This window comes from Nyctibius grandis, chromosome 3, assembly GCF_013368605.1.
Source record: "Nyctibius grandis isolate bNycGra1 chromosome 3, bNycGra1.pri, whole genome shotgun sequence".
NCBI classification, from domain to species: Eukaryota; Metazoa; Chordata; class Aves; order Nyctibiiformes; family Nyctibiidae; genus Nyctibius; species Nyctibius grandis.
The window spans coordinates 32,978,886-33,103,653 of NC_090660.1; the positions used below are offsets into that span (position 1 = coordinate 32,978,886).

The 124,768-nt window shown below is 42.5% G+C and overlaps 1 protein-coding gene across 2 annotated transcripts; it reads left to right on the forward strand.

Annotated features, from left to right (window-relative positions):
• The first annotated feature begins 41,819 nt into the window (after window positions 1-41,819).
• Window positions 41,820-115,326, forward strand: VWC2 (von Willebrand factor C domain containing 2). Of its 2 annotated transcripts, none has more exons than XM_068396938.1 (4): window positions 41,820-41,889; window positions 43,012-43,793; window positions 52,430-52,559; window positions 114,993-115,326. In XM_068396938.1, the coding sequence occupies exons 2-4, from the start codon at window positions 43,080-43,082 to the stop codon at window positions 115,142-115,144; spliced, it is 996 nt and encodes a 331-aa protein (XP_068253039.1). In that variant the 5' UTR covers window positions 41,820-41,889; window positions 43,012-43,079; the 3' UTR covers window positions 115,145-115,326. The 2 variants fall into 2 exon arrangements, with proteins under 2 accessions (XP_068253039.1, XP_068253040.1); XM_068396939.1 differs by lacking the exon at window positions 41,820-41,889 and adding an exon at window positions 42,183-42,252.
• Window positions 115,327-124,768: the final 9,442 nt, after the last annotated feature.

Consider the following 124,768-nt stretch of genomic DNA (forward strand, 5'->3'; position numbering starts at 1 on the left):
CATTAGTGCAGCACTGAAAAATTTGCTCAGCTGAATGTCTGGGGCAAATATTATTTGGGGTCTTTTATAACTGCCTTTCTCACTGTTTTGGGTTTTTCTTTGCAGTGTCATAATGACAAAAATATAACTTGGTTTATTTTGTTCTTGTGCTGATTGCATTTTCTGTTTTGCTAGGATAGTTTTCAGGGTATGGGATGGTATGGCATCCTTAGGGACCAGCAACTTACCTTCTTTCACTGGTGGAACATTGGTGCTATCAATGCTGCTTGGTAGAAAGGAGACAGTTAAATATGACAGAACAGAAGAGAAGCAATATATAAGCAAGTCTGTGCTAGCTGCAGCAAAAGTTCCTTATAGCAAACTTTGAACAAAACTCTGCTTAGTGTGCAGTCAAAGTCCTGGACTGCACCCATGCATTTCAATAGAGTTTCATTCCTTTAATGAAGCTGCACTTCACTTATTTACCTTAAAATACTTCTGTGGCTGTCACCCAAGTGTTTGAAATAGAGACAACAACTACTCCCCTTTCTTCTTCCTTGAAGACAGGAGAAATGGCTTGATTAATTTATTACAGGTTTTTGTTTGCTTTATGTTTGTATGGATGACTGGGCACAATGTGCTGGAGACCAGGTGGGAATAAATTATCAAAGGAGAGCTGTAGCAGAGCTGAAAAAAGGGAGATCTGTGAATGTTCATTTCACCTGAGGGTGCTTTCCATAACCTGAAGTCCTTCTCCTAGTGAGTTCTGTTACTAATAGGATGTATTGCTGCATTTGCTAAAAATTTTGAATTTTCAGGCTGTCTGGCTTCATGTCTATATTTTGTTTGCCACCATCAGTTCTGGCATTTGTCACACATTTTATTAGTTTATACTCTTCTTTATAGCTATCATCACAATTTTTTGTCACCTGAATTCTTTGAGCAACCAATCATGTACATACTCTTAGACTTTGCATGAAAAAAGACTTATAATTAAATTCTTATTTTCTATGATGTAAATATGGTCACCTTAGAATAGAGGATGAAAAGGTATTCTTTCTTGTAACTCCTTAGCTGTGACAACTGGAAGAGGAAATTTATTTCTTACTTCCCTCTGTGGGAAAGGAAGAGGAGGCTTCTATTAGAGAAAGAAAAGATGCTCATGTCCTAAGGCAGCTTTTAGCTGGAAAAGGAAGGTTTGAAACTGGTCTTTAAGTGATGCTTCACAATTATTTGCCCCCAAAGTGGTGGAATTTTGTCAATAAACTCAGGGAAAACTTCAGCCTTGTCTTTGAAGAAAGTCTCTTCATCCAAAGCTAATATATCCCTTTCCAGTGGTGAACAGACTGTAACGATGCCTCTAGTGTGAAGAGAAGTAAGAGCAAACCATCCAGAGAGGCCTTTCCTTATCACATTGGAATGCAGTGATGGGGGGAGCATCACGTCAAGCCACACTGCTGCAAGGGGGCCGTAACTACACACAGAAAATGACATGAATGATTGTTCTTGGCATCCCTGATGCCTCTTTGGAGTATCATATGCACATACAGTTATCAGCCAACTGCGCACAAGCGGCATGACAGACAAAAAGCCTAATCTGGCATCAGGTAGAGCCTGGAAGCAACTCTGTTAAAAGCACTGTTGAAATTTAATGCCTTTGTCTCTTGGGGCTTTATGACACTTTAATGTCCCAAACTGCATTCACCTACGTGTCTGCACACACATTTCACTGGTGCAAGATTTTAATTGTTTCAATATTCTCCTAAAAGCTGAGGCAGAGAGAGGAATTGGTAACTGCTCAGTGAACTCTCTTGCCTGTTTTCTAAGATAGCAAAGATGACCGATTAGTATGAAATGAAATTGTGCAACCATATTAAAACCTAGAGATTTTGTAGACTGGCTTATCTTTGTATTACCCTTCCAATTAGCTTGTGATTCCTTTAGTTCTTTCCTGCACCGCCAATGGGTTTGTGTTCACCCTTCCTCATTATTTTTTCAACTATTCTTGCCACAGCTCCAATAGAATACACAGTATAAACAAACACTGTAAAATTTAAAAATTTACAAGACTAAGAAAAGAGGCAACAAAGAGTTAATTTCGAAGGAGGAGGCAGAAAACAGCAAGAATTTAAAACAGGAAGGAAACATAAATTAAAACCAGACTTTATTGATAAATTTATATAAGATTATAAGAAATGGATTTTTATTTTGAGGCAAACAAACCCTGTGACTATGGCCAAAAAAAAAAAAAAAAGGCTAGTAATTTTATATGAACAGCTGGAGATACCAGATAAGGACAGAAGTTTTCAGGGACAAGTGGCTAGGACCTTCTGAAAGGTTAAATTTTGATATCTAGATATTTAAACACTAAATAGTTCTGAAAAATTCAGGCCGTATTTGTATGATAGGGTATTATTGTTATTTTTGTCTATGGCCTATAAGTGGATTGGGGAAAATTATTCTGGGACACATAAGATTCTCTGTTTTCCACAGTCAGCCTTTCGGAGCTGAGAGACATACCCCAAATTCAGGATGGTTGTTCAAACGGCCATGTAAATTTTCAGTTAATCTATCTCAAAGGACTGGAGATCTGCATTAACCATGCATTTGAACCCCTTTGTGGAGAATCTAGGCACTTCATTTCTGATATGTTTATTCTTCCCCTTGAGGAGTCAAAAGCAATCTATAGATCTTTTGGGGAAATGGCTGGCGTTATAAATTATTGAGGCATAACTGCAATAATTAGCTGGCTTTTGTCAGCATCATACTCCACATATAGCAGAGCTGCTAATCTCGTACTTTTTTTCAGGGCTCTTGTCTCCTTAGTAGATTATATCTGTATGATTGGTTTTGGTCACTTTGTAATGAATATTGTATCACAATGTGCTAAGTAGACTAGTATCAATGTGTTACTAAATTCTTTAGGATTAAAATGTGTGGGGGTAGTTTTAAAAGGTATTTGCACTGACTGGAAAAATCCAGTGTTTTCCAAACAATTAGATTCCACAGATTAGGACAGTCTTTGATTGTATGCGATATACTGTCTCAGTTCTAAATTGGCTCACAAAGATAATTCATCATTGTCTCCATCCTGAGATGTATACATCCATCGTGTGCTTCAGGGGATGGTAGCAAGTATTTTAATCCTGCTTTACAGATAAAAAACTCAACAATGAGAGCTGAACAAGTTTATCAGATGTCACAGCACAGGCCAAGTGAAGCAAGAAATGTAGCTATAGGATACTCTGATGTCCTAACCATCAGAAGTATGTGGCCTTCCTAGAAAAGTTGGATAAAGATGGATCCGCATTTTATTTAATTATCTAGACTCAGCTTTTGAGAACTTCTGGCTGAGAAATTAATCCGATTTATTTCAGCATTCTAACAGCTGCAAGTGCCTCAGATGTAACTCACTACATCCACCCTCCTGGGTTTTCTCCATTGCTCTTCATGCTTATACAGTGTTAGTTTGGGTCGGCTTATAAAAACTCCTAGGGCACATACAATTTCTTTTCTGTGGCAGATTGTGCTAGGTTTGCATGTTGCAGGGCCAGTGCTGCAAAGTGATGATCTTGCTGAGCGTGGCCTTGTAATGTTCCAGAGGTTTGCTTCTCCAGTCACCATGCTTCAATGGGCCATAGAAAATAGGGCAACCTGTTGGCCAGCCGACACTCTGGAATATGGTTTAGGGTAGAGATTCAAATACCAGATATGATGCCTGTAGTCCCCTGATGCTTCTGACAAATAAAGATGAGGCCCTTGAAACATTGGTCAACATGTGCTGAACTGACCCTACAACTTCTGTATCTGGTTTGGATGCTCTTCTAGACTTGAGCAGACACTGAATCCCAAATGACAGAGCCATTTGTCCAAAGCATTCTTTCAATGCAGAAGGCCTGTGAAATGAATCAAAATGCTGCACTCAAACTCTTGAAAGCATTTCATGCACAGAGCATTGCTCTGCTTAACACATTTCAAACTACAGTAACTGCTAATAAGATAAAAAGCAGTGACAAATCAGAGAATATCGCCTCCAACAATCATGCATGACTTACCATGGCAAACACATCCTCGCTGAGTAAGGAGAGTGCTCAGCGTCTGTTTCAGGCCTCCTGCTGAAGCCTTTTATGCTTTTTATTTTTATCCCATTCGTCAAAATAACAGCCCTTTATCAGTGCTGATTGCAGAGATTTTGACTCCTTGCCTGCTGGGTTCCCCCTCTGCTCCATAGGGGTTTCCTAATTGAATATTTCCCCTGTGAATAGAAAAACTTTGAATAAGAATAGTAAAAAATTAACAATCTTGAAACCTCCCCCAAATCTTCCACCCCAGTCCTGTGCACAAGCTCTTTTTCTCTCCCCAAAGTGCAGAGTAGTCTTCTTTCAGTGAGCAGCCTCAGCTCTTTTTCTGAAGCTGATCACATTTATTATATGCTGAACATTGTAAATGAACTGCAGCCAGAGCCTTACATGAGGAGGAGGGGAAGGAAAGCGAGGTACTCATTCAAAATAAGTTATAAAAGTTGTCTGATTTGGTTAGAGTCACCAATGCTTCATTTTTCACATTTGTGAGTCAAAAGCAAGGAATCACTTACTGCCTGCCTTGAGACCTTGCGTTAACAATTTCTGCCTGTGTCTTGGTGAATGGCATAAGACTTTGAATTCATTGAAGGATGAATTGTTAACTCTCTTTTCTGGCGCTGTTATTCCTACTAAAGCACCAGCAGGCTGCATGCTGTCGTTCACTTGAGGAAGGACCAAAAACTTATGTTTCAGCTCTCGATGTGTGTGGGAGATGGTGCTTTGGATTGAGACAGAAGGAGGACTTTATCTGCCAGGTTCTTACCCTGACCGTAATGGCTACTGCTAATGCCCACTTTTCCTCCTTTCTCATCAGAAGCTGCTGCTCAGGTGCTCTCACTGCATCCCTCAGCAAAGGAGGCATGAAAAGACACAACTTCAAAGCCAGCTATGAAGAGTGGAACCTGACTGGCTTCTCTGTGAAAAAGCCCAAATAAATGAAGTCAGTGAGACTGTTGTGCAAAACTGGCTTCTTCAAAGCAAGGCAGACTTTTCTAGACAGGTCTAGAAAAAAGTCTGCTGTATTGTTCCCTGGGATTTCTCAACTAAGTGTCTCCTGAATTTCTGAAAGCTTCTCTGTAAAATGGATGAGGAGGATGTATGAAAAAGGAGGGAATTGGAGAGGATAGGTAAGCATGGGAAGGACTTAAAAGGGCTTGAGAGGAATGCCTGCTAGGGATTGTTAACTGGACTCTGGTACTCCCCATAGATCTTTAACAAGAGGTTAATTACATTCTAATTCCTTGAACAAGCCAGCTGAAAAACGTGGATTTCAGCAAGTTTCCCTATATGTGTACATCGGTCTGCAAAGCCAGCACTGGTGCAACAGAAAGGGAAGACCCAGGGAGACCTGAGTCTGCTGCAGATCAGGCTCAGGTGTTTTCAGGTGGGTAGGCAGCACAGGATTCTGGTTTCAGGACAGATTCAGACATCACCTGAGGAGGAAGGGCTGGGCAGGATGGCCAAGGTGGGGGGGTCCTATGGCAGCAGTCTGAAACTGCTCTGGACAGTCAGGTTTGGGGGAACTCCAAAGAAGTCTGCTACTTCTCCTGTCAACGGGCGGGTAGGAGACAGGTTGTGATTGCTGCTGGGAAGCACTGGAAGGAGGCTGTCATCTTATTCCCCAGCTCTGCTTCTGAGCAAAGCAGCAGTGGCCCTGGCTTTGTAGGGTGCATAAGCAACCGGGAAAACAAGATCTTGGACATTTAGCTGCTCCTGAGAGCTTGCTACCAGTTCTGATTGTGCCTGCAAACATCCCTCGTTTCAGGCAAGAAAAATTAAATAATTCTTTTGTAAATGCAGCAGTTTGATACAGGTATGTACAGAGACTAAAGGTGGGATCAGAGCTTTGAATTGCCACAGGTGCTATTGAGAGCATTGTGCCTCTTCTTATGAGGCCCCACCAGGTATATGGAAGAGCACAGCAAATGTTCTTTGCACTGTGTAATCAAGTAAGTTGAGTAGCAGACAAATGGTTAAAGGCCTTAGCAGAAGGATGCGTAGTGCTATGTTGTGGTTCTTTGGGCTGTTCACAGGTCGCCCAGTCAGTGTAGCACGAGGGAGCAAGATATTAACAGTTCTGCTCATCGCAGAAACAGCATAATCCTAGCACGAGGGAATATGTGAGCCGTGAACTGTAAAGCAAAAACTTCAGGCACAGAAGACTGCCTCGAAACTGTGTAATAATTAACAAAAGAAGGAAATAATATGTATAATAAAGGTTATTCATGAAGCTACAGAAGAACGCCTCTGCATTAAATAAAATTTAAATGAAACCTTGCACCTGAGCCAGAGAGCAGAGTGTCCCAGCTCACTCTCACAAACTCTATAAATGTTTTGTGAACAGATCAATTAAAGTGTTTGGCATACAGGTGCCTAATAAATACTATATGTGCTGGAACATGTTCGTCTCATTTTGATACACATCCATGTCTTCATTAGGGTTCATGCGTGCTTCTAGAACTATGAACTATTTCTACAAGTCATATGCGTTCAGAAATTGTTGGCAGAAGAGTACGGGCCTGAATTTCTATCAAAAGCATTGATAGAAAATGCATATACGTTCAGTTTGACAGTGTCCTCATACAGTTAGCAATTTCCAGTGAAGTCTGTGATAAAATAATATGTTTTGGTTATTTGTACATGCCAAACACTTATATAAACACACACCTAATTTTAATGCACAAAGTGTGTTCACTGTTTCCTGAAATTACCAATGCTATGATCATGACTCTCAGGCAAGAAGAAGAAAATCCTATTAGCACATTCCCAGAGAGAAAAACAGTATGTTTAGGACTAACAGTAGCTATGGAAGGCCTTGAAGATAATATATGTACGACATAATATTTGAGTAAATATCACAATATTTGTATGTGAGTATTATGCAGTATATTTATGAGAAACCTTCTCTGTTAAATGCTTATACCTTGATTAAATCCTGTAAAAATGCTAAGTGTATTTCCAAGCATATTTCTATTACCACTTCATAACATTTGGATCACTTGTATTCAGAAGGTATGCAAATGGCTTTAGCTGGGTCATTCTTTAGCTGGTATTTCTAACAAATATAATGCCATGGGGCATTCCTCTTGCCAGGACACATTTATTTTATTATCTAGATGATTATGGCTCTGTTTTTTCCTCAGATATTCTACCTTGATGATATGCTGAAATCGCAGATTTTCAACAAACGCTTACGATGCAATTACTTTAAATGTAATATAGTGTCTTTTATCCCCAGTTTTCACAGACCTTTAAAATTATTAATTTTCTGTCAATCAAAACTACCAAAGAGAACAAACTGGTTATGGCCCTTCTACACAGGTAGAACTATCATTGATATTTGGCCAAAATATTGCTGTAAATGTTAAAAACATGTTTAATAAAGTATGCAAATGCTCACACACAGAGTTTAGAAAGACAGAGCTGTAGGCTACTTATTTCAATATTTCCATTGAATTAAGAATAGCAATTCCAATTTATAGGAAATGTTATTGTTAAGGAATTTGTTTTAATTCAAGGTGTGGAACAAAAAACCCCGCAATATATACTTTAAAAACAGGGAGTTGAATGTGAGCTCTTGCCCTCTCAAATGTCTTATTAATCAAGCCTAGTGCCATTTCTATGAGTGCTTTAACATGAACAGTCACTGGGAAAACGAAATAAGGAGGTATTTGAAATCATGTTCCACACATCCTAGTTGACTGGCTTTTCAGCTGCTAGACTAATAACTCATTTCTAATGGCTCTCATTTGTTTCGCATTCTCTCAGCTTTCTATTAAGGCTTTATCAAAATTGTTCTTTTTATTTTTATTTTTTATTTTAATTCACTGTCTCTCCAAATGCATAAACATAGCCTGGCTAGGAAGGAAATATATCTGTAGCACAGAGTGCAAACTGTCTTGAGTAAGGTTTATCAGAGGAGAAAGCACAGGATTATGAAAGAATAAAAATTAAGATATACCAGAAGCGGGGTCTTTGTAAGTCACCATGCCTCTCTAGAAATAGCTTATTTGCAATGAACAGGAAAAGAGATGTAACGTAAGTAATAAATACCAAATTCACCTAAATCTTGTGTCAATTACATCATTAATAATGTGATTAATATACTGTTAACTTTTGTCCTGGTTGTAAAAATGACCATCAAATAACAAATTAATCCTTCTGTGATGAATAAGAGGCAGGATTAGCCAAAACTGCCTGGACAAAAATCTAGGCAGCCTAACTCCAGGTGAGGTTCTGTCAGTAGACCTGTTGTAGATGCCTCTATGGGAGATGCCCTACTTGGGCACCATACAACCTCTACTCTAATAGAGCCCTTGACCTTAAAACCAGATTAGAATGGTTTTGGTCCCCTACCTGGCAAACAGAGTATAGGCATATACTTAAATGTTGTCATTTTATGGCTATTATTTTATCAGTTTGCTACAGGCAGTATGAAAATATTGGAAAAAGCAAAGTCTGCAATGATATTAGAGCCAAATAGAAGTTTCAGAAATGGATCCTGAGTGTTTGGATCTCTATTTCCATCTATTCATGATTGCAAAGCCTAAAGGCTATGCCAGTGGTACTGCAAGAAGGCTACTTTTCTAGGGAATCCAGTCTCTGGTCTCTGCTAGCCATAAAACATTCCCATAGGCAAGAAGAATTCTGGGGGTTTTCCAGATTAATAATACTGCAGGCCTTTAATTTCTTAAACACCTAGTTCTGTTTGATTGAGAAGGAGCTCAGTGAAGGACAGTTGAGGATAAGACTGTATAGGGCAGCACCTCTGTGGGTGAGGGATGATGCTCGTGTCTGCCGGCACCTGGCTTTGTGCGGCTGCCACCCTCCCTAAGTGCCATGGCGGTGCCTCGTGGGCTTGGCCCCCTGGGACCGACAGCAAGAGAGGGGCTGGCACAATTTGGAGAGGAGCAGGGCACCTGGCAAATCCCTTCCATTTTCTTTCAATGGCATAGCATGTTTTCCAGAATAAAGCATTCTCCAGAGGAGCACACAAACACCAAATATTCACCTCTTAGCAAAAAAAAAAAAAAAAAGTTTTCATGAATTGTTTCAGTAGTGTAGATGTATTAATCCCTGTAGCTTAGACTGATATCAGTCCTTCCCACATTTCATATACTATCTTTGCTTATTAAAAAAACAAAACAAAACAACAAAAAAGAAGCCATAAAATAAAACATGCTATTGAGCTTGAGCCAATCCCTCTGAGCAGGGCTTGTTGCTATGTGATGTTAGTCAACAAGGGAAGAACAACCACAGAGCTGCTTTAATTACCTGAACTATTCACCTAAAACTCCAGATAAACTGACTCTCCAAATAGAAGGAAATCACTGTTTTCTCTGCTACTGGAAAGGGAAATGCTGAGCTTAAATAAATAATAATAAACTTAATTCGCCTGAGGTTTCTACCCAGAATTCCTCCCATGACAGTTGGATAGAGGAAGTAAATACACACGATGCACAAAAAAGGGATCCCATTTTTGGCAGGAAAGGTATTGCCTGCAGCACCTCCTGCACTCCAGCCTCAGTTTTCTATCACTAAGGGAAAAAGGACATGAAGCTAGAGCCTCTGTGTGATAACATGCTATACCACTGTCTTTTTGTCCCAACATTCAGGGACTGTCTTCCCTACTCAGCTGCTGAAGAAAGTTGAAATCATGAGAGCTGATCTATCTTTTTCCCAAGGGGCTGGAGACAGTTTTGCCTGAAGGCACCTGAGATTTGGAGAACAGACTACTGTGGTCCTGGAGAACTGATGGATGCCAGTGGGATGCCACTTCTTAGTTGCTTAGAGGTAAGAAATCAGTCCAAAGGTCTCTGCTCTGCCTTTTGTCAGTAACTCCCCATGGACCTCTCTTTCTGCACTTGAGTTCATACCTTTCCTACCCAGAGGCAGGTCATACTATAGTTCTGAGTAGCTGTGCAGCAATTACCTGTTGATGGAGACATGTAAGCAGATATCAACAGACAAGACAAGAGAGAAATGGTATGGCAAGGACACATTTACTTACTGAAAGCCAAACTGCTAAGGGGGAAGAAGGAGTTGAGTTAATTGCTGCTCACGTGGCTTCTGCTAAGTGGTGTGTTTTAGTTTTCATGTAACTAGTTATTGTGTTTCTGCAAGTTGAGGCTGCACCTTCCATAATAGATTATTCCTGGATACTCTAGAAACTAATCAGGAACTAATTTCAAAGAAATAACAAGATGAGGAGAGCTAATGTCTGTTGTCATTGTGAAATGCTGGTTTTCTGCAATATTTATCAACATGGCTAAGCCTTTAAGCATAAATTTTTCAATTTACTTTTTCCATCAGAAGTTGCTAGAAAACGCACATCCCATTTTGGCAATATTTAAAGTACAACACACAAGAAAGACAAAGTCAAAATCAAATCGCAATGAATTCTGAAACTGGAGCTGAGGGGTTATGCAAGACAAACTCCTGAAGCCTACGCAAGCCCCTTTGGCCCAAAGAGGCTGCCAGATAGTCTTCTCGGCTGTCAAAGTAAGTTGTGTTATTGACTTTTCAAGTTGATTGCTGTGGGAATGGAGGTAATTTTCTTGCTCTTGACAAAACAGATGCAAAAGAGAAAGAGGCAGTGTAGCAAAAAGTAGGGAAGCATGTTTTTGTGTTCACGTTCTCAGGGTACGTGGCAGCTGGTCAGTCACAGATGGATGCTCTGGGCTGGCAGGTCAGCCATGACAGCTGTTGCTTTAAACGTTGGCTTGCTTCCCTGGTCCGCCACATCATCAGGATGGGTTGAATAAATGTCTTTCCTTCCCTCATTCCTTGCAGGCTAGGCCCAAGTGAAGGGGTTGCTCTGTGCCATGGCATTGGTGCAGCACAATAAGCCTTCAGCCCCATGGTACACACCTTTGCAGTGAGGCATGTTACAGTGTGGGATATCTGATGTGAAGCCATTGCTAAAAATATCAGTTAGCTGTGCTTCCTGGGTAGGAAGTGCCATGAGGAGAAACTTCCTCCCTTGGATGCAGAACTGTAACTTCTTTATTGCTTGGGGACAGCAAAAGCAGCTGTGAGAATCTGTGGCAGGGAAGGGGAGATGTAAGGCAGGGACAGCTAAATGAATCCTGTGCTTGAGGTATAAGACGTCATGTCTCATGTGTAAAACGCTGCTGGACAGAGTGAGGAAACCTCCGTGTATTCTGAGCTCGCAGCTGCCAAGACAGAAATGTTTTACTCATCATTTCTGGCAAGGTCTGAGAGCACATGTTGAAGAACCAGAGCAGCTCCATTGCCTCCAGAAAACTCTGAAAAACTTTTAGATTTTGGTGAAATCATGACAGGGAATTCCTGAAAGAGATTTGCTTCAGTACACTGTGCCAGGCGACAAATGTAACTGTAGTGTGCTTACTTTCACCACCTAAAATGTCATCTGTCTCACTGTTCTGGTAGTAATTGTTAGGGTATAGGTATGATCACAGTCAATGTTTTCTAAAATAGATTACATAGATGCCAATCTATATATATAAATAGTGCTACAGCATAGCTAGTATTGAATAAATTAATGTTCACAGTCTAGTATTGGTTTGGAATTGGAACATATGTATTAATTTGTATTATTTAAAACTTTTTTTTCACAGAAATGCACTCATTAGAGAAAGAACATTCTGTATGGCTGAAGAAATAAAAGGATCTTTAACAATCTTTAAAATGGGATATATATATATCTAATGCATGTATGTGTAGTATTTATATAAGTATGTGTATATAACTCTATTATATGTGCAGATTTTTAATATGGAAACTCAGAAATGACACAGTGTTTTCCATTCAAAGAGCATGAGCCTATTAAATCTGAAAGCACAAACGAGAGCAAAATATAGCATTTGGTCTTCCAAACCTAAGAGAATATTCCAGTTAAGAGGAAATAGGGGCCAAAGCATTTCAGCACTTGGAGAATGCAAATTATCATGTAGCTAATTTACCCTGGGCAAATGAGGGGCATTTCCTAGAGGGAAGAACTTCTCTCTAGACTAAAAAGCACACAGATTACATCACGTTTACATTTATGAGAGAGAAAAGGTAAATTTGTTTACAAAAACTTCTCTTTCCTTGTGTAAAAAAGGAAAAAAAGTGCTTCTGATGGTGCTTTTTGTTTACTGAATACAGAGATCTTCTCATGTGCAGAAAGGGATGCCTTCTGATTTCACTATGCATGCTCTTCGCTGTGCTGGGAGTCAGAGGCTAAGCAGTGCTTTTCTCTACTCCTCTAGGCCCGGTCCCCAAGACACATGAGGAAATTCTGGGCACACTTCAGCTCCTCGGGAGCTGCTGCAGAGACACTGGCCAGCCTGCTTGGTTTTGTAGTCTACCACAGGTAGAATAAAAATACAATGACAAACTGGTGTTCCTGGAAGAGGAAATCTGATAACCTGGCTGTGATGGTAGCAGAGGAGAGACTTGTGCTTCTGCCACACGTTGCAGCCAGGCTGCCCTGCAAGCGCAGGAAGAGGGAGATGCTGTCTGTAGCAAAACCGGTGTGAAGTACACCGCGGAGCAGTCCCAGTGAGGGCGTACAGCTTCCTCTCTCCCCTCTGCCCAGCAGAGCAAAAGGAGGGAAAAACAACTTCTCATTCTGTGACTTCAGAGCCCTGCTGACAAGTTAGCAGTGCTTCAGTTTAACAAACCTTTGCCGAGATACTAGGAGAACGATGTTTCCCACAAAGCGAGGCCTCCTTTGCCCTCTTTCTGCAGGTTTTCTGTGGCAAATTTTGGGTTTTTTTTGATGTAAATATAGATTAACTTTTCTGTAGAGAACTAGATTACACGGGGTTAATTTCTATTTCAGAGAGGAAGATGAACTGAAAAATGCTGAAAGTGAATACATGTATAAGAATTTCTTCAGGGTATATATTCCTCTACGGCAGATTGTGCAGCCAGACTGTGTGTAAGACTTTGCCTGCTGAGGGTGTGCTTTTTTTGTTTTTCAGTTTTATTTTAAGTAGCATCCATGGAAATCTTCCCAAGCAAGTCACTGTTGCCAACTCATATGCTGCATATGGCCTGAAGGGCTGGGCTGTTTGGGTTTTTGTTTGGGCATGGGGAGGAGAACAACATTGTTTTGGTTCATGCATACGATCCCTGAGTCCTCCCATTTCACTGAGTATTCAGGAAATGAACATATGGCTTCAGAAAATCCAGCTCTTCACCTTGGGCTGTGTCAGCTGTAATGAGGAGAGGAGCAGCACAAAACACAGGCACGTCACTCACACATAAGTGTCTAGCACAGGAAGAATACCTTCAAAGAAAGCTGAAGGAGTCGGTATTTCCTTTGGGAAGACAGCACTTGGATTTGGATGCTAAACACCGTCATCATCTTTTTGGAAGTCATGACTGTATGCTTTCAAAACGTGCTGCCCCAGGGGCTGTATTGATCTGCTGTGCATTGTTAGCGAGCAATTCTCACAATCTCTTAATTCTCAAGTCAAAAAAATGGTCTTCAGCAGGAAAACAAATGTTCACCTTCATGAGGGTTGGGCTTCAAGTCACAATTTGTCTGTGATGCTGCTCAAAAAAAGGCCACAATTTATTTTTTTAACATAAGGGAATACTTTCTCTTCCACTTCTCACCCACCAGTGGCTGAAACTGTGATGTTTTCAGACTTGAGAATGCAACAAATATAGGTAAACAATTGAAACTCTAGGGATTTTCAACTTCATAGCTGGAAATTTTAGCAAGTTAAGTAAAGAAAAGAGTATTATTTCGTGTCTCTGTACACTGCAAAAGTGAAGGGGAGCTCTGCTGTTTGCTGCAATAGGTACAGATCAGGCCATCCACTAAATATCAGTAGCCTTGCTGTTGCACACTGTATTAAGAAAGAGAAAGTTGGAAAAATAGCAAGAGAGAATAAAATTCTTGTCTACTTAGGTTAACTTCAGTAATTATTTCATTTCCGCTTTTCTTCTGAACTCCCTGATTGAGGATTTGTATCACAAATGTCAAGAAAATAAGCGTTTTCCCAGGAATTTCTAAGGCTATCAGAAATGGGAAGCGCTGTATTGTAAAATCCATTGTTATTAAACTAAAGCTCAATAACTGATGAATCCCACTATTAGGCAAATTTGTGGTCCCAGTATCGGAGGAAAACAGTAATTTGTTAGTCTGCTTCGAGCCTTGCTGGTTAAATGAACGGCTATAACTTGTTCCATGCATGGTATCTTCACAGTTTCTACCCAGGGGACTTAAAGGGTGCACACTTGAATCGAAAATGTGAATGAATTAAGTCAAGTTCCCAGCACCAGCTAGGCAGGAAAAGACAGCTGTAGTTCTGAGGACTACAAACCAAGATCAATGACATATCAAAAGTACCCTGAAATTGTTTACTGCCATTAAAGTACAAATGCCTTTGACTGGATGTGAAACTAGAGTATTAGATGTTTGCTCTTGTTCTAATGTCTCTTAAAGGAACAAGCTTTAAGTACATTGCTTTTTGTATGCTGCACTTTTGTTTCCTTTATGTAATGGATTATTCAGAGCACTTTCTTTGGGATAGAGTTTGTCAGTCAGATGGAAGTTATTTGATTTCACAAACACATTCAGATAGCAAGATGTATGCCTTTCTTACTGAACATTAATGCAAATACATGCACTCTTATCTAATTCAAGGACATGCCATTCTATTAGAGCTCCCAAGCTAACCTGCAGCTTTGCTCTGGTCCCTTTGCGGAAAATCAAAGTGAAGAAAACGTATGAGGATGTTCAAAAGTCTCTGGCAAGAGCGACAGGGAAACTCCTCTGACCACACAGCAGAAAGCAGCCATGAAATTGCCCTTTGAGTACTTCATGTAAGTTTAAACATGGAAATGATAAGTGTAGGACCTGACAGGCAGGTATCAAAGATTATACGGAGTTTTAGGGTGAGTCCACATTACATGGGACAACCCCAGGGAGATGACTGGAGTTCAAACATTCCCAGAGCTAAGTTACATGGCCTCCAGGGCACACTGAAACACACAAGTATTTATGCCCTATTTTAATGACCTGATCTCAGTTGCAGAGCCCTGTTGTTCTCCCTACCTGTGGACAGCAGCATGAAGCTCACTATGGGGTATTTTTCCCCCCATAGGGATTTTCTGGCCAGGAAGAGGAAAAAATCAAACCTGCTGCAGTGTGTTATGTAACAACTTCTTTTTTTTTCTTCAGATGAAAAAGTGTTGATCCTTTCCTTTTTTCACAGGCTGGCTCCCCAGCTGCTGGCTTCCTCACTTTTATTGCAAAGCTCTACCACTTTAATCTGATTCTTTCTCTGTGCTACATCATTCTCTCACTTTAGCTTGTAAAGTTTGTTCCAAGTGGACTTCATTCCTTTTAAATTAATTGACTGCTTTCAACTTTAACCAGACTGAAGCTGTGATTGTGTTGTTTACCCATAGTATGAAGCAGGAAAACTCTTTTTGCTTGGGAGATCAGAGGAGATCATTTAGCCTGAACTGTCTCCACTCCCAGGACAGAGACTTCCTTAGGTAAGCTTGCTGACATGTGGAACATCACTTTCTTTACTCATTTGCATTTTTTCCTCTGTCATTTTAATATCACACCTCCCAACTATCTATGAAGGTTATACACTACTATCCTGAGATGTGGTTTATTTGCTGCTGCAAATAGTTAAAGATCTGTAGCATCCTATATTATTTCTTCATTCATTGCAGGCACAAGGTAATATATTTTCCAACAGTTTTACTGGTTTTTAGCTGAGAGATTTCCATCAACACAGCTGCTTTCTATGCAGCTACAAACATTTGAAAACCTAAGGCTTATGCATAGCAGCCAGAGCCACTTGCAAGAGGTGCTTCATGGCCCATTAACAAAGCTGTCATATACGGCTTGCCTTTAATTAAATATTGATAGGGATTTAGTAGTGGTGCAACATTGCAGGCTAATATGGAAAAAATCCTTTTAATCTGCATAACAGATTAACATGCCACTACACTGCTCATCCCTGTACTTCTGGCTGGCTGAAGCTGAGGCACACAAAATGAGAAGGTTGTTCAGCTTTTGGTGCCAGTTGAATCCCTACTGTCTTTACTAGCACTATAACTAAGGATGCCAGTTAATGACAATGATGGTTTATGTGAATGGTGGTTTATAAACTATGAGATTTTAATTCCCATGAGGGGAATCACCAACCTGTTTCACAACAGTTTATCAATAGGGTTTTTTCCTGGGTTTGAATCTACTCTTGAAAAATTAAGAGGTCTGTAAAAGTTTCCCAGTTCAGTATCAGCCTTACACAATTCAATAAATAAATAGTTTTGAATAGTTTTTGAATGGTTCTCATCCTGAGAAGAATTCCATTACATGCTGCCTACTCGCTTGCGCATGGCAGGTACTCCTGAAGATCGCACGTCTCTCTGGAACACTTGCCTGTAAGATAATTGTCTTTGTGTGCAATTGCCACAGCTGCTAAAAGGTCTCATGTGACTTAGATGGTCAATGCTGTAGTGCACAAGAAAGGAAGGCAACTCCTTTTTTTTTAAGCTGTAGCCTGTCTATTTGGAGAGCCTTTCACTTTTAGACCTGCCTTTTTTCATTAGTCATTTAATAAATACATGTAACTAGTGAGCTCTAAACTTTTTCTTTTATTGCCCAGAAAAAAAAAAAAAAAAGATAATGTGCTTACTGTCAATTTGAGTGTAGCATTGAAGAGTTCTTATCAGTTTTTTAAGAACACATTTCAGGTTCAGGAGACATTCCACAGAATCAGCAAATTCTGACAAGTATGAATGATCTACTTACACTGTATTTTTCTGTTGTGTGGTGCTCATTTCTTCTGATGCTCAATTTTACTGGCAAAATTGTCTTTGAAGAGTACAAATGAGGTACTACCTGGATGTACAACATGCTTTGTATTGCAACTTTGCATGAATGGATCAGCCTACTTCTAACATGGATATCTTCTAAATTTGGTTTTCTTCACTATGTTCAATCTCACTTAAATATTTTTCTTTCTGAAGTCATACAGAATTTAATGAAAGAAAAACATTAACAAGATTTCTTCTATGACTTAGAGCATTTTATTCTCTTCATATCTTGCCCATAGGAAAGGCATTCTTTTCTCACCTCTAAGGTTACAAACATCAGCCATAGCAGTATTGCACTACATAAGCATAAGGAAAACGCAGCTGTAGAAACATTTAACTTTAAGAGCAAACAATTTCAAGTAAATTACTTATTGGAGTCTGGTCTGTAAAATCTGGTCCTGGTATTTTGCTCAGGAACCGTTTCAGGCCAGTGGTGCTTGATAGAGGTCCTCTGTTTGCTGATGTATTTCCAAGTGCTGTTATTACTAGACCGTGTAGTTCTACACCTGTCTTCCTCCAGAAAGGAAACTAGTCTTTTTAAAGCAGCGATCTCTGATGCCATGGTCAATGGATTCAATTTCTTTGTGCACTTAACACATGGTTCTGAGTTGTACTGAATGAGACTGAGGGGTGTCCTCATTAATGTTTATAAATATGTAAAGGGCAAGTGTCATGAGGATAGAGCCAGGCTCTTCTCAGTGACATCCATTGACAGGACAAGGGGCAATGGGTGCAAGCTGGAACACAGGAGGTTCCACATAAATATGAGGAAAAACTTCTTTACGGTGAGGGTAACCGAACACTGGAACAGGCTGCCCAGAGAGGTTGTGGAGTCTCCTTCTCTGGAGACATTCAAAACCCACCTGGACGCGTTCCTGTGTGATATGATCTAGGTAATCCTGCTCCAGCAGGGGGATTGGACTAGATGATCTTTCGGGGTCCCTTCCAATCCCTAACATTCTGTGATTCTGTGATTCTGTGAATGAACAAATCCTATAGCACTAGGTCTTTCAGGATCTAAGCACTGACTGGAGGCAAATCCAGCTCTGCAGATGTTTTCTTTTGGCAGGACTCTTACAGACAGAAACAGCACTTTGATTATCAGGAACTCTTCTTCCAGCACTCAGTTCTGAGTTGTTACTTTGTGGATCCCTGTCCTGAGATATAAAAGGTCCTTACTTTATTGCCAAATCCCTGAGCAATGGGTAGTCTTTATAACTGTTTCAAAACCCCTTCACATTTGTGTTTTTTTGGCCTGCTCTGAATCTAGATGCATCTGCATCACCTTACATTAAGAAAGAAAAAAAAATACAAGCCAAAACTGAAATTAAACTAAAAAAAAACCCCAAAACAGCAAAACAAACAAAAAACTTCAAAAACCCCCAAGCTCCAAGAGGTAAAGAAAATGGAGCGAATGAATAAAGGCTAGTTAAGCACTACTTTGTATTGAGGAGTCACAGAAATGTTAGGCAAACAGGCACACATGAGTATATCTAATATTTCTTCAAGGCATAATGGTAATGTTGGTCTATTTAGCAGCTTTTACAGAGCAAGGAAGCTAAAAGAAACTCATAGGAAGCAAAATAAGTGCTAGCAAATTATTTTCAAGAGAGTTTAAGAATCTTGCCTAATCTGTAAAAAAAAAATTTTATTCAGTGATGCTGAATAGCACCTGTAAAGTAGAAGACTTTTCAGCAAAAGAAGATGAGTATTACAGCTGCAAGAATGTATTGATTACTGCTGTGATGAGGGAGGTTGTGCCAGTGAAACTGTGATAAGTTCATTTTTCTGAACCCAAATAATATGATCGTGTGTTGTGCCTCTGCAAGAGGTATTTGAGCACACGTAACATTCACTAATGGGTCTTTATCATCCTCAAATATGTATGGGATAGATAAACAGTTTCCCTATTCTGTACACGGAGAAATGAAGGGTAGGCTAGATGAAGACACTTGCCCAAGGGCATAGAGGAAGACTGAATCCAACCATTGCTCTTGTCAACTTTCACACCATTTATCAGGTTGATGATTAAGTGGAGGGTCCTACATTCTATTATTGGTGATGTTGGTCTGACAAGAAGGATGCATTAGTCCTGGTAAGGTGGCATACAAATGAACCATGTTAATTTAAGTACCATTAGAAACACAAGACAGAAGGAAGAAAATCAATGCTTTGTTTTATAGTAAAGAAAAAATCAATAAGGAAAGAAATGGTATTTTCTAGGATCTCAGAAAATGTGTTGGACAATGGGGAATAGTTAGAGGGAATTCAAACTATTTAATATAAGTTGCTGGTGTCCTTTTAGAGAACAATGGTCTAGAGATGTCATTCTATAATAAAAACCTGAGTAAAATCCAAAAGTACAAAGCTGTGTGAAGGAAATAATATCAAGTAGAGGCTGGTTGTTGTTGGTTTGTTTTTTTTTAAATTAAACTGGCAGCCAGTTGCAGTGAATCTGTGAAAACTGCAGAAAAGATGTTAACAAATAACATTTAAAAATAAACATGTACAGCAAATGAGAGGCTACATGTAATCCCCCAAAAAACACAAGGCAGGTTTACATAAGAAAAATGCCAGAGGACTATTTCTAGTCTTGTTTTTCTGTCTCTTACAGTAGCCCATAGCAGATGGCTAGGGAAAAAAATGTAAAAACAGGCCAAAAATGGAATAAAGTTTTCATGGTGTTGACTCTTGCTCTTGGCAGTCTGCAGTTTAGAGACATCCTGAACCAGAGGTTGCATCTGGACCATCCTATTTAATAGTCTTGGACATTACTTTCATAATTTTTAACTGCTCTTTAAAGACCATATTTTGCCAAAACAAATTCCACCATTTAAGTATGTCTGATATTAAAAATCACTTGTTTTGGTTTGCTTTAAACTTGTTTACTTATCATTGGGTACCCCTATTTCCTATAGCATGACAAAAGCTGAAAAATCGTTCCCTTAACACTCTCCTCATATAGTTTCATAGTTACCCAACAGATTTCTGTTTCCCCTTGCTCCTGGTGCTCAAAAGTCATTTCTTTGTTAAACCATTGTGGTCTTTGATATTTATTTTCTCTGAAACATAAATCATTTGATACTTCTAAATATAATTTTGCTCTTCTGTTTATCTTTATAGGTACCTTTGGTACCATACATAACATTTGGGATATGAATTTACACAGTGTCATAATGATGGTCTCCTTTTTGTTTTCTGTTTCTTCCTACTAGTTCCTAATATTTCTTCCTTCCTTTTTCACTGCCAGTGAGTTTTGTACAGTCGATTTTGAATACCTACCAACAGTGCCTCAGGAGTCTTTTCTAAATGATAATATACCTGATGTTGAGTCCATCAACTGTTTGCCCTTTGTTTTAATGTTGATTGTCACATTATATGAAACTTTGTCACTCGTTTTTTCATCTGTTCTCCAGATCTCTCTTATTATGGTGAAAAAAAAAAAAAAAAGAGCTGGCTCCAGGGAATGCTGCCACTCCTGTCTGTCTCTGTTGTTTCCTGACTTTTAGGTAGTTTTCTGTATGTGAGCAGATCTTTCTCCTGTACCACACTAGTTTAATTTTTTAGCACTTTTGATGAAGGACTTTTTGTCTAAAGTTTTACAGAAAACTGCAATTTAGTCCGCTTCACCAGTTGGATCATTCTTTGCCATATTTCCATGGACTTGTTTTTGGAGAATTTTAAGAAATTTGTAAGGCACGATTTATTTCTCATTATAACACATTTGCCTTCAGTTTATACATTCATGTATGTATTATGGCCTCACACAATTTGCATGTCAGATGAATCAAAATTGCTGATCCATAAGTACTTTGGGATGCCTTTTAAAAAATATGTAACTGGCATTATAAAAACATCTTCTGTTTCTCTGGCAACAAGGCCAGTGGTATACTGCATGCAGTACTTAACTGTTACCAGTTTCATATTTAAATTCCTTTAGAAATCCTGGAATTTCATTAGACATCTTAGAACTCTGTTCTGATGGTTTATTAAGAATTTGTTGTAAAGGCTGTTTTGCTGATACTTCAGTTTTGGCCATAGTTTCATAAACTAGCATCCTGTAAAGAAAGACTCTGGCACAGAAACCTACCTAAGGTTGTCTGTTTCATGGCAATAAAATAAGATTACTCTGATTTATTTTCCCTGCAGTCTTATGCCCCCTGACTACTCCTGTTGTATCTCATTTTCTATTTGGCATTTTACTGTTTTTCTCGTTTCTAATGTTTTGGGAAAAGTTCTTAACAGATTAGAATTGTTTTACCAAGTGTTACTCAAAAATCCTTTTTTTGGTTTGTCACATTCTGTGTTTACATTTAACTTGCTGGCTTTGTATTTTTATATTTTATAACATCTCTGTGTATGTATATAATATAAATATATTGTGTTAATGTAGTTATAAATATATTGTGTTAATATATCCCTATAATACATTCTGTATTGCATACAATATATTTTATATTTTATTGAACTTCTTCATTTATACCACCAGTTTCATATTTCTTTCATTTGAACACAATTTCAAACTTTGAGGTAGTCTACTAATTCTGTTAACCTCCTCTACTTTTTGTTACTAAAATTACACCATCTTTTTCTTGTTCTAGAAATTTCTTCTTGATAGGCAATCCTGGTTTAGTCGGGGCCACCAACATGGTCTCTCTAAACAGTCTTCCTGATATCTGAAAGCATTTTACCCTTTCCAATGCTTCTTTCAGTCATTTTTCAGAGCTTTTTACGTAATTCCCTTTTTTGAACCTAAATGTTACGTAGTGGATGTTTTGTCTTTTTAACTACTGTGAGAGTGGATCATTCTCAGATACACATTTACCAGGTTCTGTGTTGCTTGGGGTTACATTTTCCTTTTGTAAATTCTTATTGTTCCAAGAAATAGTCTAACATAACATACAAATCCATTATAATATCTAAAAATTTAGTCTCTGCCTCACTTCTTCTTGTGAAGTGTATCCAAATGCTTGCCACTGTGAATAACTAAGTTCTTCTGTTATCGAATTTTCTGTACTTACAGGATATGTAATAATTTTCAGCATTATGCAGTCTTTACCACCATCCTCGTTGGGTGGTCAATTATACATTATGTAACACATCTAACATATACTGATTTAATTTAGGTATGGAATTTTAATACGTAATGATTCTGCATGGTCAAAGCCTCACGATTCTTTCACGTTTTATCTATCTGTATCCTTTTGTTCCATTTCACCTTGCTCATTTTTTCTTTCCTACATTTAGGAAGAACAGTCCTAAAAGGCATATCATTCTTCTTCTTGGCAATCTATCAAAATCTGTCTCCAAATTTACATAGGCCAAAGTTTGTCATAAGCACTAAACTAATTTTCAAAAATTATTAGAAAAATTGCAATAATAACATTATTATGCGGCGCAACACTGCAAGCATTTCTGAGACAATCCTAAAATCATAAAACATGACAAATATGACAACACACTATCTTGTAGAAAATTGGAGGTGAAGTACTGCACTGTGCCAGAAGTTGCACTGAAACTGGAAGCCTCCCACTGCTCTGAACATAAGATTAACTTCAGAGCAACTAGGCACTCTTGGGAAAGAAGTTCAGAACACACAGAATAATTCCTGAAATAGCACTTCACTGGCCTTCTTGCAGAGATGGGGTATACACAGCTCCTTGCTAGTGCAGTAAAGGACACAAAAACAGCTGTTGCATGCTAGATTAAAACTCCGAAGCTGGGTATCTTCTCCCTGAAAGGGGACAGTAGTAAATGACAAAGGGAGAGTAGAGCTAGCACACTGTATAGTTGTATATCTGTACCTAAGTGAGTTTGTTTCCTGAACCCATTTCCATCCACACAATATTTTGGCAATCAATTTCACAGTTGAATATGGAAGGTATGGTCAAAATACGTCTTCATTTCCTTTCTTCTAATTCTAGTATTATGAAATAGGGTGAATCATCATTCTCTGTTCACCACCTTCATGTCACTCCTGACTATAATATTTTCATAGAGTCATCTCTTCTATAGGTTGAGGAGTCTCAGTATATGAAGTCTTTCCTTGTTGGTGGAGTTCTTTGTTCATGCTTGTCACATTTTTCTGTTCCTTTCCTCAGCCAACTGTATTCATTAGGAGATGATGGGAATCAAAACTGCATGTATGGCAGTTCTCCATACTTTTCAAAATAATGCCTAACATCCTAGTCCCTTTTTGACTAGCATCAAGCTGATATGTTCTTAGACCTATCTATTACAACTCTAAAATATCTCTCCTGAGCGGTAGTAGCTACTTTACAGTTCATCATTATGAACTAGCGGGTATTCTTTTTTTTTTTATCATGCTTTACTTTACTTTGCTTTACTGATGCAGAATTTCATCTGCCATTTTGTTGATGATTTTTTTTCAGTATAAGACATCATCTGCAATGGCTCTCAGTCAGTTTCTTTTTCTACGCCTCAGACTACTTTCTTCCTATCCAAGACCTTTTCTAGATCATTTACGAATACAGGAGATTGAATAGGCCCCAGCACAAGTGCCTGTTTCCTTCCATTATGAAAACTGATGCTTTATTCCTGCCCTTTTTTCCTATGTTTTAGTCCCTTATTAGTTCATGAGAATGCCTTCCCTTTTACCCATCTTAGTTAAAGTCTTTTGGGAAAGACTTTTAAAAGCTTTCTCCCCTCCAGATGAACGTTATCAGCTGGATCACATTCATCTACACACTTCTTGGTTTCCTCAAAGAATGCCAACAGATTTGTGAGGCATAAATGTCCTGCTTGACTCTCCCATAGTATATTATTTTGCTTATACGCCTACTATTTTTATTCTTCACTCTTGTTTTAGCCAGTACATAAATGAGATTTTCTTCTACAGATTTTCACATTATGTCAGGCTTTTCTGGTAAGTGCTATCTGTGGAACCCCATGAAACCCTTAAAGAAGTTCACATTACGTTCTTCTGATACCAAGGCTGATGTGAGAAATTGCATGTTGCTGTTATAGTTCAGCATTAGGCTAGAATTCTTGGCTGAATCCTGAGAAATGGTGGCTGTTCTTTATATCAAATTTGTTCTGAAACCTTCAGTTTGAGATATAACCTTTGATGCACCCCTGTAAAGAAAGATTCTCCCACAGTGAACAGATACAAAAAATTCATTTAGCCTCTCTGTTATGGCCTTGTTTCCTCCAAGAGCTCCTCATGTAGTTTGTTTCAGAGATGTCTAGATTTCTACTTCCTTTGCAAAACTAAAATGTTTTATTCTCCAGTGAGAGGAATCAAGGAATAGAATATGCTGGGTCATCCTGTTATGGTCAGTACCAAGAACATATATGCACTGACACAAACATGCACTCTTGGGTTGTACCTACATTTTGGATACTCTGGAGGAGAAGAGTGTATGGCATAAAAGGGGGAAGATGGGAAGATTTATTCTATCCTTGCCTTACTTTACATGCACACAGGACTAAATCAGTTGAAGCAGCTGAATAAAACCAATATTGTAACTAAGCCTAGACACTCAAAGAATAATGGTGGACGAGAAAAGCTCTAGCAGGTCTACCTTGAGCTAGAAGTGAAAGCAAGAAACAGAAGTTATTCTTTTCTCCTGCAAATGAAAGCTTTACAATAGAGTTCCGCACTCTGCTGGAAGAAGACTTTTTAATGAGAAGTTTCTGTCAAACAGTCCTGATGATTGACTGAGTCAGACTGACTGCAGCCATGGAAGTGTAGCTGCTTCACTGGGATTTTCATCAGGAGGTATTTGGGTGGCAGTAGAATAACTGTTACTTGGGCATAGGGGCAATTGCACAAAAAGCAGGAAATCTTCATGTTTATGGTTTACTGCCCATACAAGTTGCTAGTAAATCAGTCCCATTGGGTGATCTTTAATGCAAGTATTTCTTTCTCCACACTTATGTAAATAACCCTTGATTTGGAGAGACATATGGAGGTCTATAAATCATAGATGCGGGGCTGGACACAGTATGAAGATGCAGCACTGAGAGTGTTAGTGAAGCAATTGTGGCTTTGGGGAATGAAAATTAGATATTCTGGGATGTCATTCAGCCCTTCACCACCAAATACAATTTAATATGAATTATTTAATTTGATCACAATCCAACTTTATAGTTCTTAAAAAGAATGGGAAATCATGTATACGTCAGTGATCCAGAAACACTGCAGCAGTCTCTCTCAGATGTATTCTCCCTCCTGAACACATCCTTTCATATTCCACCTTTCACAGTGCAATGATTTTAAACAAAACTATAAAGAGAGACAGTAAGCCAGATTGGGCTAGTTCAGTAAACTTTCTAACCATACTTTTCTATGAATTTACATACCTGTCAAAAATCAAAGGATTTTGCAAACACAGCATGATGATGCTGAAGTTCCAGCCCAACCCTCCCTGTGAAACCTGCCTGCTGGCCGTCTGACTTCTTCTCGCTTCCCTGCCTTTCTCTCATGCAGGCCGCTTGCCACATTGCCAGAGGAATTCTACAGGCAGAGTTGAGACATCTTTTATTTTTCATTCCAGTGAGGTTTTATTGTGTGGAGGAGGGAAAAGATCAGAGGAAGGAAGAGGAATTTTTGTATTGGTGTTTTTGGGGTTTTGGTTTGTTTTGGTTTAAAGTATGCAATTCTGGGATGACATTTTCAAGTCTACTTTCCAAATTCTTCTTAGATGACTGGAGCTAAAATAATTTATTATTTCTTTATGCTAGTTCTATTCTGAGTATGAAAAATCCAAGTTGTGATGCCCCAGCAAGTTGGACAAAGTGCTCCAGCTTTGCCTGTATTACTACTTCTTTCTCTCCCTGGTGCAGCATCAATGCAGCTGACAAAATATTGCATATATCTGTTCTGAAAGATTTGACCTGAGGCTTGTCATCAAGCTCCTACAGCCCTGATATAATTGACTGTTTGGCTTTGACAGCCCTTTTCAGCCATTGTATCAATTAACCCTGGGGACTGAGGGCTCCTCACACCAGCACAACACTAAATTTCTTTCCTCTAGACAAGGACTTAATGGATCATCTAAAGCAGGTTTCTTCCTGAATCACCTACTGAAACCTGTTTAAGATGAAGAAGAATTGTGGGACCCATTTGCCGTAACTCAACAACCAAATAATAAAACATTTCTAATAATTCAAGAGCGCTTGATTGTCCAGCTGCGAACTGGCAAGTAAAAAGAGTAACATATCTATCCACACAGCTTCTTTTATCCCGTGGTGTGTCTGGCAATCTCGAGTTGCTAAGAATAAGGGTAAAATGTTATTCTTTAATTTGAACTCAACTTCCTGGTAAATTAATCCCTGTCAGGTACACATCAAAACAGGGTAGATTTTTCTTCTGTAATCTGAGCACTGCAGCACAAAAGAGCATAGAAATTAAAATATGGTTGTGATGTGTGCAATGCAGACTATAAAAAGCAACATATAACACCAAACCTGGAAACCAAACATATGAACTAAGGCAGCAAAGCAAGCTGTGAACATACTCGCATTAAATCTTGCTTCTATCAGAAGCCTGAGTCAACCTATCAAAGAAATCCCATTAGTACCAAAGCAAGAGCCTAGATACAGACCCAGTGAACTACTACTGGATTTGTGCCTCTGCTTCAGGGATTTTTCTTCCATCTACAATTCACCATGGATTTGTTTAACAGCAGGAACTGTTTGTTTAAAACCTCAGGTGTGCTTGATATTTTCTTTTTCCAAAAGCAGTTATAACCTCTATTTTTCTAAAGAAAAATTAATCCCAACTGAGAAAAAAAAAGCATTGGAGAATGAAGGAGGGGTTTTTTCCCTTTTATTTCATTCAATTCTGTTTAATTGAAAAAGTAGAAAAGTTCTGAGATCCTGTTCTGACATGTTTACTCCTTACTTAAGGCTTCAGTAGAAAAAAAATGTGTTTTAAAATAAACTCCAGGCAAAAACCTTTGAGAAGGAGAGCTGGGAGTCTGTGCCATAATAAACCATCTCACTTCTGTGAAAATCACAAAAGTGTTTTTCACTAGGCTTTTAGCCAAAGATAGCTAGCTCGCATTAATAACATATTCATACTCTGGGAGGAATCCAGCCTAGGGGGCTGAGCTACCAAGGCACCAGTCACCTGCAGCTCTGATCAACTTCAGTGGAAAGTAGATGCCTCTGTAGATCAAAATTTACTGGAACAGAAATTCAGCCTCAGGATAAAATGAGACTTTTTAAAGAAATTTAATCTACAGAGAGAAATGTGACTGCTTAGGGTGGTTGCAAGCTGCTATGTAAGGATCTCTCCGAAGGCCCCAGCCAGTGTTTGATGGAGTAGTGGCAAGGGCATCTACTATTGTGGCTACAACTCATATCAATTGTTAGTCATCTTAATTTAAAACAAACAAACAAATGCACAATTGGAAGTGATTGATTTTCAACAGATAACAGGAGGAAAATGAAACTCCAACAGAATATCAGGCATAAAGGAGTGAATAGTATGATAGCTTCAGTGCTAGGGAATAGCTTAGGTTCCCAGCTCTTTGAATGATCTTTATGTAGAAGTTACTGGTGTAAAACAAAAACTAATTTCTTGAATAAATGTTCTAGAATTCATCCCAATAGTCCATGAAAATTGTAAATGTGCAAATAAACACCTGTTCTTAAATCTGTCAGGAAAAAGAAATTTAAGTGGAGCCTTGTAATAAAAGGAAGGCAAAAGATGACATGAGGAAAAAAGAATTGTAATTGCCTAAGTTCCAGAGATCAAACAGCTAGAGAAAAAAAAAGCTCATTTCAATGTCAACACCTAGATTGCTTTCTTAGCTGATAGCTATTTCGGAGAAAATAGTGATAGGGGCTGAACTGTGGTTAGAAACCCAGTAAAAAAACTGGGCAGTGTTTTTAGGGCATGCTAAGGACTAAATTTTCAGACGTCCCAGACATCAATTGTTCCCACTGTGATACTAATTGCCACATTTTTCAGAGCAGTTCAGTGTCCAGCAGGCTGAGGTCCTTTGACAAACCAGCTCCTTGTTATTGCAGTTACTTCCTTGGCTAGCTAGGACTGTGGAAAGGCTTCCTGAGTCTTGAAGGAACCAGATGCATTGATCTTCCTTTTCTTCTTCTCTACTGCTGCTGCTGTTCTTAGGCAGAAGTGGAGGTATAGCTCTCTATGAAATTACCACACTGGTTTGGCAGCCTGAATCTGCTTTAGGAGTCAGTAATTGTTTAATTTAATTAATTAATTAATTAATTTAATTAATTAATTTTAATAATGGGAGAAGGAAGGATGTATTTTGAAAACCTTTGAAGGCAAGAGCTTAACACTGTGAGGATTACCAAGTTAGGGTTGGTTGGTTCAGGCAAACTAATTTATGGCTGATGCGGTTTAATATCCTTATATGTCTCCAACAACCATTTTACCCCTAGAGCAAGACGCACCTTTTTATTTTTTTTAGCCAGTTTTTGGCAGTTCTTGGTCTTTGACCTCTGTTCTAAAAACGAGTTGAACAGGGTTTGCAGAAGTAGGGACTGACAACTTAGAGCACAAGGCCCTGTTCACATGAAAATTTATTTGGGTCATATTTATGGAATATTTTCTGGTTAGGGATAGATTTCACAGAACAGTTAGAAGAATACATATCTCAAATCCAATCTGTTTCTAAGCTCGGAGAGGAGCTGTAGACCAGTATTAGATAAAGTTTGCTTACCTTTTCCTGCTGGAGTTGTTCTGCCTTAACCGTGGTGATGACTGAGTCCTGGCCTCTTCTCCAACAAAATGTTTCATATGTATAAAGCAGAACAGTATTAATTGAGAAATTAATCTTAAGTAGCCTGGTGGTTCGGGAAGGTAGGACTATGGGGTTAAACATCCTCAAGCAGGGGAGAGAGAAAACCTGTAGCTCTGCAGGGTGTTTAGTCCCTGATTTACTAGTCATTAGTGTCACAGGAGTTTTTGTGAGCATCTAAACTGTCACTTTCTTCATTGATCTTGCAAGCACCTAATCCAAAAAGTTAATTATTTACCAGTAATAACTCTCAAGCTGTACTTTGGGTAGCCAGGGACATTGCGTTGTTCCCTGTTATCTTCTTCGAACAGATAGTAACCTCAACCACCATGACCAACTTGCATTCATTATCACAATTACAGAATACCTCTATTTCTTTCATGTTAGACCTTGTACCATGGTGCTTGAGCACCCTGCTTGCTACAGTGGTCCTAAGGACATCAGTACATCAAGGCCTGGTGATAACAACCAAACAAGGCATCCAGTTTTTTGCACAAATGAGCACTATAATTTTTGTACACATATAAGGGACATAGTCTACCAGCTATTCAGCTATGCACTCAATATCTTACTAGGGAATAAAGTCAACATGGCTGACTGGAAATTAGCAAATGTAACGCCCATCTACAAGAAGGGTCGGAAGGATGATCCAGGGAACTATATGCCTGTCAGCCTGACCTCGGTTGTGGAAGACCCTCGGTGCCAGGCAAGGTGATGGAACAGATCATCCTGAGTGTCATTACATGGCACATGCAGGACAATCGGGGCATCGGGGCCAGCCAACATGGATTCATGAAAGGCAGGTCCTGCTTCACCAACCTGGTCTCCTTCTATGACAAAGTGACACGCTTAGTAGATGAGGGCAGGGCTGTGGATGTAGTCTATCTAGACTTCAGTAAGGCATTCGACACTGTCTCCCACAGCATCCTCCTGGACAAACTAGCTGCCCAGGGTTTGGATGGGTGGACTCATCAATGGGTTAAAAACTGGCTGGATGGCTGAGCCCAGAGAGTGGTGGTGAATGGGGCAAAGTCCAACTGGCGGCCAGTCACTAGCGGTGTTCCCCAGGGCTCAGTTCTGGGGCCAGTGCTGTTCAATATCTTTATAGATGATCTAGACGTAGGGATGGAGTGCACCCTCAGCAAATTTGCAGATGACACCAAGCTGGGTGGGAGTGTTGACCTGCTGGAGGGTAGGAAGGCCCTACAGAGGGATCTGGACAGGTTAGATAGATGGGCCGAGACCAACGGCATGAGGTTCAATAAGAACAAGTGCCGGGTCTTACACTTCGGCCACAACAACCCCATGCAGTGCTACAGGCTGGGGGAAGAGTGGTTAGAGAGCGGCCTGGCGGAAAGAGACCTGGGGGTGCTGATCGACAGCCGGCTAAACATGAGCCAGCAGTGTGCCCAGGTGGAAAAGAAGGCCAATGGCATCCTGGCCTCTATTAGGAATAGTGTAGCCAGCCGGTCTAGAGAAGTGATCGTCCCTCTCTACTCAGCACTGGTGAGGCTGCGCCTTGAATACTGTGTTCAGTTCTGGGCCCTGCACTTCAAGAAAGATGTTGAGGTGTTGGAGCGAGTCCAGAGGAGGGCGACCAAGCTGGTGAAGGGTCTGGAGGGTCTGACCTATGAGGAACGGCTGAGGGAGCTGGGGTTGTTTAGCCTGGAGAAGAGGAGGCTCCGAGGTGACCTTATTGCAGTCTACAACTACCTGAAGGGAGGTTGTAGTGAAGTGGGAGTCGGCCTCTTCTACTGGGCAACTAGCGATAGGACAAGAGGACACAGCCTCAAGCTTCGCCAGGGGAGGTTCAGGTTGGACATTAGGAAGAATTTCTTTTCAGAGCACCATCTCTGGATGTGTTTAAGAAAAGACTGGACATGGCACTTAGTGCCATGGTCTAGTTGACAGGGTGGTGTCAGGGCAACGGTTGGACTCAATGATCCCAGAGGTCTCTTCCAACCTGGTTGGTTGATTCTGTTGATTCTATGGACTAGTAAACGGTGTATTGAAAACGGAAGACGAGAGAGAACCAGGAGCTTTACGTTACATTCTCAGCTCAGTTACTGACTTGCTGTATGACTTCAGGCCACTTGTTTCTGCTCTCCTTTCCCTTCTTTCCTGGTCACTGGAGGATGTACAGTTCTAGAGATACTAGCCAATTTATTAAGCATTTGTGCAGTGCCTACATATGGGGGACCCAGTTGCATCTGGGATGTCTAGGTCCTGTGTGCAAACACAGAAAAATAATTCTTCTGTTTGTCTATTTCCCAACTCAAGTTCTAGCTCAAAGATTGTTTGCTCTGACTTCTTTTGCTCTGCTCTGACAGCTCGTAGCCTAAATCATGATTTCTGAGCCATGTAACTCTCTCATTAGAGAGAAAACTGTATCACCAGCCTCTGTGGTTGCAGAAGGTCCTGAATGTAATCATCTCCATTAATTAGATCTAAAGACAGAACACTTGGGAATCTGCAATTCATGAAACTTTCAACATGTTACAAATCATAATTTGCCCAGTTTTAAAACTATGAGGTTAACAAAAGTATATGAATTAATTTAAAGGCCTCACCGGGCCTTTAATTTTAAAAGAGCAACAAAAGAATCCATTGCTTACCTGGTACCATTTCAGAGGCACTTGCTAAGGGACACAGGGACTTCTACAGTAATGTAGGGAAGGGTAATGACAGGAAAGCAAAAGGATCTGAACACTAGAATTACCAGAACTTACTTATAGATTGGTGTCTTTAAATCAGTTAACTCCATCATCCAAGAAGGTGTAAGCTCTACGCACCTAGCATAGCCTGGGCACTTATATGGGTACTGTCTCATGAGGAGTAACAAGGGATGAGTTCACAGTACATCTTCAGTAACAACCAGTATAAGGTTGCCCTTCTCTACCAATCCACCTCTTCCTGTGAAGCTTTAAGAATTCAATTCCTTCGTCAAGTTTGGATGAACTTAGCCAGCAGGTTCAAAAAGTAAGGAGGGTAGCAGAATGAGATGTACATGTATTATGCATGAAGTATCGCAAAAGGTTCAATTTTTACAAACTGGATAGTACCAATGAGAGAAAAGGCGGGCAAAGAATAGGAAAAGTTTGAAGATGTGTTCTGGAAAGTGTATCACTGAAGGCTTTGTATCTAGTGGTTTATGCTCAGTAAGTTTTGGAGAATATCCCCTAAGAGGCATGATGGTTTTCTGAGTCTGTGAACAGTTATATTACAGGATCAGATGTCTGGCAGTTATACTTTAATTCTATAAACCATGGGAAGAATGCATGCTTTTGCACACATACTGTGAATTCCTTAACTTTTGAATTCTTGACTTGGCAAACTTAATTTCATAGAATCATAGAATCATAGAATGGTTTGGGTTGAAAGGGACCTCCAAAGGTCATCTAGTCCAACCCCTCTGCAGTGAGCAGGGACATCTTCAACTAGATCAGGTTGCTCAGAGCCCCTTCCAAACTGACCTTGAATGTTTCCAGGGATGAAGCATCTACCACCTCTCCAGGCAACCTATTCCAGTGTTTCACCACCCTCATTGTAAAAAATTTTGTCCTTATATCTAGTCTAAATCTACCCTCTTTTAGTTCAAAACCATTACCTCTTGTCCTATCATAACAAGTCCTGCTAAAAAGTTTGTCCCCATCTTTCTTATAAGCCCCCTTTAAGTATTGAAAGGCTGCAATAAGGTGTCCCCAGAGCTGCCTTTTCTCCAGGCTGAACAACCCCAACTCTCTCAGCCTTTCTTCATCGGAGAGGTGCTCCATCCTGCTGACCGTTTTTGTGGCCCTCCTCTGGACCTGCTCCAACAGGCCCATGTCTTTCTTGTGCTGAGGACTCCTAAGCTGGATGCAGTGCTCCAGGTGGGGTCTCACCAGAGCAGAGTAGAGGGGGAGAATCACCTCCCTCGACCTGCTGGCCACGCTTCTTTTGATGCAGCCCAGGATACGGTTGGCCTTCTAGGCTGCAAGCGCACATTGCTGGCTCATATCCAGCTTTTCAACCACCAGCATCCCCAAGTCCTTCTCAGCAGGTCTGCTCTCAATCCCTTCGTCCCTCAGCCTGCATTGATATTGGAGATTGCCCCGCCCCAGGTGCAGAACCTTGCACTTGGCCTTGTTGAACCTCATGAGGTTCACATGGGTCCACTCTTGAGGCTGTCCATGTCCCTCTGGATGGTATCCCATCCCTCAGGCGTGTCAACCGCACCACTCAGTTTAGTGTAATCTGCTAACTTGCTGAGGGTGCACTCAATCCCACTATGTCATTGATGAAGATATTAAACAGTACTGGTCCCAACACGGACCCCTGAGGGCCACCACTTGTCACCAATCTCCATCCAGACATTGAGCCGTTGACCACTATCCTCTGGATGTGACCATCCAACCAATTCCTCATCCACCGAACAGTCCATCCATCAAATCAATATCTCTCCAATTTAGAGAGAAGGATGTTGTGGGGGACCATGTCAAAGGCCTTACAGAAGTCCAGATAGATGACATCCATAGCTCTTCCCTTGTCCACTGATGTAGTCACTCCATCACTGAAGGCCATTAGGTTGGTCAGGCAGGACTCACCCTTGGTGAAGCCACACTGGCTGTCTCAAATCACCTCCCTGTCCTCCATGTGCCTTAGCATAGCTTCTAGGAGGATCTGTTCTGTGATCTTCCCAGGCATAGAGGTGAGGTTGACAGGTTGGTAGTTTCCAGGGTCCTCCTTTCTACCCTTTTTAAAAATGGGTGCAATGTTTCCCTTTTTCCAGTCACCAGGGACTTCACCTGACTGCCATGACTTTTCAAATATCATGGAGAGGGGCTTGGCAACTATATCAGCCAGTTCCCTCAGGACTCTGGGATGCATCTCGTCAGGTCCGATAGACTTATGTACGTTCAGATTCCTCAGGTGCTCATGAACCTGATCTTCTCTTATAGCGGGAGGGACTTTGCTCTTCCAGTCCCTGCCTTGCGGTCCATCCACTCGAGAGGTGCAGGAAGAGAGGTTGCCAGGAAACACTGAGGCAAAAAACTTGTTGAGTACCTCAGCCTTCTCCTTATTCATTGTTACGTTTGCCAGTCTTGCCCATCAGGGAAGTAAGCTTTCTTTGACCTTCCTTTTCTGGATGAAATACCTGTAGAAGCCCTTATTAATCTTCGCATTGAAGTTCAGCTCCAGCTAAACCTTGGCCTTCCTGACCCCATACCTACACAAGCAGGCACCATCCCCGTACACCTGTCCCTGCTTCCACTGCCTGTGCGTTTCCTTCTTGCCCTTTTGTTTGACCAGCAGGTCTTGACTCAGCCATGCTGGTCTCTTGCCTTCCCTTCCTGATTTCTTATACCTGGGGACTGAGATCTCTTGCACTCTATGGAAAGTGTCCTTAAAGATCTGCCAGCTCTGTTCTGCTCCCTTGTCCCTGAGGGCAGTTTTCCAGTAGGTCCTATTAATGAATTCCTTGAACAGCTGGAAGTTTGCTTTTCTAAAATTCAAGGTCCTGACTACCCTTTGCCTGACCCGTATCCTTCAGGACTGTGAGATCCACGTGTGCATGATCACTGCAGCCCAGGCTGCCTCCAATCTTGACGTCACTGATTAGCTCACTTGCACTGGTGACCATCAGGTCCAGTACTGCATCCTCTCTGGCAGGGCTATTACCTGGCTTAAGAAGTTATCCTCAAGGCACTTCAGGAGTCTCCTGGATTGCCTACAGCTTGCCATGCTACTTTCCCAGCAGAAAACATATATTTCAACATATATTTCAACAGCTTCTCCAAAAAAAAAGGAAAAAAAAAAAGGAGGAGGGGAAAAAAAGGAGGAGGGGAAAAAAAGGAGGAGGGGAAAAAAAGGGGGGGGAAAAAAAGGGGGGGGAAAAAAAGGGGGGGGAAAAAAGGGGGGGGAAAAAAGGGGGGGAAAAAAGGGGGGGAAAAAAGGGGGGGGAAAAAGGGGGGGAAAAAGGGGGGGAAAATGGGGGGGAAAAAGGGGGGGGAAAAAGGGGGGGGGAAAAAGGGGGGGAAAAAAAGGGGGGAAAAAAGGGGGGAAAAAAAGGGGGGGAAAAAAAGGGGGGGAAAAAAAGGGGGGGAAAAAAAGGGGGGGAAAAAAGGGGGGGAAAAAAGGGGGGGAAAAAGGGGGGGAAAAAAGGGGGGGAAAAAAAGGGGGGGAAAAAAGGGGGGGAAAAAAAGGGGGGGAAAAAAAGGGGGGGAAAAAAAGGGGGGGAAAAAAAGGGGGGGAAAAAAAGGAGGGGGAAAAAGGGGGGGAAAAAAAGGGGGGGAAAAAAAGGGGGGGACAAAGGGGGGGAAAAAAAGGGGGGAAAAAAGGGGGGAAAAAAAGGGGGGGAAAAAAGGAGGGGGAAAAGGGGGGAAAAAGGGGGGGAAAAAGGGGGGGAAAAATGGGGGGAAAAAAGGGGGGGAAAAAAGGGGGGGAAAAAAGGGGGGGAAAAAAGGGGGGGAAAAAGGGGGGGAAAAAGGGGGGGAAAAAAGGGGGGGAAAAAAGGGGGGAAAAAGGGGGGGAAAAAAGGGGGGGAAAAAAGGGGGGAAAAAAGGGGGGAAAAAAGGGGGGGAAAAAAGGGGGGAAAAAGGGGGGAAAAGGGGGGGAAAAAGGGGGGGAAAAGGGGGGGAAAAGGGGGGGAAAAAGGGGGGGAAAAAGGGGGGAAAAAGGGGGGGAAAAAGGGGGGGAAAAAGGGGGGGAAAAAGGGGGGGAAAAAGGGGGGGAAAAAGGGGGGGAAAAAGGGGGGAAAAGGGGGAAAAGGGGGGGAAGGGGGGGAAAAGGGGAGGAAAAGGGGGGGGGAAAAGGGGGAGGGAAAAGGGGGGGGGAAAAGGGGGAGGGAAAAGGGGGAGGAAAAGGGGGGGGAAAAGGGGGAGGAAAAGGGGGGGGAAAAGGGGGGGGAAAAGGGGGGGGAAAAGGGGGGGGAAAAGGGGGGGGAAAAGGGGGGGGGAAAAGGGGGGGGGAAAGGGGGGAAAAGGGAAAAAAAAAAGAAAAAAGGTTCAGTTGTGATATAAAGCATTTTACTAGTTTGATGATGCAAAAACTGCAGGAGACATTTTTTAAATTATTTTTTAAGTGCTCGTCTTTGTGGGAGACAAGAGTTTATAATTACCAACCATACAATAAATGTTTTTACACTAATAAGAACAATGACTTCTAAACCATTTTTATTTCATATATATACACATACATACATTGTTCAGAAAACCATCTATGTTGTTTTTCAAGTAATTTAAAGAAAAACAAATACTAAACAGTACAATTCCTGTTATGGAAGTTTTAAAGAAAGTTAGAAAATGGAACTAAACATTGGTGTGAGTTACAGTGCTAAATCAGTTTTGACAATAATTATTTTTTTTTTCCTATGTTCCTGTAGGGTAGAGAAGAATTTTTTTGTTCAATTCCATTTATTCATTAAGTTTAGTTCAATGTTTAATAAAATAAAAGTCAAGAAATCCTGTGAGAATTGAAGAGCACGCAAAGCTGGGGTTTTGTTTTTTTGCGGGTTTGTTTGTTTTTCCTCCAGTAATATTAAAGAGCAGTGAAAGGATGAGATCTATTAACTTAAAATGTGGAACAACACAGAAACTTTTTTCTTCCCATAAACTTTGTGATAGTTGGTGTCGCCTTTATTGTAGAAATCTACTGTAAACACAAATATATAGAGAGAAATTTAAATATTATAAAAAACAATAATATAATTATAAATAATAAAGGGAAAAGTTAACACTGATCTGTATTTCATATTCCATCTGAACAGAGCTAAACACAAGCTTATGAAATACTTTGTTCAGTTTTCCAACACAATGACAATGTAAAAACTAAAAATGTTAGTAGTGCATCCTCTGGCTTTGCAAAAGGGAAGAACAAGGTGTAGTATTAAGACTGTTTATAGGAAAGTTTGTGTATTTAAATGTTTGGTGTTATTTTGTGCACATCCATGTGTATGTACATGCAAAAACGTTTTGTTCCTTCTTTTCGAGCAAAAAGGCACAAATACCAAATAACATTGTGAGCCATGATTAATATCCAACTTCCCGACGCTACTGAAATTGGGGTGAAAATAGGTGCATCAAAATCCATTTATAATCACTCTCCCATCCTGTAATTACAAGCACAAAATACTGCACTTTGAATAGACAATTATTTTTTGCTTAGATGAGCCCATATGCACAGGTCCTCAATTGAATCCTCCTCGCTCTCCAAAGGTTTCACTATGCAATTTTTAATATTATTTAACTATTGTGGTTAAGATGGTAATAACACTTTTCTGAAGTTTATATTGGCAAAACCTCCATTAGAGATGCAACAGGCATGTAAGAATAGAAAACTGATTTCAAGTGGTAGAATTGTAGACATCTCGTATACAAAAAGGCAGCACATATTTTCCTCTCTCTTTCATGGACCTAGAAGGGAACTGTTACTGAGATGGAATACGTGCATTAGTCTCCTCAGAGCTTACAGGGCAGAGAAATTGATGTCGTCACAGAAAGAGAGCTTGTCTGAGTTGTTTTAAACAAAACCAGTCTTCTTTCCCACATTTTGGAACAAGTCTCACTATGAATACTTCTAACTAGGATATTTTAAATTAAAAAAATATTGCATTTCCATTATATTTACATTTTGCTTAATAATGAGAGAAATCATAAGCTAAAGGGAGAGTTCTTAGTTCAGCAAAAATCTCCTTTAAAAGATGTTTCATAAAACTTATGACTTCTAAAGTTTAAATCTCCCAGTGGTCTACAGAGACTTTTTTTTATTACAAGTAATAAGCAAAATTTAAAGTAAAAAATAATTACTTATTTCCCAGCACCCAAATTGTGATTTACAGAAGCATAGAGAGAGTCCTTGCACTGAAGAGCCTAAACTCTAAATGACAGAAGCTTTTTGAAGTTTTGTTTTCATGCACGTAAAGCAGAAAAAAATCATGTTGTAACATATCATTATCTATGATAAACTGAATAATTCAAAAACAATTAATGATGACACAATTGTAACTACAGCTTGTGTAATACTTCTTCAATAACTACTTATCAGTAAACTAAAGAGACATCAGACTAGTGAAAAAAGAAAGATCTGGAGCAGTACGCATTCAGCATCCTTTGACAAGTAGCATAAAGAAAATAGAAGAAATAAAAATGAAAAGATGAAAGCTAACCTAGTTTTAAAATAGTTATGGAAGCTTGCTTTTTTTTTTTTTAGAGACTTGTTTAAACTGCTTATTTACAATTGAGCCTTTGAAATACACATGATTTGTTAGCGTAATATGTACCTTGGCTTTGTCTCTCTCTTTCTGTCTCCAGACTGACTGCTATTTGAAGCCTTATTTTATACAGCCGGACTAATACTACAGCACAAATTGCTACCTTTGGAAGGCTGTGATGCGAACCTGCCTGAACAACTGCCACTTTAGCACCACAATAAAAAATACCTTTCATATAACAACTCTCTTCCTTTCAGGAGGAATAATGAAATGAAGCAAAATAAAAAGGCACGACTATCCATTTTCCCAGAGCAGTCACGCTTTGGGGACGTTTTCTCCCCTCTCAAATTCTGGAGTTTCAGAGCTGCTGAGCTGTGATGGGCACATGTGGTGCAGAGTTCCTCCTCCACTGTTCCCCCTGAGCACGCCCTGTCCTCACCGAGGGCTCAGCAGCCACCCTGACACCAAAGCCAATCTCTGTGTGGGGTTTTCTAAACACCTCCCCAGTTGCATGGGGGGGTCCTCTTCTGCCCCGCACCTGCCCTGCCCTGCCTGGCTCCTCAGGCTCTCATGGAGATTCCTCCTCTTTTCCTCTCCATCTTCTCACTGAAGACAGGGGACACTAGGGGATACATCTTTTATTAAAATAGGAAAGATGGGGCACGCTCCCTGCATGAGACCATGTGAAGGGATGTGTGTGCTAGGTCATCCCCTGGTGTGTGGAGGCTGTATGCCTACGCTGGGGTATACGCATACCCTCACTTTATCCATATACTAGGGCAAAAGCAGTTGTCTTCAGTGCTCTTAGATGTCCAGATGAAGTGTCTGCATAGCTGTGAGGTTGGGGTTTTATATGTTATTAACCAGGCAGATAACTGATTTTAACTTGGTAAAAGGTACATCTACATTTGGGTTCCTATCATTCACACTAAGGCTACCCTCAAAAAATATTTTTCAAAATTTCAGTCCCCCTAATCTCATGGAGTAGATGTTTAATTTAAAGTTTTTCTGACTATTAGCCAGCTATCTTCAGCATGGATGCTCATTCTCACTGTCTTGAGCCTAGTCTAATGGAGATGGTCATCATACCAGTTTAACTTAAGTCATTTCTTGCCAGCACCATTTTTACTTCAGATTCTGAGTTCCTTTTTGTTTTACATTCAGCTGCTTCCTAGTAAAATTAAGCCAAAACCAGTGTCGACCATTTTGTGCACAACAGCTCCGATCTAGCTAATGCAAAGTTCTCATCACACAGACAAGCCCCAGCAGAAAGGAAAGTGTCTTGAATGGAGATGCAGAATTTGATTCTCATCCAGAGACACAGTTGTCCTTGCTACTGTTGCCTAGGGCAAGAGAAGAGTGGGGAAACCTGGACCTGTGTTTCTTACACCGTATCTATTCTGTGAATAAACAGAACAACTTCAGTCTCCAGGGCTTCCTATGTTATACCAGCAGTAAAAAACTCACATTAAAGAAATTGTTAAAAGTGGCCTTGAAATAACATTCTCATGTTTCTCTCTTCTTGTAGTTCAGAATTCACACTGGAAACACCAAACATTTCTTACATATCTGCTGTTTGTTTGACCATTGGGACCATAATATATTGCAAATTAATATTATGACACTAATGAAGGGGTCCTAATGTCAGGTACAATTCATCACTTAATATACCTATGAATCTGAATAAACAGAGACCGAAGTCCAATGAGAAATCTTTTAGAAAAAGAAACAAGGGTATTTACCTCTTTCTTTGCCAAGACGGCTAAGATGAGCTGCAGTTTGTTGCTATGAAAGTGCTCTGAGGCTTTGCCCTTCTTGTTACACAGCGATATCTTGAACCTTCAGCCCCAGCGGATCTGTGGGCTGTGTAATTAGATCTGGGAGAGGCAGAGCTCCTACAAAGAGAGTCCTAGATGCTGAAGATCTCAGATTTTCTACCAAAGTTTCACCTGGGAACATGTGAAAATGTCAGAACCATAAATTGGCTTCTCTCTCCTCTTTATCACAGAAGTAGCATTGCCTTCTCAAGTCCCCTATTTCCTTCTGTCTTGCTCTAGCCACAACTAGCTGCTGCTTGACAGCAAAGCTTACACGCTTGTAAACGCGAAGTAAGGATGGTCGGTTGAGGTTGTTCTTGTAGAATTAGTGATGTGGTGGACTGGTTGCTCACCTCATGTCAGGGTTTAAGCTATATGAGGCATAAAATTACTGTTTTTAGAAAAGGCAAAGATTTAATTCTTTATTCAGAGATAATGAGATGATAATTTGAAGGCAAATACTTCTTGATGATTATTAGTCAGGTAATGAGAAAAGGCTAGCTTGACTCTGTAAGATTCAGTCTAGATAGTCATCTTGAATTTCATTTTACTAGTGTAACCTATGGAAACATTTGATTTCTTAGTGTCCTTCAGAACTTTAGTTTTGCATGTTAAAGTTTCAGAAGATTAAACTGTTATTTAGCTGGTGACTGAGAGATATGAGATGGTGTTAACAGAAATAATTTTGTAAACTAGACAGGACTCATAGATGTTTACAGCAAGAACCAGCAGCCAAAAAATTGTTTACCACCTGCATCCTCCTGTGGAGGAGTTTAAGTGTCTGAGTTTTCACAAATAACAGGTGCTCATGAAGGTACTTAACAGTGAAACATTAGTAACCAGCAGATTTTCATTGCTCTCCTGAGTACCGATACTGCAGTACTACCATTTTAATGAAAAAAATCTGAAAATTTTACCTAGTCAAAAAATGTCAGTTAAAGTGCCAAGTACTTTGGGAAATCCAGCCCTAGCCACGAGCAGGGCACGGCAGGCTGCTAAAGGGCTACTGTGGCAGAAGGGTTAGTGCAGCTGGGACTGCTCCAGAACATCTGTAAAGCAAAATTCAGAGAAGATTATACTCATGTGTCATCTAACGTGGCTTAAAAATAAATAAATACATAAACAAATAACCTTTTGGGTTCCAAGCCCTTGATCAGGTCCAGAACAAAATCAACGTTCAAAGATCACTCTCTAGCTTTTCTTTCGCATTTCTGTCCCAACAGTCTGACCATCGAGGTTTCAGCCATCATCTTTGTAACAGACCGCTCTGCCCATTTTCTGTATCAAAAAGCATAAAGGAGGAAAATGCAATTACACTGACGTACAAAATCGTCCGTCAGCCATTCAAAAGCATAAGTAAATATTTCAACTACTAAATCACATACCACCCCGCTGCTAGAAAAGGCTGGCGAGAGAGAGTTAAAGCGGAGCAAACTGATGCTGCGGCGTGGACAGAGACGGGCACAGCCCGCGCTGCCCCCATTAAACGCTGCTTAACCGCCTCCGCCCACGCGCGGGGCTCAGCCATAGCGCGGGTTTGCAGCCGGGCCCGCGGCGGTGCCAGCCGGGCACCCGCGCTCCTCGCCACGGGAGACAGCCTCGGCAGCAGGGCAGCTGGTACGCGCCCCGCGCAACGGGGCTAGCGCCCATCCCCGCCGCACCGAGCCGCCGGCTGCGCGCGGGTACGCAGCTCACCTCCCGAACTGACGCACGTACCCCCGCAAAAAAAGTTTCAGCCGTCGGTGCGCGGGGCTGACCCCAGACGAGCCCGCATTGTCCCGCTCGCCCTCCCCCGCCGCCGGTGCGGAGCCCGGATGGTGCCCGCCGCGGGGCCCTGCGGGACGCGTGGGGTTCCCCCCCCACCGGGGCGGAGCGGGCAGGGGCGCTGCGCGGCCGCACCAGGCGCTGCCTCCCCGCTGCGGGCGGCGAGTCCACTCGCCGCGCCCTGCGCCCGGCCCAGCGGCGGCGGCGGGAGGGGGCATCCCGTCCTGCCCCGTTGCCGCTGCCCCAGAGGACGGGGGCGCACGGCCGCCATGTGAGAGAAACGAGGGCCGCGGCGGAGCCCGCCCCCGGGGCGGCGGGGCCGGGCCAGCCGCGCTGCGCTGCAGCGTTTGCAGGTCCGCCGAGGCGGCGGGCGGGCAGCAACAAGCCGACGCCGGCCGGCCGGCCGCCCCTGGCCCCACCATGGGAGCCGGGCGGGGGGCAAGGCTCACCGCCCTGAGCCGCCGGCGGGGCTGAGCCCGCCTCCAGCGCAGGTAGGGAGGCGCCGCGCCGGGCCGGGCCACCGGAGAGACTGCCGGGCTGGGGGCGGGGGGGGCGGTTGGGCGCTGGCCGCGGCTTCCCCCCCCCCCCCCCCCGCACCGGCGCTGCCCGGCCCGCCGGAAAGTTTGTGCAGGCGGCGCAGCGCCCTGGCTCCCCCGCGGCGGCCGGGCAGCGTGTGGCGGGCGGAGCGCGCTGCCCCGCCGTGCTGGTGCCGCTGGGCCGCCGGTGAGGGCCGGGGGAGGCGGGCGGGCGGGTAGAGAGGGAGGGAGGCTTTTAAATGGCTTTGAGGAGCGGTACCGCGGAGGTGGGGCCGTGCCGGGAGGCTGGAGCGCCTTTACTTGCCGTGGCCGAGCCGGGTAGGTATTTTGGTTGGGGTTTTTCCGATGTGGCGTGCGGTGTTTTAAGGAGAGGAGCCGGGAGCGTTGCTGAACTCCTGGAGGATGTGGGTTAAATGAGCCTCTGCTGCGGAAACTCTTAGGGGCTCTGCTTTGCCTTTAAAACACGGGGAGAAAGAGGTGGTGGGTGCTTGTTTAGGTAGTTCGGAAGAGAGGTAGTTTGGCTCTGCTCGCTTTAATGTGCTTGGTTTGAGTTGTCTTTAACAGAAATGTGCTCACTGGTAGATATTAAAAAAAAAACAAACAAAACGACACATCGGACTGAATAAGAGGTTAATGAAAATCATCGTGCATGCAGTCAGCGAATAGGACTCAATTGGCTGATTTCTGTTCCAGACTCAGCTGTGTTTGGGAAGCTCCATTTAATTCAGCAGGTATCCATCCCCTTCACGTGTTGTCACTTGACAGGAAAAATAACCACCAAATGTTCTGCTTTTTGCATGCACCTGCCTTTGCAAATCCTAACTCCCTGGAGTTCTGCCTGGTGCTCACGGAGCCGAAGGTGCCCGGTCCGTGTCCAGAGCCCTGCTATTTATAAGACTTGGCAGAGCGGGGGAGGAGGAGGAGGAGGAGGAGGGATGCAGCACCAGGCTGTTGTTTGCCTTTTGCATAAACTACCGAGACAGGTTGCATATTGTTTGAGATGTTGCATCGGTGGAGGTGGGGCGGGGGGGGGAAGAAGTGCAGAAGCTGAAGTGTTCCTCATCCTTCTCTTCCTAGGGACTGTGGATCTGTGAAGCGCTTCCCTCCGATGTGAATGCAGTGTCCCCTGTGGGATGCAGTAGGTGATGCCCAGCTCTACTGCAATGGCAATTGGAGCTCTGTCTAGTTCTCTCCTTGTAACCTGCTGCCTCATGGTTGCCCTCTGTAGCTCCACCATACCTGTACAAAAACTGGCCAAGGCTCAAGACAAACAGGAGATAAAAGCGAGCCAGGAAAAGAGGGATCACATGTCTGCAAGGGACAGCCAGACAGGCCCGGGGAAAATGAATGAGATCAGCAGGAGCGGGAGGGAGGAGGGCAGCAGGGACTGGAAGAGCAAAGGAAACAGGAACTACTCGAACAAGGAGTCTTGGACTAAGCAAAAGCAGGCTTGGAACAGCCAGGGGACGAACAGTAAATCTGGGAGCATTCAAGTGCAAGAGCAAAGGGACGCTGCTCCCGAGGAACCTCAGGTGGCTGAAGATTCGTCTCTCCCAGAAGCTGTTGCGAGCGTCACTCCCGAGCCTCCGGAGGAGTACGCCTATCCGGACTACCGTGGGAAAGGCTGCGTGGACGAGAGCGGCTTCGTCTATGCCATCGGGGAGAAGTTTGCGCCGGGCCCCTCTGCCTGCCCCTGCCTGTGCACTGAAGAGGGCCCGCTGTGCATACAGCCCGAGTGCCCCAGGCTCCACCCTCGCTGCGTCCATGTGGACACCACGCAGTGCTGCCCGCAGTGCAAGGAGAGGAAGAACTACTGTGAGTTTCGAGGGAAAACCTACCAGACCCTAGAGGAGTTCATGGTAAGGGCTGAGGCCAAAAGTCGTTTTGTGGGTCATTCTGTCATCTAAAGGGGTGTTATGTTCTTGAAGTTCTTTCTCAGAGGGGGTGCTGGGTCTCCCGCTCCCCTTTTCATTCCTGTGTTAATACTACTTCTGCAGTGCTGTAAAATATTCCCCTTAAACATGACCTTTCTTGCTCTATGATACTGTAACGTTTTTCAATGAGGGGGCTGATCTTTATTAATTCTTTTGGTATTTGCAGTAAAAAATGCTATTTGAAAGGATGCTGCTTGGATGGTGATGTGGATTTTATGAGAATTTCTAGCATTACATTTGCTTCCTTATTTAACTGTTAACTGTGAAACTTATACCTTGCAGGTATCAAGCAGGGTTTTGTGGGCTGACTTCTGTTCCTAGTAATCAGTCAGTGATGTACCTTTTTTTCCTGACAGTCATTTCTCTTTTCCTTTCTTGCTGTTTAAACTGTGCTGTCAAGGTTGCGTAATGTGTGCTTTCTGAGAATGACTATGGGCCTTCTTTTTAATAAGAGCGTGGTTTGCAGTCTGAATTACAGTGATACCTAAACAACAGACGTGAAAAGCCTCATGTTTAGGGAAATCCTGTTAGAGTATGGCCTTTTTAGCACCACCATGCAAGGTCGTTATCATTGAAAATGCAACTTATTACAGTGCACTGAAAACTTTTGGAGTTGAGGCCAATTCCCTGGTTGCTTACCTTGCCTTTTTCCCTTTAGTATTTCCCATGTGGCTGAGATCTGTGAGCAGGCTCTAACAATTTGCTTGCGAATGACTGTTAGGTACAGGGCTGGTTCAAAACCCACTTCTGAACATACCTGAGATTTTTGAGCTCAGTATTTTGAGGGGAGTACGAAATCCAGTTCAGGGTTCTGGCAGCTCGAGCCCCTCTCAGGATGGAGAAAAAGAAAATGTAATTTTGAAGGCTGTAAATAAGTTGCTGGCTCTGGTCTCTGTGGTATTTTTTGTGTTCATGGAAACTTAACTTTGATTCATAATGTCTTTCCACATTGTTCAACTTCTTGAAAAATAAACAAATAAATAAAGGAGTAGAATTACTCTCTCTGGAATAAATCACAGTGTTTCCCCTTGCTCTCTTTAGGCAGTAATGTGTATATCATCAGTGATTTTCAAAGCGTGGCAGAAAGCATCATATCATCCTCCCTTTTTCCATGTCACCCTTAAGGATTGTGTTCAGCTTCAGGGTGGCAGTTTTCTACTTCGAAAGGGAGACGGTACTTTCAACAGCGACTAGTTGGTATGACCTTTTTGGAGATGGATTGTGAGATCCTTCCTTTTGTGGAGAAGTTAATTCTGAGGGGTGGCCAAAAGAGTGATGCTTCAGCACATGGTCTCTGTAGGTCTCTCTATCAGAGTTTTAAAGGCTTCTCCCCCCACACTCTTCTAACGAGTTGCATTTCTTTGTCTTTATATAGTGGTATTGTATTAATGGCTGTAAAGCAAGCCTAAAATACCTTCGTGTGTTAAGCATGTAGTGAGAGGGGCGCCTGTTATGTTGGAACATAAACATTATTCCCCTTGGTAAAAGGGTAATGCTGAACGGTGACGTTTACAGAAATGTTCTGACAAGACTTTGGCTTTCAGCTTTCCTTTTAACCCCATTCAGCCTTTAGCCCTTGTGCTGGTACCTTCCTGTAATGAAACATCGGTTCCCTTCCTGCTTTGTGTTAGCCATCTTTGGAAACATGAGTGAAAAGGGATGCCTGCTCCAGGTGGGCACCGAAAGTTACCAACAGAGTTAGGCAGCAGAACTGCAGCCTGTTTATTTTGACGTGTGAGGACCTTGGTTTTTAGTTAAGCTTCAACGTTGGTTCCAATCTTGTGAGCACAAAACTGTAAATGCAGCTGTTTGCCCATGCCACTGCAATCAGTGGAGATGTCTAGCGAGGTAAGGTACAGATGTACTCGGATGGCTGCTGCTCAGTGAAAGCAATTGCAAATGCAAGTAATTGCGCATGATTTCAAAGGTAATTTTACAAGTTTAAAGTTGATGGTCTTAGAGAGGTTACTAAGATGCTATCTCTTGATTAAGGTCAGGGAAGGAGTTATAAATAGATAGCGATCTGATTTTTCTGTGTACCTGCACCTACTGTTTGTGGCAAAGAGTACCAGAAATCACTGAAGGAAGAAAACACTGACCTGCTAACTTTTAAGTGACGTTATGTGCACAAACATGGATGTATAGATGTGTAAATATGCATGCAAGTTTGGGAGTTTGCTTATAGAAAATTGATATATGGCTTGGCATGGCAAAAAAAATGCCCTGACCAGAGCCAGTGCTAACTCGGAAGCTGAGTGTGCCAGGGAATGGGAGGTTTGATGCATTTCTTCTTTGATTCACAGTGCTTCCTGCAGGCTTTGCCTACGTGTGTGTGTATGCACACGTTTTTTCTGTTTTCAAAAGGACATGGATGTCGACACAAAACACAACACAGGTGTGGGTGAAGGATAAGGTCTCATGAAGCTCTTTCCATCAGCGCCGCTGTACTCTTCTGTGGATGTCGTGGGGTAGGATGGCAGGGGGATCAGAGCTGCCATATGAGTGGAACTGGGAGCAGAAGCCTTAGTCGGTGAAATGTAATGAGGATAGAATTCTGCACTAGAGCTGGAGATGGCTGAGCGTGTGCCTCTCTAGATGTTGTTCAATCTTGCAGTAAGATTTGAAAATTCAGGCTGACTTATGACATAATAGCCTTACAAGGACCATAAATTCTCTTCAGAAGTTTAATATGGTTTGGGAAAGACCTTCAGTTTTTGAAAGCTGTTGCTTCATGGGTTTTGTTTAGAATTTCTCTGCTACCAAAATTTGTATTTATTTGTGAATAACTCGGAAATCTGGAAGTCAGCAAGCCCAAATAGATTTTGAAACATCTGTGGTATTTTGAAAGCACAGAGAAGTAAAAACAAGGCCGGTATGTTTATTCTGGTCAGCCTAACCCCATTCATGTTCTCCTGAGTTGTGTAAGTAGCAAGGAAATATTAATAAAAATTCCAGCACAATAGCAAATCAGTTTGGGATTATGATTGATTTTTTTTTTTTAAACTTAGATGTTTTCAAGGCTCAAGGAATCAAATGTAGATTATATATTTTTTTTTAATTAAGATATTTTGTTGGTTTGTTTTTTGGTTTGTTTGTGGAAACATGTGGAAAGGGGGAAGAGAAAGCTCAAATTACTTTGGACCAGAACTTCAATGAGTGCATATGATTTGTCACTTCTTAATTATGAGAATTTACGCTAAGTTGCCTGATAAACCTACTACTTCTACTAAGATACAGTTTTCTTCATGCTCCACTAGTGGGAAATATACCTGTTTATGCAATGGTCTGTTTGCTTTTTTACAGCCTTTGCAAATCCATTTATACATCTGCTCATAAACTTCCCTTTAAACAATTCTAAAGAAGTTAATTTTTTTTGCCATCTGTACTCTTATTTTCTACAGGTTTTACAGCTGCCTGGTGGATACTTAAGACTTCTGTGCCTCTCGTTTTCTTCCCACAGTTTTTGCATAGGCGGAACTACTGCTGCTATAGAGTTTAATAGCTTCATCTATAGACCACAGAGACATGGTATCATTAGTCTTCAGAGAGAGGTTAATAGGTCGCGTTATTTCCATCCCAGCTTGGTCATGTCAGATGTGCTAAGCGTGAGTGCTGCTGGGCTGGTTGTTTCCCCCATGAACAAGTGGGATGCTCGTTGCATTGGCTGCCACTAGGAACTGCACTGCAGGGAATGCGCTTGTGTTGTAGGAGGAGAGGAGAGGAAATGAAGGACCGAATCATAGAATCATTTTGGTTGGAAAGGACCTTTAAGATCATCAAGTCCAACCATTAACCTAGCACTGCCAAGTCCCCCACTAAACCATATCCCCAAGCACCACATCTACACGTCTTTTAAATACCTCCAGGGATGGTGACTCCACCACTTCCCTGGGCAGCCTGTTCCAATGCTTGACAACCCTTTCAGTGAAGAAATTTTTCCTGATGTCCAATCCAAACCTCCCCTGGCACAACTTGAGGCCGTTTCCTCTTGTCCTATCACTTGTTACTTGGGAGAAGAGACCAACATCCACGTTGCTACAACCTCCTTCCAGGTAGTGGTAGAGAGCAATAAGGTCTCTCCTGAGCCTGCTTTTCTCCAGACTAAACAACCCCAGTTCCCTCAGCCGCTCCTTGTAAGACTTGTGCTCTTACACCAGCTTCGTTGCCCTTCTTTTGACTCTCTCCAGCACCTCAGTGTCTTTCTTGAAGTGAGGCGCCCAGAACTGGACACAGTACTTGAGGTGTGGCCTCACCAGTGCTGAGTACAGAGGGACAATCACTCCCCTAGTCCTGCTGGCCACACTATTTCTGATACAAGCCAGGATGCTGTTGGCTGCCTTGGCCACCTGGGCACACTGCTGGCTCATATTCAGCCAGCCATCGATCAACACCCCCAGGTCCTTTTCCACCAGGCACCTTTCCAGCCACTCTTCCCCAAGCTTGTAGCATTGCTGGGGTTGTTGTGACCCAGTGTGTCTTTTCATTCTGATTTATTTAGCTATTGTTATATATACGCACTGTCTTATTGTGTGTCGCTCTCTATTGATGATTATGTCTCCCAAGTATTAAGCTGCAATTAAGATGCAGAAAGAAGTGGGGGTTTTCTACAGTTCCTGCTACATCCTGATGATGTGTAAAAAGCAATACACTACCATTTAGTCCAAAGAGGAACAGATAAAGGTTGACACTAATATCATTTTAGCAGGCACTGTGGTTCACTTAAGTGCTTGAAAAGAGCTTTGTAGAAATAAGCACATGGAGACCTTCCTTAACTCTGCTACTATTACTCATACTGGTGGGTTGTACAGATGACAGTATGTCTTAAATGTTTACTATAGTTATTCCCCTGAAATCCCATGTTTTGTTACACAGGAAGGGTATTCATGACTGCAGTATCACATTAACAGTGTACTCCATTTATGAAAGATGTAGTCTTCAAGTGTATGTACTGTATGGGATGGAAATGCATTATTCTGAATCATCATTATTAGATAAAGATTAGATCAGTTATGTTTCTCATTTAATAGTATTTTCTATGCTTCGTTAAACAGCTCCTTGTTCTAGGAATTTTAGGCTTCTGTCAAATTTGGAATTCTAGTAAACAACTCTACTTAATTAGAATATGTTTAAATTTTACAGATGAGAGATTTTTAGGAATAACATCTGTGTGCTGCCTTGTTTCCTGATTATCATGAGGTACTCTAGTTTTTACATCACTGCTAATATTGAATGACACAGCTACTAAGTGGAGTCCTGGGAGAGGGAATATCTGTTGTAGTTACTGGTCTTGTTCAACTGTGATCATTGGCAAATTTGCATCTTTTTCAAGTGTGGTGGGTTGACCCTGTCTGGATGCCGGGTGCCCACCAAAGCTGCTCTATCACTCCCCTCCTCAGCTGGACAGGAGGAGAGAAAGTATAACGGAAGGCTCGTGGGTCAAGATAAGAGCAGGGAGAACTCACTCAGCAATTACTGTTATGGGCAAACAGACTTGACTTGGGGAAACTAGTTTAATTTGTTACCAATCAAAATCAGAGTAGGATAATGAGAAATAAAACCAAATCTTAAAAACACCTTCTCCCTACCCCTCCCTTCTTCCCAGGCTCAGCTTCACTCCTGATTTCTCTACCTCCCCCTGTGCAGCACACGGGGACAGGGAATGGGGGTTGTGGTCAGTTCATCACATGTTGTCTCTGCCGCTCCTTCCTCCTCAGGTCTCCTCACATTCTTCCCCTGCTACAGCGTGGGGTCCCTCCCATGGGAGACAGTCCTCCACAAACTCCTCCAGCATGAGTCCTTCCCATGGGCTGCAGTTCTTCACTAACTTCTCCAGCGTGGGTCATTTCCATGGGGGTGCAGTCCTTCAGGAACAGACTGCAGGGTCACAAGTCCTGCCAGCAAACCTGCTCCAGTGCAGGCTCCTCTCTCCACAGGTTCACAGGTCCTGCCAGGAGCCTGCTCCAGCATGGGCTTCCCATGGGGTCACAACCTTCTTTGGGCATCCACCTGCTCTGGTGTGGGGTCCTCCCTGGGCTGCAGGTGGATATCTGCTCCACCATGGACCTCCATGGGCTGCAGGTGGATATCTGCTCCACCATTAACCTCCATGGGCTGCAGGGGCACAGCCTGCCTCACCATGGTCTTCACCATGGGCTGCAGGGGAATCTCTGCTCTGGCATCTGGAGCACCTCCTCCCCCTCCTTCACTGACCTTGGTGTCTGAAGAGTTGTTGCTCTCGCATCTTCTCACTCCTCTCTTCAGCTGTAGTTGCACAGTTTCCCGCCCCCCCCTCCCCCCTTCTTAAGTATGTTGTCCCAGAGGCGCTACCACCATTGCTGATGGGCTCGACCTCGGCCAGTGGTGGGTCTCTCTTGGAGCTGGCTGGCATTGGCTCTGTCAGACATGAGGGAAGCTTCTAGAAGCTTCTCACAGAAGCCACCTCTGTACCCCCTCTGCTACCAAAACCTTGCCACGCAAACCCGATATATCAAGTGATGACAAAAAATGTTGAAACCAATTGATAGCTATCGGTTTGCTGTGTTGAGCCTGATCCTTGGAATGGAGTTCTAGTAGCATTCATCAAGTAGGATTAATTAAAAAAAAAAAATCAATCAATCCTACCCTAAAAGCATGTTTTCATAACTTAGTAAGTGTTGTTTCTGGATGTAACTCCAGAGGGAAGAATTCTTACTATTGACTTGCAGGTAGTTAGGAACTCAGGTTTTCTGACACTCAAAATTTCACATGCAGTTCAAGTGATTGCCTAGAATACCTGAGCCTCTTGACTGTGAACATTGTATCAGAAACCTCCTCATCCGCTGACACTCCAGCTCTGCAAGTGAACATGGCAGTTTATGAACAATTACAGGACAAAGTTCTTGTCCCAAAGCCTGCAGTAAAAATCTGCAGTACTGCACTGTCAGCCTCCTTGTAGCATCCTATGAATGTACGGTAAAGTGTAAAGCAAAGGGAATACTGCAAGTGAGCAGCTGGCAAAGGAAGCCTGAAATAAGTAATAGTAATAAAAGCAGAAAGCAACATAGCAAGAGGCCCTATTTAGGCTTTCTGAGCAGAGGGGATGGTGCGAAAAGGTATGTGAGTGCATAAGCAAATAACAGCCATGGCAAGTGGGAAGAGAAGTGGCAAAGCATGGATGAGCATTTAGTTGGAGATGATGCTGTGCAAGCATCAGCATGTTTGAACTTTGGAAGTGAGAAGGATGTGAAAGAGACAAGCAAGCAGAGAATGGATTTGAGGAAAAATGTGATGGACTGCCTAAGAAATAGGGAAAAGAAACCAGATGATCTGCAAGTTAGACGTCTGGGTGATTCTTCACAAAGAATAATTTGGTTTAGATTTGAGGTTACTGTGCTTTTATTGGAGAAATGCCACAGATGGTGGTTTGGCATCAACTAGAATCTGGAATGGAAAAGGGTCTATAAAAAAAATGACCTCATCCTTAAGTAAACCTAGAATCAGCACAGATTGTAGATTTAGAGGATCACTGGTAATAACATTCAGCTGCATTTTCATCCTGTACTCTGAGCATGGATGCCAGCGTGGTTTTTGGGAGTACAGCAATGAGATTTACGGTATACCGTTTATTGCTCTTCAGCACCCTTGCTTCCCTCTACCTCCAGCTCCTTGTGTGGTATGAGGACATCAGCGATGCAATGTGCAGCGCCTGGTCATGAACACTGAAAAGGACAGCTGGAATTGTATGTGTGGCAAATGCAGACGTTTGAAAGTCCATTTTTTCCTAAACAGGGCCTTGATGCTGTTTTGTTTGGAATTAATTTCATTGAAATAAGTCACTCAAGTAATTATCCCATGGTACTGCTATTGTTTAGAGTTCTTCAAAACCAGTAACATTTCAGTAGGTAAACAGGATGACCTGTATTTTGCTTCACCTCTTTCTTTGAATTGCAATTTCTTCTCAGAAAGTTACAAGAATTACAAGAGTGGTCCAAGTACAATTAACCTATGCGAAATACCTGAATTCAAAGGAGGGTTTTTTCCTGACTTCTCTTTGAAAATGATAATTTTCAATAAAATGCAACTTTATGCTACCAAAAAGCTTTCAAACCTGGAAAAATTGCAATAAGAGTTTCCATTAAAGAAGTTTCATCTTTCATTTAGCAAATATTTTCTTCTTTAAGTACAGTGGTTTTAATAAATTACTTTTTGAACCTCTAATAGAATTAAACTGGATTTAATCTGAATTATGAACTTAATTTGCTGGAAATTCATTAGAAGTGTGGTAGGGAAATTTTTGCTTTATTTGTGCTAAAAGTCTAAAGTGTTCTTTATCCCAGGATCCCTTTGACTTTCCCATTTGGTGCACAGTTCAGAGCAGAACCTGTTTTTTTTTCTGGTGTGGTTCTGTAATTTTGCAGGAACCCAGCTTCACTCCCTGTGTTACTCAGACCACAAAAAGCATTTTTTTAAAGGGGGGAGGAAAAAGAAATGAAGGAAAGAATAATGCAGGTGGGAAGGAAGGCATTGCACACTTCAGGAGAGCATTAAGTACGAGTGAAAAGATGACTGGATTTGTGTTTCAGGTTTCTCCCTGTGAGAAGTGTCGCTGTGAAGCCAATGGTGAAGTGCTGTGCACCGTCTCAGCTTGTCCCCAGACGGAGTGCGTCGATCCGGTGTATGAGCCCGATCAGTGCTGTCCTATCTGCAAAAATGGTAAGTGGCAGCTACAAAACTAGAAGGGAGCTTCTGTCAGAGAGATTCACACCACTCTGTTTCAGTTTTGAAAAATAACTCCAATATTTTTCTTTTTCCCCAAACGGAGATGAAGAGTTGTGTGCGGGTGGTGTCGTCTCGGTGTGAGGAGTCACATCTTCCCTTGACTGGGATGGACTCGATCATGACCTGCAGGGATTTTTGCTACCCAGGAGACAATTAGGGTGTTAATATCAGATATTCATGTGGCTTCTGGATATAAATTTTGCATGAACTCACTGTGGTTATGTTTTATATAAGCACACAAAACTGAACTCAGGCTCTTCATGTTATCCACCTTTCAACAAGAGCAGTAAAAGTTACTTTTGTTCTACCTTCTTATTTGTTCCCCTTTCAGAGTTTCTTCTCTTCTTTTTTTTTTTTTCCTGAGGCAAATCGAATGTACCTTATTGAGCTCATTTAATTTTCATAACTAAATGAATTAAACTCCCAAGTTTAATTGAATATTTTTCATAACTAAATTAGACAGAAAGTCTCTCTACTCCCAGCAAGGGCTTGCATTAGATCAAAGTCTTGGTCTATTTAGACGAAAAAATTACATGACACACTAGCTCATCACTTATAAAGAAGAAATGATAATTTATTAATAGAAATGAAAGCTGCAAAATCTCAAATGAAATTACATTTAAAATGAAAAAAGACATTTAAAAATATTCATATAATTTGCAGCCATGTATTATTTCTCTAGAATAGGTAGGTTCCGTTACATTAGCTAAAATAAACTGATTAAAATTGTAGAAAAGCTAGGGGAGGAGAGAGTGTACAGCATATGCTTTCCGCAAATTCAACAGTAGATGATAAGGGATAGTTAATTGCATTGGAGGAGTTTCATTTGTATGGGTATAAAAGTAATTGCTTTACATCCCTTAATTGGTTGTTACAGCCCTGAAGGAATTTGTTCTCAGCTGTACAGCTTAAGGGCATTCTGCTTTTGGAGATGAGGATGGGCATTTTTTGAGGCATTTAGGAACAGTTCCTGGGAAGGGCTGAATTTGGGAGCAGGTGGTGTGGTAGCTAGCTGGTCCAGAGGATCCTTTAGCCCTTGTTTGATGGCAAGAGCCTTCTGACGTTCTCTCAAGCTTTTTGTGTGCACCACACTTTGCTGCAGTTACCCAGGTCAGAGTGACTCTTGACAGGCAAAAGCTCTGTTTTCAGTATCGGGGATGCCGTTACAAGCATAACGTGTCAAGTCTATGTAGTCTTTCCCACTGAATTTCTCCAGCAATGTTAACACTGTTTGGAGCTGTATCAGCTTTCCATTGGTGCACGTTCTCCCACAAGCATCAACATAATGCACAGCAGTCGCCGTTTCCCAGCGGTGGCTTGCCTCTGGATTAAGGTGCTATGGCAGTGAGGGGCTTGGCTTGGCTGTTCGCACAGATCCCCTGACACATTTCCCAGAAATGGGGCCTTTTAAAAAAATTATTTGTAAAACCTGCCGTAGTTGTGAGGAGGCTGCCTTCTTTCAGAGCATTAAAGCTGAATTACATGAGTTCTGCCTGCAAGAAAAGGGTGGTCTTGTCCTCAGCATCTGAATCCCCAATATTCCTTGGGTATAACCACAAGCTGGCATCCCTGACCCAGTTTCAGACCAAGGTGACCAGAGCTGCCTGTTCCCGGTAAGCTGTACTGTCACTTCTCTGCATGTCAGAGAACCAAGCGTGGCTTTCCTTGTTAGCTTTTAGATGAGGAAAAAAGCCATTAACAATAACAACAAACCCAAGATAGTTCAGAAGCAGCTAAACTTTTCTGGTTCAGCAGCTTCAGTACAGTATCACAAAGAAATTTCTGAGGAATCCTCTCCATCTGGGGAGTGCACTTAAAAAAAAATACCGGGCTGTTTGCTTTCAGAGCTTATTTTAAAGCATGGGATGTGCAGTTTGCAAGGAACTTCAGTGAATTGCTGAATGTTTTTAATTAGATTGGAGCAAAAACCTACTGAGCAGGAAAACCTAGCCTGCCTCGTCCTCTCATTTTCAAGCCTACTGGAACAAATGCGCTGTGAATGCGAGTCGGGGAAACAATCATCGTGTTGTGCTTCAGGGTTGAGCGTTGCAATGACATCGTGTTAGTGACCCAAAAGAGCTTGGGTGATGTACAGGGAGCTCAGCTGCATAACTGAGTGATGGGAAAGGTGGAGCAATGGAAATCATACAAGTGGAGTGACTGCTGTCATGCTCTGCGTCCCACCCTCAGTAGAGCAAGAAGGGATGGGAGGAGAAGTTTGAGTTCTCTACATGTACTGAAACTTGTGTGTTAAAAATGTACAAAATCCAGCTCAGATTTCCCTCTCTTTCCTGGCACTTTAACACATAACACTTTCCCAACTTGCCTGGCCTGGGGATTGCTGGTGGTGAACCGACAGAGTCAGGGCTAAGCAACTATGCCTGTCACTGATAAGGCCACATACAAATGCCTGATTAGGAATTATGGAGGAGATCTAGTGAAAGCCTGCCGTTATTATAAATGAATTAATTCAGTCTCTTGGCAGGTGTGAGGCACTGTGCATTACCCCTTTTGTGAAGGAGGGGATGGAGTTGACTTCCCCAACCTGATTCCACAAAAGTGCTGGCAACCTTTCAGATGAGGGATAGATGGGTAACTGCCCATCAGGCTTACACAACTGTGTGCATGTATAGGTAGAGACTTAGTTTGAATGTAAGTAGTGAATGGAAAACTTGCAGAACGAAGAACAGTCTTATGTGTAGTATGTAATGATCTTCTATATCCCATCCCAACTTTCAAGAAGGAGCCTAGATACTTCCGTAGCTGCAGATGTTATTTTCTTCTTTGTGGGCAGGGACAGGGAGTACTTTAAAGAAGTATCTGTTCTGAAAAGTAGTCTATAGAAGGGATAAAAGGTGACTCCTCACTGAGAAAATCTTGGGGTAGAGGAAATTTTCCTGCTTTTTATGTCTCAAGTCACTACAGCTAAGGGAGCTATTCTGTGTTTATCTTATATACACACCCTGCAAGAAAGCAGGGTGGGAACAGAGGGGATTAGAGGAGAGGCTTTCTTCTTGTGCGGGTTGACATGTCGAGCTTTTTGCTTTCGGTAACCAACAGCAGCAGCAGCAAGAAAAAGCGTGCAGAAAGTTAAATCTGACTTCAGAGAGTTGCATTAAATAACAGGTGCCTGATTCAGATCTCCATCCTGCTTTATTGTACTAGCAACATAGTTACTTCTGTGGAAACTGTCCCTGTTCACATCCATATCAATAAGCTCAGAATCGAGTACAGACATTTCTACAGTTCGTATGGAATGAAGGATAAAGATAATAGGCATACAATTCCCTTTCCGTTAGGAAGAGGCTGGGCACTTGTCACTGATTCATTTGAGGCAGTGGGGAGGGGTGTGTGGGTGATACTGAAAGTGAATTATCTTGCTAGATTAAATTACCTTGGTTGTCTGTTCCACTTCTGTTTCCAGTATTAGAGCCCTAATAGGCGTACACAGCTGAATGCCGCTTTGCCTGAAGCGTGCAGCCGCGGAGCAGTCGGTGGAGTTAAGGGTGGCCCTGCTTCTGCTGGTGTCTTTGCAGGAGGATGAGGTTAGACCCGCAGCACACATGGAGCCTGGAGGGGAAGGCGTGGTTGCTAAACCAAAAAACATTTTGTTCTAAGGTCCCCGAGAGATTTTTATTTCATTATATGGCTGAAAGATTGCCCCAGATAAGATGAAGCTGATCCTGGTGCCTTCCTAGCATTTATCTGTCTGTGCGTCAGTGTTGTTTCTGTGACTGCAGCAGGGAGGGCTGAACTTCTGACGGCAAAGGCTCATAGCTGCGCAGTCGAAAATACAAGCACTGGTGCCCAGAGGGTCACGTGTGTTCGCAGGGCTGTAACATCCACAGGAGATGTCTTGTCTGTTCTCACTGGCCGTGCGATAGGGAGACTTTGGACGTGGTCATTTCGGGTGCCCTAGGTGGGATGAGTCAGGACCTCATTTCATATTTGGGTTCATAGTTATGGTTGAAATACACGCATCATGTGGTTGAAGTGGTTGTCGCTGGTAAGGTGCAGATCTAACATGATGTGGCCAGAGAGGGTAAGTGGTTGTGGTTTTGTATACCCGTACTGTGAGGCTGACCCACCAAAACTTGCTTTAGTACCTTTGTGTACAATTACAATGTTTAGGCATGGGGTGACTTGGGAGTGCCTCTGAATGGCAGGTGGGGACCTCTGTCTGTGCGAAGTAGCTCTCAAGGTGGGCAAAAACGTGATAAAGGCTGGCAGAGCTGCCGTCCCCTTCTGCGACTGGTGGTACGACAGGACTTTGTCTCACTGCGGGACTTGAATCTATTAAAAAAATGGTGCTGGTCGAGGCACTACCATGGTCCCTGTGAGCTGTCATCCCTCTAAAATCCAGGTGGAGAGAGGGTTTGTTGGGCTGAGGGACCTGTCTGGCCGTATCAAGACTGAGGATGTTTATTCTGGGTGTATAAAGGGAACCTGCACCTTGGCAGCAAGCTGGGTGTTAGCTCTCCTCTGCAGCCCCAGCTTTGCTCAGGCACCATGGAGAATCTGATCTGTAAAATTTCATGTCCTCCTTCCGCAGTGTGCTTAAATAAAATATGATATTCCTTCAACCGTATATACCTCGATCTCAGCAATGAAGAAAGAATTATAGTCCAGGTAGAGGTCAAGGCAGGACTATTGCAAACATCAGGAATTCAGTTGCTCTGAAATTTAAATAACAGTGCCTTTGATTGTCCTCTCTTCCTCTTTCTAGTTTCATTTTAAATACCTTTTTCAGTCATACTTTAGCAGCTAATTTATATATTGCAAAGAAGACCCAGCAGTTTTAAAGCTTGAGAGTGGTTCTTCAGTCTATGTTAAGGAAGGGATCAAATCAGGTGGTCATGGTAGTCTCTTCTAGATGTAAAACACAGGAGCCATAAAATGATTGTAAAGTCTAGTTTATAAGTTTCGGACAGTATTTCATTTATAAAAAATAGAATTTACATTAAAAAATAATAACCCAATGAACAAGAAATCATTTCAGTCTAATCCCAGTGCCACCCATACTGTATGTGCCAATGTGATTTGTTCCCTTCTGATGTGTTTAGTTCAGGCATTTGAATGCCTGGGTATGCAGGGTAGTATTTGTTCCATGTTTCTGTGTGCATGAGTTGCTTAGCAAAAGCTTCTGCACAAACTTCCCACTTTAATAGGCAGTATTTCACAAAATGATTTATAATATGGGACTGTTAACCAGGAAATATTAATGTTTCAGCGGGAAAAACACCATTAAAGTTTCATGAACAGCTGTATGTGATTAAAGTTGCCTAGTGAATATGCAGATAGGTTGAAAAACTGTACCAGATATTTTGGCAGCTATTTATTGAAAACAAAGAAATATCAGACTTGCTTCTTTTTGGCTGTATTGGGCATTTAAAGTGGCTTCCAGATCTGGTAGGTGAAGTCGGTAAACTCGTAGCAGTAGTTTTTGTAGTTGGTTTCTGCTGTTGATGAAGTTGGGAGGAAGTTCAGTCTGTGTCGTCTTAATTCAAGGAATTCTTTTAACCCCATTTAATCTCTCTGCTCGCCTTTCTCATTTTCTCTCTCTCTACTCTGGGAAAGTTGGTGGATACACAAGCTATGTGTGCTTCCTGTGCAGAAATCACAGAATTTTCTTCTTGTGCCATTTTTTCCACTTAGATGAGAACCTGTTTAAATGTGCATGGATTACCGGTGTGCTGGGCTGGGCAAAAACTTGTGCCAAAACCGCACAGGCCTTGTCGTTTCCAACTCACATACATGTGTGTGCATGCACACGCATGTGGGATCCAGTGTTGACTTGGTATTTTCGTGTCAAGCTGGCTAAGTAGTGTTGTTATTTCCTCTACGGGTATTTATTTACTGTACAAGTTATGTTGACTTCCAGGGTATATGATTTTTTTTTTTCCTAATAACAGAAAGCTGTCAGAGGATGAGAAGGATCTATCTGAAGACATGGCAAAAGTATCCAGTTATACTGAGTCTTCATCAGTTACCAGGACAAATTATTTGTATACTGTATACGTATTTATTACATATACATATTGTGTATATATATATTTTTTTTTCCACCAAGAAGCCAAAATGCTTTCACTTGGGAGTTCTGCTGTCAAAAGGCAGCAGTAAGTGTCCCTAAGTGCATAGCATCCTGTCATTTTGCTCAGACACATGAGGACAATCAGAAGTTACAGTGTTCAGTATTTAAAGTAGCGCTTTATACTTAAGTAGGAGCATGTAGAACAGCCTATTAAAATATAAAAGCAGTGTATTGTATAAGCTTTCCAGAACTCACTTTGCAATATTTTCTCATTACAGGCTGCCACAGCGAGCCTGAGAAGCGTTTCTTTGGCAGTCAGTTTTTCTCCTCTTACCTGATACTGCAGGCTTAACTCGTATATCACAGCTAAATTCTGCTGTATCAGTCACTTTCATGGCAACCGCTTGCAGAGAGTGTCACTTTACTGTGAGTTGAAGCAAAAGTTGATGATGATCTGCCCCAAACAGTTGTTTAGCAGCGATGGTCCCAGGTGAGTGTGGGAAACAAGCTGCCAGCTCCTCATGGTGGAGTCAGAACTTCAGTGTGTTGTGGCTCATAGGTTCTTAAAAGATGTTTTGCTTCAGGAACAGGAAGATGAAAATGCTCTCTGTGCTGACAGAAAAAAAGAAACACTGAAATCCTTGGATGGGGAGAGAAGAATAACTTTTCTAGCAACTTTCATGTATTTAAAAACAAAACCACCAGAGAGAGAGAGGTCTGATGTACCTTATGCTGCTCACTGCGGCAGTTTCATGTATCTACCATCCTGTGTAGTCCTAGATGCTGGTGCTGATTCAGACAGGAAAGTGCCTTCGTGCTGATATCCACCAGGGTATTGGAGTAAACAGCGTGCTATTGCTTGATTTGTCTTCCCTGACAGCTTCTCTTTTACAGAGAGATGCATTTGAGGATTTGCTTGTTTTCTAGTGAAAGTGCTAACCTGTGCTCCTCAAAATGAAGTCATCAGTAGCTTTGGGTTTTTGTTTGTTTGCTTGCTTTGTTTTTTAAGTTCTTCATATAAGAATTTTCTGAGTTTGTATTGCAGTTTTATTTATACACATATACGGAGATAGGTAGGATGTTAAAAAAAGAAATAAATCCTGGAGCTCACATTTTTCCCCCTTCCTCCTCCACACACTGCTCCCCGTGTTCATTCTTTGCTGTTTGAAGAAAGTTCAGAAAACTAACATTAAGGAAGTAGAAGTTTTTCCTACGTCCAGTCTTGTTCTTTATGCTGTTCATTAGAGAAAGTATTCCCAGTGTTAATTTTGCTCCCCCATTCTGCTATTGGATGTCTATTTTAATTTTGTATGTGTCACCAATTGAAGTCGTGGCAAAGATGTGGGGGGGCGTGTACGATTCCAAGGTCTGAAATACTTGTGTGCATCTCGCTGTGTGCTGTATCCTTGGAATAATCCCTATCATAGAACACTATACTGTTTGATTAAATCACGAGCTCTTAGATTCTGAAATGGTCTTACTCCAGATTGAGGTACCATAGGTTAATTCATTGCCCGATGTTAGCTGAGCCACTGTCACTGTCCATGTGAGCTCTCAGTTGTATTTTTTGCAGATAATCCTGTTTGTAAATAGAAACTGTTTACTAGCTAGGTGCTACAGCGATACAGTAATAGGACTACATGGCTGATTAGTATTTTGCAGTGTGATTAAATGGAGCAATGAAGAAAGATATATACCTTGTGTGTTTCCCTTTATATTCTTTAGGGCTTTTTCATTGCTATTTCATTATGTTAAATGAGGCATCCAAGAGTTTGCTTGGCTTTTAGGGGAGGTGGAAGCTTATATTAAACTGTTGTGGTATGTTAGTATATTGGCAGTGCATCCCTCTGATTAGATAAATGATATATTCAAAATCTCCTTTTACTTCTAAGCGCAGTGTAATTTTCTTTGCTTATTTTTCACAGGAAGTTAAGGTTTAGGTTAAGAAAGATGTGAATTGATCCAGGTGACTTACTGATTGATAGAAGCAAGGAATTGGCTGATTTTGTTGAATTTCATTTCTGAACACTTTGCTCTTCTATGGTTTGTGCTTTGCAACTACGATGGCCTTTCCATGCAGTGCAGGATCGCTAACATGAGATCTGCCTTAACTCCTTGTAACTCCTCATTGTTTGGGATATGTCTTGGGTCTCACAGGAGCATGACAGCAATCTCAGAGGTTTTCTTCCACTCCTGTTTGAACTGTATTTGTAAATGAAGTACAGATCTGATGAAGAACAGGAAACCTGCTTCCTTTCCTGACATCAGTTTGACCAGGAGCTGACTTGTACGCCTCTGCCTGTGTTCAGAAAAGGGTTCTGAAGGAAAAGGAGCAATATGTTCTTAAGGGAGAGGCTAAAAGCCTCTGTTATTTTTTATTAATATTTGTAAAATTGCAGTGCTGGTTTTTCTTGTTGCTCTAAATAGCATCTTACTGTTTCAAACTGCTGCACTGGGGAACTCCCCTATGCTGTGTGCTGTGAGAGTCCCGAATTAAGCCCCGGACGATCACCTTTGCCCAGCAGGTCAAACATCTTTATCAGCTGGAGACTCAAGTGCTTTCCTAATTTAAAACCTTGATCTTTAAATTGGAAGCAGCTTTTACTTTGTGAACCTTTGGATTGCTTCCATGGGGGTAATTATCCATGCAGTTTTGCTTCCTTGAGCATGTTCAGCTGTACAGCAGTGATTAAAAAAAAAAACCGTGAAAATACCAGGTTTTAAGTAATTTCTTACCTTCACCAGCACCGTTACCATAATGATTATCATTCCAAAGCTGATAGGCAAGCAAAAACTTTGATTGCTATTTTCATTTAGGAAAACTCTCCAATGTTGTTGGTGGTTTGTTTTTTGGTTTTTTTTTTTGCTGCCTACACCGGTGCTAGTTAAGTTTTCATTAGAGGACTGACTTCCTACTGGAAAACATCACTTTCTTCTAAATGCTGCATTCTTTTGCTGAGTGTTCAGCTCTGTTTGCTTGTTTCTGTGCCAGTAGCCCTTAATGGGAAGCCTGTTAAAAAGTTTCATTCATAAATCCAACTTACCTTACAGTCTTGTAGGTGATGAGCGTTTTCTCCTGCATCGTTTCTTCTTGCGTTGCAACACGTTGCTATTGCATGCTGGTTACTGACCACCTTTCTTTGAAGTACTTGCAAGCAGCTAATCACACACTGTTTATCACCCACGGAAAAAATAAGTGTATCTTCACTGCATGCTCACCCAACATGTGATTTAATTTTTTTTCTTTTCCAATGGAATTGGTCAGGTGGAGCAGTGGCAAGAAGAAAAGAGCAAACAATGCATTCGAACAGGACTCAAAATACTATTTGGTGAATAGCATTGAATAAAGAAGATCTATATCCAAGAAATTGCTTTTGGGCCTCTTTGTGTTTTAAATACTTGCTCGCAATGTTATCTCCTTTCTCAGAGGTAGTTCCACAAGAGTGTGGTGTTAATTGATTTTCCCAGAAAAAGTAAAGATATTACTTCTTATGCTGCAAAATAGTTCCTGTTCCTTTCTGATAGCATGATCTCAAACCCCCTTGGACATTTTGAGTTCAAAAGGGAAATCATTGGTTAAGCTGGGCAATTTTGAGGGAGGTATGCAGTTAGTGAGTCCTATTCAAGATAGAAGATAAAGAAGGAGTAGTGACTGTTAATGGTACAAAGCCAGGTAACAAGACAGCCCGATGAAATTCAGCAAAACCATATGTCAGGTAGTAAAAGAAACTGCTTGGATATTTTGGTGACCTCTTGTTAAGATTTCTACCAAGAGGTTTTAGTTAAATATCAATGTGAAATGCTGTATGTAAACATCTGTCAGACTTCATTAAGAAAGGCTTGCATTTATTAGAAGTATGCTATTATATAAAGATTGGTTCCTCCCACCTGATTTGTGTAATCGTCCGTGTTTGCTGAGCACTCAGCAAGAAGAGGTTGCAGAAGTACAGAGAAGAGCAGGAAGAAAGCTGAATATTCCCCTGCAAGAACAGATGAGATCTCTAGTAGTGATAGCACATGAATTAAAAATCTCGTGATAAAGTGTGTTACTGGGGGAGAGGCACAGTACCCATGAAAATCTTTCCTGTGCTTACAATACAAAGTCAAGGTAGAAGCAAGAAAATCAAAAGGCATTGTACGTAATAAGGTCTTTAATGCACCATGTAATTGACCCATGAACACACTGCAGAAGATAGTGCTGATACAGTTTCCTAGGATTAAAATAAAGATCATATCTTTGATAGAAGGAACAAAGTATTTTAACCTAGCTACAGTGAAACTGCTTGGGGTGACATGCTGTAGAGCCTAGTAGAAACCTGCTTATAGGAGTTCATTTTCACATGAGTGGAAATGTAACATTATTGTTTCCCACTGTCCACATCTTAGAATTTCCTTTTTGAACTGCCTCTTTTTAAAGCACTTTGCAGAAAAATGGTTAGGCTATCTTGACTTTAGCCCAGCCAAATCCATCCTGGAAGTACGTGCACCTTCTTATTAAGGCAAGAAGACAGACCTAATTAAGAGATCTTCAAAACAGCAGCAATCTTTTTCCCACACAGCCATTGCACAATCATGGTGGTGTGTGCTGGGACACAACAACACATTACTCAGTACATGCGGGTGATGGAGATGAGACCTAATGAGGATGCCTTTTGGCATGGTCTGCTTTCAGCTGTTCTCTCAAGCTTTATTTAAATGACCTAAAGGTAGGTCACGCATAAATTACTTGTATAATAGCTATCCATACTGTCTTAAGACTTCCGAGATTGGTCAAAAGACTCTTTGTAGTTATAGTGTGTGTGTTTAATACAATCTACTGCAGGGCTAATAGAGGAAAAAAAGGCTCAGAAGCAAATAAATTATAGCAGTTTATGGAGAGATTTGTTAAGTCAATGCAATAGAGAATGTGCCACCCCACAATGGAAAGCTAATTATTTTCCTGCCATGGCAGCTTGCTAACCTCATATATTGCTAATGAACAGATTAGATGGAGGTTTGGCAGCCACTAACATGAACGAATGATTGTTTTTAAGACCAGTTCATGCTGATGCTGAGGTCCAAGCCCGGTAATGATTATGACAACTTAGAGGCAATTCTGTGTCCATTATTTAGTGTATATATCTCTCTCTTTTTCCATGGGTATTTAAATCTAATTATACGTGTACATCCCTAAGCACTCATACATACAGCTGGAATACGCGAGGAAGTCTCATTACCTGGTTTGTAGCCTAAACATTAAACCTGCATGTTGGGTTTTGATTTCACTGTGTTTAAATAAGGTATGTTTTCCTTATCCCGTGGCTGTCATGTTTTGCTGTGATTAGGTAAGCTGCTAAAACATGGAAGAACTGTCAGGTTGAAGCATTGGGGGAAGCAAGGTCCAGGTGTGCTGCCAAAGGCTGTCTGGCTTGCTGGCAAGCAAGTGTTCATCGAGTGCACCGTTTATATGACTGTGGTGCTGAAAAATAACCACTTCCTTGATTTTTCTTGCTGGCAGCTCGTTCAGCAGAGAAGTTTTATCCATTGTGCAGTTTTCATTATGAGCAGGTGATGTATTTGGCAGTATGAGAGGACTTCTTAATTTCATGTCAGTCAAGTGTTTAATCTTCAGTCGTCTTAGTTAAGTTTGTTCTGACAGCTGATTCTTTCCAGTCAAAATGACTGAAGAGTCAAGTCAATTATCTTGAAATACATGGGTTTGTGTTTGTGCCTAGGTATGAGTGATCAGGCTTTGGCTCTGAAGTCTCTTGTGGTGCACACTCCCTCAAGGCCCTGGTGCTCTCCCCCTGACTGTGCTGCTTTCTGTGCAGTCATCTGGCTACGGCTGTGCACCAGAAGATGCTTCCATGAAAATCCCTGTGGTATGAGCTACGTGGAGGAGCAGTCTGGAAACCTTTACAGTCCTTGAAGCAAGTTTTGGGGAGGGCAGGAGAAGTTTTCTGGGCTCTGGTTTTGAGGACTGCTACCAGAAACAAATACTCGGCATGGAGAGTTGACAAAAAATGAAAATCTCCCCTGACACAAGTCATGTTAGTGTAAATTAAATACACAGATTACAACATCTGGACAATGCAAAAGGGAACTTTATAGATTCAGATGATATAAAACCCACTTACACTTACCCCAAGCTGGGATCAGCTCCAAAGGTGGTTCTCACCCTTTGAAGTCCAGCTGGCAGATTTCTAGCCGCCTGACTAAGCGTGTTCTTTATACGTGTGTGTGTATACACATATGTATATGTACATATGCTATTAGGGGTCATCAGACACCATGCTTAGTGAAAGCACTTCCCACTTTTGAAACTCCCTCTCGAAACACTTCCCTGCAGTGGGCCATGGCCATCACCCTCTTACTTCACCTCCCAGACACTGGGGACAAACTTTTTAGTAGGGCCTGTTGCGATAGGACGAGGGGTAATGGTCTTAAACTAAAAGGGTGTAGATTTATCCTACATATAAGGAAGAAATTTTTTACGATAAGGGTGGTGAAACACTGGAACAGGTTGCCCAGAGAAGTTATCAATGTCCCATCCCTGGAAACATTCAAAGTCAGGTTGGCGGTGCTCTGAGCAACCTGGTCTAGTTGAAGATGTCCCTGCTCACTGCAGGGGGGTTGGACTAGATGACCTTTAAAGGTGCCTTCCAACACAAACTGTTCTATGATTCTATAATTCTACATGCAAAGACAGTAAGGTGGGCTGTGTAGTGGAGTGGCAGCTGTAGCTTCCTCATCACTGTCTTGAGACAAAGTTGTTGGCAACTTTCTGTGACATGCTCATCCTTCCATCTGGACTATACTGCAATGGATGCGTGGGCGGAATACTTGCTCCCATGGGCACGCAGACCATCACACCTTCGCTTTGCAGAGAAAGCTGCAGGAGTACTGTACCAAGATCTGCAAGGCTGCTTTTGCTACAGAGCATTAGAGGAGAAGAGGTTGCTTTGGTATTACAGTTCCTGAGATGAAAGATGACATTTTGGTTGGCTGCCTGAAGATGTGGGCAGTTGTCATGTCATTAGTTGTGCCTAGCTTATGCTGTAATACATTTGTTACAGTTACAAGGCTCAAAATCTAGGGTTTGATTTCCCTTTTGTTGCCTTTTCCTCTTTTTAATAAGTGAAAACAGAGGTTTGGATTTAATCATAAGATTTCTCCAGACCGTGGCACATCACCCATAATTCACCTGTGACTGTAACTAATACACACGAGTTGGAGGTCCCTCCTTGGCTGCCTGCTCCTTGCGGTGGGGGTAGCTACGGAATGGAGATGCAAGAGCGAGCTTTGTAATTAGTGTTCCCAACTGGGCAGCCCCATATAAAGGTAAATTCCCACCTATTGTCACTAGAGGTCAGCGTTAAAATAATTTTAAGGTCGAATCTCTTCTTACCATGTAGTAGATTGTAAATTCAGGCTGTGGGTGGTTGTGGCACATGTGGGACTTGCATGAAATGAGTAACATACTGAGCTTAAACAGTTGGGTTGAGTCATTTCATACATTATTGTAACCCCTCTTGTTTTGATGGAGTCACTGTTGATTTACCTCCAGGTAAGTGACAAGATGATTTGATCTATTATCTTTTGTTCCCTCCCTGCTTACTTGCCTGCTTTATAATTAAAAATCTGTGTTCCCTTTTAAATTTGTGGGTTAGTTCATTAGCAGAGTTCCAAATGAATAGCTGTTGAAATAATTTTCAGCCAGGGGTTGGGAGCAGAAGTTAGATAAGCAGATACTGTTAAGATTCTGTTGTGATTAGCTGTTTTTTGCACATCGGCAGCTGGATGTATAGGAGGTGGTATCCATGTGTATGAGTGCATCTTGTGTGCAGTCGAAGACATAAAATTTCCTCACCAAAGCCCTGCCTCTAACTTTGGTGAAGGTCCCTTCAATCACCTTTGAATATCCCAGCCAAAGAAGAACTGTATGTAAAAGGCAGATCTTGCTGCGAGTTGAATTTGAGTATTATTTTGATTTTTGGAATATGTGTGTTTTGCTAAAATAAGGACTAGCTTTTGATGCCCAATTTTTCCTTGTGGAAGTAACTTATATAAATGTAAGTCTCAAATGGTAAGATGCATCCGTACATGCAAGAACATCCACTGCATGGCCAAGTGGAGCTGCGTGCCTGTGTTGGGGTATGTAATGTGTTTGTAGGCTGTGCTCATGGAAAGCTTCTAGATAAACTAAATTTTTGGCTGCCTGAGAATGCTAGGCCACGGGGTACAGGAAAAGACGCTGCCAGTTGCTGTTGCTCACTGAGCCAGCCCTAATCTCCATGGGAATGATGGGACTCTTGAAGAGTTGCTGTTATCTTCTGCCTGTGAACTTCCACAGTTGCTTGTCTTTGGGGTTGCAGTGTGTGCTTTGTTCATAGTAGATTGCACTTAGCAATAATTGGCACTGTGTCTAATCCTTTCCGGTTTAGGGCATATTGGCATGGAAAAGAACTATATGACATGACAATGCCTGGAAAATAACAGAGTAGCCTCGTGTGAATGTGATTATTCATCAATATGGGTTTGAACATTGTGCTACACATCGAGGAAGGAGAAATAGACTTGATGGGGAAAGGAAGGAAACCTCCCTGATTTCAGGGAGAGCACAGTGTCTCATGTGGCCTTTGTAACTCTTAAATAATGAACTTATTTTCAAACAGAAGATATTTTATTATATTTACCTTTAGAATTCCAGGTAAAATAGTGTTATTTAAATGGATGTCATGCCTTCCATTTATGGAAGGTGAAATGGCATTTGCATTTTGTGCTGTCTGAAAGCCTTGACTTCCCCAAAATTATTTTAGTGTGACAAACCAACCTCAGTGATAATTAAAGAGAGAATAGCTTAGCATAAATACATATATATGTGCTTTCATCATTTTCATATAAAGATAGCTGAGTAGTTCCCAGCGGTGAACTCTCAGTGCCTGTTTTCCATAAAGAAAATTCAAGAAATACTTAAGAATACCCAAAACTCCATGATTTCAGCCCTCAAGAGATGGACCCACAGGAATACCAAGCTGGTGGATGAGTCAGTATAGATGGGTTTCCATGGATTGTTTGGGAGTTTGATAACATGACACAGATTTATTCAGTTAACCTCCATTTCTGGGGTATTTTTATTAGGAAGGTCAGTGTTCTGTCTGAGCCTAATTATCCCATCTGGCGAGTGTGCTTGAGGCACACAAGTTTCCTGCAGTTCATGTGCACAAAGAAATGATGTGGTTAGCACGTTATTTATTCAGCTCTGACTCTTCAGCTGAACGCAAAGGTATCTACTGGCAGCTGCATTGCCCAGGGTGGGCTTAGATGTGACTCTGGAAAAGGACTTGAGTTTGCATCTCCAGCTTTACAGGGAGAGCTTCGTCTGCTGCTCTGCTATTGGGACTCTTGTTTTCACCCTGTTTTTTTTTAAACTCATTTTTTCAATGATCTCAGAGGACAGTTAAAAGCTGTGTGTTGATTCAGAACTTCTTTTCAATTTTTCAGAAGTTTCTTTCATTCTTCTGGTACCACTGAAATGTTAGGTGGACTTTTCAGAAAGACTTCCAGGTCTTCAAGCTGCAGTATCATACAGCTAGCATTGTCTATTATAAGTCTTTATACAGACCTCCATGAGCACAGTATGTAGTCAACCCAACCATCTCCAACGCAGTTCAGCCACACGGTGCCTCTGTAACACGTAGAAGTAGCGTTGGAGAAGAACGCTGCTGGAGCAAGTACCATGTCCATGGTCATGCACACACAAGACGTGGACAAAAAAGGAAACGAACATGTTAACTCTTGGGTTATATATTAGCATACAAAGTGCTAAAACCCTCCTAGGACATCCATTCAAAATGCCAGCCAAAATTAATATGGATTACAGACAGTATATTTAAACTTTCACCAAGACTATGTGCAAACCCAAAGTCTTCAGAGACATCATTATTAGTGAAGCTGCTCAATCATATGCAATAATATAGATACATATTTTACAACATCTATTTCCATGCTTTGTAATCCTATTTTAGCTCTGAAAAGAATGTAAAATAATTCTTGCTGGAAAATGTTTTAGATAAATCTATGAATTCGGTCATAGCTGTATGCCCTTTATCTGCTGCTAAGCTCTTTCATTAGTGGCTCTTGACAAAACAGTGCTATGTAGAAGGTGACAGTCAAAATGATAAAAATCCAATTTTCTTTGTTTAACCAGAAACAGGTGTGCAGCCTATATATTTTCTCTTTGAGCTTTGAGACTGCCGGCGGTATTGAGATAGGTCTGTAGCTATCAGGTTTGCAGCTTGAATTCTGTGACTGGCCATTTTCCCACTGGTATGAACTATAGCTATTAGCAGAGGCACAGAGCAAAGCCATGCCAAACTGTGATAAAGATTATATGCACTAGAACGATAAAAGAAAACAAAATATTATTGTATCCCAGAAACGCTGATATCTAGAGGTTTTGAAAAACTGTAAAAAGGGAGGGAAAACTCAAAGGAAAAGCTTGCTTTTTTTTTTCTTTTCCCCACCTCTGTCTAGAATAATTTCATAAATGAATAAAACAGAGTGTGCTAGTCCTTGTTATGTCTGTGTTTGTAAACATGCAGACTTGTGGAGGGAGTTAACCCATCTCTTCTGGAGCCGCAGTGAAAACGTGGGTGCTTTTTCTAGTGTAATCATTGAAATGTGAAACGTTTCAACAAAAAGCTTATCATTCTTTGTTTGGAAGATAACTCAGAAAAAGTCAGGGGTGCCTTGGCTATATGGAGCAAAGTAACATTGTTTCCTTTCCTGATAAATTTGATTTGGTACACTGGTCTGGTAAGCAATTATAATTGCTCAAAGCAATTATAATTGCAGATATTTCTCCATCTAAGCTCATCTTTAATTCTGCCAACGTCTTAGTTCAAATAGTGCTTAAGTGATTTAAGGAAAGGATATAGAAGGTATCGGAATGAGGCAAAAATGAGCGAGAAGAATGAAGAAAGGGTGAAGAAGGACTCAAGGAAGATGGGAGAGGGAGAATTAGACTACGACGCGCTGAAGAAAAAGGTTATGTACCCATAGTGAGGTAGGCAAGAGGTGCTCTTACTTGCAGTCTAATGTATCTTCTTGTTATCTGTGTTTTGGAGAGAAGAATATACCTGGCTGCAGGGTCAAGTTGAAATGTTTGCAAGTGAAGAATTAGGGAGTGTGAGGCATGGAAAGCAGAGCCGTGGTGGCCATATATTCTGCACAGACCCTGCATCTGCTTGGCTGGCTATAACCCTGCAAGGCAGACAGGAGCAAACTGCACGGTGCGTGCGTCTGTCTTCCCTGAATCCGTCCTGCACTCCTCTGAGCACCAGATTTATTTCATTGTTTTAATCATCCTCAAAGTCATCCATCAGCATCTTAAAACTTTCCTCCTAGGGTAGGAGTTAAGCAGCCATTTTATTGATGAGCTTATTGAGATTTTATATGCATCTGACAGTGGCTTTCATCACAGCACAGTTCCGTTACTTTGGCAGGAGAATTTTATCTGAAATGTATGAAACAAAGCGGGGGCTTGGCACAGCTACATGTTTATTTAAAAATAAAAGGGAAGTTATTGGTAGAGATCTGTAGTCAGCAGAGAGAGGGTGGTATTCAAGAAATAGAATTATTAGCTGAAAATTCATAGGGGTTTTTTTTGGTTGGTTTGGGTTTTTTTTACTTGTTATTGCCTTTAGTCATAATAGATTTTTCATTACCTTGGAGCTAATTGTGAGCAGCAGCGGAACTTAAGGAAGGATTGAATGATTTCACTTCTGAGTTGTTTTCCTGGGTAAACAGACACTATGTTTTTCATTGTTGGCAAAAGGTTTCAGTGGTGCAGTTTGTAAACTTACCATTTTGTCTTTTGCAAGCACAAAAATCACAGGGAAATTGGTTTGCTTTTTTTAAGGAGTGGAGGAAAGAGGAGAAGCTGTAAGATGCAGCTCTACTTGTAAAGTATCCTCTAAGTTCAACATCATACACAAATTCTGTGTGATGTACTTTATGGACTGTCAGATCTTCAGTGTTGAAGTGAAGTGCCCCAAGCATGAGACACTCTGGGAATGGGGACCTGAGGGCATCTCATCCAGTATGAGTCCATGACATCCCTATGCTCTGTTGTTTGAGGGAAGACCATGATGCCCAGTTCTGTTAGTCACCATCAAAGCTGGTGTTGGCCTGAAAAAAAATATTTGAAGTTTGGGGAATGATTTGCTTTTTTTTCTCTTTCATTTTAAGGACGCGGCATCTGTTTCAAGTGGGAAGTGCTGAAACGAGCATTTCTGATCTGTCTGGTGACACCTGTAGCTCATGTGAAGTTTTTTGGCAGTGATAATGGATTCATTGCTTGGATAAAATCACTCCCTCCCAGCTGCCTTTGTGTGGTTTTATGTTTGCTTGCATAAGTAACTCAAAAAAGATTTGTAGCATAGATTTCTTGACCAGATCAAACAATGTATCGTGGCATCTCGGTGCCTCCTTCCACAAACCGCATGGTCAAGAAAGTCTCTTGCTTAGAGAGACTTCTAGTCTCGTGGCAGCTTTAACTCCGTTTGTGATTGGCTTGTTTATGTTGGCAACAGCACTAAAGACTGAATCTGTGAACCAGGACTAGATTAATTAGTACGTATTATGTGAGTGAAGAATAAAAAGTAAATCCCTGCTTTAACCAGTTTACAGTCTTAATGCATATTAGTCATCAGAAGTACGTTGTTATTTTCATAAACACAATTCTCAATGCCACAGTTCCCAAGCTGTCAACTCCTAAACTATCAATTGCCTATCCTGTACGCACAGTGGTTTTCTCACCCTGACATGCCACCTTCAATAGCCACAAAACATAGGGGCTTTGGCTAGTGCTGAAGAGTGTGTATCCATTGTGGAGGGACAAAATCTGATCATTATTATTATTCATGAATGGGACAACTCGGTACAGTATATTGGTAATCCTGTGCCAGTGTGAAGTTTGAAAGTACTGAAAAAATAGAGAATAGTGTCAATCATTAATCTGGAAGCTTGGGCAGTGAATGAAGCAAGGAACCTTCAGGACACCTTTAAAAGTAATTATTAACATGCTTATTCCAGTTTAATAAGCTTGCTTATTTGACCCTGACTTCAGTTTCTTTAATTGCTTTAATTAAGCCACAAAGAAGGTGTAAATGTTTAAGTAAATAAGGAACTTTCCACTTCTTTGTCTGATCTATTTATTAAGAATATGTGTACTCAGGCATGCATTAGTGCTATCAATATTGCCTTGCTGCCTGGTTTATTTGAAAAAAAAAGTGTAAGAGGTATTCTTAGATAAGGATTTACGTCCAAATGAAGGTGAAGTGTCTCTCAGGTTGTTTTCTTGTTAGTATAATTTTAATTGCAACATTCTGACTCACTGGTTTGAACTGTAGCCTGCTTAGATTTGGGTCATTGCCTATTTATAGTGTTTTCAAAATAGACAGTGCAGGCATTGAGTTGTGTGTACGCCTATAAATGCTTCCAGTGGGCTTCTGCTGTGAGCAGTTGTGCAGTACAGGAAGATTCAGATTGCCATTGTAACAATCTTACAGATTTTATTTAGCACAACTGCAAGGAAGGAGTTCCTTGTCCTGTATATAGACATGTAGATACAATGATAGAGCTTTGAGTTACCAAGACTGATTTGGCTGTGTTGCACGGCCTGTGGTCATGCAGACCTAACAGATTGAAATTAGGATAGACTGTTTTCTAAACTCATCTCTGGAGAAAAAGGAAAAAAACAAACAAACCATCAAAACTAAAGAGGAAAACACCAAGACAGGACAACAGCACTGCAGCAGGATCCTGATCTAGGACAAGGTCTTCTGTTGCCAACTGTAATAAACATCAGCAGTTGCATTTCACCACAGAAAAAAATGAAATGACCCACATAACTATATTACATCCACTTTACAGTAAAGACAGAGTTGTGTTAGTGTTTATTGATAACGGAAAGGCAGCTGTGAGGTGAGAAAGCAGGCAGTCCCTGCTCTGAACAACTCACATCTTAAAGAAATAATTGTGCAAATGTGAGGAGAATGGGAGAAGGAGGGTGACACTGAGTTTGCACACACACCGTGTTGGTGCGTGAAGGTGCTCTGTAACTCAGTACTTCTTAGTGCTGAAGGTGTTCAAAGTATTGAACTATTAGGAAAATCTCTTTTTCACCTCTGCGACCTGTGAGTTTAACTCTCTACTGAGCTGTTGTCCTCCGTGTCAACAGCTGATTTGGAGTGTGTCACACCATGGGAGACAGCAGCATCTTTCTGTGTTTCCCAAGCTGAGATGACATGGATGGCTTGGAAAAGTTCAACTGAGGAGAGGTCCCTGCACCCTTCCTTTGAGCAAGGCTTCAGGTTCCCTGCGGTGCTGCTCGGTCTTCTCCGAGATGTTCAGGCCTCTCCGTTTCCTATCTTTGCAGGTTTCTGCACTTTTCAAGCTCCTGCTCACCCACGAAGATGTGGTGGGTTTTGCAGGCAGGAGCTCCCTTCCCTTCAGCTCTTCCCACATGGATTGCTGCTGCCTTCTCTTCTGGCTTCCAGGTGTCTCAGCTAGCAAAACAGGGTGCGCCTCAGTCCCAGCAGCTCTTGTAGCATGAAACAACTGACAATGGAGAAACCAACACCTGAGAGAAATCTAACGTGACTGCAGAGGGTGTTTGCACATATGGCTGGACCTGAAGGCATGAGCTGCTGCGGTGCCGGGGGCAGCCGAGACAGCCAGCAGCACTCGCCAGGAAGTGGCTGCAGCACCGGGAAGCTGCCATCACGCGGTGCGGGGTAGAAGCGAATCATCTATAAACTGCCTTGTGGTTCAAAGGATGTATGTTACTATGTGGCAGCGTGGTAGTCAGGTGTGCCGTCAGACTGGTCGGTGACAACTTTGTTAAGCTCCGGTGGAAATCAGGACAGAACCAGCAGCGGAGAGTTGGCGCACCAGAGTTGTCATTCATTTTTATAGAATCATAGAATGGTTTGTGTTGGAAGAGACCTTAAAGATCATCTAGTTCCAACCCCCCTGCCACAGGCAGGGACACCTTTCCACTAGACCAGGTTGCTCAAAGCCTCATCCAATCTGGCCTTAAACGCTGCCAGGGAGGGGGCATCCACAACTTCTCTGGGCAACCTGTTCCAGTGTCTCACTACCCTCACAGTAAAGAATTTCTTCCTAATATCTAATCTAAATCTACCCTCTTTCAGCCTAAAACCATTCCCCCTCATCTTGTCACTACATGCTCATGTAAAAAGTCCCTCTCCAGCTTTCCTGTAGGCTCCCTTCAGGTACTGGAAGGCTGCTAGAAGGTTTCTCCAGAGCCTTCTCTTCTCCAGGCTGAACAACCCCGACTCTCTCAGCCTGTCTTCGTAGGAGAGTTCTCCAGCCCTCTGATCATCTTTGTGGCCCTCCTCTGGACTCGTTCCAACGCCTCCATGTCCTTCTTATGTTGGGGCCCCCAGAGCTGAACGCAGTACTCCAGGTGGGGTCTCACGAGAGGGGAGTAGAGAGGCCGAATCACCTCCCTCGACCTGCTGGCCACGCTGCTTTTGATGCAGCCCAGGATACGGTTGGCCTTCTGGGCTGCAAGCGCACATTGCCGGCTCATGTTGAGCTTCTCATCAACCATCACCCCCAAGTCTCCTCAGGGCTGCTCTCAATCCGTTCTCCACCCAGCCTGTATTTGTGCTTGGGATTGCCACGACCCACATGCAGGACCTTGCACTTGGCCTTGTTGTACTTCATGCGGTTCACACAGGCCCAGCTCTCAAGCCTGTCAAGGTCCCTCTGGATGGCATCCCTTCCCTCTAGCATGTCAACCGCACCACACAGCTTGGTGTCGTGGGCAAACTTGCTAAGGGCGCACTCAATCCCACAAATTTTCTCTGTAAGTCACCTTTGGCTTACTGAAAATTAGAGGGTACGTTGACTCATTTGCCTCTGCTTTGAAGCTAACGATTATTTGAAAAGGAAATAAAGTGACCTCTGAGTGAGACGGTGCTGGCTGCTCTGAACGAGGGGCTGCCTCTGCAGAAATCCTGCCCCCAGCCGTAGGTTTAGGATTGCATGTCTTTGCTGCAGGTTTCACGTTATTAAAAATAAATGGGAAGATTGAAGGGCATGGGACAAAGAGGAAAGTGCGATGGAAAACTGGATGTCATTAAACTGAAAAATCCTGTGTTAGAAAATGTTCAGTCTTTGATGTCTGGGTTGTTTAGGTCAAGTAGCATTAAAAAGTGGGACTGAAAACATGTTCATTTTATACAGCATATCTCCACCGTTGCAAGCACTTTCAAGTTGGAGTCAGTTAAGGAACTTTAATGATAATGACCCAATTATTTTTAAGACTTGGTAGTAAACATATCATGTCAATATTTTAAGCATTTAAATTAATGATTTCAGTTTTACAACTTGCAAAACCTACTGTAAGAAATGAGCATGCCGTATGAAATTCCATTGGCCAGGCACACTTTAATCATACTCTATTCTTGTTACAACAGGAAGCATTAGTTAAAGTTGGAAGCCCGTGAGTGATTGTTTCTTTCCTGGCAGTTTTCTTTGAATGACATTATTACGTTGAAATCCTGCGTGAAGGTTGTGGTTAAGGTGATTTAAACGTCAGTGAACAGTTTTCAGTCTTTCAGAGGCAAGGAACCACAAACTGGTGTTTTCCTATGTGGGATGCTGTCACAGTTGCACTATTCTTTATTTTCTTTAACTTGATTACTAGTTTCTGATTACTTCCTTAGAAGGGGATGGGGGAATTAAAGTGTGTGCTTCATAATCAGTGTAAGATGGCCACAGACTCTGCTAATAGTCTTTTGCGGATGGTAGCGATTCTGGACAAGTGATACTACAGATATTATCATCTGCTCTATAATAATTGCCCATAAGCACATGCCCAAGAGTATTAATACTATGAAGTAGTTTGTCTCTTTTTTGAGTTTTGAGGAGCAAGCAGCTCTGTTCATTGCAGGGAGCAGACTCCACTGCTGCTCCCAGCTGCCTGACAGCCCGAGAAAGTCCTGAGCCTCAGTCAGATCTGTAAGATACTGTCTTGAACCAGGTGGACTGGCTGCTCCTTATAACAGCTGCAGTTTCTCTTTTAGGCAAAGGTTCAAGAGAAGGGGCTAAAGAACTAAGAACGGGTTCACCTAAATTGTCCTGTTGTTCTCTCGTGCAGCTGTTTTCGCTCCAGTACAACACTGTCGAAACACAGGTACCCGACAATGTGAGCGAGAAGGCTGTGCTAGCTACGTGGAAAAAGAAGTCTGTGCTTGTGCACTCATTTATTTTATTTTGTAAGGGAGGCTGAGCTCTTGTTTGGTGTTTTCTGGATAGCACGGTGTTTTCTGGATAGCACAGTGTTTTCTAAAAAACAAAACAAACAACCCTAATGAATCATGATGAAGCCTATAGCTTTAAATTTCATTTTGCAGAACAAGGACTTTGTCAGTCTTTTTCTGCTTTCCTTTGCTCTGAGTTTTCATGTCAGATGAACCCAGGCTGTCTGCTACCAGGACCAGGTATTCAGCTTGCACCGTGGACAGGTGAACGCTGACAGAGCTGAGCTCTCTTGCAGTAATGGCTGTAAAGTGAACCATGCAGAGCCGGTGGCCTGAACACCCTTCCCGTGGAGTTTGGTGTTCCTCTTCTCAGGCTGGCTAGTGGACAGCTGGAGCATGTGTATGTCCCTGCAACTTGTACACTGCTTTACTGTTAGAAAAAATTTCAGTTGCTTCTATAGAAGTGTAGTATGTCAAACCCAGATCTTGTCATGTATGTAAAATAAGTTATTTTAATTGATGGTCTTCTATTTCCTAATACATTTTGATAGTTTAACCATATACATATATTTTATCTCTGATTTAGAATATTAAGTAGAATGCTATCTTTCTCTTTACATTTTCTGCAATGTAGACATACAGTGTAATATATAATAATTATATGTACAATATATTATATAATAATGTACTATATAATGCACACAGCATACAGTTAAATGTGTGTGTGTACATAGATATGTGCTTGTGTGCATACACATATTCTTAATTTTTAAAACCCTGCTCCTGCAGTGAGTTTTGATGTAATTTCAGTACCTCAGGGAGAGGGACAGGGTATAAGTTGTGTATAAAATCATCTACTTATAACAAGCTAATGGCAGGATCGCAGCTTAGTCACATTAGTAAGGTCTGCTGGTACATACTCTGTAATTGCTTTAATTGCTCTATCTCCCAGCTTTCCTGAGCAGAAAATGCCACTGAAAGGCTGCTATAATACATGGTAAATAAATACATTTTATTTATATATTTATTATATATCTTATATTATATTTATTATATATTTATATATTTATTATAATATTATATATTTATTATATATATTATAATGTTATATATTTATAGCAGACCACACTTCCAAACAGGTAGCCATCATCCACCAGTCTGATTTAGTCATTGAGCTGTAATGAGAAATTTCAGCTGATGTTACAGTCTGAGGTGACAAACTTTTGGGTTGTTTTTTTTGGGATGTGCCTCTTTGTAGGTTCTGGTTTGGCCTTGATGACCACCTCTCGGTGGTAGCCTAGGAGTGATGAATACATTCTTAATGATGGCACCCACCAATATGCTAGAGACATTTGTATTTAAATTTAAAAAAAAATAAAAGTTTAAGTATCCATGGATGACAACTGCGAAATACCAGAGGGAAACTAAATAATTCTGTGACTGATCTGTCAAGAAAAGGTGCAGACTCCTTTCGAAAGCTCCAGGCTACTTTGAGATCCACTGAATTTCCAGTCTTCCTTTTAGTATTACCTATCCATCCATAACTTGTTGGTCCTGGCAGGAGAAGCTTGCGTTGCGGGAACCGTCTCCAGCTGATGCTTTCCTTCTTCTGTATGCCGGATAAGTAGAGAGTGAATCAGGTTTTCTTTTGGCAAGGAAGAGTTTGTAGCAGTGTTAATTGATCACAGTCATTGTGCTTTCAGGGATGTGGAGGTGGCATATGAATTCCTTAAGTTTCTGCAAGAGAACACTGAAAACACTGTGTGCATTCACACACAAAAAAAAGGAGTATATTCCCAAACAAGCATTTGTCCAAACGTTTAGATTTCACAGTTTTCTCTGTCTGGAAGTGCACTAATCGATTATCACACTAAAAAGACATTTTGATCTGTCAGCGCTTTGCAGATTTTGAGCCCACAGATTAACAACGTGATTAACCTTCGGTTAATTTGTGTTGCATATTCTAAATTTCTGGTATACTAGACATGTTATATCATTGCAGAGCCCAAGCAGAATGCCATGCCTATACACATGTAGCACTAATATTAGGACTGACTTGGGTCACAGAATCACAGAATCACAGAATGTTAGGGATTGGAAGGGACCTCGAAAGATCATCTAGTCCAATCCCCCTACCGGGGCAGGATTGCCTAGACCATATCACACAGGAACGCGTCCAGGCGGGTTTTGAATGTCTCCAGAGAAGGAGACTCCACAACCTCTCTGGGCAGCCTGTTCCAGTGTTCGGTCACCCTCACCGTAAAGAAGTTTTTCCTCATATTTAAGTGGAACCTCCTGTGTTCCAGCTTGCACCCATTGCCCCTTGTCCTGTCAAGGGATGTCACTGAGAAGAGCCTGGCTCCATCCTCATGACACTTGCCCTTAACATATTTATAAACATTAATGAGGTCACCCCTCAGTCTCCTCTTCTCCAAGCTAAAGAGACCCAGCTCCCTCAGCCTCTCCTCATAAGGGAGATGTTCCACTCCCTTAATCATCTTCGTGGCTCTGTGCTGGACTCTCTCTAGCAGTTCCCTGTCCTTCTTGAACTGAGGGGCCCAGAACTGGACACAATATTCCAGATGCGGCCTCACCAGGGCAGAGTAGAGGGGGAGGAGAACCTCTCTCGACCTGCTGAACACACCCCTTCTAATACACCCCAGGATGCCATTGGCCTACTTGGCCACAAGGGCACACTGCTGGCTCATGGTCATCCTGCTGTCCACTAGGACCCCCAGGTCCCTTTCCCCTACGCTGCTCTCCAACAGGTCTGCCCCCAACTTGTACTGGTACATGGGGTTATTCTTGCCCAGATGCAGGACTCTACACTTGCCCTTGTTATATTTCATTAAATTTCTCCCCGCCCAACTCTCCAGCCTGTCCAGGTCTCTCTGAATGGCTGCGCAGCCTTCCGGCGCGTCAGCCACTCCTCCCAGTTTTGTGTCATCAGCGAACTTGCTGACAGTGCACTCTATTCCCTCATCCAAGTCATTAATGAATATATTGAATAGTACTGGTCCCAGTACTGACCCTTGAGGGACTCCACTAGATACAGGCCTCCAGATACAGGGTCCAGGACTAGATACTAGATACAGGGTCCTTTGTGTGTAGGATGAAGCACAAGCAAAGTCATTTGTTTGTGGTGTAGAGGTTATTTGAGAAGCGGGATTTGCTTGCAGGGGTCGTTGGTTAGCTGGAATAAGAACTCATCAAAGACATGGAGACACTTGTTCTGCAGCACCTCTCTCTTGGGTTGGGCTAGCTTTCATTGACCCATAGGTTCCTGAGTCTTCAGTAAATGTTGATGGTACGATAGGTTTTTCCCTCTGTTGTTGCAACCTGCAGCTGTTCACTCCAAATCCTGTATTTTATGTTAGGACATTTTAGGAAATCTCCTTTTAACATAAAGCATAATGTAAGTTCAAAGATTTTTTGCACTTTCTTGTAGAGCAGTTGGTTGGACACATTCCAGAAACTTTATAGATGTTTTGTTAACACCATTGATTCTTTGGTTCATATTCAATTTATCAATAGTTTAGATAGATGGCCTTGGAAGGTTTTCAGTAGGGCTTGGGCTGTACTGTTCTTCTAAATAAAATTGCCCATTTTGATTTTTGTAGAGTCCCATCTACTGTTAGCAGCATGGTAGGAAAGGGGCCAAGGCAAGTGTGTCAGAGACTTGCTTATGTCCAGCTGTTTCTGTTTTGAGCATTATAAACAGGTCTGAATTAATTTCTTGAGATCTTTGCAGAGCTCTTTCTGTGGAGCTCTGAAAATATGTTTTCTATTGGGACACCTGATCAGATCATTGAAGTGAATGAAAATGGCTTTCAAGGTGATTCTTAGTGAAGTTACTGAATGTTTGCTTTTCTACTCTGTGTAGTCAGTGTATCGCCAGCAACATCTGGTGGAGTTAACTGACGCGTCAACAGACGAACAGGACCTGCTTGAGCAGCCTTTGTTGGATTTTTTCCAAAGTGCTTAAGAACTGCAAGAAGAAGGCTTCAATATCTGACTGATCTTTTCAGATACTAAATGTCTGCCCAACTTGCATCTGTCCTTTGGGATTGTTCAGTTACAACATGTCACTCAGCAGTCTTTGACAAGTGCTTTGACAGCCAAAAAAACTGTGATATATCTGTGTAAATTCCCAAGGCAATACCAGCATCCTTAGTCACTAGTGTTTCACCTTAATTCAAGGTTTTGCCAGGGGCTGGAATTGCGTTTTGCATGTAGATCTGGGCAACTTGTAGAAGAATATTCCATAAAGATATGTCCTGTGGTGACACCAGCTGAAACCTTCATCTTTTGTAGCATGCCTTGTACTGTCCTGCATGTTTGGAAAAATTTGTTGAGAATGTAGCTGCTGAACAAGTATGTGATGCATTTCAAGAAGGTCTTTTTTTTTTTTTTTTTAAATGGCACAAAAACTTTCCAGCACCCTGTGGACTGGTAGTAACTGAAGTGCAAACAAAATTGACAGACAAAATAGACACTATGGCATTCAACTTTCATCTTGGTGACCATCTTGAAAAGGTACCCTTGTGGCAAGTCAATTGTGTATAGAAAGAAAATTCTGCTGTACAACTCAAACTTGCCTGATTTAGATTTTGCAGCTCAGATCGTAACAGTTCCTTTCTCCTCCATGACTGAGAGGTGGGGACATGGAATAAGTTTGTGGCTATCACACAGAGTTAGTGCTATTCAGTGGGAGAAAAAGTAGGGTTGTCGTCATATTGCATGAATGGTTTGTGTTTGATTTCTATATTCCTGTTACTATATTTTAAATACTGTTGCCACTGTGACTATGGGTTGGTCATAGCTCCCAATGATTTTGATGGTTTGGAACCAAAACCTGTCTTTTATTGCTGTCTTTTTTTTAACTTGTTTTGGAATTTGCTCCTAGTATTGAATTCAGAATTGCCCCATAATGAACGAACCAGTAATATCTGATTTTGCAAAGCTAAGGCATCCATGCAGAGTGATCTATTCTCCAGTTAATGACAGAATGGGGTTTCTAACTGATGGACTATGTTCTCACATCAGATATCTTTTGTATGCTTTTGTTAAAAGAATCTGTTGCTCTCTGAAAATCTCTTCAATAAAAAGAGTCTTTTGCCCTAGACACAGGCAGATTCTTCCTTTCTCTGGTTTCTCATCAGCCTGTGTAGTGGTAGCAGGACCAAGTACCCAGGTATCAGTAGCAAAGCGTGAGGCCGAGGGATGTTGGCTTTCAGTACAAGATTTCTTCCACTGCAAGGAGCTTCAGTGTCTGTGTTTCTGTTGTGAGAGCATGATCCAGCACAGAGCAGCGATTCGGGAGCTTACAAGCTGGCATGTTGAGGAGGAGACCTGCGAGTACCTGCTGGGCATGAGGAGCAGACTGATCGCCGGCTGTGTTTTCCTGAAAGCGCTTGGACAAGTTCCATGTTTTGAGCAAGACGGACAAAACTCATAGGGCCAAGAGCAGTCCTTGGGGCGCTTTTTAAGTGTGCTATCCAGCCATGTTTAATTACACCTCTAGCTGGGTAAAACTTTCCTCAGGTTTTAGAAGGCCCTGGGCTGTGCCTGGACTCCTGCAGCTTAAGGGATGTGACACTATTTCAGACTTGCTACTCTTTGTCCTCTAATCCTTCACTCAGTCTTTCTCTTTTAATCCTTCAAACAAACATATTTTCAAAAGACTTTTTGTGTTTATAGTCAGGTGCTAGAATGGTTTGGCATCTGCGCCTATTTGCATCACCTGCCGAGACAGCAGGAACTAAGAAACAAATGCCAGTCTAGTCCAGCACGTTCAGAGATGAGGTCCTGAGTGATTACTACTTTTCCCCTAAACTCCTGTCCATCTTTGTAGAAGCTAGTGCTAATTAGTGTAATTCCTGCAGGCAGTGTAAAGCTCTGATGAGGAGAGGGGAGTGCTTTTTTGGGGAGGTTCTTTTATAAAAAAAAAAAAAAGTATATGTTTTTGCAGAAAGTTGTTCTAACAATAAAACCAGAGCCTCAGAAGTTTACTGTCTTGAAATATATAGATACTAGTGAGACAAATGTCCCAGATGCATACATGATAAAAATTGTCAGCTGCACATGCTAGAAGAATCCTTTGCAAATCCTGTCTGCAGCTGCTGTGGGCAGAGCTCGGGTTAGTCAGCCTGGGAGCTGCTCTCATTTCTGCAGATGGTCCAAAGTATCTGAAAGCTTCACCCTGAGTCTAGAATGCCTTTGCAGGCTGCTAGTGCCCAGTGCTTGTCCTGTGCTGGTTTTTTGGGCCTTGCAGAATGATAAGAGAGATGCAGAAGCTGGTCTGTGTGTAGTCTCTCTGTCATCAGCTGCCTCTTTGCCTTGGGGGAGCTCTCTGGGGCCCCTGCACATTTCCATTTTTTAGTTCAGATTTCTGCAGCTGTGCCTTGCAAGGTGCCTACCGTAAGCCGCAGTCTGGCTCTTCCCTTTCAGAGGCAGTGATCACTGGGAGGGACTGGAGGACATCCTTGGCACAAGTGGGTCCTTGAAGGCCTTTCAGCTGGGTCTGGTGCAGACTCATGTTTGAGTCCACTTCAGAAGATGTTCCAGAAGCGTTTTCAAAGTGTTTTCAGAAGTGTTTTTAAGCACAGACCTGGCCACCGTGTTTCTCACCCCGATCCATTTCAAAGCCTGATCCAATTGTTCTTCCCAAATTATCTCGTAACACAAAACGAGTATCTCCACGTTGGACATTTCCCACTGTGCCCTGCTGTGTGTCTGTGACTGCTCACAAATAGGCACCCCCTGTACCAGTAGGCAGCTTTGCACCTAGCAGCTTTATCTCCCTCAGGCTTCACAATGTTAGCTTTATTTCTTTGCCGTTTGCAAAGGTGCTGGTTGTATGCTGGAATTTTTAAGCTTGCCTTCAAAAAGAAAATACTTAAATTCTTGCCCTCATTCATAATTATATAGTTAATAACTATGCAGCAAAATAGCATTGGTCCACATTCACAGCAGGGCTCAATTAATGCTGGTCATTCAAGCTCACACTTGAAAGTCGTTGGAGATAATCTGGAGCGTAACAGCCATGGATCTGGCTCATTTTTCACATGCTGTGAACACTGCTAAACATGTTGATACAAACCTCTGCTTTGCCACAGAGTTTCCTTGTGACCTTGAAAAAATGAGATTTTAGAACTTCCTCATGTTTAAAATGATGTGAATGGGAATCCCTTTCTCTTCATTCATCTGTTTTTTCTTGCTTAACAGTGAATTATGGTGGAACAAGTTTTATTGTACAGTAGTAGGTTGTACCATGATTAGGGTCTCTGATAAAGCATTAAATGTTACTATTCTATATAATTTCCAGTTAAGCAACAGTGTTAAACTACATGACCAGCATGAAAAACAACTGAAAAGCAAGAACTGTTGCTTAACTGGAAATTATATAGACTACAGTCCATATATTTGTGTGCATAGGTACTTACATTTTAATTTTGTATTGCACAGTTAAGTAATTTTGAATTTCTTAATAACTTGAGCATGTATGTCTGTGTGCATGCCACCTTAACACAGAAAGAACTATAGAAGTTATGTGCATTATCTAAGAATAATCTCTTTATTGACCAGAAAATTGGGGGGTTGGGCATGACGTGTCTTCTGAGTGGCGTATTTGAATGTGACTCCAGTATATTCTCACCAATGCAAAGCCTAGGTAGAATTTTATTGACTTGATGCGTTCATTGCAAATGCAAATTTCAAATACGTATAGAAATTATTATATCAAGCAGTAGTATATGTTCCTATTTGCAATTGATCAGTTCTTGAATTATTGTAGCCATGTACAACATATTAGTGAAGTAAAAAAGCTTTGATGGTGTGAGTTTGAGAAGCCAGGTTATTCAGAGTACCCTGTTGCCCCTTCTTCCCACCCTCGTTAAAAAAAGCCCTTACCTTCATTTGTCCTGTGTCCTATTTGGTGGTGAATGGGGCAAAGTCCAACTGGCGGCCGGTCACTAGCCGTGTTCCCCAGGGCTCAGTTCTGGGGCCGATGCTGTTCAATATCTTTATAGATGATCTAGACGTAGGGATTGAGTGCACCCTCAGCAAATTTGCAGATGACGCCAAGCTGGGTGGCAGTGTCGATCTGATGGAGGGTAGGAAGGCCCTGCAGAGGGATCTGGACAGGTTAGATAGATGGACCGAGACCAACACCATGAAGTTCAACAAGAACAAGTTGAACCACTTGTTCACTTCGGCCACAACAACCCCATGCAGTGCTACAGGCTGGGGGAAGAGTGGTTAGAAAGTGGCCCGGCGGAAAGAGACCTGGGGGTGCTGATCGACAGCCGGCTAAACATGAGCCAGCAGTGTGCCCAGGTGGCCAAGAAGGCCAATGGCATCCTGGCCTCTATTAGGAATAGTGTAGCCAGCCAGTCTAGAGAAGTGATCGTCCCTCTCTAGTCGGCACTGGTGAGGCCGCATCTTGAATACTGTGTCCAGTTCTGGGCCCCGCACTTCCAAGAAAGATGTTGAGGTGTTGGAGTGAGTCCAGAGGAGGGCGACCAAGCTGGTGAAGGGTCTGGAGGATATGACCTATGAGGAATGGCTGAGGGAGCTGGGGTTGTTTAGCCTGGAGAAGAGGAGGCTCAGAGGTGACCTGCTGCAGTCTACAACTACCTGAAGGGAGGTTGTAGTGAAGTGGGAGTCGGCCTCTTCTCCCAGGCAGCTAGCGATAGGACAAGAGGACATAGCCTCAAGCTTCGTCAGGGGAGGCTCAGGTTGGACATTAGGAAGCATTTCTTTTCAGAAAGGGTCATTAGACATTGGAACGGGCTGCCCAGGGAGGTGGTGGAGTCACCATCTCTGGATGTGTTTAAGAAAAGACTGGACATGGCACTTAGTGCCGTGGTCTAGTTGACAGGGTGGTGTCAGGGCAATGGTTGGACTCGATGATCCCTGAGGTCTCTTCCAACCTGATTGATTCTGTGATTCTATTTGACTGAATGTGTAGATGCACCCGATGTCTGACATATTTTTAGGTCTTCTGAATCATCAGCATTGCACATACTGTGCCATGGACAGCAGGAGGACAGGCTTCTTGCACCATGTGGTCTTGTCAGGAGAGGCCCAGTGCCCAGGGTTCATGGGGAAGGACAGATGCCCCTGTGCATGGTGTTGGGGTCCATGGCACACCCCGGGTGTAAGGCTGTTCTGGATAAGTAGAGAATTGGGTCCTTGGTACACAGTGTACTGCACAGCAGTCCCATAAGCTACAGCTACCCAAAATGGCTCCCAGAGCAGAAGTTTTTCTCCTTCATACTGTTAAAGCAGCTAAGCAAAATCTTACATGGAAAATAAGATGACCTTTGAGCGCTCTCTGGAAGTTTAGAGCACCACGGCGTTCAGATTGGACATGACATGATGGTTTCCCAACCCGTCAGCCCCTTGTAGTTAAACATACATGAAATTACTGTAATTCCTGTCAAAGTGACCTTTGTCATTTTACAGTATAAAGCCGTTCCATGTAAGAACTTCAGAAGGTCCTGCATGCCAGGAGAAGTTGGAGCACGGGCTCAGCTGAGAGGTATGCAGGATAAGCGGAGGCTGCAGAAAGATACTAATTCTGCAATGGGATTGCTCTCACTGAGCAAGCTCCCAAGAGGGGGGTTTTAAGAAGCATTTGGGCGGCCGTGGGCCCTTTCTTAGGAAGGTGTGCATGCGTGGAAACACCTGGTGTGTTCAGCCCCATTTGTTTACCAGTTTTTTGTTCCTGAAGTATTGGTATAGCTTTGCCGATGTCGCTGTGTCTGCTTTGCTCTACCCTAAGGGCACCTGTATTTCAGTATTGGATGAAATAATCTTCGTAGGCTTACATTTATAAGCCTGTATAGACGTGACTGGACTCTTAGGTCCATGGAAGATGCTTTGTAAATTTATCAGTATTAAGTAGTGTCATTGTTTAACCCCAGCCAGCAACTAAGCACCACACAGCTGCTCACTCACTCCTCCACCCCTGGTGGGATGGGGAGGAGAATCAAAAAAAAAAAAAAAAGTTAAAACTCATGGGTTGAGATAAAGACAGTTTAATAGGACAGCAAAGGAAGAGAAAATAATAATAATCATCATAATAATAATAGAATATACGAAACAAGTGACGCACAGCGCAATTGCTCACCACCTCCTGACTGATGCCCAGCCCGTTCCCAAGCAGCGATCCTCCGAGTTTATATCCTGAGCATGACATGACATGGTACGGAATGGTTTGGCCAGTTTGGGTCAGCTGTCCTGGCTGTGCCCCCTCCCAGCTTCTTGTGCACCTCCTTGCTGGCAGAGCATGGGAAGCTGAAAAATCCCTGAATTAGGATAAGCACGACTTAGCAGCAACTACAACATCAGTGTGTTATCAACATCATTCTTATACTAAACCCAATACACAGCACTGTACCAGCTGCTAGGAAGAAAATTAACTCTATCCTAGCCGAAACCAGGACAAGTAGGAAAGAAGCGTATGTCCACAGGATTTTTTTTACAAGTCTTTCTCATATAATACCAGTTTTAATGCAAATGTGATTTTTTTATTTTTTGAGATTTAAAAGTTTTCCTACTAAACCTACTTCCTACTTTTTCCTTTCCCACAGCTAATCTCCCTTGTTCAATAAAAGCAAAGAGGAAAAAGTGAAAAAGCAGCGTGAGGAGGCACAAAGACCTTAATTTTCAATACCAAAAAAAAGCTTAAATTCTCTTTAAGTTTTTAAAAAAACTTTTTTGAAAGGAGGGCTGCTTAGAAGGGAACAAATATGAAATGTTTTTTATCTCATGTTCCATGTAGAAAAAGAATAATTTTCTAGTATATTTTCAACACATTTTTAATTATCCCTAGTAGAAAATTCCCTTAATGTATCACATCATCTGTGAAGCTGATGTTTTAAAATACTGTTTCTGGTCTTGTACTCACAATCATAGTCTGAAGTTATTTAAATGTTACAAAGTCCTGCTAGTGACATTGCAACAAGGATATTGTGTATAGACTGACACATTGTAACAGTGTTATGATGATTTATGCCATTAAATATGGTCCAGGTTGAGAAAGTTGTGTGTGTTTTCATAGCGGCCCTAGGCTTCCTTCCATCAAATATCTCGTAGAGGTCACAGTAGTCAATGGCTTTGAATATGTAACCAGCCCATTTTGTGCTCACATTGGCTTCTAGCAGTCTGAAATACAGGGTAACCTGTGACGCCGTTCATTCATTTTTTGAGTTTTTGTCAAAAAGAAAATGGAAATATTATTCTAACAATAAAAATGTTGTATTGAAAACGAAAGATGAACATTTTCATAAAGAATTAATGCTTGGGTGAAATTGTTTTAGACTCCATCATGAGCAATATTTTCACTTTTTCACCTTTATTTTTCCCTTTTGTGGGTTGGTGGATCTGCTTCCCCTCTCAAATATAAACTCATGGTGGAATATTTAATAGACTTAATAAAAACCTCTACGGAGTTCAGAATTTGTGAGAAAAAATGATGAGATGACTGTTCCTCTGGCCTCCAGATTTGCAGCAATAGTTGATATTGACTATTTACTCCGAGAAGGATCTGATAGTGAAGTCTCATCTCAAGCCCTTATTAAAAAAATCATTCCTGGTGCCACTGCCTCACAGTCCTCTTAGCTGCTTGCTGCGGGAAGCTGCAGAGCCCCCCGTTCCTGTGTGTGCCTCATTCACCTCCAAGGCTGAGTCTGCCCCCATCCAACCCACAGCAGTTGTGCCCATTTTGCACACTTGAGGGGTAAAACTGATGTCCCTGGCCCAGCTTACGGGCCATAAAAGCCCATGGGGAGGGACGTGAATCCATTCTGCTCACGTACCTAGCTCCTCTGCTTGCACAGCCTTGATTTGCGGTAAAAGCAAAAGTTTGGCTATGCAACCCTTCCTTCTTTTATTCTCTGAAATGGAAGTAGCCTGAAAACCTGGTCTTTTTTTTTGATTAAAGAGCTTTCTGAATCCTTCAACAGCTCAGTAAAGCTTTTACAATCCAAAAATAAGGAAAATAACCAGGACAGGTTCTCCTCAGCCCTAGGAACTTGCTTCTAACTATGTTGTGATGCATTTCTGCACCCGGGAGCAATTCTTGTCACACATTTAGATGGTTCTGCAATAGTTCTGTAATGCCTTTGTGGTGTGTGGCAGCTTGGGATACAGGCAAAGGGAGTTAATTCCATTATCAGAAGAATTAACCTTCCCATCCCCTGATTATACTGGAAGGAAAGAGCGAGCCCCAGCTCTGTCCTACAGTTCCATTTAGGAAAGATCCTTCATACAGAAGGGCGGTTCCCCATCCAAATTTAGATGAGTAAACTTGGTTCTTATTTGAGTTCATCCTCCAGCATTCTTTGTGCTCTGACAGATCCTACAGTCTCTTTTCTTACGTGCATTAAATCTATGCCAAAAGAAACTTGAAGCATTCCTATTAAAAGATTGAAGGTATCTGTTTGTCTCCTCTTTAAAAGTTCACAGGCTGCAATTAACGCAAAACTGCTTTAAAGATGCTTTTCAGTCTGCTTGGTCTATGATCTGTTGAAGTACCATTACTCTGCAAGCATGAATTAGGGAACATCCAAATAAATATAATGTACTAAAATCATAGATTTGCAATGCCCAAATGCCTCTAATTATTCACTGTGTTTCCTCACTGTCATTCTTTCGGGGAGAGGAGATTTGAGTCCTCCTCAGTTGGCTGAACTTCTTTGGAGTTAATATTTTAGTTTATATGAGTGTGTGCACAGGTGCACGAATACAGCAGTTTTCAGCAAGGTGACGTCAATGTTTTTGTTTGGAAGCTGCATGTGTGGTTTTAACAGACCGGTGGGGAAACTTTAGGCTTTGGATGGTTTAGAAAAGCCTATCCAAAGACAGCAAAAACATGAGTGAATATGTGGATGGTCACCTGACTTTTAGTGCCTAAATTAGCAGCTCACTCTCAAGAACTGTAATAACCACAGGGCAGAAAGTCAAAGAGGGGGGGACACCAGCAACTGAAGTGACACAGCATATTGGATGGAGGGGAAAAAAAAAAGTAAACTTTTTTCAGGTATTCAATATGCTATATATTGGGTAAGCCCTTAAAAGAAAATATTAATGGTCAAAAAGAAGTGACATGAACAAACTCTGTATTACCCTGGTGCTATCAAATGAAGCCAATGTCTAGTCAAAATTAGAAACATGGAAATTTCAAGAACCCAAAGCTTTCCTGAAAAAAACAATAGACAATATATACTATATTTTTTTTCTACATTTACATTAGAATGTCAATATGACTCTTTGGTTTGTGCTGGGGGAAAAAAGACCAAAAAAAAATCCCCTCTATGAGATGCATGCTCAGATGTTGCTGTTGGAAAGCACCAAAGTGGTAGCAGTATTTTTGAGTCTACCTTAAACATATCTGGGTATGTTAGGGACAGGCAAGATGTCAGGACTAGCTTTTTTTACCACTGTTCTGCAGGAGTTGAGGAGATGTGCAAGTGGATTCATGCAGTATGCACTCCTTGAATGAAAAAATGCAGCATCCATGATGAGAAAGCAAATCCGTCGCCAGGACGTGATATTCCTGAAATCAAAGTGCAGCTTGGCATACTTGTGGTGTCTTTCTGTGAGAACATGATATGGTGCACCTTTCTGGTCAGGTCTACCGTCTGTGCTTGAACAGGCAGCATGAGGTTTTGTCATTGCACAATGTATGGGGTCCTGCAGCTGTCTCAGAAATCAGGAGGGGTTAAGGGCATGAATGAAAATAAGGAAAATCTGCCTCAAGTAGGAGCAGATGGAAAGACTAGAGGTGAAGACCGAAAGATAAATAGGACAAGAACACGGAGCTTTTTGATTACAGTAATTTTATTTTGCAAAACGCGGGTATTAAAAGGTAGGAAAAATACATACAAGATGTTATTTCTTGTGTGTATGTGGAAGGCAGGGGACTTAGGTAGTAAGAAAAATTATGTGCCCAGGGCGCTGCTGGGGACTGTGATGCAGATAGACTTGGCAACGAGGCAGATCTGAGAAAACTCGTTTAGATGTGAGGTGCTCGTGCCCTGATAGCTGGAGGAAGAAAGGGTGCTCTTAAGTGTGATTTCTATTACATGAGCTCTTTTGAAAACTTTCTAATGCCTTGGGCCTGGTTTCCTGAATGTTCAGACATGCACATTTCTGCATGGGAACCTTTCTTACTTGTTGGTTTAATTTCCTCAATCTCTTATTTTTCCACAATTTCTTTTACCATCCCCATTCCTCCTCTGTTGCTGTGTGGCCAAGGTGCTCTGTTTGCCTAAGTCCATATGGTTGAGCTTTTCACAGAGCTCACACTTGAAAACTGAACACAGGGCAGAGGAGCATCTTAAGGGGGAAAAATAAATGTGGCGGGGGGTGGAAGCTTTTCTTAAAACCTTTCTTTTAATAAAAAGCAAACAAATAAGAAACCAAGCTGTGGGAAGTCTGTCCGTAATGGGAGTCAGATGTGGTCAAACATGGCTAAGCAGGCTAGCCCTCTCCTTTAGCCGTTTTTTTCTCACTTTTTAACAGCCTGGAAGTGGAATCTAGCTTTTAACCAGACACCTGTGTTAGAAATGGTCTTCTAAAAGCAATGTCATGTGCAGGAAGAACTTGTGATGGATTAGTTATTGGGAAAAATAAGTGACTGAGTGCAGCTTTTGAAAGCTCCACTTTGAAAAGAAGTGAAGGCTAAGGAGAGTAAGTGCTAAAGGGATAGAAAGCAAAGTTTTTCTCTCTGCCTTCCATTTTATCTGACATTTTATCCTATTTTAAGAGTTTGCCCTCTTCTGACTTGTCAGTATCTGCGTTCAATCATTTCTTGCCAACACAGTTTTATTTAATATGAATAAATATGTCATAATCAGCTAGAACACGAGTCTCGTAATTACAGGTGTAGAGTTCTTTTATTTGCTAAGACTTTGTGCCCCGGCAAAATGACACAACATGCCAAGAAGGCTTAAAATCTGAAATTTAAATTTATCAATCTGATTATTTAACCATGATTAGGGTATTTTGACTTAGTCCCAGTACCCTTTGACAGCTCTGGTGTTTGCAGCACTACCCAAAGATGAAGATACATTTAACTGTATTTTTTTATTGCAGACATTTTGAAGAGCCATTGCTTCTGTTTGCATATGATTCCTTCAGAGAATCTGGATTATTTTGCCCTGCTGCTGGGATGTTTTTACCTGGAGCAGTATTCCTAATGCAGTAGAAATCAAGTGAAACTCATGCTTGAGGGAAGAAACTCCTCGATGCATTTTATTCCTTGATGTAATTTGCCCAGAATGATACAAATTCTATATAAAAGTTTTCATTCCAAAGTGCTTTAGTCTATTTTAAAGCATTTAAGTGGTGTTATTCACAGTATTATGGTCAAGACTTCCCTTAAAAATTATTCTGTTTTTTTGTGATTGCAAGTTAGAAATAAAATGATCCCTTGTTAGCCTGTGAAATAATAATACTGGAAACATTATTTCCACATGCACTTTAGATAGCAAGAATATATTTAATGGTTGTTAGAACCATTACTGTACTGCAATTTTAAGAAAAACTGTCACTTTCATCTAAAAGATTTAGGTGATTTTCCCTTTTTCAAAATATAAGGGAAAAAAATGTATTAAAAATCATTGCTATTCTTGTGCTTAAGAAAGTGAACAGATCCTCAAAATATAAATTCATAGACCTCTGGCTAATCTTACAGCGTGTAAGTCCCAAGATACAGTTTGAAATCCTTGGCTGGAAGGCATTGTAAAGGAGAAAATCCTTATTATCGAGAACTTCAGCTGTTCATCCTCTGAAGAACACCTCTGCTGTCTCTCACATTAAAAGAACTAGTCTAGCTGAATGAAATTATTAGGTGAGGGATCAGAGCAAGCAAAGGGACGAGGGTGCTTTTTCGTACAAGGCAGAGTGCAACTCTGGAAGTCATGGCCATGGTTTCCCCGGCTGTCAAGAGTTTGCATGGATTTTAAAAATGGTTAGACATACTCATGGAAAGAAAGTCCAATAAAGCAAAAACCAAGGAGCATGGGGGCCAAGGCATTCTTGTGTTAATTCCTGGGGGAATCGACATCTTCATCAGTGAATTGGTAGCAGGAAGCGTGCAGTTGATTTCTGCGGTTCTGGATGATGCGAAGCTCTTTTGGATAGTCGGACACTGTGCCAGTGGCAACCATCTCCAAAAGTAGCTCAGAAAATGGAGCAGGTAAAATGGCGATAGACAAGGCTTGGTGTTTGGTGATACCCATGGGGAAAAATAATCTAGATGGTGCCTCTGTGCTAGACTGGGAAATGGCGGTTGTGGCTCAGGAGTAGTCACTGAGAGGTCTTTGAAATCACCAGCTCGATGTGCGGTGGTAGGCAACAAAGCTAACAAAGTATTGGCTGTAACCAGAAATACCAGACATAATCAAGAAGGGTAACAAGAATGAGATAGAGGGTGCCATTTTCCCCCAACGATGCACCCACGTGTGAGCACTGTGCACGGTTCTGGTCTCTGAACCTGAGGAAGGCTGTAGCGGACGTAGAGAAGGTGCGGAGACGAGCAGCGAACACGCTGGAAGGGATGGGGATGGCTGACGGGAAGAGACTGAAAAGGCTGCCACTCTTCCTTTTGGAAGGAGGATGGAGGAGGGGACAGGAGCAAGGTTTATAGAGTCACGGAGTCTGTGGAAAAGCTGAAATATTTGCCAGCTCCCACAGCACTAGAACGAGTGGCTTTTTAGTGTTTGGTGGATACAGATACGTATGCAACTCAATCACTGCAGAACCACCTTGTTGATTTTTGAGCATTACCATGTGTGGGTATGTTTGTTATTAATGTAAGAGCCCTGAAAGGTCTTCTGACTGTGGTCGTTCTGTGTTGCCTTCATCTCTAACACACCTGTGAGAGAATTCATTTATGTTTTAGCTTTTTCTCACTGTTCAATGAAATTTGTTACTTCATAATTTAGTAGTGACATCAAATAACAAACGCTTAGTATCTGGACTGTCAGGCAAAGCCCTAAATGGTCCTATTGAAAGAAAAACATTGATCATAATTATGTAATTATTTTCCAAATGAGGATTGGGGCTCTAACTTGCAAGGTCGTATGCAAAAAATTTGCAAGAAACAGCCTCAGCCCAAAAGAGTTTACAATCCAGTAAGCAAGAAAAGGTACAAATAAAAAGGGAAGGAAATCAGTGTAGATATCATATGACTCCTAAGCTGTTTGCTGTTTGCAGACTGGATCTTCTGTCCTCCAGTCTTCATGAATTCTGTAGTGGAAGTGAGACTCCACTTAAAACTACTCCTCTTCTGACCGCTTCTCCATCCTCTCCTGAAAACGTATCCAAACCTTTCATTTCACAAAGATGCCTTACAGAACTCATTTTTTTATGCATGTTAATGCATGGATTTCAATGGCACGTGTATAAATTACACACATACTTGGAATAACACATGGCAAAAGAAATTACTAATCCATTAATGGTTGTAGACTTTACAAGTACATATTGTGCTACCAAAGCTTCTGGTACCAAGTGCAAAGGGAATATTTGCAAGTTAAGCCCCTGAGCAAGACAGGAATAATCCACACCTTGCAAAAGGGAACGAGTCAGAGGAGCTGGTGGTTTCTTCCTCTTGGGCTGATATTCCCCCTTCGCTCGGACATCGACTCTTCTCCGGGAAACATTCCCTTTCCCCATCTCTGAATCTCACGTAATTTACAACACTTGGATCCACTCTGTAATTAAGAGCTCCTCCTTTTAATTTAGTTTTGTCTTCTAGGGGGTTTCTGTAAACCAATAACTTAAATTCCATGCCAGCTTCCCAGGTCTTCCTTAAACCGTGTATGGTGCAGGTGAGCAGGGATCATTTTTGTTACTGTAGAGTAGAAGAATACCCCAAAGACAAATGGAGTAGCAAACATTGTAATCATAAATCAAGCTCTTAATTCTTGTTTGTTGGACATTTTTGAGTAGTAACTTCATTAGAAAAGTAAAACGTAATTTTTAGTTTTGCTGCTTTCATTTTATTTAGTACTCTTTTTCTAGTGCACTAATGTGAGTTTTATGAAAATCACTTCAAAGTGTCTTGGGAATCATTTACAATTTCCTAAGGCTTTGGTTTTGCCTAGGAGAAAACAAACATAGCTTTCAGATAAACATAAAAGCACCAGCTGTTTTTCCCCTAAAATTTTTATTTCTGTAATACTTGCCTTTGGAGATAATTTTTGTCCTGGTTTGGCTCAAACCAGGCCAAATAGTCTTAGAGAACCCAAGGTCACTGCTTACGAGTAAAGAGCCGAAGGGGGTTGTACCTGCAGGGAGGAGTGGACGGGGCAGGTGACCCAGGATTGACCGGCAAGGTATTCCATCCCATACATGTCATTCTCACTTTCCTGTTTATCACTAACCCACTGCCTCCTGGAGGTGGGGCCCAGGAGGGAGGGGCCCTCCTGTCTCCCACTGATTGGTACCAGCTTTGCCAAATCTCCTGTTAAAAGCCTGCAGGTGTGATGGCAGTGGAGCTTTTGCATTTTGCCCTCTGCCCGTGCTGGGTGGAGCTACTGCATTTTCCCCTCTGCCCGTGCTGGGTGGAGGTACTGCCTTTTCCCCTCTGCCTGTACTGGGGGGAGCAATTCTGCCTGAGGAGGATTTCCAAGCTCTTGATCTTGGTTTTGTACATATTTGTATATATTTGGTTATTTCTATTATTATTGTTATTATATTCTTTTTCATTATTATAGTTTATTAAAACTGTTTTAACTTTCCAACCCATAAGTCTCTCTCCCTTTTCCCTTTCCCTTTCCCTTAGGTGGGGGGGAGAGGGTTAACAGAGAGCATCTGCCACCTGGTTAATAGCTGGCCCAGCTTTAAACCGTGACAGATTTTATTGGCGCCCAACGTGGGGCTCGAGAGAAGCTCCAACAGGTTGCTCTGATAAGTTGAATCCTGGCTCTGGTGGGAGGAGACCCGGAGAGCTCAGCTGGGAGAATATCAGATTTCTTCCTTTGAGATTTACGAGGGGTTGGAAAGTTAAAACAGATAGTGAAGATGGTGATGTCATTTTTGAATGCTGTGTTATCTCATCTTTTTATGGAGGTTCTTTCACAATTGAGTATTGTAATGATGCCTTACCTGCCGTGGGCACTGTGTTATTGCTTGCTTCTTATGAATGTTTACATGCAGTTTAGCAGTGGGCGCTGGTCGAAATGTATTGTTTTGGTATGGGGTTTGATACTGATTTATGCTGTGATAAACTGGGCAGTTAATATTCCGATCTCTTATCTCTATGACACAATGATGGGCAGCTTTAATCGCGAATCAGTAGCAGCAACTTCATCTGCACGCTCCAGGCGCCCTTTAGCTGATTCTGTTAATGATTACACTTCCAGTTTTACTTTGGGAAATAGTACCTTCTCCTTTTCTGCCAAGCTGATTCCACTAGATTTTGCGAAATTAGGATGGTGCTGTCTAGGTGGCATGTTTTTATTTTTGGTTGTCCTGAATGTGTTTCTGATGTGGGATAAGATTAAATATCAGTGCAGGGACAGTTGTAGGTGTCATGCAGCCACCTCAGATCCTACAGTGTGTACTGCTGCTACAGCCACTAAACCCACTGAAACCTCGGCAGCCTGTACCACAGCTGCTACACCCCCCAAGATGGCCACTGCAGCTACTCAGACTCTCAGCACTCCCACGACAGCCACTGCATCTACTCAGACCCCAGCATCTATCGAATCTGTACCAATTGCTCCTGTAACCAGGAAGAAATACCAAAAGAAATCAGCTCGTGAAGAGAAGGATGATGACTCAGAGCCTTCTAAGACAGAGCCATCATATGACCCAGGTGAGGGCCCTTCTCAGGCAGAGTTAGGGCCTGACACAGATGGGGGTTTCCTCGATCGTCCTTTTAAAACAGACCCATCACAGAAGAAAGGTCCTTCTAAAGCAGAACTATCACAAGAGGACTCGGACGTAGAGATAACCTACCACTCCTTATCCCTGAAGGACCTGAGAAATATAAGGAAAGACTTCAGCCGTTATGACAGTGAACCTATTATTACCTGGTTGCTCCGATGCTGGGATAATGGGGCAGACAGCATGCAATTGGATGGCAGAGAAGCCAGACAGTTGGGATCCCTGTCCAGAGATGGTGGTATTGATAAAGCGCTCGCAAGAAAGTCAAACACTGTCAGTCTCTGGAGGCGACTCTTGTCAGCTGTAAAGAGCAGGTATCCCTATAAAGATGATGTTATGAGCCACCTAAGCAAATGGACCACTATAGAAAAAGGTATTAACTACCTTAGAGAACTGGCTGTGCAAGAGATCATTTATAGACACCCACGGGACATTGTAGATCCTGTAGATCCTGATGAAGTGGAATGCAACCGATCCATGTTCCGGAAGGTTGTGAAGAATGCTCCACCGACATATACCCATACATTGTCAATATTAGTATGGGGAGAAGATGCTATGGCACGATCTAGTGTGGGCGAAATGGCTAACTGTATGCGACAGTATGAAGATAGTATTTCTTCCCCACTGCAGGCACGCATCTCGGCTGTGGAAAAATTGACTAAGGAGAACAAGGACTCATTTAAACAACTGTCAGACAAACTGTCCATGATCGAGAATAAACTTGACTCTCTACCTACACAGGCGCGCGTTGCAGCTGTTAAGAGAAAACGTTCTCCTACAGGACCAGCTCAAAGGAAAAGGAACACATCACGAGGTATCCTGTGGTTTGCCCTGCGTGGTTATGGGGAGGACATGAGCAGATGGCATGGACAACCTACCAGTACCCTACAGGCACGAGTACGTGAGTTGCAAGCTAAAAGAAATACCAGAGAGAATTTTTCTAGGAGGATGGCTGCTCCAGTTACCAGTGAGCAGGACCCCAGTCAGGGGAGATGGGCCTCAAATCACTTTTTCCCAAGTGTGAATAGGAGAAATGAAGGTCCAGTCCCTGTGAGCAGCATGAATCCATTTCTTGATTAGGGGGGCCCTGCCTCCAGCCAGGTGGAGGAGAGGGACAACCGGATTTATTGGACTGTGTGGATTCGATGGCCTGGCACATTAAAACCACAAAGGTATCGAGCCCTGGTAGACACTGGTGCACAGTGCACCCTAATGCCATCGGATCATAAAGGGGCAGAATCTATCAGCATTTCAGGAGTAACAGGAGGATCTCAAGTGTTATCTGTATTGGAGGCCGAAGTGAGCCTAACTAAAAATGAATGGAAAAAGCACCCCATTGTGACTGGCCCAGATGCTCCGTGCATCCTTGGCATAGACTACCTCAAGAGAGGGTATTTTAAGGACCCAAAAGGGTACAGATGGGCCTTTGGTATAGCAGCTGTAGAGACTGAGGACATTAAACAGCTGTCTACCTTGCCTGGCCTCTCAGAAGATCCTTCTGTTGTGGGGTTGCTGAAGGTTGAAGAACAACAGGTGCCAATTGCTACTACCACGGTGCACCGACGACAATATCGCACCAATCGAGACTCCCTGATCCCCATTCATAAACTGATTAGACAATTAGAAAATCAAGGAGTGATTACCAAGACTCGCTCACCCTTTAATAGTCCTATATGGCCAGTGCGAAAGTCTGATGGAGAATGGAGATTAACTGTGGACTATCGTGGCCTAAATGAAGTTACGCCACCGCTGAGTGCTGCTGTGCCAGACATGCTAGAACTTCAATACGAACTGGAGTCAAAGGCAGCCAAGTGGTACGCCACCATAGACATTGCTAATGCCTTTTTCTCTATTCCTTTGGCACCAAAGTGCAGGCCACAGTTTGCTTTTACCTGGAGAGGTATCCAGTACACCTGGAATCGACTGCCCCAGGGGTGGAAACACAGTCCTACTATTTGCCATGGACTGATCCAGACTGCACTAGAAAAGGGTGGAGCTCCAGAACATTTGCAATACATTGATGACATCATTGTGTGGGGTGATACAGCAGCAGAAGTTTTTGACAAAGGGGAGAAAATAATCCAAATTCTTCTGAAAGCTGGTTTTGCCATAAAAAGGGGCAAGGTCAAGGGACCTGCCCGGGAGATCCAGTTTTTAGGGATTAAATGGCAAGATGGGCGTCGCCAGATCCCGATAGAGGTGATCAACAAAATAACAGCAATGTCCGCACCAACTAACAAAAAGGAAACACAAGCCTTCTTAGGTGTTGTGGGTTTCTGGAGAATGCATATTCCAGATTACAGCCAGATTGTACGCCCTCTTTATCAAGTGACCAGAAAGAAGAATGATTTTCAGTGGGGCCCTGAACAACGACAGGCTTTTGAACAGATTAAACAAGAGATTGTGCATGCAGTAGCCCTTGGACCAGTCCGTACGGGACAAGATGTTAAAAATGTGCTCTACACCGCAGCTGGGGACAATGGTCCTACCTGGAGCCTCTGGCAGAAAGTGCCAGGGGAGACTCGAGGTCGACCCCTAGGATTTTGGAGTCGAGGATACAAGGGCTCCGAGGCCAATTACACTCCAACTGAAAAAGAGATACTGGCAGCATATGAAGGAGTTAGAGCTGCTTCAGAGGTAATTGGTACTGAAGCACAACTTCTCCTAGCACCTCGACTACCAGTACTAGGCTGGATGTTCAAGGGTAAGGTTCCCACTACCCATCATGCAACTGATGCGACGTGGAGTAAATGGATTGCATTAATTACGCAGAGGGCTCGAATAGGAAACCCTAATCGCCCAGGAATCTTAGAAGTAATCATGGACTGGCCAGAAGGCAAAGACTTCGGAATGCCACCAGAAAAGGAGGTGACACGTGCTGAAGAAGCCCCACCATATAATGAACTACCAGAGGATGAGAAGCAGTATGCGCTGTTCACCGATGGATCCTGCCGTCTTGTAGGAAAGCATCGGAAGTGGAAAGCTGCTGTATGGAGTCCTATACGACGAGTCACAGAAGCCACAGAAGGACAAGGTGAATCAAGTCAATTTGCAGAAGTAAAAGCCATCCAGCTGGCTTTAGACATTGCTAAACGAGAAAAGTGGCCAAGGCTGTATCTTTATACTGACTCGTGGATGGTGGCAAATGCCTTGTGGGGGTGGTTAAAGCAGTGGAAGCAAAGCAACTGGCAGCGCAAAGGGAAACCTATTTGGGCTGCTAAATTGTGGCAAGATATTGCTGCTCGGCTAGAGAAACTAGTCGTGAAGGCACGTCATGTAGATGCTCACGTACCTAAAAGTCGGGCAACTGAGGAACATCGAAACAACCAACAAGCGGATCAAGCTGCTAAAGTGTTCCAAATAGATTTGGACTGGGAACACAAAGGTGAACTATTTTTAGCTCGGTGGGCTCATGACACTTCAGGTCATCAAGGGAGAGATGCAACATACAGATGGGCTCGTGACCGAGGGGTGGACTTAACCATGGACTCTATTGCACAGGTTATCCATGATTGTGAAACATGCGCCGCAATTAAGCAAGCCAAACGGTTAAAACCTTTGTGGTATGGGGGACGGTGGTTGAAATATAAATATGGGGAGGCCTGGCAAATTGACTATATCACACTCCCTCAAACCCGCCAGGGTAAACGCTATGTGCTTACCATGGTGGAGGCGACCACCGGATGGTTGGAAACATACTCTGTGCCCCATGCCACTGCCCGGAACACTATTCTGGGCCTCGAAAAGCAAATCTTGTGGCGACATGGCACGCCAGAGAGAATTGAGTCGGACAATGGGACTCATTTCAAAAACAGTCTCACAGACAACTGGGCCAAAGAGCATGGCATTGAATGGGTATATCACATCCCCTATCATGCACCAGCCTCTGGGAAAATTGAACGGTATAATGGGCTGTTAAAAACTACCCTGAAAGCAATGGGGGGTGGAACCTTTAAAAACTGGGATAAACATCTGGCACAAGCTACCTGGTTAGTTAACACCAGGGGATCTATCAATCGAGCTGGCCCTGCTCAGTCAGACCTTCTACATACAGTAGAAGGAGATAAAGTCCCGGTGGTGCATGAAAGGAATCTATTGGGAAAAACTGTCTGGATTCTTCCTGTAACGGGCAAAGGTAAACCCATTCGTGGGATTGCTTTTGCTCAGGGACCTGGATGTACTTGGTGGGTGATGTTGCAAGATGGTGAAGTCCGATGTGTCCCTGAAGGTGATCTGATTCTGGGTGAGACTACTTAATTTTGAACTGTATGTTGTTGCTGCATAAGTGTCTTTTAGGTTAAGACAGTGTTGATGAGACCGGAGCTAGCTTCATCAAGTGGCGTCCAGTAACCTCCTCGAGTCTGACATCTTTAACCTGCAACCCGTGGGCACGAACCATGACAAAAGAGAGACTGCTAGCCAGAAAGACTGCTGAGAGACTGCTAACCAGATGCAAACCCACAATCCTGAACCAAATGAACTTGATGGACTTTTTGCATAAAGATGAATCATAGACTAGTGATATGTATATATATATTTGAAAATGAAAAGGTAGTGGTGATCTGAGTATGACATGAATGGTATGGAATAAGGGGTGGAATGTCCTGGTTTGGCTCAAACCAGGCCAAATAGTCTTAGAGAACCCAAGGTCACTGCTTACGAGTAAAGAGCCGAAGGGGGTTGTACCTGCAGGGAGGAGTGGACGGGGCAGGTGACCCAGGATTGACCAGCAAGGTATTCCATCCCATACATGTCATTCTCACTTTCCTGTTTATCACTAACCCACTGCCTCCTGGAGGTGGGGCCCAGGAGGGAGGGGCCCTCCTGTCTCCCACTGATTGGTACCAGCTTTGCCAAATCTCCTGTTAAAAGCCTGCAGGTGTGATGGCAGTGGAGCTTTTGCATTTTGCCCTCTGCCCGTGCTGGGTGGAGCTACTGCATTTTCCCCTCTGCCCGTGCTGGGTGGAGGTACTGCCTTTTCCCCTCTGCCTGTACTGGGGGGAGCAATTCTGCCTGAGGAGGATTTCCAAGCTCTTGATCTTGGTTTTGTACATATTTGTATATATTTGGTTATTTCTATTATTATTGTTATTATATTCTTTTTCATTATTATAGTTTATTAAAACTGTTTTAACTTTCCAACCCATAAGTCTCTCTCCCTTTTCCCTTTCCCTTTCCCTTAGGTGGGGGGGAGAGGGTTAACAGAGAGCATCTGCCACCTGGTTAATAGCTGGCCCAGCTTTAAACCGTGACATTTTAGAAGAAGAAACATATAATATGTGGAAAAATTTAAGAATAGGTTTACAATAATTCTATTACTGTAAATACAAAGACTAGCTTTCATGCTTCAGTAGCTGCTCCAGAGGTCTGATGTGTTGGGAAAAAAAGAAGAGAGATCTAGGAAGCAGCCCAGCCTCCCAATGTAAGCTTGGCCATCTTGGGAGCCATTGCCTGCAAGCCTATTTGGTTTTTGCCAGGGCAAGAGTTTTCTGGACTGTTAATTTAAGAAAACGCCTGATCTGACGTCTTACTTTTCCCAGAGCATCTTTGCTGGAGCTTGATGGCTACTCCTGTGAACAGGAACTTCAGTGATGTTGGTAGTGCCTTCATCCTCACGTGCTTTTGGCTTAGTGGTAGGACATTTAAATAGTTCAGCCGCTGACCGGAAATATCTTTTCTCTTCCTTCTTAGAAGAGCAGACATCTTTGCAACCTCCGTTATACGAATTTTGGCTGCTTAGGTTGTGAGCTTGCCTTGACTAAAAACAGCGGGCTCTAAATAAGCCCTGATTTCTTTTGAAGGTGTGTCTATATCCTGCTGTCTGACTGGGATGAACTGTTGCATCTTCCTAGCCAAAACAGCCTGCCCTCTGACATTACAGTTGATGGCTAAATATGCAAACTAGATCTGTTGATACCTCTTAAAAAGTTGCAGTGGGAATGTTGAAGGAAACATTCAGCTTGTCATCACCACCATACGTTTCTTTCACTAGACTCTGACCCAGCTGATGAATTGTGGTGGGTTGATCCTGGTTGGATGCCAGGTGCCCACCAAAGCTGCTCTATCACTCCCCTCCTCAACTGGACAGGGGGAGAGGAAATATAATGAAGGGCTCGCGGGTTGAGATAAGGACAGGGAGACATCACTCACCCTTTGCCCTCATGGGCAAAACAGCCTCGACTTGGGGAAATCAGTTTAATTTATTACCAGTCAAAACAATGTAGGGTAATGAGAAATAAAGCCAAATCTTAAAATACCTTCCTCTCCACCCCTTCCTTCTTCCCAGGCTCAACTTCATTCCTGGTTTCTCTACCTCCTCTCCACAAGCAGTGCAAGGAGGACGGGGAACGGGGGTTGTGGTCAGTTCATCACACATTGTCTCTGCCGCTCCGTCCTCCTCAGGGGGAGGACTCCTCACTCTCTTCCCCTGCTCCAGTGTGGGGTTCCTCCCATGGGAGACAGTCCTCCACGAACTTCTCCAATGTGAGTCCTTCCCATGGGCTGCAGTTCTTCACAAACTTCTCCAGCGTGGGTCCTTTCCACAGGGCGCAGTCCTTCAGGAACAGACTGCTCCAGCGTGGGTCCCCTGCAGGGGACCCAAGTCCTGCCAGCAAACCTGCTCCAGTGCAGGCTCCTCTCTCCACAGGTTCGCAGGTCCTGCCAGGAGCCTGCTCCAGCATGGGCTTCCCATGGGGTCACAACCTCCTTTGGGCATCCACCTGCTCTGGCATGGGGTCCTCCCTGGGCTGCAGGTGGATACCTGCTCCACCATGGACCTCCATGGGCTGCAGGGGGACAGCCTGCCTCACCATGGTCTTCACCACATCTGCAGGGGAATCTCTGCTCTGGTGCCTGGAGCACCTCCTCCCCCTCCTTCTTCACTGACCTTGGTGCCTGCAGAGTTGTTGCTCTCAAATATTCTCACTCCTCTCTCCGGCTACAGTTGCGCAGGTTTTTTTCCGCCCTTCTTAAATACGTTAACCCAGAGGCACTACCACCGTTGTTGATGGGCTCAGCCTTGGCCAGTGGTGGGTCTGTCTTGGAGCCAGCTGGCATTGGCTCTGTCGGACATGGGGGAAGCTTCTAGCAGCTTCTCACAGAAGCCACAACTGTAGCCGCCCTGCTACCAAAAACTTTGCCACGCAAACCCGATACACACAGTATATTCATGCACATACAAATCTGGCGGCTCTAAGGGGATTGACTCCTTTGCTGTGCTCTTCCTGATTTCACACACCTGTGTAATGGAAAGAAGGCGAGTACGCTAATAACATCACAGGAGAAGAGCGCTGCAGTATGAAAAGTGGTCTTAACTTTGCAGCGCATGGGAAAATAAGTGCTGGATTCAGACTCCAGAAATGAAGCAGCTGAGCAATATTGTGTGGAAGATTTCTTTTGGGTAGTGCATATCCTTGTATGTCTGCCTGTGTGAGTGACATGCAGTTTCTGTGCTGGTGCACTTCTCTAGGATGAAAGGATTTGTATAACTCACAGAGAAAATCTTTGCATTTAACAAAACCGGTTCCCATATCTTTCATAATACATGTGTCTCACTTCGAATCACCTGTCTTTCCATCTCCACAAAGCGATGATCCCTTAAAATCATTTTGCCAGTCACCCTGCCTGCTTTCCTGCCTTTTTCTTTCCTGCTTGCAATCCACTACTTTGGTCTCCTCCAGCACCAGTGGCTTCCTGCTCTTTTGCCTTTGCAATGAATCACCCTTCTGACTTCTGGTTTCCCACTCTTTTTACCCCAAAGCATCTCTGTTAGCCAGTTGTTGATTCATGAGTTGTGTAAGGGTGATGCAAATGAGAGGGAATGAGCTTCTGATAGTCAGTGATGGATTTCCATGTTGGAACTTAATATATTTAGATTTACTTACTAACTGGTTGCATTTCTAAACATCTGTCTTTATACATGGTCCTAAGTCGAGTATGTGAGGCCTCCTCAGGAGTGGGGTCTTAAATTTGCAGCTCTGAGTTATCGGCAGTTTCTGATCAACAGGTAATAACTGTTATTTGGTGCACCCCTTCCTGTCCTGGGTATTTCTATGGTCCAAATTGCTATGCTGTTTTAGAGTCTCAGTCTTTTCTGTGCAAGACCCCCATGAGGTAAGAAAGCGGTACAGCCCATGTCAGAAATTGGGCTGAAACTCAAGGAGGGGATCTGCTTGCAGGTGAAGGGGACAACCTGCAGACCAGGCCCCTGAACCGTTGTGGCAGCACCTATCTGAAGGAGGTGTGATGTTCCCTTCCCTCTGTACCCAGGGGCCGCAGATGGCTGGCTTGGAACGGATCCCTCGTTTTTAGGTGGCAAAGTCGGGTGTGAGCGACTTATCCCCAGGGCTGTGGCTGTCTGGGAGGAGCGTGCTGGAGTAGGGACCGATGCCAGACTTTCTCCGGGTAGCATCCTGGCCGGCCATGGGTGCAGGGCTGCCGGCCATGGGTGCAGAGCTGCTCAGGGTGCCAGGGGCAGGAAGGGTGTGCTCTCACAGCAACGTGTTTCTGGTATTTTCTCTTCGGCTTCCTGAACAGGTACGAAATACAGCCTTTCCAAAGCAAGCTGTCTCAGTGCTGTGCTTCATAACCACCAGGGGAAAATCATTGACAGGGAAGAAAAGGTAGAATTATTGATTCAGCAGCATGGAGGGCAAAGCATAACCTCTCTTGTGCTCATAAAAATACTGTGATTTTTCTCAGTTGTGGAGTAGCTTAGGTACATCTTCAAGTTGATAAAGAATTTTTTTTAGGAAGACTTAACATCTCTGTTCTCTGCAGGTATATTCACATAATATTAGTATCATGTTAAAACAATCAGCAATTACAAATGCATATTTTGTAAGTTTTCACACATAAAGATAGTAGTAATTCAGTCGGACTGGTGAGTGAACAGGTTCGGTTTCCATTCCGATTCCCATGCACTACACCTGTTTTTTGGAAGTACAGCTTTTTATTTCAGTCAGTGAAGCTAACAATGCACGGCAAAGCATCTTGTTAGAATTGATTATATTTTAAAGTGATGCATGACATGCAGACAATTGTAATTCATTTCTCGGCATAGATCCCTGTCACTTCTATCCCCGTAATAGAGTACTATGAATCTATTTTTAGGAGGCAGATTTTTGGAAACATTCTAAATAAGAAAGGTAGAAGGGGGAGAGAAGGTTGTCAGTCTTCAATATGTATTGAAGAAAGTCCTTTGTGGAACTGTTTTTTTTATGTTTAAATGACAGTTGTGCTGGGATTGGTCTCAGCTGGGTTCTTACCTTTTGTCATGTAACTCAAAGGAAATGGATAAAATGAGCACAACGTCACAGATACAGTCCAGAAGCTGCCACAGGACCAAAGTCTCTGGGTATGAAGCTGAGAAGTTCAGATGTGATGGACCACTTATTTCTGTTACTGCACAAACTTTATTCCCTCTGAGAGTCTCAACTTCTGTTCCCCTTTTCTGCAGCTGCCAACATTGCTCAGAGCTTGTCTTTATGAGAGGGTTACACGGGTGTCTGAGACCCCAAACCGATGCTCCTCCAGTGGAGGTGCCTTTTTCTAGGTCAGTGTGTATCACTTGAACAGCAGATTACCTAGATGGAGACGTGTTAGGTACATCTGTACAACTGCAACCAGAGCAAACCCGCTCTAGTGAATTTGGGTGAGGGGCTAGAAATCTGTCTGTGTGTAGGCAAGCCCCCAAGGTAACTAAAACAAAACAAAACAAAAAAAAAATCATCGGTTATGATGACAAAACCCAAAATAACAACAAAAAAGCAAAACCAAGCCCTTAAAAAAGACCTAATTTTGCAAGGGGACTATTCAACTGGGAGAGTTGTCACTGTCTGCTGTGACAGTCTTTCTGTAACTGAATGATGCTACATTCAGTATTTTGATATAAATCATTCTCAGTAAGAAAGATAACCCTTAATTTAATGGTATTCAGAGTATTTATTCTAAAATGGGGTGAAAAAATGGCTGATGCTTGACTGATAATTTTTTGTTGGCTTGATTGAATACTTCCTTGTAGCAGTAAATAGCCACTGGCCATCCTTGTGTACCATATTCTCGCCACCCACTGTTCTATAGGTGACTGGAAAAATATACTGATTTAGATTCCACTTCATTGCCAAAGCAGCATTATACTGTACTTCGGCACCAATTTAGGTTTCAATTTTAGTTGAAGTCTTTAGGGATTTTTCCATAATTCTCAAAATCTCTTCCTTCATTAGCATCCTGCATCTAGTATGTGTTTCCAGATACATACAAACCTGTGAATTACTGCCCGAGTTACCAGTCTCCCAACTAACCTGCTGGATAGATGCTACGGCCCACCAGTGCTGCAGTGTTTTGGCTAATTAAAATATGCTTTTAGTTCCACTGTTTGCAGCAGGTCTCTGATGCATTATATTACCGGCCTGTAGTGCCTGCTTTTGGAAGTGTGGAGTCTGTTTAAATTTGCGTGGTAGTTTTTAGGATAACTTGTTGAGGATCTTTCAACAAAGACATTTCACATGGCTTGCTTAGTCTGAAGAATAAGCTGAAGTTTCCCAGTGTGAAGAAGATGACTTAGTGCTGAGCACGTCTTTCATCAGGCCCCCAGTAACCCCGCTGAGCCCAGCATGGTCACTGGGATGAATAAACAGGTTTAGAAAAGGAAGGATTAGCCCCGTTAGCCTGAGCAGCAGAGCTTTTAAGCCCCCATGCCACGAGTGCTGGGGCAGGCAGCAGCTCACCCTGCTGCAGCCCACACAACGTCCCACCACCGCTGTCAGTCTATCCGTCCCCACAGTGCCTGGCAATGCTTCTGCAGTTTCTGTGACCAAGGGGAAATTTAGTGATGCATTGGTTTGTTCTCTTAGCCATGACCACCCTCTCCGGGCTTCAGAAATAGTTTCCAAGCGAATAGCCGACGCTTTTGCTGCGTAACCCGATCCCATGCAGGCGCTGGGCTCCGCTCCACCACGAGCATCTCTGCAGGATGCTGCACTGCAGGGCACCTCCTGGACCGAAACCACCCTCCTCTTTTTCAGCTGGCTTTAGCCCAGGCTGGTTCACTGTCTGACCTGGGCAGTGCTGGGAGGAGCGGGGAGCAGCTGGGGGAGCGCAGGCAGGCAGCTTTCTGCGAGTGTAACATTAGTGTAAACCTGGTGCCAGCAGGCAGGACCGGCAGTAAGCCGGGCTGCAGGTGAGCAGCACCAGCCCCAGGGCAGTTCTGTTGTCCGAGGCACCTGATGTGAGTTTTCCCGACACGTTCAAGCCCAATGTCTCTAATTTCCTAATCATCTGGGGTTGACTGAGCTGCAAGAAAGCTGAGCGCAAAATTGATGCATGCATTGCTGGCTTCTAAGTGTTTATATAATTTTCTGTAAGATACACACAATGTTCAGCTCATGTCTAATTGGTGCCGTTTCTGGGTGGAATGTAATATCCCTTTACAAGTCACAGGACTTTTGAAAATCATTTTAAGTAGCGTATCCAAGTCTTTCTATATTTTCTCTGATAAAGGAACCTGTTTGATGTAGTTTATTTTTATGGCAGTCGAGCCTCCTATTTAATTTGCCCCTTTTATTCTTCAAGGCTTTCTGTTTGGCTCGTGCGGTATTGGATTGTGTAGTGTTCGATGTTCCTTTGCTTCATTGTGTTCGGTACACAAAAAGCAGATAGCTGAAATTCTGCTTTCTGAATACTTGTAAAAATCCAAGGGGACAGCGGCGGTGTCAGGATTATGGACTCTTCCCCTTCCTGCAGGGAATGTCTGTCTGTGCAAAAGTAACTGCAGCCCTGGTTTCGGTAGCATTTGGCATTGTCATTCCAGGGATGCTAATGCCACCACAAAGTGCAAGGTGATGCAGAATCAGAGTTGGGAAGAAGCAGTGGTGGAAAGGATCAGTCTAATGGCCGCAGTGGCTTTATTCTGTGTTCTGTGGGATTTTTGGACACTCCTCCAGTTTCTAGGACTGGGGCCGGAACAAAACGATAATCAATAGTGCTGTCACACATGTTAAATGAAAAAGTAAAACAACAGAACTTAATCATAAACGAGGCTTGTGAGTCCCATAAGCAGAATATTAAAACCCAACTCTAAGTAAGATTATAGCTTGTTTTATCTTTCGGATTAAAGCACGTGCACACACACACGTGCACACACACAGGCACACTTAGACTACAGCAAGTGGCGGAGCTTTGATACCCACTTTGTTACAGCAGTGCCACTAAGGACACCATCAACCCATTTCGTTACAGGAGAACTTCATTGAGCTTTCTTCTGTCTGTCCAGTCACAGCAGATGCTGCTATACCCATCCTTCTAAATTAGTGGCAAAATGTTATTTTTAATTGTTTTGCCCTTGGCAGATTTTCTTCCAATCCGTCAGTTCCCTGTGCATCTAACAAAGCATGACCCTAACAGAGGGAGGGGTTTTATTATTCTTAAAAGCACCAAGGCTCTATCTAGCATGAACAAAACACTGCTTTCATGAAAGCCAGCACATTGCACACACTGCCTTTTTGTTACTTCCCATAGCAGCTAGGTAAAATCAGAATATGGATGAATACCTTTATATTTCTTCTCACTGTCATATATATACACACTTACTGAAAGTCTGTTGGGATATTTGCCATGGTTCTCTGGCTGCCAGTATCTTAAGGCATTGGTAAACCGCAGAAATACATGGTTCTTCAGGGTCCCAAATTGGTCTTAAAATTGGGTCTACCTGAATCCTTCTTCTGTAATTGAAAACTCTCTTTGGGACTTGATTCAGTAGTGTCCGAAGGTACTGAGGGGAGTAAAAGGTTGCACTGGATTGGGAGCAGTCAGAATCATGACAGCAGCAGGGGTGATGAACTTATTTTTGTGAGAGAATGAGAGTCTGGTGTAATCCTAGTCGCAGACTACTTTTGCAAACTGCTTTTTGTGCTTTATCGTCCAAGCTGACGTTTCGCAGGAGATAGAAGTATTTTATATATATCCGCATGAGAGGGAGACAAAATCAAGTCAGGGAGATACAGACCCTTCAGAAGAGATTAGAGAGTGGAAGGGCACAAAGTAGGTACCGATACCATCTCTGGAGGAAGTGATTAGATTTGAGAGGGATGAGGGAGGTAATGCCTGCATCTCAAAAATCTTGCTGCTGCAGTGCTACGTGGCAGAACAGCCTTATTTTGCCTCACCGTGCTGCCTTAGCACGTTTCAAAACCCATCTCAAACATCTCAGCAGGCACGTAAGGGACTTTGTGTCCCAGTGCGCTGGGAGGCAGGCACAGCCACCCTTTGTCCATGGTTTGGTCCTTGACTGTCCTAGATCCCTGGTGTGACTTCCAGCTGGGGTGCAGGAGAGTCCTTGGTTTTGTGCTGTGACGTCCCAGGTCATCTGCAGGGGCAGACAGCTTGAAATGCAGGCAGGGAGCTTGTCTACCTCTCTTCCACCTCGGTGTTTCATTAGTCTCTCTGGCATCTGCAATAGATCCTGGAGGAAGCCTCGAAATGTCGGAAAGAAGAAAGATCTGAAAGGTGGGAGGGAAGACTTCACTTCTCCTGGCATTTTCCTGAAACTACTGAACAACAGGAGCACTCTTGCTGCGCATGGAAGACTGTCAAGTAGCATTGCTGGAAAGTGAAACTTTTCTGTAACACAGAAAGGCAGCAGCAGATTTGACTTGAGTGTAATGAAACCTTTGTTTCCATAAGATTTCTATCTGGTATAAAATTCATAGTATCATAAAAATGGCAGCTCACCTTTTTCATCAGTGGTCACAACAGAAAGGGAAGTGTCAGGAAGTAGGAGGGAAATGGGAAGCAAAACAGGGAATATTACTGTGCTACTGTACAAGTCCATGGGGTCTCTACAACTTGCATGCGGTGCACAGGTCCAGTCCTCACAGCCCAGAAAGGAGGTAGCAGTACTGGGAGAGGTCTGGTGAGGTCAGCAGGCATGGTGGGGGTGCAGAACCGGCCTACTCAGGCTGCAGGTGAGGTGATGGGTGGGAAGGGAAGCATGACACATGTCTATAAGCTCATGAATCGCATGGCAAAGGGGGAGTGGTTGTTACTGCCTCTTCCATGATGAGGACTTGGGGATACCAAGTTTTGGTAGCGGGTGGAAAGCGTTGGACAACAACAGAAAACTGTTCTACCATGTGAGCAAGAGCTGTGGACCTGCTTGACACCGAGTACTGTTTATATGGGTTCAGCAGGATGTTGGAGTCGTTAATCATAAAGAAATCCATTAACTCCATTAACTCAGCACACAGGAGCCATTTACAAAGTCTCTGCTTGAGAAAGTGCTGGAAGCTGGGTGCGTGTGCTTGCTCTGTCCCCGTATACTTCCCCATGCATCTCCTTTCGGCTGCTGCAGGTGCAGGTGGACCTCTGATCTCACCCAGCGCAGCTGTTTCTTGTATAATGTCATGGTTCTGAAGACTTCCAGGATGAAGTGTAGGATCTCTTTTCATGTTGTAACCATTGTAAATCTCTCCATGAAATTTGAAAAAAAGTAAATTTAAAAAAATAGGGGCTAAGCTAAATGTTGAGGTTATGTCATTTACAAAGTGCTCTCATACCACAATGATGAATGCCGTAAAACTATCAGGGTAGATGGGACTGCTGTCAGGTACCTTGGAAGTGACCTGTTTGCTGCAAGGAGCTATTAAAAGGGCAGCTACTAGGGAGTTTAGCATACACCAGAGCCCAAAGCAGTCTTACTTCAAAGTGTTGTATTACAGAGGTTGTCACTGTAGTTCTAATTGGTGAAAATTTGCCGTGACTTATTCTCCAGGCAAACACATTAACTTGCAGTTGAATAGACTCCTTTGTCCATAATTTGGTTTAACACATGATGAAAACAGTTGATTAAAACACGATTTACCAAATTGCTGTTATCTTATAATTTTTAACTGATCAGAACACGTGCCCATGCAAAAGGAGGGGCAGGCTGCAGAGGAAAAAGGCACAACTCTGTAGCGTACAGCTGTGGTTTTGTGGAAGGAGAGGAGGAGGAGGAGAAGCTTCAGAGAGCCTCTTGCAAGGTTGTCAAGGTTACAGGTGCTGTTGCTTCTGTAGGTGAGTGGCTTGGGCATTATCTGCTGATAATTGGTATTGGCTGTTTCCTTCCAAGATAACAAAATTTGCATTTTAATTAGATTGTTGCATTTGGCCCCAAATATGCCTTCCCAGTTCCTTAGATCCCAGTGTAAATGTTGCTTATGGAAGCTAGGATTCACTGTTTGGGATGCGGGGAAGCAGAGAGCTGCATGCCAATCTGGTGCTAAGTGTGAGAACTGAGGATTTGCACTGAACTCGCTGCTTTGAGGCATCGCTGAGACGCCAGCAACTGTGCCTCAGCCCTAGGAAAGAAATCTCTGCTGATAGCAGGATGGTATGGCTCAAACGGAGTCTGACAGCGCCAGTATATACTTTAGGAAAACAAATTATGTTGTCGTCGATTTCAAGCTGCACTTGGAATTGGTACAATATGTCATACTGAATTTTCTTCCAGATTTAAGAATGATATGGTGAGATCTTCATCTGCTGTGAAGATGTGCAGCACTATTGGCTTCCTTAGAGCTGTGTAAGTGTATACAGTTGGGGATGGGGCCCAGGAGGTTTATACTATAGAACAAACAAGCTCAAACAAGCCACTGCTGCACTGAACAAGTACCGGGTGCTGAAGTCGGGCAGAGTAGTGGTGTTACCAAGCAGGAGCTCAGAAATCAGGCAGCCTGTTTTGTAGACCAAGGAGAAGAGATTCACTGCTCCTGCAACAGCAACATCTAGTCAGAAAGCCCACCACCACTTTGGAGTTGGAACAGCCCCAGTTTACTTGGAAATGCTTTCCATGTGTTAATGCAGGTAATGTTGCAAACTTTGTAAAAACTCAGAAGTGCCTCGCCCTTTGTGATAGGAAGCTGAAAATCTTGCTAAATCAATATAAACTGCCCAGTTTAAACTAAATCAGTAGTTTCAGCAAATGCCATGCCTTCAGGGCAGCTTATCCACTCTGAATGTGGAGGAGACACATGCTTCTGCCTCCATCTGCTAAGGGAGAGTGAGAAAATGGCACTCCTGAGTCTAACACCAGCCTTTGTGTGCCTGCTCTGCCTCCTTGCCCCACTGTCTGCTTAAAATCTTCGATCCTCAGTTCTTTTAGGCAGACAGAGAATTGCATCATTAGCTGCTCCATCAGCACTGTCCATCCAACTGGCAGGGGCTGGGGAAGGGCTGCCAGAAGCACCGGTGCAAGTCTGGTTTGTGTGACTGCTCCTCGGAGGAAAAGGAAAGGGATGAGCATCACCAGCTTGGTGGGAAGGGAGCCACAGGACACCAGAAGCCAGGACTAGCTCGTACAGATTCAAAACTGAGTGAGGTTTGGGGTGAAGCTCAGGGTTTTTTTTCCCTAGAAGACATCTGAGGATTTGGAGAAATGATAAAAGGAGAGCTGTGGAATTATTTTCCCATATTTGGACACTATATTGTACTGACATTTATGTGCATGGTGTTGCAGTAATACAGTCAGTTCAGCCTTTTCATTGATGACCTTTTCTATAACATTAACCACAATATTGTGCACACACGATATTGCAAAGAAAAAGATGAGGCAGGGATGCCAGTTGACTACTGCCAGTCTAACTATTATATAGGATTTGCAGTTACAGTAGTGATGGGTGCAAATGTAGAACCAGAAAATAGGCATTTTTCTATAGAAAAGTTGCATGATACTAAAAAAATATCTAGCTTGCTCAATGACATACTTTGTTGCTGTCATTTATTTTTGTAGGATCCCTTTCTCTAGTATATGGTTATTGCTTTTCTGTAGATTTACCAAAGCAATGACTTTCCCCCATATTAAATACTTCAACAATTTAGGGCTAACTTGTTGTGTCTTTGCATTTAATAACTTTCTGATGTAAGAAGGACTTGTCACACATGGCACTAAGGTGCTGCTAATTGTGAATGGAGGCATTTACATTCTGAATCCTAGTGAATTATATTATGTGTGTTGCACTATTTTTACTTCATTCCCTGGTTGTTTTTTATAACCAAGTATAGGCTGTAACATTTACTTTCCCAGAATGAAATAAATCCTGCACAGGGGATTGACATCACTTTCATTCCCCTTGTGCCTTTTACATAGTGTTTAAATTTCAAGTGGTCTTGTAGGTTTCATACAAATTCTCCGTGGAAAGTACATTCCGCTTTTAATATTTTAACTCTTTATATCATACAGCTTTGTAAATCATGGGGCTATTACAGGCCGGCATGCAAAACTCAGGTATCTTTACCTAATGCGTGGGTGAACCCATCTTGGGATGAAAGTTTATTAGGTGCAAGAAGAATACTGTATTTAACTGAAACACAATTAGAATTATATAGATTAGAGTTGAAATCCATTGAAGTTCCACCAAGGACAGCATAGTTAGTAAGGCTGCTTTATCTCAGCTGAAAGCTAGGGCACCTCCCAGTGTGCGGTGGGACCCAGGAGCATGTCTTCCACCCCGAAGTCCTCCTTCCTGCATTGTCCAACCTGGTGGCACTTTGCGTGGACAGCTTGAGGGAGCCGCGAGCACAAACGTACCACAGTAACATTAACTTAGTAAAGCAGGTAGCTTTACATGAGGTATGCTGTATTTTGCTATCTGTTCTGCATCCAAAGCCTTGAATGGGCCAGAAGCCACCCAAAACTAGGGAAGAAGCCACATGTTAGAGATCTTTGTCAACAGTTAGTCCTAAAACAAAATACTGGCTTAAATATTAAGAGGATTAATGGGTACAATTTGGTGAAGCAAATTTCTACAAGTCTTCCAAGTCTCTTCTTTCCTCTTCATTGAGGAAAGGCCTTCATTATTGTCCATTTGGCAACTAATTCTCAGGCTGCAGTGTCAGTATACAAACACATTACCTGATCCTAAGAGATAACTATTAAAATTGATTTGTGAACTATTTGGTTTGTGTTTTAAAATGTGCAGCATGCACCTACCTTTGGTTTTCAGAGGAAGCACTTAAAAAAAAATAAATACATTGCCTTGCAAGAAGCAGCCATACTGTTTGCCTTATGTCTTACAGCAGACCACTGGCAATGGAAGACTGAACCTCGTCTGTGGTTTATTTAGTTGTGTGGCAAACAGGTCGGCAGCTGATAAGCATTTTGCACACTCATATTCTTTCAAGAGTTTCAGCTGTATCAGATCAATATATGCTGGTCCCTACTGCACATCCTACCCGGGTGGATAGTGGTACCAAAGTGCTGTTGAGTGGCTAGGCTCTGCCCAGGCAGCTGTTGTGTGTGCTTAGTGAGTGGGAGGGTCAGGTTCCTCTGAGGACATGGCAGTGTATAGACAGGAGATGATCGGTAGGGTTTAGTGCCACTTTACAAGCATGTGTGGATTTTCAAGGCAGAAATGGACTATTTTTTTAACAGAACTGTAGGTAACACAGCACTCGCAGCCTTCTGCGGAAGAGAGATGCGAGGATGTCACCTTTTGAAAGAACCAGATTTGTCTTGTGAACGTTTTGCTGGTGGGTCATTCTCCTGCCTTGTCCTTGGAAATGAAGTTATTTCAGTGTACTATGAAAAGGGGTGTTTGTAGACTTGCTGACTTACATAAGATGGAATATTTTATTTTATACACGAAAAGCATCTTCATTCAGAAGAGGCTGGAGCTATTCTGTTCTACTGGAAAAGGACTATTTCCGCATGAAATGGAAAATAAACTAATCTGATACCTTGATTACTACAGAAAATACGATGTATTTTTCCAATGGAGAAAAAGTAATAACATTTATAATCAGCTCTTTAGTAGCTTAGAGTTGCACTGTTGCATTATCAATAGCCGGCTTTTTCTCTGGCTTAAACTTGTATTCGTCTGCATCGTCAGTTTGTGCCCAGGTCTGTCACAGTGGCGTGTTTTGCCGAAAGGCTTCATTGCACCTTCCCCTGTGGAGGGCAGGACAGTCCGTCCCGAAAACCTCCAGCCACACCTGAGATCGGGTCCTTGCTCTTTTGGCTGCTTTTATGCCTCGTGCGCCGTGCTCACATTTGTGTAACGTGCCCAACGTTACTCACTTTGTGTTAGGTTTTCTGTCCTTGAGACTAAAACTGAACGGTGCTGAGTTACGGTGTGTGCTGTGGGTGTCGCATAATAAACTCTTTCCTTTTTTTAGGCCCGAACTGCTTTGCAGAAACGATTGTCATTCCAGCAGGCCGGGAGGTGAAAACTGATGAATGCACTATATGTCACTGTACTTACGAAGAAGGCACTTGGAGGATTGAACGGCAAGCCATGTGCACTAGACACGAATGCAAACAAATATAGGAAATCTACAAATCTAAGTACTCTTTGTGGTTTTTATAAAATATTTCACAGCAGTGAGCACCCTAGATGACCCAGGGAAATCTGAATGAGAAGATGCTGGTGAGGAGCAAAGAATAAAATACTGATATTTTGTTTTTCAAAGTAACATAACACTGCAAGGCAAAGAAGTGCATATATTTAAAACGTTTGGACATACGAATACCTGTCTTAATAAATGTGTTATTTTCACAGTGAGTACACTAAAATACACTCTATAAAATATTCTATGTATTTCTATAATACCATTATAGAGCTTAAAAATAAATGTTTTATATAGACAATACAGATTAAAGTACTGTATCATTGCCTGTCCTGTTGTATGCATGCACCATGGCTGAACCATTACATTTCTGTTCTAGTTCCATCATGTGAGGGTTTTCTTGGGGTTTTTTTTGGTTTGCTGGGGGTTTTTTGCTTATTTTCAGTTTAGTGGGCCAGGAAAGAGCCAGCATATGACAAAAGTTTGACATTCTCACTTCTGAAAAAAAATTAGTAGAATATGCTTTCAGAGAACATGCACTCATTTACGAATATTACTGTAGTGTAGAGGTGGGTCAGCTCCTTCTCTTAGTTCTACTGGTGAATATCTACTGGTCCACAGCCAAGAGAACTTGGAGAAGTGGGTAATACAGAACTGGTCTCTCGTAGCTGTTGTTATAAAAATTTAATCAGACAAAATCAATTCCTAATACTCAGTTCAGACATAACACATGTCAGCAGGACAAATTCCTCTGTGATGTAAGCAATATAGCATCGTCCAGCTGGTGGAAATGATGGTAAGTAACCACACGGTATCGTTAATGTGATGCATAATGGATGGGGAGAAGCACAGCTTGGAAAGGCCAGAGCAGCCAAACAAGCCTCCACTGTTCTGGCGCCACATTGTTAATCCATGGGCAGGAGAGCTGATTAGTAGCTGCGCCATTCCCTAGATCCTGCTCTTGCCACCTTGCTGGTGCTGGTTCAACTTTTTGGTTCTTTCTGGCAGTCTGTACGGGGTGTGTGACACTCTGTGTTGAGGAGAAAGATTTTGAACCAGCTCTTTGAGTTCCATCAAAGGATTTCTAGCACAGAAGCTGACTCTGACTACATCTGAGGTGAATCACATCTCCCTGCTTCAGCCACCAACAGCCTTTGCTTAGATTCATTTTGGATTTAGTTTAGTTTATCACCAACTCCTACATTATGTCTGCTTTGAATACCTGTTAAGGCAGCAGCTCATGAAAACACTTAAACATGGGCTTATCTTTAAGCTTTTGCTAGAGGGAAGACTTAATGAATCAATATCTAAAACCAGAAGACTATTGCTTAAATTCCCACCTACCCTTTGCTACTTACTCCAGTGGTGTAACCTGGTTACCAGGTTCGCATCCATATGAAGTATGATTTTGTGGTACTTCTGAAGACCATGGGACTTTTGCCAGTGACTTCAGTCGATCCCAGTTATCACCTCATGTCTATATTTTGAGCATGTGTCTGTCTGTTGCTGGGCGTTATTTTCCCCAGTGATGGTATGGGAGAAGAAGAGGAGTGACAGAATCAGAAATCAAGGAACTGTCTCATGCACAGACACTCCTGTGGCAAATTCATGCATGGTATTAGTCTAGTCACAAGAAGAACAGGAGAGGGGAAGAGAGATTATTGGGTTTAAATAGTTTTAAATCACACAAAAATCAAGTAAATAACAACTTTCCCTGAAGTGGATGTCAATATACATATGTAAACATTGTACTGAAAATGCTGTTCTCCAGTAGCTGGAATTCCGAGCAGGGATACAGGAAATATTATACCTGGGTTGTCACTCAGTCTCCTGGTGGCAGCGGAGGGTGACAAAGAGTACAGATGATTTTTTTTGCTTGGAAGAGGGGAAGAAGTGTTTCATGTCTCATTTGTACCTGGACCATAAGTACACTTCCAGATACAAACATAAATACTTGATTTTGCCATTTTATAAAAAAGAGTACCTCATTCATTGTATACCTCTCATTGACACAGTGAGACGCTGCTTATTTGGGAGTAAAGGAGCTATGATTTGGCTAAAAATTGTATTGTTTTAAGTATACCCATCCATTTCATAAGATTCAGTAGTCATATGACAGAAAGCTATCTCCTGCATCAGTAAGATCTGTGCCTCATGGCTGTGTAGGCTTCTGCTTACTGAAATCAAGTATCCACACAGCTCTGAGAAAGTGCCATGTGTGCCAGTGGTCTTCCATGCATGTGTCCTCGAGACGAGTGGAAACACCTGCGTAGGAAGTGGCTGTGCGACATGAGTAAGAGCAGAGAAGGTTCACTTGTAACTCAGTGTGGGATTGCCTTTCCAGATAGGCTGCTTAGTGTCTCTTTAAGAGATGCGTGTGTTTTCAGTGAAATTATGAGAGACTCAGAATTCGTGTCTTTCAATGTATGGCCATAATGTTGAAGTTTTTGAAAGTCTTAACTTGGACTAGTCATCCTTTGCTTCTCCTTCACTGGAGGGTCTTGTTAAGCCTTATACTGTTTCCCAGGGCTTGAATTTCTGTTCTTTTGGGAAGTTCTGTCTTTATTGAAGTAGTGAGTGCAAAGTTAAAGGATATTTTAGTTTCTAGTGTAGCTTTTATAAGTATTTTCTATTGCGCATTTTTTCCAAAATATTTTTCTGTCTTTCAGTCCTGGTACCAACATATTAATGTCATCTTTACTGTAGTAATAGGTTGGTCCTTTCCAATTTCATATGGAATTTCCTGGGCAAGCTGGAACACAGGAGGTTCCACATAAACATGAGGAAAACCTTCTTTACGGTGAGGGTAACCGAACACTGGAACAGGCTGCCCAGAGAGGTTGTGGAGTCTCCTCTCTGGAGACATTCAAAACCCGCCTGGACGCGTTCCTGTGTGATATGGTCTAGGTAATCCTGCTCCGGCAGGGGCATTGGACTAGATGATCTTTCGAGGTCCCTTCCAATCCCTAACATTCTGTGATTCTGTGTGTGACCTTGACACCCAGCAGTGTGGGTGGTCTCTTTAAGAGATTGTATTTTGGTATATTATTATTTTTCTTTTTGAGAAATAAACTTCAAGTCTTTTCAGATTTTTTTTTTAAATGTAGTGAGGTAGAAGTCATAATGAACTTTGGGCTTTCTTTATGCTGAGATCACTGGCCACATCCAGCTTTAGCCTGTAGTATTACCACATGAGAGCTCTTTGGTTATCCCTGAGATGGGGAAGTAGGTTGAGTGACTCTTCTTGGGCAGATCTCACTAGCCTTGCCCAATTGTGGAAGCACAGTTGCATGCAGTGTGTTGTGGGTTAACCCTGGTAGGTAGCTAAGCGCTCCACATCTGCTCACTTACTCCCCCTACCGCCCACCCCCAGTGGGATGGAGAAAAGAAAGGAGTAAAAGCAAGAAAACTCATGAGCTGAGATGAAAATAATGTAATAAGTGGAGAACTGGAAGCAAAAAGAAAAAACAAAACAGAAGAAGTGATACAATGGCAATCACTTCACCACCTCCCATGGGCAGACCGGTGGACAGCCAGTTCCCAAGCAAAAGATAGCTAACCTTACCTAAACCTCACTCCATTTTACTGCTGAGCAGGACGTTATATGGCATGGAATATTTCTTTGCTTAGTTCAGGTCACCTGCCTGGTTGTGTCCCCTCCCAAGCTCTTGCGCACCCCCACTCTACTCGCTAGTGGTGACTGAGAAACAGAGGGACCTTGATGCTGTGCACACACTGTTCAGCAATAGCCAAAATACTGGTGTGTTACCAGCATTGTTTTGGTCACAAATCTAAAACAGAGAACCATGGCACCTACTAGAAAGACTAACTCCATCCTAGACAGACCCAATACATGGTGATACCGTCAGCAACGCCAGCACAGAGGCAAACATACCCAAGGACTCTGAGAGCCGAACTCCGACACGTGACTGCACCAAGCAGCACGTGGCCCTTCAGCAACGGAGTTGGGGAGCCAAGATTTTCAGCCTGATGCATAATGTCACTTCACACAGGCATAGGCTTAAAACAGAAACCTTCCTTTCTCTTTATAGGAGTGGAAAATGAAAATGTGGAAATGAAAAGATCTGAAGTTAAAAATTAGCCATTATGGAATGCAGTTAGAAACCATTCACCCTTAAACTAATTTAATCTCTAAGCAAAAAAAAAAAAACAGAAGTGCTGTAGTGGCCACATGTACTTCTCTAAATGTTATGATTTGGTCATGTAATATACTGTTCATATTTAACTTTACAAATAAGGGAAAAGCCATCTGCATAATTTCCAGTGAACCAAACTCTAAAGAATATTCACTTCCCTACTGAAGCCTAGGTACTCAGCTGGTTTTTGCTTCAGTGCAAACAGTATTATGCATCCTGCATATGAGGAGTTCTTCAGCTTTGCAGGTGGGTTGTGTCCATAAAAGCTGTATTTCTGGACACACTGATAGCTCGTGAATAATTTTGTAGTTGAAGGTCTGTTGCTTGGATAATGAATATTCTTCTCAGATGTTCTTATGTAGCTGCATTGGCATGAATATGAGATTTCTGCTTCTACTTCACTTGCTTCTGCTGATTTCCCAGTTGAAATCAAGACAAATTAATTCTTGGTTTGGCCTCATCCATTTTTGTAGGAGTGCACTACACATGAATTTGGCTTCAAACCTGTGTAAGTAGGTGCCTGAAGAGATGATATTATGGATGGTTTCAGGTAATTATAAAATTGCACAGTTATTGTGCAATAGGATTCTTTATACTACTCATTTACACCACAAAAATGGAAGTGCTGGTATTCACTTAAATACTTATGCGAGATTTAGAATGTATTGAGTTCTGTCCAGAGGCGGATCAGGAGCGAGTTGAGAGTTTGTGGGTGCGAATTAAGGGGCAGGCTGGCAGGGGTGATACTGTTGTGGGTGTCTATTACAGGCCACCGGATCAGGATGAGGACGGTGATGAGGCCTTCTACAGGCAGCTGAGAGCAGTCTCGCAATTACAGGGCCTGGTTGTTGTGGGGGATTTCAACTACCCTGATATTTGCTGGGAGGCCTACTCAGCCAGCCATCCCCAGTCCAGGAGGTTCCTCCAGTGCGTTGATGATAACTTACTGATGCAAATGGTGGATGAGCCAACTAGGAGAGGAGCGCTGCTGGATCTGATCCTCACTAACAAGGAGGGTCTGGTTGAAGAGGTGAAGGTTGAGGGCAGCCTTGGTTGTAGCGACCATGAGATGGTAGAGTTCAGGATCTCATGTGGCAGGAACAGAATAGCTAGCAGAATCGCAACCCTGAACTTCAGGAGGGCCAACTTTGGCCTTTCAAGCAATTGCTAGGGGAAATCCCATGGGACAGGGTACTAGAAGGTAAGGGGGCCCAAGATAGTTGGTTAGCATTCAAGGACTGCTTCTTCCGAGCTCAAGATCAGAGCATCCCAGCAGGTAGGAAGTCAAGGAAGGGTACCAGGAGACCTGCATGGTTGAACAGGGAACTGCTGGGCAAACTCAAGTGGAAGAAGAGGGTGTACAGATCGTGGAAGGAGGGGCTGGCCACTTGGGAGGAATATAAGTCTGTTGTCAGAGGATGTAGGGAGGCAACTAGGAAAGCTAAGGCCTCCTTGGAATTAAACCTTGCAAGAGAGGTCAAGGACAACAGAAAGGGCTTCTTCAAATACATTGCAGGTAAAGCCAACACTAGAGGCAATGTAGGCCCACTGATGAATGAGGTAGGGGCCCTGGAGACAGAGGATAAAAAGAAGGCGGTTACTGAATGCCTTCTTTGCCTCTGTCTATACTGCTGGAGGCTGTCCTGAGGAGCCCTGGACCCCTGAGGCCCCAGAAGAAGTCAGGATAGAGGAGGAATCTGTCTTGGTAGATGAGAGCTGGGTCAGGGACCAATTAAGCAATCTGGACATCCATAAATCCATGGGCCCTGATGGGATGCACCCGCGGGTGCTGAGGGAGCTGGCGGAAGTCATTGCTAGGCCACTCTCCATCATCTTTGCTAAGTCATGGGCAACGGGAGAGGTGCCTGAGGACTGGAGGAAAGCGAATGTCACTCCAGTCTTCAAAAAGGGCAGGAAGGAGGACCCGGGTAACTATAGACCGGTCAGCCTCACCTCCATCCCCGGAAAGGTGATGGAGCAACTTGTCCTTGGTGCTGTCTCTAGGCACATCAAGGATAGGGGGATCATTAGGGGCACTCAGCATGGCTTCACCAACGGGAAGTCTTGCTCAACCAACTTGATAGCCTTTTATGAGGATGTTACCTGGTGGACAGATGATGGTAAAGCTGTGGATGTGGTCTATCTCGATTTCAGTAAAGCGTTTGACACGGTCTCCCACAGCATCCTCGCAGCTAAACTGGGGAAGTGTGGTCTGGATGATCGGGTAGTGAGGTGGATTGTGAACTGGCTGAAGGAAAGAAGCCAGAGAGTAGTGGTCAGCGGGACAGAGTCCAGTTGGAGGTCTGTGTCTAGCGGAGTTCCGCAAGGGTCGGTTCTGGGACCAGTTCTATTCAATATATTCATTAATGACTTGGATGAGGGATTAGAGTGCGCTGTCAGCAAGTTCGCTGATGACACAAAACTGGGAGGAATGGCTGATGTGCCGGAAGGCTGCGCAGCGATTCAGAGAGACCTGGACAGGCTGGAGAGTTGGGCGGGGAGAAATTTAATGAAATATAACAAGGGCAAGTGTAGAGTCCTGCATCTGGGCAAGAATAACCCCATGTACCAGTACAAGTTGGGGGCAGAGCTGTTAGAGACCAGCGTAGGGGAAAGGGACCTGGGGGTCCTAGTGGACAACAGGATGACCATGAGCCAGCAGTGTGCCCTTGTGGCCAAGAAGGCCAATGGCATCCTGGGGTGTATTAGAAGGGGTGTGTTCAGCAGGTCGAGAGAGGTTCTCCTCCCCCTCTACTCTGCCCTGGTGAGGCCGCATCTGGAATATTGTGTCCAGTTCTGGGCCCCTCAGTTCAAGAAGGACAGGGAACTGCTAGAGAGAGTCCAGCGCAGAGCCACGAAGATGATTAAGGGAGTGGAACATGTCCCTTATGAGGAGAGGCTGAGGGAGCTGGGTCTCTTTAGCTTAGAGAAGAGGAGACTGAGGGGTGACCTCATTAATGTTTATAAATATGTAAAGGGCAAGTGTCATGAGGATGGAGCCAGGCTCTTCTCAGTGACATCCCTTGACAGGACAAGGGGCAATGGGTGCAAGCTGGAGCACAGGAGGTTCCACTTAAATTTGAGGAAAAACTTCTTTACGGTGAGGGTAACTGAACACTGGAACAGGCTGCCCAGAGAGGTTGTGGAGTCTCCTTCTCTGGAGACATTCAAAACCCGCCTGGACACGTTCCTGTGTGATATGGTCTAGGCAATCCTGCCCCGGCAGGGGGATTGGACTAGATGATCTTTCGAGGTCCCTTCCAATCCCTAACTTTCTGTGATTCTGTGATTCTGTGATTTAAAAGGGAAAAGGGGAAAAAGGAAAGAGAAGAGATAGGAGACAGAGGAGCTGAGCATTACGATAGGAGTGTTCAAAAATAAAGAAAAAAGTTACAATGTCATATGGGTATTTCATAGGGTAATTTTTCAAAGAATATCATAAGAAAAGTAAATGAGAAATCTATTTGGGCACAAATTGAAATACAGGAAATTCTAGCTGGAGATGAAAAAAAAAATAATAATACAGTAAAGATGATTGAATAATGGAAGATGTTGCCTAGAGATGTCATGGTGTCTCCATCCTTGAGGATGGCCAAAACCCAACTGGACACGTCCCTGAGCAGCCTGCTGTAGCTGGACCTTCATTCAGCAAGATATTGGACTAGATGATCTCCAGAGGTGTAAAATTGAAAGCCAGGTTTAAATGATATTGAATTAAAGTCTTTAATACAAATAAAAAAGATATGATGAAAGGTTCCCTCACTTTGGAAAACAATATCTTCTGTTCTCTTATGGTGTAATATAAATTATACTGTCATGATTGTAAAGCATTTGATGTTACTTTTGATGGTAACTTTAGTATCTAAACTATGATAGCTCCATAATATGTAGGAGACTTTGAAAGGCACCTATTATTTAAGACTCTAATGCAATCCAACTAAACGCTCCATTTATTCCCCTTACCAGGCAATGAATTTTCTTCACAGCCTGTGTTACCATGGGTTTTCTGTCTGCAAAAATACACCTCCTGCCCTGTATTCCTGCTGCATTACAAGCAAAACACAAACTGGGGAGACAGCATTGAACCAAATATCACAGACTATTTTTCTGGCTATCCAAGAATTCAAATTTTTCATCACTTTTTGATAAAAGTAAGTACTACTTCAGTTTGTAACTGGTTCAGTTTTGAGAAGACAGCCACTCCTTCCCAGGATCCTCCTTCCTCTTAAAAAAGCACTTATGCTCAACCACACTGAAAATGTAAATTTTCACTCTTTTGAAATGTCACATTAATCAACTACCATAGCAGAGAAAACATAAACACAACCTAGCGCGTTTTCCCAAATGCTCATATGTTACATGTGCTTCATTCATTTTATACGCTTTTAAAACAAATACAGGAAAACTCCAAACTTGTATGTCAATTATCAGCTACAGAGAAGTCAAAAGTTTTATTGTTTATTGTTTACCCATTGAGGCTACGTGGAAGTACTGATATGGAATATTAATTAATCAGTACTAGGAAAACACGGACATAATTAGCAGCACAAAAGCTGATGTTTAAAAACAATCAACTCTCAATTTACCAGAAATATTTGTTACATTGTTCATGTTAGGTTCATTTGGGGCTATTATCTAATAGTAATGCTATTTCTGTAGCACTTAAGTTTCCTGCTTTTAAAAAGATCGTTACTTTTAAGAAGTACACAGCATAACTAAAGGTATTGTTGAAAAGAAGAGGCAGACTATAATAATGGAATAGCAGGTTAGTCTTGTTGAGTATGTATAATCTATGGATCGTAAATGTTGAGTTTGCCATGTACATTCGTCAGTAATCTTGTCTATTCAGTAGAACTCAAGAAGTTAGCCTGCTTCATGTTTCTTTTAGGCAAAAAGGGAAAATATCACATAAAACAGTAAGCACTCCAGTTCCAGCACGATGTAGAGCACTCCTGCAGATTTTGAACAAGCTGCAGGACCATCTGCAGAAGTGGAGTGTGCTGAGTGTTTATGTGAGCACAGATTTTACCTCGTGGTGAAGAGATGAATTTATGAAAAATGGTGAAAATAGGAATGCAAATATCAGTTCACACACAATGTGGAAAAATAGCAGACACATAGCAGATGTACCATGAGGACATGAAAGCAAGTTTAATGTGTAATTATTTTGAGGAATAGATAAACAAGGAAAACTTTTTTCCATGGTTTTATATGCAAAGAAATTTCTTTCTTTTGGCTCCAACCATACAAGAGAGTAAACCTAAAATATTTTAGCAACGGGAGAAGCATATTTGTATATATACAGCATGTATGCATTGACAAATGAGAATTTTTTTCTTGATTAAGTCATCATAAACCAAGAGGAACTTAGAAGCCCAGGTTAGTACTGTTAACTGAGAGCAGGATTTCTTCCACAGATTGCACCTATGAAGCAGCATCTGTACTTGA

Excerpts from the sequence above, each read along its gene's own strand:
- VWC2 (XM_068396938.1), top strand. The coding sequence starts at position 43,080 with ATGCCCAGCTCTACTGCAATGGCAATTGGAGCTCTGTCTAGTTCTCTC. Across the intron at positions 43,794-52,429 it reads AGACCCTAGAGGAGTTCATG|GTTTCTCCCTGTGAGAAGTG; the intron begins GTAAGGGCTGAG and ends TTTGTGTTTCAG. Across the intron at positions 52,560-114,992 it reads CTGTCCTATCTGCAAAAATG|GCCCGAACTGCTTTGCAGAA; the intron begins GTAAGTGGCAGC and ends TCCTTTTTTTAG.